At 41.2% G+C, this 144,179-nt stretch overlaps 1 long non-coding RNA gene across 2 annotated transcripts; it reads left to right on the forward strand.

Annotated features, from left to right (window-relative positions):
- The first annotated feature begins 1,880 nt into the window (after nt 1–1,880).
- LOC126494861 (uncharacterized) lies at nt 1,881–67,359 on the forward strand. 2 transcript variants are annotated; one of them, XR_007590087.1, is made up of 3 exons: nt 1,881–1,950; nt 26,207–26,274; nt 67,059–67,359. It is a non-coding gene; the product is annotated as an uncharacterized lncRNA (long non-coding RNA). The 2 variants fall into 2 exon arrangements; XR_007590086.1 differs by lacking the exon at nt 1,881–1,950 and adding an exon at nt 3,838–4,482.
- The last annotated feature ends 76,820 nt before the right edge of the window (nt 67,360–144,179 follow it).

The following is a 144,179-nucleotide window of genomic DNA, read 5'->3' on the forward strand; positions in this document are numbered from 1 at the left end:
TTATATTTACATTTTGCCCAAAATTAGCCTCAAATTCTTCTTAGCCTAAAAGCATTTGAAAAATAAACAAACAAATAATAAATTTTAAGTGTTTAGAGGATACTTTTTATCTTGAGATACCACAAACTAACTAGCTTGCATCTGCTGAAAAGGATGGACTTTCCACGGAGAGGGAGAGTTAGGGAAAACAGTTAACACCCCAGGTATGAGTCAAATGGGTAAAACTGTATATATTGTGAAAGACAGAGAAGTGTTTTTCCAAATGAGTGGACTTAGTCACCTTTCTTGTTCTATACCTAAGAGTCCGTTGCTTAATATTTCACCGAGATCTAGCTTCTGAGCATGGGACTCCAAGAGTTTCAGACCTTTTGCCAAGAAGGCAATTGGAAGCACAATTCTCAGTATTGTTTATGTAATGTCCATGAATTTGACTGCCAAACTATGACAAATAATTAGCAGGGAAAACTTGTGTTTGGAGAAGAGATTCTGCTTTTTATGTTTTCAAACAATTGTGTGCAAGCTCAAGATGTAATTATATTTCTATTGACTGAAAAAAAAGCAAGTCAAGGCCATTATTAATTTTTGATAACAATTGATTTATATTTTGGTCTTAAGTATATGGGGGCTGCCTTCTGAGAGAATTCTTGGAGAAAATTATGACTACATATTTGCGATTTCAATAAAAAAAGTTTAGTAGCTTAAGCAATACTGGGTGGATTAAAGTTCTAATTTTCTGGAAGGATACTTTGAGGTAAGAATATTTGTGGACGAAAAGCAACATTCCCAACAATGATAACATCACCGTTTCCAAGCACTTGGCAATTCTAAGCCAGTTTGAGGTGTAAATTAAAAGTATCACAGGCTAGGTGTGGTGCTGCATCCTCTAATCGCAGCACTTGGGAAGCAGAAGCAGGAGGCTCTCTTTGAGTCTGAGGCCAGCATGATCTGCATAACAAGTTCTAGGCCAGCCAGGGCTCCACTGTAAGACATTGTCTCAGGAGAGAAGGGAAGGGAGAAGGGAGAGGGAAGGGAAATGATGTGAGATCCCCTCTGTGTGCTGTGCTTAATACAGAAGCTGCCATTTATAGGGAAGAGGAAGGGGAAGAAAGAAGGAAGGATCCTGGATCAACATTATGCTGTCATTTTTGCTTGATACTTTTCTTACCCCAGAAATTGGTTAGTTAATTACTTCCTCTATTTTTCCTGGAATGACAAAAGGGACCTGTATAATTAAACACTATAAAGTTGAAAGTTTGCAAATTACTCATTCATGAGCTAAATCCACTAAATTCCTAATTCCTAAATCATTAGGAAGTAAAACTGCCTTGCAGATATAATGTGAAGACAGGTATAATATCAAAGTCTATAATGGGTAGTTTCTTTATTAATATGATTAGCTTCTCTTCAGCTTGCCAAGGGAAGCATGGAACCCTTAAACAAGAATTATGTTCCTTAATCCGGTAATACATCATAGACTCATGCATCAATCCACTCTACAGGGTCTCGTGAAATGGCTGTTCAGTGAGAGTAAATTGCCAGCTTAAAGCAGTGGCTGTCTTCACAGGCTCCAGAGACAAAGAAAGTGAAATTTTTGCTCATTTGCAAGAGTATGAAGTTCTGCCACAAGAGTCTTCACACAAAGCAGTCCTCAGGACCCCACGCACCATCATAGAATAGAGGGATTTATAACATAGTGAAAGGTAATGATTCGAATGTGAGATATGTAATGAGACAGTTACCTATGAAAGCAATAGCTTAATTCTTATGAAGAATATACTGATTAATGATGGAGGAAGGTCATTGGTTAATTATAATAAACCAACTGCTTGGCCTCATAGCTTAGAACATAGATGGGAGGAGTAAACAGAATAGAATTCTGGGTGGAAGAGGAAGTGAGGTCAGACTCTGCTCTGCTCCCGGACTGGATGGATGGAGGCTAGAATCTTCCCGGTAAGTGCACCTTGGGGTGCTTACACACATCATTAGAAATGGGCTAGTCCAGGTGCGAGAATTAGCCTGTAAGGGCTAGAGTTCATGGGCCAAGCAGTTCTTAAATGAATACAGTTTGTGTGTTGTTATTTCGGGCATGAGCTAGCCAAGCGGCCGGGGTGTTGGGGACGCAGCCCCGCCGCCGCTCCTATTTCAACAGATGGCGCCCAAACGTGAGGCTAACTGAATCCACAAAAAGCCTGAGAAAGCTTGGGAAAGAATGGAGTGAAGCATGTTTTCTTGGTAGCAGAAATTTCTTGGGTCTACTCTGCTTGCTAGAGGCAAGCAAGCACTCTCATCTAAGAGAGGCTTCCTGACTCAGCTTCAGCTGCAAAACCCTGCAGCTCATTAAGAGGTCCTGCCACGAAACACTTAAACGGTGTTGGTGAAAAGCTGAACGCATGCTTTTCGGTTTTCAGCCGTAGCAGGAAAAAAGCTGTGCTGTTTAAAAATGCCGGCTTTCTGGGCCGTCCTGCCAGGGCAAACTCTGACTGAGGCAGGAGGGCCAACTACCGAGAGAGGACTTGACTGTTGTCTGTTGTAGCTCGCTGGCTGGCAGGGACCTTGAAACGCCATAGAATTGTGGCTATAAACATGGCTACAGCCTGTATCTCCGCCATGAGGCTGGAAAGCTAAGGAATGGACTGGATCTAGCTGGCAAAGCCACGGCTTTAATCCTACTCATATTGCTCAGTAATTTAAAGGCTCGTGTGGTCAGAAAAAGAGAGAGATACAGTAAAGAGATTCAAAGATAAAGAAAATGTTTAAATGATTTACAGTGTGTTAAAAATATATGCAAGCTAAAAGTTAAAAGTTTTAAAAAAAAAGTAAGAAAAAGAGAAGTTGTGTGTGGTAGTACACGCCTTTAATCCCAACACTTGGGAGGCAGAGGGAGATTGACCTCTGTGACTTCAAGGTGTGGTAGCACACGCCTTTAATCCCAGTGCCTAGAAGGCAGAGACAAACAGATCTCTGTGAGTTCAAGGTGTGGTAGCAAACACCTTTAATCCCAATGCCTGGGAGGCAGAGACAGGCGGATCTCTGAGAGTTCAAGGAGAGCCTGGTCTACAGAGTTATTCCAGGTCAAAGAGATACAGAGAATATAAAATAAAAGTAAAAATAAACGAAATAGAGGTTAAAATAAAGCGTACAAAGATGGAAAATACACAGAGAATCTTGATACTGTATACTATTATGCTCTCTTTGAATTGTTTGAATGCTGAGGAAGGAGCAACAGATGCTAAAAGATATTTGTTTATAAATGCTGCTGAACTAATCCATCGTAGAGATTTTGATGCCTTGACTTTGAAATTTGGATCTAAGGACATGATACTTTGGAAAGGAGTTTCTTATTTTGTTTTCACAGAGGATGAGACCCTGTTCATTTCTTCTATTCCGATATGGTATGATGGACCACGCCCTCCTGAACGGTTGCTGTGAATACCTTCAGAAAATTGCTTCGCTCAACTGCCAACTGAGATGAAACTAGCACACAGGTTATACCATGAAAGACCTAATTAACGACGCCCCCATTCAGCAGGAAGCAGTTTGGAGAGAAAAAACTGCGCCCATGTTCCCAAATATTGTTTATAAATGTTCTTTTACATTTAAAGGGGGAGATGATATAGGTATGAATAATTTACATTGATATGGATTTTGCTTTAGTGATTTAAATTTAAGGTTAATTTTGTAATGTATATAGGTTGTTAATGAATAATCATTAATAATAGTTAAGTTTGTAGTCATGTTAGTTAAGATTTTCTAGATGTGCATAGATATATTTTAGATAGGCATTCTTCATATTTTTCAAAGATTATAGAATATGGCATTTTAAATGTTTTAATAACTTAGGACTTTTCATGACAATGAGACACTCTGCTCCTGGCAGCACCAATCTACTTCAAGAGGAAGATGGGCATCGAAGAGGATCCTTATGGAGTTTGATAGCCATTTGGGCAAGAAACTGCTCTTGCCTGGACTATTGCATAAACTGGACACAGAGAACCCGCAGAGAGAGGACTGCTGAACTTGCCTAAAGGTGAGATGATCTTTCGGGGTTCCTGATTCATGAAAGAGTCTGCAAGACATTCTTCAGGACAAGCAGATAGTGACTGCCTTTGAAATTTCCTGCTTTGTGGAAATGTCTGCTGGAAACTATGGGCCTGTAGGCCGAAGATGGATGCCCCAACGGTACAGAGGAACTTTGGGTGACTGTCCAGGCAGCGAGATGTCTCTGTCATTTCTAGAGCTTTGGATGTTAAGTTAAAGCCTTCTTTTTTTTTTGTTTAAACAGAAAAAGGGGAAGTGATGTGGGAGTGTCATATATCAATCTGTTGATTTCATTGGTTAAGTTATAATAAACCAGCTGCTTGGCCTCATGGCTTGGAACATAGATGGGAGGAGTAAACAGAATAGAATTCTGGGCGGAAGAGGAAGTGAGGTCAGACTCTGCTCTGCTCCCGGACAGGATGGATGGAGGCTAGAATCTTCCCGGTAAGCGCACCTTGGGGTGCTTACACACATCATTAGAAATGGGCTAGTCCAGGTGCAAGAATTAGCCTGTAAGGGCTAGAGTTCATGGGCCAAGCAGTTCTTAAATGAATACAGTTTGTGTGTTGTTATTTCGGGCATGAGCTAGCCAAGCATCTGGGGTGTTGGGGACGCAGCCCCGCCGCCCTTATTTCAACAGATTAATACACACAATCCAGTACTCATCTATGCTGAATGCTCTATAAAATGATGGCTATTTTACATTGTGTGTGTGTGTGTGTGTGTGTGTGTGTGTGTGTGTGTGTGTGTAAGGCAAGGCAGTGTGTCTGACTTAGTGGCCCCATGCAGGTAGATATTCCAAACAGCAGTGACTTGCAAAAACTGCTTCTCGTGTGACTCCAAGGCCTATAGCCCCTTCAGAGCAAAGATTTCTCTACTAGTTGTGAAATAAATGTGTCTCAAAGAAACTGTTAGCAGAGTGGCTGATTAGTAACAAAAATTGATCTATCTCCACTCAGAGCAGCAATTGGAAGTTAGAAGACGCCACCCCAAACATGAATTCTCCATCCTCTAGTTTCATAAGAAGCATTCAGAGATTGGGTTTGAATTTTTTTCCATTAAAAATCCCAAAACTATAAAGAAGACATTAACAACAACGGCAAAACAAATTTGAAAGTCCTTCAATTATTCAGTAAATTAATTGGAGGAAATGGCCTGGAACTATTTCCAAAGTCCCATAGTGATGGGAGGTGCTGGACATTAATGCCTCTTTTCTAGTGTATCAGGCATGCCAGGAGAATAAAAGAATTTCCCCTTTTCTAAAACTGGAAACGTTTATTCAAAACCACACACCATATACCTCCTGTCTTCAAACAGCAGGGTCCCTGCTATGCCTATTGGTAAGAACTTCCAAGAGAAGCTTGCCATGTGCTCATGTTTGAACTTCCACATCTGATGAAATCCATCAGACCTTCTGGGGACAGAGACTGAGTGTAGCCCATTTTGTATTTGCTGTTAAACCCATGCACGCATTAGAATCGCCTGGAGGGTTGACTGAAACACGCAAGTGTGTTCTAACACAGAGCTTTTGGGCAGGGTAGGTGCTCTAAAAATATTTGCTGAGTAAATATTGCCACATCTGCATTTGACAAGAACAAACTTCTAGAACAAGGTTAATTTACTGATGGCCACTGATGCGGTTGGTGGTCCAGGAGCTCCTGAAACCACCACTCCGCTGGCTGGTTCTCCCAGAGGACTCTCCTCAGCTTCATCAGCTCCCTGAACAGAATGTTTGACTAAGAAATGGTCACCTATGTGGAATTAGATCACCATTTTCCTCCTGGTGTCACCTACATTAAATACATGAAAAGGAGATAGTACTTATTTTGTTTTGTTTTACTATCAATCCCCTCTCGAAAAATTTGGTAATGACAATTGCTCACAGAGAACATTTTATTTTGTGTTTTGGTTTGGTCTGGTCTGTGTTTTCTGACATAGGATCTCATGTAACCTAGGCTAGCCTCAGACTCATTATGTGGTTGAGGCTAGCCTTGGCTTTGAACTCCTGATTCCTCTGAATGTACTTCCAAAGTGCTGGGTTGATAGACATATATCACCCTCAATTTTATTTTTTGCCAAAAATAAGTAGTTCAAGGGTGGTGGTGCACAGTTACGACTCAAGGTCATTCTCAGCTACCCAGTGAGTTTGAGACCTCACTTTTTTGTCTTGGAACCTCTATGGCTTACCCAGAACAGGGTACACAATGCTTTGTTGAAATTTGAATGTTACTCAATTCTGACAAATCACACAGTCAATATTAATAAGACTCAATATCATGGTGCATGGTAGTGATCAGTCAGAAATGTTTTCTGGACTGGTCACCAATGAAATATGTGTTGTTATTATATTTTTTTCCTTTCACTCTAAACCCTGTTTCAAGATTCAAAGATTCAACATCTATGAGACAAAAATCTTTTCTCTGAATGTGTTATATCTCAAAAAATGTAGAATAATTTTCATTTTAAATTATATTTTATTTTCATAATATAAACTCTATAACATAAAACTCATATGTTTTCTTATATTTACATATTTATTATATAATATAAAGTTTATATAATCCAATACCTTTTCTATACTATTATTTTGTGTATATATATATGTACATGAAATAAGATAAAGTAAGCAGTATAATTATAGGTAATACAGAACTAAGATGTTCACAAAAACATTAGGGGATTTTCTTTCCTTTTCTATATCAGATATGTCTCAAATTCATATAAAATTTGGTTTAGAGACATCATCTAGATTTTATGTTCTATCTAGGATCCTCTGAAGGTTCTGCTGAAGGACGTTAAATCAAAGGTGCTTATTCACAATAGTACCAAAGGAAATAGCAAAGAGCAGTAGCCACCCTTCTCTCTCCTTCCTTCCTGCATTTGTTTCTCCTTCCCCTCCCTTGTATCTTATTCTAGTCTTTTTCTCTCTCTTGGTGCCCCCCAAAAACCCCACACAATGACCTTTCAGAACTTCCAACTGCATGACAGTTACTTTGTTTCTTCTTTGATCACCCTGTGGATGAGCATATACGGTGTCCCCCAGTTTTCTGTATGATAAAGACAACAATAAGTGTCCCCCAAGTGGAGCTTTGGGCCCCTGTTTCTCAGGGCTTTTGTGTATTTATTATAGTTTCCCTCCTTTAAGCAGAAGCTTTCAAAAGTCTTGTGTATAATTCATGTTTTTCACATATCAGACTTAGGAACTTTGGGGAAGTTAAGTGCTCTCTCCCTTCCTCCTTCCCTCCCTCCCTCCCTTGTCCCCCTCTCTACCCCCCCTTTCTCTTTATATGTGAAATGGAATGTCAGTCACCACCTTGCCTCTCTCACACAGTTGATACAGAGACCTCACCCAAGAAGGTGCTCTGAAAGCTACCCCATGATGAACCAAGCCAAGAGGATCACTGCTAGTGTTTAGTATTCTTGTCTATTGCCCTGCTTAAACCGTTTGTTCCTCATGCAGGAATTTTCTCCTGGGCACCCTGTGATTCACACCGAATGGAGCATTGTGACTATAACTCACCAGTGTGTCTCACAATTGATCTTGTGGACAAATTGCCTGATGTGCTAGTTTAAAAGGCAGATGCCTAGGACCTCCATCTCCCCTACGCAATGCATCTTCTTTACCCAAGAAAGACTTGATTGTGTGATTTCTCAAACTTCCCCAATGGTTTGGTGCAGATGAAGTGGAGAATGACTGGACTGGGCTGCCATTACATGGTCCATCCTCAGTCCAAGCTCTTTAGTGAGAAAAGGTACCATTTCCTGGTTGACTAAAAAACAAGCCAGTGTGACACCAGGCAGTGTGCCCCGCACACTTTCCTGATTGGAAACACATCACAGGCTCCTTAGGGAGTCGTCTCTGGATATCAGGCTTCCCGAACAGAACAGATGATTCATTTCTTACAGATCAGTTCCCAAGAGCCTTCTACTTTCTCACTAAATTACGGTTGTGTGGGTTTTGGCTGAAAAATACTACCTGCCATAGCTGCTAGCAGTCAAATTGCACATGAGCTGTGCAGATTGTCCCTATGGAGGAGAGAAACTAGGCCAGCGCTTCCTGGGTGATGGAGGCCTTGAATAATGCAAAGAGACTACACCTACTTCTCATGTGGGTCTTATTGAGGCAATATTTTCAATTGTGTTAGAATATAAGTACGGCAGGGAAAAAGGGAGCATATCAAAAATTCTAATCATGGCATATGCAACAATTTCTATTTTTTCCAACAGAGAGGGATAGGATTACATCAAGGAACAGTGAATAGCATGTCCTCTCCCAAGATCAGACAGTAAGACTTGTTCACACAGAGAGTTCCTGTTTGGTGTCAAAGCTCTTTTCGTTATTGTATATGTATGTCATATAAGCCTTACCACTTCATCAATGCAAAGTCTGCCATGAAATAAAGTGTGGGAAAAAGACAAGCGAACAAGAACAGGCATTCTGGAATCTTCGACCTAATAGATAAAGTCAGAGACCCTGGTTTGTCCTCACGGTTATTAACTTCAGCTCTAGAATGTCACTTGCCAGAAAACTTGGTTGGATCGGGTTATGATGTGCTGAACCACCCCGTGAAACTGCCCAGGGAAGTGCAAGGTGATTCTCTTGGGAAAGCAAAACAAACAGATTAGGAACATCTAGTGCTATTTGACTTTTCCACCTTTGACGCTGAGAACAGAGTATCAGAACTGAGAGGCATAGACGTCAGACAGTTAACATTTAAAGAGTATCCATTTGTGTAATGTGTATCATAGGTGGTGGACTCCCCATCTCATGGGACTTAAAATTCTTCATGAGGAGTACAAGTTCCCAGCCATTGTTATTTATAAACATGTGTGTTGATTCCAATACTTACAGTTTAATAATAAGAATCAAGAGATGAAAACTCAAAGAGTTGAAGCTTGAGGTGCTAATCAGAGGATCCTCATATTGGAGGTTCCTAGCCCCAAGTGAAGAGTTAGTATGTAGAGAGTGGAGCCATTAGAATGCATCCTAGATCACCCATATGATACAGGACAGGAAAAAAGGGGGTGGAAAAAATTAAGACCCTGGTTTTTATCTTTGTTGAGGTTACAATAGGCTTTATCCAGGTCTGACCCTGGGGTTCAGAAAGGTCTGATCTCTCTGTACCACAAGCCTCATGGGACTTTTTATTGTTCTCTCTTCTTGATCATATCCAGGCTAGCCAAAGCTTTTTCAGCCCCAGGGACTAGTAGGGTCACTAGTAGGGTATGGAGTTCTTGGTCCCCAGAATCCAAGTTCTACTTCATTTCAAACTCCACCCCTCCCAAGACATCTGAATTCGTCCAAGACACTGCTTTGCACTGATGCTATCTGGGAAGTTAGTGAATGGTCTTTCCAGAAGTCTAATTAGGCATGTACTTCATTTCAGTGCTGGTCAAGGCTTGGTCCTAACTCGTCATAATAATGTTGGTAACAATAGCAAAGAAGGGAAGTGTCACAGGCTCTGTCAATCCAGGAAGGGGCCAAGAGAACCATGACAAACACAGTGGAGCACGAGCAGCTATGCTTTTTCTTTAATCTCTTGATGATTGATTCCGTTCTGGTCTTGGGCATCCAGGTGTACTTCCACACATGAAGACAACCAGCCCACCAGCACACGAGCTATGTCTCCTTTAGAAGTGAGATGAGCATTCAGCCGCTTCTTCTGATGTCCTCCAGTCCTCACAACATCTTAGCTGAGCATCAGTGAGTCTGGAAGTTCCAGCTTTGTTTTGAACTTTTAATTATAAAATTAGCCAACCAAATTTCTTGGAACCCTCAATTATCTAGCTTAGGGCACAAAAATCTTGTTTTACAGACTGGATTGTCAGTTATTGAAGATTTATTAGACTCTCTTAGGAATGCTAACTCAAGAATGCAGCTCTTCTCCGCACAAGTCCTCTCTTGAGAGCAGTGCCAGGCAAAGCCATCTCCGAAGCTCAGCAGGGGAAGACACATGGGACCCGATCAGTGCACACACACTCTGGCAGAGGCCTAAAGCTCCTCTTACAACTTCAGGGGCCATCTTCATGCACAGAAGAGAATCATGGGATTCTAACTCTTAGTGTTTGGGGGATCTTGTTTCTCTGTTTTTAAACAGAAGAATCAGGAAAAGGGAAAAGAAAAAGAAATGTCAAGGAAAGACCAAGGGTGGGTCAAAGTTAATTTATTATCAAGGAAGTAGGGACAGGTGCTCCACTCCCTTTCTCTCTCTCTCTCTAGTTTTAGGATTGTTGAGCCATTACTTTTTCATAAAGAGTATTTAGGTCAGAGTTCTATGCATAATCAAGCAGGAAAAGGAATTTATTAGAAGGATCACAGGAAGAAATAATAGGTGGACTGGAAAATCAAGTTCTGGAGCCCAAATGTCACTCCTGGAGTTTGAGTAGGAGGTTCTCTCTGTAATCACTGCCCACAGAGGACCAGATGCTGCTGTTTACTTTGTTGCCAGGAAGTAGACCTGATCAGATCAAAAGCCAAACACTGGACTGCCACCAATAGCAGACAAAGCAGAATCAGGCCGAGCCTTCTGACCCAAGTACTTATTTCCGGATCAGAATGTTTATGTTTGGATGGGTCAAAGAAACAAATGCTGCATCCGCCTAGAGCACCCACAGGTTCTGTATTTTCATATGCAGCCTGCTGCAGAGGAAAAATAATTGGGAAAAATCTGCATCTGTACTGAACATGCATCTACAGACCTTTGCTGTTGTCACTGTTGCCCAAACAACACAGTGTACCAACAACTGACATCACACTGTGTTAGGGACTTCAAGTAATCAAGAGGTGATCTACAGCATACATGATAATGTGTCTAACTCATATGCAAATACCATGCCATCTGATAGGAAAGACTTGAGCATCAGTAGTTTTCATATATGTGGGGGTCTAGGAACCCGCCTCTTCTGTAGTAAGGGACTGATGTATGCCACTGTTGCCAGGGGCAGCATGAGAATCCAGTTTTCTGGATTCTCTTTCTGAATCGTGTTTTCCCTAAGCACAGCAAGAGTATTGAGAAGCGGTTGTGTGAGGCAACTTAGTGCCAAGTTACTTTGCTGGTATAAAAGAGCAGATGAGATGGTAAACTGTCAAGGAGAGGAGGCCAGGATGTAAGCAAGGGAATCCAACAATAAATAAGAACAATTAAATATATAATATACTGCCCTTTGTGAAGGAAAAAAAGGAAACTGCAAAACAAAACAAAAACAAAAAAAAAAAACATTAGCCCGGTAAAGAAGAAGGGAAGTGGTAGATGTGTGTCTCTTTGTTAGGGTGCCGTGACACAGAAGAGTAAGAAGTAAGAAAGTCTTTCAATTTGGATTCTGTTGATATATCATTGCCTACTAAACTAGTACAATTTAATTAAAATTCCAGTTTCTAAATTAAAGCCAAGCAAAGCAAATGAGCCAGGTTATAATAATAAATTGTTAGGGGAAATCTGGGGGAACTTTAAATAACTTTAAAATCAAGTATCTTTAGTATGATTTGTCAACAACATGAATTCTAAGGGAAAAAATTTCTATCATATGCCTGCCTGTGTGCATGTATGAGTGCATGTGTGTGTGTGTGCTTGCACACGCACCTTGTGCATGCATACTCCTGTATGAATTCATGTTGACAGAGGTTTCTGTCCCCCCTGGTCCCACAGCCATTCAGTCCCATAGAAACACACAGAGGTCCACACTAAGTATAAACTGATTGGCCTATTAGCTCAGCCTTCTTCTAACTCTTATAACTTATATTAGCCCATAATTCTTGTCTGTGTTAGCCATGTGACTCGGTACCTTTCATCAGAGAGGCATTCTCATCTTGCTTCCTCTGTGTCTGGGTGATGACTAACGACTGACTCTTCCTCTTTCCAGAATTCTCCTGCTCTTATAGTCCCGCCTCTACTTTCTGCCTGGTTGCCCCATCTATACTTCCTGCCTGACTACTGACTAATCATCATTTTATTAAATTAAACTATATTAAAACAATACAACTGACAAATCTTTAAAGGGTATAAGATCATTGTCCCACAACATTTTCACATTTTTTTTCAAAACAAGAATTTGGAATCTAATCTCTTTTGATTAGCTTTCTTCCTGATCATTATCCATAATAAGTTGTAACCAACACTCTAAACAAAGCAAAATATTCATAGTCAATTTTTTGGGAATGTGTATGTAGTTTTCTAGGCTACTTCCTGCTGATTAGGGGCACTGATAATCTTATGGGGACCTAAAGAAAATTTAGAATTATCATGAAGTCCTGACTAGAGTATCCTGTGAGGCTTGATCTTCTCAGTCAGCAGTCTTAAATCTGTTCTGGATATAGAACTCAGACATCTGGGCCATCTGCTCCTATCAGAAATTCTCAGAGGGTCTTCCTTGATCAAGCCTGATTTTTCTTAGCCCAGAATGAATCCACAGCATCTCCTTACCTATGAAAACAAAATCAAAACGTCTTCTTCAAAGTAACATATCTTTTGACATAAATTTTGAAGTCAAAGCATTTTCAAAATACATATGTTGGATTAATCCAGCAGCATTTATAAACAAATATCTTTTAGCAGCTGTTGCTCCTTCCTCAGTATTCAAATAAGCTGAACAATACTGTAATGAAATAGTTGGACTCAAAATCTGAGTGGTGATATTTTCTTCACTGTGTAAGGTGGTGCCAGCCAGGTCAAAGAGTTTCAACGAACAGAAGCACCGTATAGTCTCAAAACAGATCACCCTTTGAACAAGCCAAGTATACAGGATCAGGAAGACACTGAGAGAATTTTTTAATAATGGACTGATTATTATCAGTATTAAAATTAGAAGAAAATATTGCTTCACCTATGCATAGGAAAAACACTTCCATTTTAAAAAGAAGTAACCAAAATATTAATAGTGAAATGCATTAATGGCTAGAAGTTCCTTTAAAACTATGAAAGTTTTAGAAACCTAGTAGGCAGTTAGAAGAAAATATTTTCTCAGTGAGTTATTTTTATAACAGAACATTGTTGTCTTTGCACGGTATTGGAAGCTTTCTTGCTGAAGAGAAATTGAAACAGGAACTGGTCAGGTAGGGCAGGGATCCCAGAGCAAGAGTTCGGACTGAGAACATCCTTGATGAAAGCCAGGAATGCCCCACATTGCTTTGATTCCAGTTTCTCTGTCACGTCCTATATGAGCACTTCTGCCTGGAGGCTGTGTGAGACAGACGTGACTGAAATTGAGCAAGGCACCCGGACACCTCATGGTTGGGCCAACTGGACGGACCAGCTCATATCCTTTCCCGGGCCTCTGCCCAGTTTCTCCTGTAAGTTTTTTAGGAAGCCCCCAGACCAGCTGCTGGGTGGTATCAGATTTCCCAGGCCCCTATGCTGGGGGTTGGGGGGCTACTCACTGTCTGCTCTCTCTCCCCCCATACTGGGGGCCAGGGAGCTACTCACTGTTTGCTCTCTCTCCCTCTGTGCTGGGGACTGGTGGGGGGGGGGGGTTACTCACTGTCTGCTCTCTCTCCCTCTGTGCTGGGGGCTGGGGGGGGCTACTCACTGCTCTCTCTCCCTTTTTGTTGTGAGCTAGGGGGGCTACTCACTGTCTGCTCTCTCTCTCCCCCTATACTGGGGGCTGGGGAGGGCTACTCACTGACTGCTCTCTCTCCCTCTGTGCTGGGGACTGGGGGAGGGGGAGGCTACTCACTGTCTGCTCTCTCTCGGGAGCTCTGTGCTCCACAAGTTTGATTTTTTTCAAATTCAAGAGTTAAGAATCCACAAACTTGGAGTGGCTTTTGACACTTTCGAGATTTCTGGGATGCTAGTACCTCAAGAGAAGCACACCAAGAGCCAAGAAAGTCTCTGTCATTCTCAAAGACAGCCCAGAATTCCCACGTCCGTATCTTTGGGGACTTTTGATGGCTCGCCCTAACGCTAACTCTGAGTTGGTTGTGTTAGTCCTCATAGCAGCGAGGAAACCCTGTGCCATTAATGGCAAAGTGATATGTTTGTTTAACTAAGAGCTGTTAGGGTTTTATTATACCATCCCAGTGGATCACTCCAAGAACTCAGAGATTAATAAAGGAAAATCTCTTTAACAATAGTGCACCACTGACTCAGGCTAATGCACAGAAAGGAACCCACTTAGGATAGAAATCCCTGTATTTCATAATCAATGTATGTGGGTTAGCAGCCCCAAGTCATACTGTGAGCAATCAAACATGTTTTAGAGAGACAGTAATTCCATAGCTTGGGTGTTTGGACAAATGGGGAGATTTACGATGTAAAAATACTGCCATAGTTATCTCTGAGACAGACCAGGGATGTTTTTTTTTCCCCCAGGGTACCTATTAGGCAGGTTCACCCTGCCCATCTGGAAGAACTATGCTCTACCGATAAGAGGCTGCGGGTTTAATCAGTGGCCATCAGGCAGCGTTGACTTCTCTAAACCGACAGAGACAATGCTCCTTTAGCTAAATTTTATTTTTGTGTAACTTCATATTTTCAAGTATGTTTATTGGTGAATGCTTCATAACATTGCTTCATGACTGTCTCCCCCTTCAGTGTGACACCCTGGAGACCTGGAACAGAAGAGATGCCTCTCAAAGTTTTACAGGCTAGAATTCAAGAGCAAATGTTGGCAGAGTGGTTTTTTTCGGCAGGTGGTAGAGATGGTTCGATGCCTCTCTCCAGCTTCTGGGGTGTGCTGGTGACTTTGGGGTGCCTTAGTTTATAGAAGCATTGATCACACCAATCCTGCCTTCATCTTCACAGATGCCTCTATATTAGTCTGGGTTCTCTAGAGAAATAACTGAGGGAGGAGGGAGGGCAGGGGAAGGGGAAAAGAAGAAGGGAAAGAGAGAGAGATTTATTAGAGTGGCTTACAGGCTATGGTTCAGCTAGTCTAACAATTGCTGTCTCTCAACGGAAAGTTCAAGAATCCAGGAGTTATTTAGTCCACGTGACTGAATGTCTCAGCTGGTTTTCAACATATGCCAAAATTCCAAAGAAGTAGGCTCTAACACCAGTGAAGAAATGAACTTGCCAGTGAAAGGAAAAGCAAGCAGGCAAATAGCAAAAAGTTTTCTTCTTCCATGTCCCTTGTATAGGCTGCGGGCAGAAGGTGTGGCCCTGATTTGAGGTGGATCTTCTACTTGCAAATGATCCAATCAAGAAAAATCCTTCACAAATCTGCCCAGTCACTTGGGCTTTGGCTAATTCCAGATGTAGTCAAGTCAAGTCAAGCCGAGAATGATCACATATCCCAGTGGGGCAGGTATAACAGGAACCTGGACCTTAGAGGGCTTCCGGGCCTTAGCACAACTGACTCTACAATGGAAGTACCATTCAGGCTGCAAAACTCAGCATGTAGACAGCACCACCTGCCAAAACTTAAAACAAAAATCTAATCCATCAAAGTCCATAGTTCCGGGAAAGTCTCTGAATGTACTAACTTTGTTTTTGGCTTCTGTAGTTCCACTTCTGGCTAACTGTTTTTGTTAACTGAAGTATGTCAGCCCAGGACATGGTTTTTATGCTTGAAAGTTCAGCCTGTGAAAGACTCTGGGTTACACTGGGCTCCCAAACACCCAATGTAGTTGCTGGCCAACTAATAAATACTTACTCTTGGCTCAAATCCGTGCCCAAGCAGTCTTCTCTGGTGAATACCTCACAACATGGGGTCTCTTATAAATGCAAACTGACCTTGAAGGATGACTTTGAACGATTGATCTTTCTCCCTCACCCCAGGTGCTGGGATTACAGGTTTGCTTGGCCACACCCAGGTCAGAGTTCCCCTATTTATAAACTGTGTTGGATTGAAGCCCATGTAAATGACCTCATTTTAACTTAACTATTTCCATAAAGACCCTGTCTCCAAATTAGGCTGTAATGGCTATTGGCTGCAATTGTATGAAGTTAAGGCAGGATGACAAAGAGTTTGAAGTAGCTTGTGTTAGATAGTATGACCTTGTCTCAAAACAAAACAAAACAAAACAAAAACAAAAACAACAACAACAACAAAAAAAAAACAAAAACAAATGGAGGATCACATTCCATTAGGGTTAAGACTTCAACGTATTCAACTCATGATGGTTCCGGGAAAGAAAACTTAAAGTTGTGACATCTAGAGAAGCCACAGGGCTCATGATCCTCACAGTCCTCAGTCACTACCCAGAGGAGGGTGCTGCACACAGGGGCTCACCCTGGCTGTGACTATAGCCATGTCACTCCTCCTGTTTCTTATCTATCACCTTTCCTGAAACTGGTGCGCTGGTTGGGCGCTATGCTGCAGGAGGCAGGAAGCACTAACGTAATAAAACTGGTGCAGGCTCCACCCCGTGACTGCACACAGGAGAGACAATTGCCATTGACTTCTTGCCTCTCGCTGAAGCAACGCATTTTCATTTTGCCCTAAAATTTCAAGAATCCACCAAAACTAATTACATTTTACTACAAAATATATTCTCCCCCTTTCTCTTGAGAGTGAGTTAGTTATTCTTAAGAAATGTCTTGATGCATCCCTCCTGACTTAGCTCCACAACTCTGCATTTTGATTAGTTGTGGTCTCATGTAATTGTCTCTGCCTGTTGAAAAAGAGACTTTCCTTGAAGGATGAAGTATGGCATATGGGATGGGCTGGAGGCCAGAAAAAGAAGGGAAAACTGATGTAATTATATTATAATATCAAAAAAGAGGTAATTTTAAAAAAGAGAGCAATGTCTTGATTCTGAAAAGTGGCTTTTGCTGTTTTCATGGACGCTTACTTGATAAACTTTGCTCTTACTCACTTTGATATTGTTGTTATGACAATTTGGAAACAAAAAAAAGACAAAACAATATTATCTAATAATTATGTTCCTTTAGTAACTGGATATGGAAAGGTAGTAGCTTTTCAAACTTTGTTATTAAAACCTATTGCACAAGAGGGCGCTAGTTTAACATACAAAGACCAATGTACAAGTTAAGATGAGACCAAAATACATTTTAGTCATTGTTTCACAGCTGAGAACTGGAAATATTTGCTTGCTGCAGAATCGTTCACACATTCCTCACATAACCTCTTCACATCTGCAAACCCCAGTGTCTTTCAATAAATCCCCACACATACACGGTTTGGAAATGTGTCTGCAGGGATGCTCTCTTCAAAGGTTGCTTCTCTCCAGCTTCCGGGGTGTGCTGGTGACTTTGGGTACCTTGGTTTAGAGAAGCATCCATTGTACCAGTCCTGCCTTCATCTTCACAGATGCCCCTGGTATCAGTCAGGGTCCTCTAGAGAAACAACTGATTGTGTGTGTGTGTGTGTGTGTGTGTGTGTGTGTGTATGAGAGAGAGAGAGAGAGAGAGAGAGAGAGAGAGAGAGAGAGAGATAGTTTATTGAAACCCATTGAATTGATTTTGTATGGGATTTTTATGTCTATATGGATGCCTGTGCATGTGTGTATGCATGCAAGTGGAGGCCAGAGGTCATTACACACACACACACACACACACACACACACACACACACACAGCACCATACATAAATGCCTGGCAAGCACACTCCTATGACTTCATCTGAAATAGCATTAAGGTCTCAAGTTATTAAGCTTTTTATTACCCATGTAATATGTGCTGTTAAGCAATTAGAGGCAGTTGTCAAAATAAATTAAGTAAACCTTACTGGTGCTGAAGCATGCCCTTAAAAAGGTTATTCATTTCCATGATGGCTCGGTTTAAATCTGGACGGGAATAGTGGGTAGTACACACTGCCTCCTGCAGGTCTCATCCTCACACCTCATCCTGCCGGGATATTTATAGGGACTTTGAGGCAAAAGAAATCAGCAAAAAATTTAGGAATAGGAACAAATGTATGGAAACATTCATGGCATCATTTCAAATTTGCCTAATTTAATCACTCAGAATATAAAGATTTGCATTTAAGAGAAAAAATCATAAACTGCAGATTATGCAGCCTAAGAGGAAAACGTGGTCACAGTGGTAAATCCCATTACTGTGGTCAAGTCTTCCATGGGTAATGAATGAACAACTTTTCAAAGATAAGTAACACAGAATTTATTTTTTGTTTTCTTTAAAATTAGATGTGTGTGGGGGTGCATGTGTGTGTAGTGTAAGCAGTGTGGTGTGTGTGTGTGTGTATGGTGTGGTGGTGTGTGGTCTCTGTGCATACAGTGTGGCGTGACGTGTGTGTGGTGTAAGCGGTGTGGTGTGTGTGTGTGTGTATGGTGGGATAATGTGTCTTCTCTGTGTCTGTGTATGGTGTGGTGTGATGTGTGTGTGGTATAAGCGGTGTGTGTGGTATATGTGTGGTGGTGTGTGGTCTCTGTGTGTGTATGGTGTGACATGACGGTGTAAGCGGTATGTGTGGTGTCTGTGTGTGTGTGGTGGTGGTGGTGTGTGTGTGTTCTGTGTGTGTGTGTATGTGGCATGACATGTGTGTGCCACGCCACAGCACACAGCTTTCTCCTTCCACCATGTGGTTCCTGGGGATTGAACTCAGGTCGTTAGACTTACTTAGCACCTAGTGCTTCTCACGGAGGAGCCATCTTACCATCCCAATAACCAGGACTTTTACTACTGCTCCTTCTTCCTTACGTTGTGTGGATTATGGAGGAGGTGGAGTTGGATCAAAATTCCCAACCTTGAGATCCAGTTTTCTCACTTTCACAGCAGGGTCAGTATTCCTATGTGATGAGACAATGCTTGTACTTTACACAGATCAAATATTTACAAGTATTAAATATTGTCTGCTTTTTAGTCTTTCTTTTTTTGTAAGTCTCTCTCCATCTCTGCACTTTCTCTTCAATTGGTTTTCTAGTTCTGCTTAATATCTAGCTGAGTTTACTCTGTCAACTCCTCTAGGTATCTCCCTTGACCACCCACCTATTTTCACCAACCCTTGTGAGCTTCTCTATGATAGCAGCCTGTGGAGCATGAAACACAGTGCCTGCTGCACAGCAGGTCCACGGCCGTGCAAAGGGGTGTCTTTCAAACACATGTTCATTTCCTGTTCATGCTCATTTCAGTTCCACAGAAGGTACATTGTTATACCACTATCTGTTGTACAGCCCTGCGGAGGGTGCCATGTTTGTTATACCGCTATCTGTTGTACAGCCCTGCGGAGGGCTCAATGTTAGACTGTAATCTGTTGTACAGCCCTGCTGAGGGTGTGATGTTATACTGTAATCTGTTGTACAGCCCTGCTGAGGGTGTGATGTTATACTCTAATCTGTTGTACAGCCCTGCTGAGGGTGCGATGTTGTACTATAGTCTGTTGTACAGCCCTGCTGAGGGTGCAATATTGTTATGCTGTAATCTGTTGTTTTAGGCAGAGTAGTCTTGTTGCATGTATGCATCTGTGTGTAGGTGCTTTGCTATGTGTATGCCTGTGCACCACTTGCATGCCTGGTGTCTTTGGAGGCCAGAAGAGAGCATTGGATCCCTTGGAACTGAAGGTACAGATAGTTGTGAGTGCCCAAGAGGGTGCTGGGAATTGAACCTGATTCTTCTGGAAGAGCAGTCAGTGCTTATTAATTACTGAGCCATCTCCCCAGGACCCTGAAGTAACTTTTAATAAGTCATCCAGATAATCTCTACTTTTTTCCTGTTTGCTTAATTTTTATATGCTCATCAAAAGTTCCCTATACTTAGCTGATAATACTGGTCAGGAAGGAGGACCACACGGCGATCTAATAGAGTGACCCCGTATTTAAGGTCTATTTGAAGCTAGCTATTATGGCCGTTTTCAAACTATGAATTTGACTATTGCGAAACTATTGCATGCCCATTTTGAAACTATATATCTTGAATACTTCTTCAAATGACCAAATTCAATAATATGCTATTATTCCTCTGAATTGGATGCTATAATGTACTTTTTGCCAATTAGAAGCAGAATTTTGAACAGTAAGGGACCATTTCACAGTTCTTATCTTTATCCAGCTCCTTTCCCAGAGAGCTTTGGCTCCTGAAATAGAGTTGATAGACCAGTGTCTGGTACTTTGGACTTTAAAATCTGCAGAGAATTCTTTCTCTTCTATGAGGTACCCCAAACAGGAGCATCATCAAATAAATGATTCCATTTGTTTCCTCACAGGGCTAATGAGCAATTCCCAGTTTCTAATAACCCTCCCTTGGGACACCATGATACTCTCTGGGATCCAGCCCAGACCTTGTGCATGCCAGGCAAACAGGAGACTGCTAAGCTTCTTCCTTAGTTCATTCTGTGATGTTTCACAAAGCGCTGGGAAGGCATTTCTGATGAGAGATTGCTGACACAACCAAGAGGAACATTACAGTGGAGAGGGGCTCCTATCGAGCCATTAAATAATTTTTCATATCTTTGCTGTCCACATCAGGCTCTCTGTGGTGTAATTTCCATTACAATATAACAGATTGGAGGTAATATTGGGTTTGCAGAGCACTGCGGGCTTGAGAATTATTGCAGTAGCAAAAAAACTCTCTACATCAGAAACCCTTTCCTGACCCTTTTGTTTTCCCTCCTAATCAAAACAAATATAGAACCTTTATCACACCCCCAAGCATTGCGCAAGGTTCTTATGTATGCTGCGTATTTAGTGCGCACTTGAACCCTGCAAGTAATCCAAAAATCAAAACAGAACAAACAGTTCCGATAGCATCAGAGATGGTAATTATTAGTCCAATCAGTTCAATCACTTAGGACTGTGACTGGATGTTCCACTGAGCTATTCCCACCCATTTCCAGGCTGTGGGCGAATGGCACAGATAATTTATATACTTCTGCCTTGGTCAGGTTCCCAGACAAAGTAAAAGCACAAATTAATGATTTAAGGACAGTGAACTAAAGGGATGCTTACAGAGGTGTGGACTGGGAGTCAAGAATCAATACAACATAGAACAGCAGTCAAAACCGGTAACTGTGTCTGGGAAGAGAGAGCTGTCTCCTGCTCAGGACAAACAGTGTGATCATGCTCAACAGAGTTCCCTCAGGCAGCTAGGGAGGGAGGGGTGTAGGATGGGAGGTGATATCTATGGTAAGGATGAAGGCCATCTGCTGGGGTCTGGCAAGACAATGATGGGCTGGGGGGGAATATTTACAGTCAACTTGCTATATTTAGAATCAACTATGACACTCACCTCAGGGCACGTCTCAGAAGGGCATTGTGGAGAGGTTTTACTGAGGAGGGAAGGCCCATCCTAAGTATAGGTGATGCTGTACTATAAGCTGGTACCCTACACTGAATAAAAAGGGAAGAGCTAAGCATCCGTCCCTCTCTGCTATTTGACTGTGTATGCAATGTGGCCATCCCATCTTCTATCTCTGACACCTTACTATGATGGACTACTCCTCCTCAAATTGTGGGTCATAAAAAATGATTACTTACTATGAGGTATGCTTTTTTATTGATTTTTATTGAGCTCTACATTATTCTCTGCTCCTTTCCCTACCTCCCCCCCAACCCTCTCCTAAGGTCCCCATGCTCCCAATTTACTCAGAAGATCTTGTCTTTTTCTACTTCCCCTGGGAGGTATGCTTGTCCATGCATTGAGAAAAGTATGTAAGGGCTGGAGAGATGGCTCATAGGTTAAGAGCACTGATGGCTCTTCCAGAGGTCCTGAGTTCAATTCCCAGCAACCACATGATGGCTCACAGCCATCTGTAATGAGAACTGGAGTCCTCTTCTGGCCTGCAAGCATACAGACAGACAGACACTGTATACATAATCAATAAGTAAATCTTTAAAAAAAGAAAAGTATGTAAGACATCCGGGAAATGGATATTCTAATATAAAAACAGGAACACACACACACTAAAAGTTATTTGGCTAAAATATCATTGGGTCATGGTTGAGAATCCTGTTTAGGCTGTAGAGCTATGTTATGTGTTGGAGTGACCGCCAATTTTAATCACTATGGAAGACAAGACTCCTGTGTACAGCCTGTCCACTGCCCCTCCCAGCATCACCACAGATCAGAATAGTTGGCCTTCCTTCTAGACAAGCGCTGGACGTCCCAGTGGCCATCCTAGTTATTCTCCAGTGATCAGGACCCTAGCTGTTCACTATTCACTTTGAAATCCTAAAGACCTCTGCTTTTTAATTTTCTTTAAAAAATCTTTAACTGATTTTTCTTCTTTCCCTATCTGCAAGACTCTGAGTGAGATTGGTTTCTTTTCATTAGATGTCAGGTCAGATTTGGGGTTGTTTGATTAGGATTTTAACACAAGAAGTGTGTCACAGTCATGGAAAGTTGAGAATTGAGTATTTTAATGACCTTTCTGTGTTAGGGAATCTCTAAGGGAATATTAATGGTCCCTTTTAGAGTTATATTTTTGATTCTTTCCATTGCCTTCACGGCCAGAAAGCATCTTGATTTAATTCCAAACTGAGAGTTGTTTTTGCATCCACCACAGCAGTGGCGGCACTGGCTGCTAATGGTCTCATTAAGCAAAGCCAATTGCATCACTGCCACCTGGAGCCATTAGCATGCACCGTGACATGTGCAGGGATCCGGGAACCTGAACTAAAACATAGCAATGACCCCTGGTTCCCATGCAGAGGCTGGCACAGACATTCGGTTCTGTAGAATGAGAGGAAGCAGGTTTTACTCATGCCAAGATACAAGCAAATAATCCAAGTCATCCAACAAAGGATTCAAAATAAATGTCTTTGTTTGATGGTCACCTACAGACATTCTTCTAGAAATGGTCTGTATTTTGAAATTGAATAAAAGTGGACTTTTAAATCAATGAAGATGAATATAAGTAAAGTCCAGAATTTCCTGTTTTGCCTCTTCACTAGGAACCTGCCAAGTGGCTGAGTGTTTTTTTTTTTTAACTCTGAGTGCCTCGCTGTCAAGATGAGTCGGGTGGCAATGCATTCCTCAGTAGAGTATTACAAGGATTAATGAGTACAAACAGGCAGATAAAATCATGCCTAACGCATAGCAATTTATTAATTTACCACTTCTACCCAGCTCTCACCTTCACTATTCGTAGAAAAATCAGAGAGACAATTATCAATGCTGACTAGAAGATATAATTAAGTAATGCAGATTTTTTTTGTTTTCTTAAGACTTTTCTAGGGACTGAAGAGATGGCTCAAAGTTAAGAAAACACATTGCTTTTTGCAGAAGACTGCAGTCCAATTCCCAGCATCCTCTTTGCATGATTGACAAGCACTCTGGTTCCAGGGTATCCGATGCCTTCTCTACTCATGTGCACAAATCTAACACAGACACACACCCATTCACATAATTAAAATTCAAAATAAAACTCACAAACACTCTCCTGGAGCACATCTCATTAAATACATAAAGATGCTTCCTTATCAAATTTGTTTTTGACATTTTGAAATTCATTTTGAAAGACAATCTGCTGGTTAGAATTAATGTGTTTGTGGTAGTTTGAAAGAGAATGGCCCCCGAAGGGTGGTACTATTAGGAGGTGTGGCCTTGTTGGAGGAAGTGTGTCACTATGGGGGTTAGCTTTAAGGTCTCCTATGTTCAAGCTACTCCCAGAAGTCACAATCTACTTTCTGTTGCTTCTGTATCAAGATATAGCCAGCGCCATGTCTGCCTCCATGCCATCGTGCTCCCACTGTGATGATAATGGGCTAAAACTCTGAAAATGTAAGCCACCTCAATGAAATGTTTTTCCTTTATAAGAGTTGTCGTGGTCATGGTGTCTCTTTACAGTGATAAAAACCCTAGCTCCCTAATTTGGCCAGCTTGTCATTTGGTACATTACAAACTCTTCACTGCTGTGACAGGATGAGATTCTCTGAATGAGATCTAAAACAAACCAAAAATGTAAAGAGATGTCGATAATTGGTTGTGTCAGCATTACAGAGAATGACTGTAATGCTATGTGACATGATCTCTGATTTAAAGTTTGCAGATTCACAGTCCTTGCACAGGAACATAGGCTTATGTGTTGTCGATGTCCTGGCACTACGAGCCATTTATGGTTTACCTTTGTGTTTTTGGCATGTAATTTTTCACTTAAAAGGTGATGGGTTATTTATTATTCATTAAGGGGCCAAGAAATGTTTTAAATGTGAAATAATCTTCCTCCAAGACCTAAGAACACTGTATAAAAGTGGACACAAAAAAATGTACGAACCAGAACATGGGGAGGGAAGCTGTGAAATATCAGGACATGAAGTGGCAATTGTACACGCAGATTCACAGAAGCCATGGTTACCTGCAGGAGACCTGTCCAAAACTGAGACTAGCAACATTCCACAATGGGACAGGAAGGGATTAAGAGGCCATCACCTCCCAGAAGAGCTATTGCCAGTTAATGGATGCAGGGAGTCATTTTCTTCAGTAGTGTAGCCACTGGCAAATTACCTATGTTTTAGTAAATAAGCTCCCACTCACAACCATGCAAGTGGGACCCCAAAAGAAATTGATGGAAGGAAGAGGGGACTTACTGAGAAGGGATTAACAGGAGGGGAAGATAAAAGAAAGTAATGAATAGTAAACACAATCAAAACACATTGTATAGATGTTTGAAATTGTTAAAGAAAACTCTCTGCAGCACAGTCTGTGACTGCACAGATGCTGTGGGACAATGGTCTTTTATCCTGTCACTTGTATTCTTTTTAATAAAATGCTGATTGGCAAGTAGTCAGGCAGGAAATACAGGCGGGGCAACCAGGCATGAAGTAGAGGTGGGACAATGAGAATGTTGGGAAGAGGGAAGCACAGAATGCAGTCATGACACAGCCTCAGAGGAAGCAAGATGTGAGTGCCTTGCTGAAAAAAGTACCAAGCCACATGGATAACTCAGACAAGAATTATTGGCTAATATAAGTTATAAGAATTAGTTCGTTAAGAAGTCTGAGTTAGTGGGCCAATCAGTTTATAACTAATGTAGACCTCTGTGTGATTCTTTGGGACTAAATGGACCAGGCAGGACAGAAAACCTCAGTCAACAGAATGGTGCCCAACATGGGGAAACTGCATCCACAGAAAACCTGAGAGAGCTTGGGAAATAATTCTACACATAAAATAATAGAGTTTAGCATGGCTTATTGATAGCAACACTTTCTTGAGTGGGCTCTGCTTGCTAGAGGCAAGCACTCTCATTTAAGAGAGTCTTTCTGACTCAGCTTTAGCTGCAAAACTCTGCAGCTCTTTTAGGAGGTCCTGCCACGAAACACTTAAATGGTGTTGAAGAAAAGCTGACTGCATACTTTTCAGTGGTGGCAGGGACCTTGAAATGCCATAGAGTTGTGGCAATAAACATCGCTCCAGCCAGTACCTCTGCCATGAGGCTAGACTCTCAGAAAGCTAAAGAATGGGCTGGATTCAGCCTCAAAGCTATAGCTTTAATCCTAGCCATATTGTTTAGCAAATTAAAGACTCATGTGGTCAGAAAAAGAAAGATATACAGTAAAGACAGATTCAAAGGCAAACACAATCTCTAAATGTTTTACAGTGTGCTTAAAAATAAGGCTTGGGAGAGAAAAGAAAAAGGTTAAAGTCCTTTAAAGAAAATAGAAAAAAAAAGAGAATAGTCGGGTGTGGTGGCACACACTTTTAATCCCAACACTTGGGAGGTAAAGGTAAACGGATCTCTGTTAGTTCAAGTTGTGGTGGCACACAAATTTAATCTTAGCACTTGAGAGGCAAAAGCAGGCAGATCTCTGTAAGTTCAAGGACAGCCTTGTTTACAGAGTGAGTTCCAGGACAGTCAATAATACACAGAGAAGTTTAGTCTCAAAAAAAAAAAATAGGAAACTATGCCCACATTCCCCCCAAATGGACTATAGATATTTTCCTTTGTTTAGAATGTTGGTTGCAAGTTGTTATGGATAATGGTCAGGAGAAAAGCTAAACAAGGTATATTGGATTCAGAGTTCTTGCTTTTTTAAAGGGGTGAGTGCTGTGGGACAATGGTCTTTTATCCTGTCACTTGTATTATTTTTAATAAAACGCTCATTGGCCAGTAGCCAGGCAGGAAGTACAGGCAGGGTGACCTGGCAGGAAGTAGAAGTAGGGCAATGAGCATATTGGGAAGAGAGAATCATAGTCTGCAGTGGTGTCCCAGCCTCAGAGGAAGCAAGATGTGACTGCCTTGCTGAAAAAGGTACCAAGCCACGTGGCTGACTCAGACAAGAATTATGGGCTAATATAAGTTATAAGAAGTAGTTAATAAGAAGCCTGAGCTAATGGGCCAAATAGTTTATAACTAATGTAGACCTCTGTGTGATTCTTAGGGACTTAACAGATGGTAGGACCAGGTGGGACAGAAAAACCTCAGTCAACACACAGAGAAGATGAAGAGGTGAGTGACCAACTCCCCAGCTGCATAGCCCATTCTCTAAGTCCTAGGAACTGGGGCAAAAGCTCTAGACCCCTTCCCCACCTACTTCATTTGCACTAGCTGGCCAACAGGCAAGCCACCTACAAGTGGGCTGTTCCACACCCCCATCTATTGGACCCTGTAATCTACAAGTCTCTCTCCACCTCCAAACCCACCTATCCCCCCTGCAACCTCAGTGGCTCCCTGAGACACAGACAGCAATGGCAACAATCGGTCCAAGAGAGGATCCCTGAGACATAGACATCATCTGCAAGGATTAGACCAAGAGGCAAAGACACTGCCTGCACTAATTGGATAAAGAGACAGGTAGGCACTAATGCAAGAATACACATAATAACCTAACAAACAACATGGAAATAGCAGAATCCAGTGGTCATACAACAGGAAGGCCTAAACATCCTAATCCAGAAGAAGCAGAAGAAAACAACCATAAATATAACTTTATGAAGATGGTAGATGTTAGGAATATTTCCTAATGCAAGCTCCCTGATGACGCAAAAATCCCAATCAAGCCAAATCAAAACAAGCCAAATTAAGAAATATCCAGGTTTAATGGGAGATCTACGCTCTCGGGTGGCCCTGAGGGGGAAACCTGGAAGCCACAGGAACACACCCCCAGGAGGAAGAAAGGGAGACCACATGTTCTTCTTTTGAGGGATTACTTCTGTACCCTGAGGAATGGGAGGGGTCAGGACCTGGCCTGCTGGGATTTGAAGTCCAGACCAGACCTGGGGGCTGGGACCTAAGCTCCCAACCTAACAGTAGAGACCTTTAAAGAGGAAATAAAGAATTAAATGAAAAGACAAAAAATTGAAAGAAATCAATAAATCTCTTAAGGAAAGCCAAAAAATAAACAAGAAAAAACAATCAAGCAGGTGAAGCACACAGTTCAAACAATTCAAGACTTGAAGACTGAAACAGAGGCAATAAAGAAAACAGAAACTGAGGGAATTCTGAAAATGGAAAATCTGGCAAATGAACAGGAACTACAGATGCAAGTATAACCAACAGAATACAAGAGACGGAAGAAAGAATCTCAGGCGTTGAATATACAATAGAGGAAATAGATTTATTGGTCAAAGAAATGCTAAATCCAATAAATTCTTAACACAAATATCCAGGAAATCTGGGACACCATGAAAAGACCAAACCTAAGAATATAGGGATGGAAGAATCAGAAGAACTCTAGCTCAAAGGCACAAAAATATATTCAACAAAATCATAGAAGAAAATTTTTCCAACCTAAAGAAAGATGTGTCTATCAAGATACAAGAAGCTTACAGAAAACCAAATAGACTAAACCAAAAATAAAGTCCCCTTGTCATATAATAATCAAAACACTAAGCATACAGAATAAAGAAAGAATATTAGGAGCTGCAAAGGAAAAAGACCTAGTAACATATAAAAGCAGACTTATGAGAACTACACCCAATTTCTCAGTGAAAATCATGAAAGCCTAAAGGTCCTGGACATATGTACTGCAGATACTAAGAAACTATGGATGCAAGCACAGACTATATTATACCCAGCAAAGATTTAGACAAAACCTATCCTCAAACCCAGCCTAACAGAAAGTACCAGAAGGAAAACTCCAACCCAAGGAAGCAAGCTGCACCAACAAAAACACAGGAAGCAGATAGCATCACACCAGAAAGCCCCAAAGAAGGGAAACACACAAACACTACCACCAAAAAAATAACAGGAATTAACAATCACTGGTCATTAATATCAATGGACTCATTCACTTATAAAAAGACACAGAATAGATATGGAAACAGGATCCATTCTTCTTCTGAATACAAGAAATACACCTTAACTTCAAAAACAAACATTACCTCAGAGTGAAGGGTTGGGAAAAGATTTATCAATCAAAATGACCTAAGCAACATGCGGATGTAACTATCATAATATCTAACAAATCAGACTTCAAACTAAAATCAATCAAAAGATATGGAGAAGGATACTTCATACTCACCACAGGAAAAATTCATTAAGATAAAGTTTTAATATTGAACATCTATGCCCCAAATACAAGAGCACCCACATAAGTATAAGAAACATTAATAAAGCTCAAATTGCACATCAAACCCCACACACTAATAGCAGATGACTTCATCACCCCACTCCCACCAAGGAAAAGGTAAGCCAGACAAAAACTTAACAGAGAAAGAAGAGAACAAACAGCTGTCATGAATCAAATGGATATCTATAGAACATTTCAGTCAAACACAAAAGAGTATACCTTCTTCTCAGCACCTCATGGAACCTTCTTCAAAAGTGACCACATACTCAGTAACAAAAGAAATAACAAATACAAAACAAAACAAAACTGGAACAAACCCCCCAGTCTTATCGGATCACCATGGCTTAAAATTAGAATTCAACAACACTAATTGCAGAAAACCTACAAACTCATGGAAATTGAACAGTGCTAAATTGAATTACCCTTTGGTCAAGGAAGCAATAAAGAAGGCAATTAAAGACTTCCTAGAATTTTATAAAAATGAAGGCACAATGTACCCAAACCTATGGAACACTATGAAAGCAATACTAAGAAGAAAGTTCATAATAATAAGTGGAGGGGGGAAGGGGGAGGGGGAGTGAGAGGGAAGTGGGAGGAGGGGAGGAACTGGAAATTTTGATTGGTATTATTGATAAAGTAATTTTTAAAAGAGGAAAATAATAAGTGCCTACATAGAGAAAGTGGAGAAATCTCACACTAGCAGCTTAACAGCACACCTGAAAGCTCTAGAACAAAAATAAGCAGACTCACCCAGGAGGAGCAGATTACAGAAAATATTCAAATTGAAGACTGAAATGAATAAAATATAAATAAAGAAAACAATACAAATAATTAATGAAACAAAGAGCTGGTTCTTTGAGAAAATCAACAAGATAGACAAACCCTTATCCAAATTAATCAAAAGGCAGAGAGAAAACATCCAAACTAACAAATTCAGAAATGAGTAGAGGGCATAACAACAGACACTGAGGAAATCTAGAGAATCATTAGATCATACCTCAAAAACTTGTACTCCACAAAATTGGAAAATCTAAAAGAAATGAACAATTTTAAGGGATAGGTACCACATACCAAAGTTGAATCAGGCCAGATAGAACAATTTAAATAGACCTATAACCCCTAAAGAAACAGAAACCATCATCAAAAGTCTACCAATCAATAAAAAGCCTAGAGTCCAATGGCTTCAACCCAGAATTCTATAAGAACTTCAAAACAGAGCTAATATTTATACTCCTCAAAGTGTTTCACACAATAGAAACAGATGGGACATTGCCAAATTATTTTTTTTATGAGACTACAGTTACCCTAATAGCCAAATCTCACAAAAAAAAATCAAGAAAGAGAATTACAGACCAATCTCCCTCACGAAAATTTATGCAAAAATATTCAATAAAATATTGGCAAACCTAATCTAAGAATACATTTTAAAAAATCATCCACCATTATCAAGTTGGCTTCAGCCCAGAGATTCAGGGATGGTTCAACACATGAAAATCTATCAATGTAATCTACTGTATAAATAAAATGAAAGAAATACACCACATGATCATCTCATTAGATGCTGAAAAGCATTCAACAAAATCCAACACTGCTTCATGATAAAGGTGTTGGAGAGATAAGGAATTCAAGGAATGAATCCAAACATAATAAAAACAATATACAGCAAGCTGGCAGTCAACATCAAATTAAATGGAGAGAAAATCAAAGCAATTCCACTACAATCAGGAACAAAACAAAGCTGTTCACTCTCTCCATATCTATTCAACATAGTACTTGAAGTTTTATCTAGAGCAAGGATATGGGATGTCCTTCTGTTTGTGTTGTTTTTATTGGCTAAGGAATGAAGTTGCTTTGGCCTATGGCATGGCAGAATATAGACTGAAAGAGATAGAGAGAGAGAGTAGGCAGAATCAAGGAGACACCATGTAGCTGTCAAAGGAGAAGGACACATCAGTTAGAACCTTACCAGTAGGCCACAGCCTCATGGTGATACACAGATTAATAAAAATGAATTAATATAAGTTAATATAATTTAAGATGCAATTGAATAATATAAAAGCTAACTAGAAATACATTTAAGCTATTGGCAAAGTAGTATTGTAAGTAATAAAGTTTCTGTGTGATTATTTGGGTCAGGGAAGTTGGGCAACTACATCCACATAAAAACTGAGAGACCTTGGGAAGGAATTCTAGACACAAAAGAACAGAGTTAAACACAGCTCTTGGTAGCAGCTTATTTCCAGATAGGGTTTGTTTGCTGGTGGCAAGCAGAGGTGCAGCTCCTTTGAGAAGCTTTCTGACTCAGATTTAGTGGCAAAACTTCATTAAAAATGGCTTTTTGGTTCATGCTGGCAGAACAACCTCTGGCTGTCTCAGGAGGTTTTGCAGTTAAATGGGGTCTAGGAGAAGCATGTTACAAATTTCTTAATGGCAACATAGACCCACTGTGTCCCTGGAGCTGGCGCAGTAAGTATGACTCACAGAGGCAGTGAACATGCCTCTGCCATATTGGACTGGGTGGAACAAACAGGCAGGGCCATGGAGTTGGTCCTAGCCATGCCTGCTTAGCCTTTAAAAAATGGACTTCTGGTCATAAAATTATTACAGATATGCAATAAAGACAGATTCAGACAAAAATAAACTTCTGAATGGGTCACAGTGTGTTTAAAAATGTATAGACATTACAAAAAAGTAAATAGTTTTTTTTTTTTTTTTTTGGTTTTTCGAGACAGGGTTTCTCTGTGGCTTTGGAGCCTGTCCTGGAACTAGCTCTGTAGACCAGGCTGGTCTCGANGAGACAGGGTTTCTCTGTGGCTTTGGAGCCTGTCCTGGAACTAGCTCTGTAGACCAGGCTGGTCTCGAACTCACAGAGATCTGCCTGCCTCTGCCTCCCGAGTGCTGGGATTAAAGGCGTGCGCCACCATCACCTGGCTTTAAAAGTAAATAGTTTTAAAGAGATAGTAAACAGTCATAGACTAAAGGAATGAAGAAAAATAAGTCACGAAAAGATGGAAAATACATAGAGACTCTGTATTATGTATATTATTGTGTTTTTAAATTAATAACTGCAGAGAAAAATGTCATTGTACAGGCTGTTAAGCTAAACTAACATACATATTTTAAAGGTATCAACTTCAAAATTTGAGTCTGAGGATATGTTACTTTGGAAAAGAGGTTCTGCTTTTGGTTCTAAAGAAAATGAGAATTAGCCTGTGGATTCCTTCCAGGCTAATGTGGTTTGGTAGAACAAGATCCCACAAAAGGTCTCCGTGAACCCTAAAAATACTTCACCCAACAAAAAATAGGAAGCAGTTTGGAGAAAACAACACCCAAATTCCCAAAATGATGTTTATAAATGTTTTCATTTAAAAGGGTTTGGGTATAAGTCATTAATGGTCACAGTTAATATCTTTATAAAACATAAGGGAGATATGATATAGAGATGAATATTTTGCATTGGTCTATTGATATAAATTTAAGGTCAATTTTGTTACATATATTTCTGCTCTTGTTTAAGGTATTATATTTAGACAGCTTATTTTAAAATATATAACTAAAATTACAGATTAATAGGTAGTCATTTATAATAGTCAAACTTGTAGTCATGTTAGTTAGGTTTTCTAGATGTACAGAGATATATTTCAGTTAGATAAATAATCTTCAACACTCCAAAGACCTATGGAATATGGCATTTAAAATATTTTAAAAACTTAGACTTTTCTCAACAATGAGACACATCTGCTTCTGGTAGCACCAATTACTTCAAGAGGAAAATGGGCATCGAAGAGTTTCCTTATGGAGTTTTCTAGCTATTTGGGCAAGAAATTTCTCTTGCCTGGACTGCTTGATGGTGTGCTGTATGAACTGGACATACAGGACCCACAGATATAATTGCTGAATTTGCCTAAAGGTTAGACAGTCCTTCAGGGTTCCTGCTTCATGAAAGAGCCTTCCAGGCATTCTGCGGAAACAGAAGAAAGCAACTGATGAACTTTGCCATTAAAAGACAGAAAAGATTGTCAAGTTTCCTGCGTTATGGAAAAGTCTGCTGGATACTATGGGCCAGTAGGCTGAAGATGGATGCCCCAATGTTACAGAAGAACTTTGAGTTATTGTCAAGGAAGCGAGATGTCTCTGTCAATTCTAGAACTTTGGAAATTGCTTACAATGTACTTTCTGTTTACTTAGGTAATGTTATATCCTTCTGGAGTCTTTGAAGAATTGAAGACAGATATAGATTTCCTTAGTTATGATAAAAGATAAATTAAATATGAAACTTTAGACTCAGAAAGATAAAATAGATGTTAGTATATTTTCTTTAATTTTGTCAGATACAAATAGACTAAATATTGTAACTGTAATTCTTGCTTGATACCTGTTTTGTTGTATGTAATTTTACTATGTTAGAGTTTAAACCTTCCTTTGGCCCGAAAAGGTGAGGTGATGTGTGATACCCCTCTCTATACTGTGAATACGTTTTATTAGCATTGGTTATTAAAGAAATTATTTCAGCAAATGTCTTGTAAAGCCAGTCAGGAATTTTGAACAGAGATACAGGGAAAGAGTAGGCAGAGTCAAGGAGATGTTATGTAGCTTCCAAAGGAGAAAGATGCCAGAAAACATAACCCTTAGGTCACAATCTGCTTGCAAGTAGTTGGAACTAGAAAAAGACCATCCCAAGTGAGGCAACCCAGACCCAGAAAGATAAACACAGTATGTACTTATTTATAAATGGATATTAGATGTAAAGCAAAGGATAGCCAGGCTATATAGTCCATGACCCTACAGAATCTAGGTAACAAGGAGAACCCTAAGAGAAACATACATTGTCCCCCTGTGACGGGGAGATAGGCAAGATCTCCTGACAAAATTGACAGTGTGCAGGTAGAGGGAGAAGGGAGTGTGAAAGGGGAGCAAGAGGGGAAAAAGGGGGGAGTGAGGACAACATGACGGAATGGGATGGACAAGATGGGGGAAGGACAGAGATAGAGAGCAAGAAAAAAGATATCTTGATTGAGGGAACCATTATGAGGCTAGCAAGAAACCTGGCACTCGGGAAATTCCCAGGAATCCACAAGGATGACCCCAGCTATGACCCTAAACAATAGTGTAGAGGGTAGCTGAACTGGCCTTCCCCTGTAATCAGATTGGTGACTACCTTAAATGTCATCATAGTCCCTTTATCCAGCAACTGATAGAAGCAGATGCACAGATCCACAGCGAAGCACTGGGCTGAGCTCCCAGAGTCCAGTTGAAGAGAGGGAGGAACAATAATATGAGCAAATGGGTCAAGACCATGATGGGGACACCCACTGAAATAGCTTGTCTGAGCTAATGGGAGCTCACTGACTGGACTGACAGCTGAGAACCAGCATAGGCCCAAACTATTCTCTCTGAATGTAGGGGCAGGTGGATGGCTGGGACAGTCTGTGAGGCCACTGGCAGTGGTACCAGGATTTATCCCTAATGCTTGAACTGGCTTTTTGGAGCCTATTCTCTTCGGAGGGAAACCTTGTTCAGTCTAAATATAGTGAGGAGGGCCTTGGTCCAGCCTCAAAGTGATGTGATATACTTTCTTGTCTTCCCATGGGAAGCCTTACTCTCTCTGAGGTGTGGATAGGGAGTAGGGTGTGGAGAGAGGTGGAGAAAATGGGAGGAGGGGAGCGAGTGGGAACTGGGATTGGTATGTAAAATGAGAAAAGATTATTTTTTTAAAAAATACACTAATTAATTAAAAAAGAAATTGTTAAAGAAAAATATGAAATTATATATGCCTCTTGTGGCTACATTACTTATTAAATAAGAACTTCATGAAATTCACAGGTTTCAGAGCAAAAAGCTAATATGTCATTTATTATTTCTCTTATTATAATAAAAGTAAAGACACAAATGGCTTGAACGAGACTGAATATTCTATTTATAACATATGTCTAATGGTCTGAATAGGACTAAGGAGAGTGTGTTGTCATGGTGACAATATCCAGGGTCATTATGCACAAAGCCAATGACAGTGTATTAGAGTTACTTGGGAAAACATCCTGTTCCTCTCCTTTTGTACATAGATGGTTCTAATAGCCATCCTCTCAGGATGACAATGTGTGGAACTGGTGTAGGATTTAAATACGGGTCTGTACGCTGTGACTCTATAGCAGAACTGAGGAAGACTCAGCTACCCCCTCAATAAGTAAGTGATGACTCTCCATTCAAGCTAAGTACTCTATACAGTTGGCACTGAATAACTAGGGTACGCTACTACATATGAAGTTTCTTCCTTGTAGGCTGAGTTAACATTGCAATGCTACCTGGCTTCTTTGACCCCTGCTCTCCTCATCTGTCATATACCTACAACAGGATACATGGTAAGAAAGAACACATGGTAAGAATCACAAGCACATGTGGATTCATGAATAAAATACTGAATTCTCAAATGTACAAAACCAGCCGAGTGAAAGGCAACCACAAGCAATCAGTCTAGGGACAATAGGAGTCTGATAGGGTCATGGCCAGATGTTATAGCCATGTACTTTGACTTAGCTACTCCCAAGCATTTATCTGTTTTATTTTGGAAGCACTTTCTTTTACTTTTTTTGTCCTTTGTTATTCATCATGGGCAAGAGTTTGAATTGCTGGAAAATTCTTATACAGCTTTTTCCACTTTGAATTTACCCGAATTTGAAGGTTTATGAATGTGTTCCGAAGTCAAGCCAAAAGCCAGTCATCTTTTGAGCAGGATCAAACTTACATTCAACATTCCCCCTATAGTCTTTAAAAGGCCAAGGACTGCCAGGCAGTGGAGGCAAATGCCTTTAATCCTAGCACTCGGGAGGCAGAGGCAGGCAGAGCTCTGTGTGTTCAAGGCCAACCTGGTCTACAGAGCAAGTTCTAGGATAGTCAGGGCTGCACAGAGAAACTGCACCTCATAAAACAAAGAAAAAAAGGCCAAGGACAGCCCACTGGACACCATACTCATGATGCACCCACTGAGTGCATGAATCAAGAATAGAACAAGAGGCTGGGCGGTGGTGGCGCACGCCTTTAATCCCAGCACTTGGGAGGCAGAGCCAGGTGGATCTCTGTGATTTCTAGGCCAGCCTGGTCTACAAAGGGAGCTCCAGGACAGAGAAACCCTGTCTCAAAAAAAAAAAAAAAAAAAAAAAAAAAAAAAAAAAAAAAAAAGAATAGAACAAGGATGTTTATTTAGCTCCCACAACAGAAGGATGGTTATCTGTGTTGGTTAATGCCACATCTCAGGGATACCAAACAGGATCTAGGTCTCTCCTTTGCTACCTATGATGTCAGTCTTATTCCAGGGCTGGATACAATCATTTTCAGACAATGAAGACCTTTAGTAGCATGGACTTTCTTCCTACAGTCTTCTGTGAACTTTCTACATTTCGAGAGCACTGGCAGCCCTTTTTCCTTGACCAAAACGCACAAAGCCTGACCTCTGTGGAAGAGTGTAGCCATTTACTGCTGGGGAAGAGTGTAGCCTTTGGGTCAGATGGATTCTATGAGATGGATGGGAGCAGCAAACAGTGGTACTGCTGCAATGTGCGATCTGGAAGTCTGACTTCAAGTTCTTCACTTCTATTCTGGTTCATTTCATGAAATGGCTCAGATCCTTAACTCTTTTCAACTCTGACAGAAATTTTTACCAACCATACTTCTTACTCTACTAAAAAACAGTAACTACAAAGTATTTTTTACAAGGTATACTTATCATTTCTTCACCGCAGACACACAGAAACTAATGGTGATTGAATGACACCATGGTCATGGGGACTCTATTATATCTACACTTTCTGGTGATCTTATACAATCTTAAAACTTTACATATTGGAGTTGGAGAAATGGATCTGCAGTGCTTCTTCTCCCAGAGGACCCAAGTTCAAATCTCAGCACCTATAAGATACCATACAACTGCCTATAACTCAAGTTCCATAGGATCTGATATCATCTTCTGGCTTATGTGGATACCCATATGTACATCACACACACACACACACACACACACACACGCACACACACATGCACCATGCACATGCACACACACACACACACACACACATGTGCACATATGCACAGGCACATAAATAAAACTAAAGGGCCTGGAGAGATAGCTCAGTGGTTAAAAGCACTTGCTGGTCTTATAGAGGGCTAACGTTTGGTTCCAAGCACCCACATGACTGCTCACAACCATGGTTACTTCAATTTTAGGGTGTCCAATGTCCACTTTTAGACTTCATGGACACTGCTTACATGTGTCACACATATATACACATAAAATATTCATACGCATAAAATTAATAGATAATAAAAGTAAATCTGAAAAGCAGTTTTAATGATGACCTTTGAATTTTTAGCTCTAACTCTTGTCTTTTCTGACAGTATACTTTTTAAACTTCAAATTAAAGCATGATAATTATACATATGGTTTACAGTGTTATAATTGATAATATACATAGATCAAATCAAGATTCTAAACATTTCCCGATCTTCATAAATTTCATTGTAATTTGAAACTTTTAATCATCTTATTAACTAGAGATACTAAATAATTTTTTGGAAACTCCTTTCAAGTAACCATATGCTCAGATCCCAGAGCTTATGCCTAATCTAACAGTGTTTGGGTGTCTACTATCTACTCAATCTCTCTATTCCTTTCCCCTTCACCCTTCTCAGCTTATACTGACCACTATTCCATTCCCTACTTTTAAGAGATCAAGGTTTTTGTTTTGTTTGTTCTGTTTTTAGCTTCCACTTATAAATACAAATGAATCATTATCTGTCTGACGTGAAATACCAGAAAAGTTTCATTTTGTCTGAGTTCATATGCAGGCAGATGTTATGATCCCAGAGGAATCTGAAACCATCTGAGGCCTGAGACAGAACTCTGGGTATCTAAATTCAGTCCCACTTACTCTCCCAGAGTTGTAAACACAGTTGGAGACTAGTGGCTTCCCCAGTGACAATATCTGTTCTTTTCTGCCCATCCAGAGTCTGCCTTTGTTCCAGGCCAAAGGAGACCGCTTTTCAGAAGGCAGAGTGCAGAGTGCTGGGATCACTGCATAACAAGATACTTCACAAACTTTATTTCTAAGATCCGACCTTCATGTAATTTCCTCCTAGAAATCAGAAAGCTCAAAATTGCTTTAAAACAATTTGGCTGGCAGTCAGGGAAGGGTCTGCCTGTGTAAGTGCCTTTAAAGTGTGTTCATTTCAACCTCCCCATCCTTAGCTTTTGACTTACTCTAAGTATCAGTAAATTATTCATTACAGTGTGGAAGAATCACTCAGAGAGGCTAGCATTTTACCAGCCGAGGGAAAATTGCTGGGTTTTCTGGCAAATAGGAATTTTTAAAAATCAACTCCTGTAGAAAAGTTGAATGGAACGGTAATCACTGAAGAAATTTTTAAGAAAAACTGCTCAGGTTTGTACTTTTAACGATTTTGCCATGCCCTGGTGACTTTACACACAGGTTGCTTCTATTTGAGCTTCAAAAAGGCTCAATGATTCCTGCGTTGTTGAAATGATTGCTGAACAAAAAAAGAGGGAAGTAGTTTCAATTCCTTTTCCCCTCATACCTCCAATTGATTTTTGAAAATTCCTTACACCCAAGCTGATATAGATAGCATCAAAGAAATAAAACAGAGATTTCATCGAAGAGTTTGATGCTTCCTTAAGCCATAGAACAGAATTACCACGCCAAATAATCCCAGGCTACTTGTTCTGTCCTCATAAGTTCCATATTCCCATGCTGGAGTGTGAAAGAAAGTCAAGAACAGAAAATGGATTTGGAACTTCACTTCAAATTGCTATTGGGTGGAAGGCTAAGGCAGAAGGTAAGATGCAGCTATAATTGAGTTCTGAGACGTTAACTAACAAGTCACAGATAATCATGGTCAAGCCTTAAATACAATGGTGTTCTGTGACATACCAGCTCCCTCACAGTCAGCCCAGATGATTAAGCAGCTCATGTACCATGTGTTATCTAGAGACCTGGTTGTCTGGAACAAAGCACTGCTCGCTGGAGGTCATTTACGGTTTTCACTCTGTGTACAGTTCTGTCTCTGGGCCAGCATGACACAGCGGGCAAGTCATTTGTAACCATTTTCAGAAAACTTGATTTATGCAAGCTCAACTGATCAGAATTGTTTCAAATGTGAAAAGGGAAGATTTTTTTCAAGTCCATGAGGAAAATTATCCAAGATCAGAAGAGTTAACAGACTGATCAAGCAATAGATGTGTAGACTAACAGATGTGCCTAACAACACCCCCCGACACACATCAAATCATGTTGCAATTATAATGTGCAAAATAGACTTTGAAGCCCACTGAGCTGGTGACAAACTGCCTCATCTTATTCTAACGTTGTTGTTTTGAATTCTCAAGTTTGCCCAAGTAAAGCCTTGAATTCTCTGTGCATCCAACAATGACAATGAACTCCCGATCTTCCTCCCACTCCAAAGTGCTCCCATTCTGATGCTGGGATTACAAATGTGCTTTCCCAACCTAGCCCGCACTATCTCTTAGAACTCTCCCTATTTAAGGATGGAGTGTGTTTCCTCTTTCCTTAAATCTGGCTGGACTCTGTGGCCTGCAACCTTTTAACTTCTTACTCTATGATAAATTAAAACGACAGAGGAGTTGCAGATATGATTTGATAGATTACCATGTGCTTTTCACTCTGCTACCCATGATGTTGAGAGATTCCCAAACCAGAGTGAGATTCCGAGCTAACTTTGATCACTAAATTCTGCCCGAGTGAAATATCGAGACTACATTGTAATGCTCCTGCTTGAAGCTCAGCTGCCACCAGGAAGAAAACTCAGAGAGTCTGTGGAGAAGTCCGATGAGAAGGAAGCGAGGTCACCAATCAGCAGCTCCTGCTATGTTCCCAGATGATGGCTGTCACCAGCAGTCATTGGTGTGCATAAAGGGATGTGAGCCCTTCCAGACACCCCAGTGCCCTACTGTCTGATGCAGGAAGTCATCATGGGCAACCAAAAAAACTCCAGCTAACTTTAGGAATTTGCCCTGTATGCTAAAAACAGATCCGCGTAAGCAGATTTACCAGGAAGTAGAGAAAAGGATACAAAAGACAGGTGGAGTGTACGGTTTCCTAGCCTTGCAACTCAAGAGCTAATCCCTCCTATTAGACTAAAAAGAATGCAAAGATGTTTTGAAGTGATAAACCTTCGGCTACAATAATAGGACCTTCTAGGATAGATCTGAGCAGCTGAGAATGGGGACTTGAATTAAACAAGGTACATTTTATCTCATTCAGACATTATATTTAAAAATCATCTATGGGCCCCCAATCTGGTTAGTCACATATTGCCTCAAGGCAGGAAAATGGACAGACGTGCAGGTCACCAGGTTATGATAAATAAGCTGGTCTCAGACAGAAAACAATCACATTATCTTACGTGAACTCTAGACATAGGAAAAGGCACAGAAGCAGGAGGGAGACTATTGGGGAAGAATGGATGCAAGGAACAAGAGAGAGAGGAGGAGGAGGTAAGAACAATGAGAGTCTTTATATGCATGTAAGAAAATGTCAGAATGAAATCCACTATTTTATATGTGTGCTAATGAAGACACAAAGACATTTTAATATGCACTAATAAAAGCAAATAACATATGTGAAAAACAAAATAAAAATGAAACACAGAAAACATCTTTGATTGAAGAGAAATTAAAAGATGCCATTTAAAATTATATGATGTAACTAAGACTTAAAAGAAAATTTATGTGTGTGTGTGTGCATGCACACACACACACTGTGTGACAATGGTCTTGTACTCTGTAAAAATTTGTGACTTGTATTTTAATAAAACGCTGATTGGCCAGTAGTCAGGCAAGAAGTACAGGCAGGACAACCAGAACAGGAGAATTCTAGGTGGAGGAAAGGCTCAGTCAGCAGACACAGAGAAAGCAAGATGAGAATACCTCACTGATAAAAGGTACCGAGCCACGTGGCTAACACAGACAAGAATTATGGGTTAATTTAAGATGTAAGAGTTAATAAGAAGCCTATTCTAATAGGCCAACCAGTTTATAATTAATGTAGGCCTTTGTGTGCTTCTTTGGGATAAACATCTGCGGGACTGGGTGAGACAGAAATCTCGGGCAGTGTGTATGCATGCGTGTGTGTGTGTGTGTGTGCGTGTGTGTGTGTGTGTGTGTGTGTGTGTTATGATACAGTATGAGTTGGGACCTTGGTGGGTCCCATGGGTCCCATGGTGGTTGAGGACTGCAGGCAGGAAGAAAACACTCCATACAGACAGAGCTTGAGTGCAGAGTCTATTGAGATAAAGGGAATGGGGGAGGAAAAAGAGAAAGGGAGAGAGAGAAAGAGGGATTAAGAGAAAGAGAAAAAGAGGAAAAAGAAAAGAGACAGAAAGCTGATTCCTCAGAGAAATGGCAGAAAGGCAGAGATCAGGAGTAGGTGTGGCTTGTCTTTTAAAGGATCTGTCTGTCATGCACCCAGGTGTGATGCAGGGCGTGATGCACTGTGCCAGGTTCCCAAGGGGCAGGGTCAAGGTGTGCCTGGATACTAACAGTGTGCACACTCGAAAAGGAAAAGTTGTTTATGCAGGTATTAATATTCAGGATCTAGAAAAAGACAAACTCAAAGAAAATAGAAAAAAATAAAATAATGAAGAAAGTTAAAATCAACAGGGGAAATTTGTAAAGTCAAGAACAGAAGAGAAAGTCAACAAGGGCTTTGGTGTTTTGAAAAGTTTGACCAAAACTATTGAGCAAAACCATAAATTACCCACATGAGAATGTGAATACATGAATTACCCACAGTAAACACTTGGATATAGTGTATGGATGTTAATGTAATGATGTGTAATGTTTTGTGCGCAAGTTTATGCCAATATTGTTGAAAATTTAGATAAAAGGGAGACATTCTTGAAAAAAGCAACTCTCCAAAATTGAAAAGAATAAATAAAAGAATCTAAGGAGTTGTGCATTACTTAGAAAAAGTGAAGATCCAGCTGCCAAAACTCCCACAATTAAAAAAAAAAAAAACTCCATGCTAAAAGGGTCCATGGAGAAATAGCCCAACATTTAAGAAAGAAATACCTTCAAGTCTAAATAAACTCTTACAAAGATCAAAGGAAAGGAGACTATCTCATGAAGCTTTTGAGTTATAAGATCAGCACAAAATCATCCCCCCAAACCTGGGGAAGAATATTAGGCTCTTATCTCTCATAAACAGATATTTTTAGGATGCAGTGATTCGTAAAAAGAAATAATTTACCATGACCTAATGGCATTTGCCCCAGAAAATCAAAACTGGCTTAACTTTAGAAAATTGATCAATTTGGTAACATCTGCAGGGGACATTACAGCCTGTAATTTATGACAGCTATAAAGGGGAGACAAGGGTAATCATTGAAATAGGAGTAAAAAAACCCAGTACTTCAGCAGTGAAAACAAAACCCCTCAATAGTTAGGCCAAGAATAAAGCTTTCTCGAACTGATAAAACACATCTACCAAAAAAATATCTGCAACTACATACTGCAAAATAAGATCAAGAGAAAGGCAAGGATCTCTACTTGTAACTCACAAAACACATAATAATACCATATGATTTGCAAATATTGGAAAAATACAACTATGACAACCATTATTTGTGGATGATTTAGTTGTATACAGTAGATATTCAAAATGATCTACACACTTTTGGTGCCACTAAATGAATTTAGCAAAGTCATCAAATATTAAGCAATATGAAATGTAAATGACATTTCCATATATACATAATGAACTGAAAATACTCCATTATAACAGTTTAAAACCAGAAAATATCTATTTTGATAAAAATAAAATTTTATCAAAAGAAAATAGTCTTTTGTACTGAGAAGAAAGAGAATTACCAATGGGAAAATTAAGCCTTAAATAAAAAGATGAATCAGTGCTGAGTACTGCTAAATTGTTGATTATAATCCTTAAGTGTTGTTGCTTCTTCAAGATATTGGTAAACAGGTTTTAGCATGTGTATAGAAAAAAAGACCCCCAAACAATTGCAATAGTCTTAAGGCAAAATTGAGGAAAAACACCGTGTGTGTGTGTGTGTGTGTGCGTGTGTGTGTGTGTGTGTGTGTGTGTGTGTGTGTGTACTCACACGTGCCTGTATACATATGCATGAGATGGAGCATATGTGGAGGCCAGATGCGGAGACCCACAGTTTTTAATTCATTTCATTTGGACTAAAGTTCAGAGAGTTCAAACCTATCTTCCTCCTCAAGGCTGAATAGCAGGATATTTGGCCAAAGGTGTGGCTACTGGAAGTCTTGCTCCTCAAAGACCAGACAACAGGCTGTTCGGCTTAGGGTGTGGTTACTAGGTGTCTTTTAGATGTAAGGAGTAATTACACTTGCTTGTTCCTTGTGTCATGGTAAGGAAGTCTTTCGCCCGCCCCTTTTGTTTGGCATCTATAAGGACTGGAAGTGATAAACTTGGGGCTCTGGCAGTATTCACTGAAAGCCCTCCCAGCTCTATTCTTCCGTCTCTTGTCTATTTTTTCCCCTCCGTCCTCACTCCTATTTTCAGTCCTGTGCGAACAGACCAGCCGGCCCCGACAGTCAGGGGACAACTAACAGGAGCTACTTATCCCTTTCCACCCCGTGGATCTCCAAAATCAAACGCGCACCATCAGGCTTAATGGTGGGTATGTTTACCCACTGAGCAATGCTGACAGCCGTCGTTTTTCATGGTATTTTACATGATGATATAGGTCTAGAGACTATAAACCCAAGCTTTGATGTGGCTATTTTCCTACTTCCCCATGGCCACAGCTGTGATTTAGCAAGAAGCAATTTCATTCTTCAGTACTATGTGGTCTGAGCTCTCTTTACTCCTTTTCTGTTACAAACTGTCCTGTCCTTTTCTGAGCCTGTTTCTTTCCTGTAACCACGCTCATTGCTACCAGTGTTCTGCGTTGACATCTGTAGGGTTTCACAAACTTTGCTGATGTGCTTTCTGTCTTGCAGAATATTCTGGCTAATATATATTTTTTTAATTTTAATTTGATTTTATTATTAGTATGTGTGGAATGTGTATATGTGTGCATGTGTACATACACAAAGTGGTATCCAGCATCTAGTTTCACTGTCTGAATGAGCCTACTGTTGTTACATTACAAATTCAAGATTTGAACAGCTTGCAGTAAACATTTCTTTTCATCTTCACAGGTCTGTATGTTCCAGAGGTTTGACTGATTTAGAATTGGCTTGGCTTTGCTGAATAAAATCTATTTCTGGTCGGATTCATTTTCTTTCCACATAGTTTTTCCTCCAGTCCTTTATGAAGGTGTTCCAGACATGTGCAGTGTGCTCTTTTGGTGGTAATTAAAAGTTAAAGACTTTTTTTTTAAATCGTGTATGTTGACATTCCAATGACCACATGACATTGCAAGATCAACCCAAAATGCCAACCAATCAGAGCCGTATATTCCACCCAGGATGGCAACAGAAGCAGGTGTAGCTCTCCAAAGCAAAAATGCTGTGCAGGAGAGGGGACCTAGGCAGATATCTAACTCACTCTCCCTAAGGAAAAGAAACAGGTCAAATGGAAGGATGATAACTCTATTTCCAACAAAATCAGAAAGGAGACCAGAGCAACAGAACACAACATTGGAACGAATAGAGACATTAGCCAAGGCGGTATAGTAAAGTAAGTTCACCTGTTCCCTGAGTAGAATCCACAGGACAAAGTGAGCAGAGTCAGACTCAGTAATATTCAGTGGCAAAGCGGGCCCCATTAGCAAGGGAGTCTTGGGGAAATGGAATCCTAGTTACTATTATTCAAAGCATTTCAGGCATCAGCCATCCTCATTTTCCAAATTTAATCTCTTCAGTTAAGGTTGTTTTCCTAAATTCCGATGGCTAGCTTGTAAAGAAAGGCATTCCTGTGAATTCTGAGGCCCATAAGCCTCTGTCATGATAGCAAATTACAAGGCCAAAGGCTCCCCTATCTCTGCGTCCTGTTCCTGCGGTGTGTGCGGTGTTGACAGGGTTTCATTCAGACTCAAACCCAGGGAATGAACTTGTAAGGAAGGTGGGGGCCAACCTTGGACATCAGTATTCTGGAGCTATCCACCTTGGCTTTTGTTTCCCAGTTTCATCTTTTATTTTTGAAAGGAGAATCCAAGTAATTTTGCGTGAAACAAACTGGAGGGGCTGGGGAGGAATCACATCGGTCAGATTAGTTCACATCAGGGACTGGTTCGAGTCAGTTCTCAGCAAGTCCAGGGCTTTCTGCTTTTGCAGGGTCACTTGAGGCTAGAGAGAGGAGCTCATTTTAGAGCAGTTGCAGGCTGCAGCTTGATTCCTGGATAGTGTTTGTCAGCTAAGTGGAAATCTGCTCAGACAGATTTAGACTAGGGACAGAAGGTAAAGTTAAGGCGTTTAGGCGGAATCTTTACTTGCTACTCCATTACATCTTTTTGACTGGGAGGACGGCAAGACAAAAAGAACACACCTCCGACAGTCGGGGAGGAAGGAGTCCATTTGACCATTTGATAAACAAGACCATTTGATGGATCCAAGACACAACTCCTTAAAGCTTGTGTGAATCTTTAAAATTGACAGACGAGATAAAAGAAGCTTTTTGATACATGGTGTGACCCCTGTCTATAATGCGCACTGAAATTCTCAGGGTAGAAAAACCAGCTAACAAGTGTCTGTAAGCAACTTGAGTAGAGTCACCCTTTTGAGCCATAGTAAAAATAAAGCCTGAAAAGTTGTTAACATGGCCGAAGCATGAACATTCATCAGTGGTAAGACAAATTCCTGCCAGGAAAGAGAACTCAGGGGAAAATCTTGGGGAGGAAAGTCTTCTAGGATGAGGCCACAAAAGCTCTTTTTTTCTGTCCAGAGGGCTGGGTAGATATAGGTTGGATGGAGATTTTTTTCAGCACTATGAGAAGTACCTTTAAGTCAATATTTAGAAAACAACCAAAAAAATTTAAAATTTTTGCCTGTGACTATGGTAATTTAATAAGCAGGTTTAGTAGCCAGTACTTTACCAAGGTAAGCCTAATAACATCATTAATTAATATGTTAAAACTCTGAACTTTTGACGTCTTAACATCATGTATTATCTATCTCATTTTCCCACATCCCTTAAATCACTGCCTTAAACCTTTGCAATTTACATAAACTCAAAATGTTTTCTTTTCCTTTCTTCTGGAAATATCCGATCATTTATCATTAGACGCTGGTGCTTGATTACTGAGAGCAGTCATCAAAACGCACGTTTATTTGTTGTTGGTTTTTTTTAATGCAGGAATAGTAAAAGCAAATTTTTTAGTAACAACATCATAGTAATTTGAGTTTGTTCTTTTCACTGAAACCAGTTTTGTGAGTTTGCCTTTGTCATCTGGAAGCCTGTGAGTGAGGCGAACCTCTCTGCATTTGTCTTTCCTGGTGGGAGACCTAGTAGCAAGGCCTGATTTTCACAAATGAAACCAATTTAGTGTCTCCCTTTAGAAGCCTTCATTTAAGAGACTGAGGGAATTTAAACTTAAAGTTTTAAAATGTGTGTCTGCAGCAAGTAGCAGGTCCATCTTTTGTACCCAAATTTACTGTAAAGCCAGAATGTTTCTAAGGTGAAAGACTTTGTAGCTGTGAATGGACCAACAACATAGCGACAATCTTGGCAAGGCCTCTCACAGTTAAAGCTGGGGCCTGGGACAAGATGGGGCCCCACCATCAACACCATCAATGTCATCATAAAGATCTGAGAAGGATAAATTTGAGCAAGAAGTATAAACCAAATGTCCCCTATTGCAATTAAGAATGACAGAGACCTATCTGTGGGCTTTCATCTGTACCCATAGGCAGATGTCAACGGAGAGTCATATGTCCCCTTTGCCAGAGAATCAAGGGATGATAATGAGAGTAACTCATTTGGAAGACAGAAACCTGCTTCCCAGGTTCCTGAGAAGTGCTGATTGCAAGCTTTTGTCTAACCCCCCAAAATCCTTCTATAGCCCACTTTAAGCTGAGCCTAGATCTTTGTTTCTGGATGTATGCATTGCCTTTTGGAGTTTGGAACCTAACAAATATATTTTTTAAATAAGAATTTTAATTTTTGTTGATTTACTTATTTATTTATTGATTTTGAGACAAGCTCTCACTGGAATCCAGGGCCAACCAATCAGGTTAGACTATCTAGCCAGCAAGCACCAGGCCTGGCTACCCTGCCCAGCTTTTTAAGCAAGTGCTTAAAAACATTTGAGGATTGTGCTCAAATCCTCAAACTTGTATAGCAAAACACTTTCCTATTCGAACTATCTACCCATCCCCCCTCCCACTATCCTTGGAAGACATCATAGATGATGGGACAGTTGAAATGGACAGTAATGAAATTCCAGGAGTTAGAAGATACCAATGACTTTGACATTTCTCATACAGGAACACCTAGCTTTCCTTTCCTTTGTGCTAAAAGGGTGCCACTTACCCATTTGAATGGATCACCTTTGCAGTGCCTCTGTCCCTGCCCACTCCATGTTTTTGTTGATTTTTAGTGTCTGAAAACTAGAGGGGGAGAAGCTAAAGGCTATCCTGCCAGTAACACCTCCTTGTAAACAATAAACAAATGCTCTGGCCACACAAGACCATTCTGGCATTCACCTCCATGACTCTACCAAACCCCTGCATTATTGGCACAAGGCACAGTCAGTTTGACTCCCATTTCCTCCATCCTCCCATTTTCAGCATCCCCTTCTCATTCTTGAAAGCTAGAAACTCGCCTTGTCCTTTTCAAGCAAGAAGGTGCTATATTTAGAGGGCATTTGAGAATAGACATCATCGAAGTAAATCATGAGTGGAGTTTGCCTCTGGGGCCTCCTTAACGACAGTAGGCTATTTCTGAGACCTACCCAAGGAATTCCATCATAGCACAAGAACACAGTTCTTGGAAGAAAATTTAAAAGATAGGACAAGCTGGTGACTTCTTAGGATCATTAGCCAATCAGGAAAATCTCTCCGGAGACCCAATCTGCAGGACCTGGCTGAGTAATCACAAAAGCAGCCAAATTCTGGATGCTGCAATTTTGTGGTATTATCTCGTATTTATTCGCAGCAAACACTGCCGCCTCCTCCGTGCTTTTCACCAAACAAGGCTTCACTCCTCAGCATTTTTTATCTGCATTTCACTACAATAGAAAAGAAGGCGCACTAGACTTAAAAATGCTTTCTAAATCAAATTCAGTATCTTAAGAGATATGCACTAATCTTTGTGGTGGTTTAAATGGAAATGACTCCCATAGGCTCATATTTTTGAATGCTTGGTTATTAGAGAGTGGTCCTACTTGACAGGTATTAGGAGTTGTGGCCTTGTTGGAGGAAGTATGTTACTGGGGATAGACTTTGGGATTTCAAATGCTCAAGTCAGGCCCAGTGTCTTTCTGTTCCTGCTGCCTACAGCTCCAGATAGGGAACTCTCAACTCCTCCAGCACCCTATCTGGCTGCATGCCACCATAATTCCTGCCATGATGATACAGGGCTAAACCTCTTAGACTATAAGAGAGTCTCGATTACTTTTTTTATGAGTTGCCTTGGTTATAGTGTCTCTTCGCAGCAGTAGAACACTGACTAAGACAATCTTAAAACATGGTCTCATAGTCATTTGTGTTGCTGGTGTAGAAAGGTTGGGTTTATGGCTTAGCTCTCAAAATTGGTGGCCAATGTCAAAGTCTAGGAGGGCTTTTGAGGTAAGGAAGTAAATAATGGACTCACGGGACATGTGTTTGCAGGAACATATTCTCTTAGTGGCCCGATTAGCCAGGAGAGAAGAGTGATGACCCTGAGACTCCATTCTAAGACAGGCCACGTGTGGTCACTCTAACAGACAAGTCAGCCTTCTACACAAGCTCAAAAGGTACAAGAAGTGGCGATAACATGTCTTAGGCCTTTCATCCATTATATTACATTTCACAGTTTTGAGGGTCAACAATGCCAAAGTATTGAACCTTCTATCCTTGTGCTTTTGAGGCTCACTGAGTAGATAGAAGAATGTGTAGCACATAACAGGAACACAGTAATATAAACAAATCAAACAAACATAAAACACAAGAGCATCTTTTTAAAAATCAATAGGACTACATATTTTTCAGTGAGCTATCAATAAGAATCCAAACTGGGATCTGAAGGTGTAACTCAGTTAGTAGACTACTTCTCTGTTATGTAAAAAGGTGAGGGGTCAATCCCTAGTACCACATAAAAGCAGGTATAGTACCAATGCCTATAAAACGAGTATTTCAGGTGGTCAGAAAATGAAAGCAGGAGGATCAGAAAGTCAAGATCATCCTTGGTAACTGTCTTAGTCAGTGTTCTATTGCTGGGAAGAGACACCATGACCAGGGCAATGCTTATAAAGAAATTTATTGCATTTAATTGGGGCTGACTATTCCAGAGGTTTAGTCCATTATCAGCATGGCAGCAAGCATGGCAGCTCATAGGTGGGACAGGGTGCTGAGAAGGAGTTAAGAGTTCTACATCTGGGTCTGGGGAAGCAGGAGTGGAGAGACACTGGGTCTGACTTAAGCTTTTCAAACCCCAATGCCCATTCCCAGTGTAACACTTCCTCCAACAAGGCTGCACCTCCTAATCCTTCTAAAAGAGTGTTACTATGTGGTAACTAAGTATTCAAATGTATGAACCTATGGGGATAGTTCTTATTCAAGCCACCACAGCAGCGTAGACTATGTGAGAGCCTATCTCGAAACAAAAACAAACAAAAACTCCAATTTGTTCCAGATTACAAATCCACTTTTTATGAAATTGAATTGCTATTCAATTGATTGAGGTCAAAATTAATCATGCTGGCATTTAAATTTTTCTCACTGTATATTCATGTTCAAGATAGCTATAATACAGATGTTTAGCTGTCTGAAACTTTGCTCCCTTTTCTTGACTTTGTTTACTAAAATGTTCTCCATGTAATGTCATTGAAGATTTTGCTGAAATGTAAGGTTTCTTATCTCAGGATCTCTCGGATCATTGAGGGTGTGATTTTAAAAGTCTATGAAATCTCATGCAGAGTTAGCTTAAAACTTGTAACAAAAATGGTTGGCAGTTGAAAATCTATGTATAAGTGATCTTAATTTGTTGAGCAGACCATATATGTAACTTGGATTCAACTCTTGTTTAGAAAAAATAGATGTTTTTATTAGACTTAGGAGACAACACTAAGCCTCCAAGATGGTTTGCTTTATTTTATTTTCCCCTGAGGAGTCAACTCCAGGCCTCTGAGATATTTTGGAGAAGGATAGACTTTCAGTACCAGATAAAAGCAAAGATGCGGTGAAATCACCAAGCTAGATTTCTCCCTGGGTAGAAAGACAGTTTATTTGGGAATCAAACTGCTGAGCTATTTGTGGGAGGGGGAGACAAAGAACAGAGGTTGGTGGGGAAACCTTGTCAGTTTTGTGGGGACAAGTGGCAGTGGGGAGAACCAGTGCAGGCTGGAATAGCCTGGGATTTAACAAAGGGGCTTTGATCTGTTGCTGACCATTTGTGCTAACCAGGAGCTAGAGACCCTTTACCTTGACTGTTGGGGGCAAATAAGAGACATAATGGCTTTTCCTGGCAAGATAGGTCTGCTTCATGAGATTGATGAGGAAGCTGAGTTTAGGTTTTTGTTTACCTGATAGCAGTCCTCCTGTTTACTCCAGCAGGGTCTAGCCTGAGCTAAGCCTAAGCAACACTTAGGACACTCTCAGTAGCACTGCCATTTTGGGCTCTGCTTTGGGCCAATCAATAAAAAACCATTGTCACACAAGTATATGTCATCTGTTGAGCATATTCCCGTGGTCGCTCTCACGGTCTCCTTTCTCACCCCTCCTCAGCTGGCTTCCTTTGTTCCCCAACCAGCTCTACTTCTACTTTCAAGTCACATATACATATATAACTTTATGTATCTACATAAAATCTACCAAGAACCAGAAATGAGAAGAGACATGATTTGTCTTCCTCAAACTGGTCTGCCTCATTTGGTCATCTCCATATGCTTCCGTTTGGCTTCTAACAACATAACTTATTCTTGATGTATGAAGAAGAGGAGTGGGGGCATATTTTCTTTAGTTTCTGTTGCTGGAAACTTAGGTTAGTTCCATAATTGAACCGTTGTGAACAATGATGCAGTAAACATGAATGTGTAGCTGTCACTGTGATATGTTGACTTGGGGCCCTTGGGAATGCAAAGAGATTATATATAGCAGAGCTGTACTGAGTTGTATGGTAGACACACACATACCACATACACAAATATATATATATATGTATATATATAATATTTTGAGGATCCTCCATGTTGATTTTCATAATTGTTAGAATATTTTACATTGCTACCAACATTGCAGAAGAAATTCCTTTTATCTGCATCCTCTTCAGCGTTTGTTATTTGTTTTCTCTATGACAGTGTGAAGATGTTTCTATTTCCTTGATATTTAAGCATTTCCCATTCTAAAGATTTAGAGCTGAACAGAGCCATGTCCATAAGAAGCTAAGTATCAACTGTATTAATAATATGTGTATCATTATAGATTTTTAAAATCATGTAATTGTTAAAATTTCTAAGAAATTGGCCAGACTAGGAAATCTTATATAATTCTAATTTTTATTTTTAATCAACTTAAACATGTGATTTCAAAGTCAAATCTAAGTTAATGCTTCCATACAGTTAACAAAATTTGTTTCTCCAGTGTTATAATTGTAAGTTCTTATAGTTTTAAAGGTTTTAAAGTACCAAGTTAGCTTAGTTAAACAAAAAAGCTTATATATTTGAAAGAAATTGCTTACACACACACATATATATATGTAAGCAACATATATATATATATAAAACTTATAAATGAATTAAAATATTTAATGACATTCCACTGTGTTTCCAAAATGGGCCCAAACACCATTTAAACCTATTATATTTCCTAATTTAAATTTCTTACAAAGAGTTTCTCTTGCCCTAATTTACTATGAACTATTTTTATGCTTTCTTTCTCAGGGTTTTAATGGAGCTATCTTTAAGAGCTATGACCGGTCACAGCCAGGGGCATGATAAAACGGGGTGGGCGGTGGTTCTCCCCTAGGAGAGGTGAGCAAGAATCTGCTAATTGCTGGCAGCAGAAGCAAGCTCAGCAGTTTCCAAGTAGACGAGCATTCTGCATGAAAGGCCATGGAGCACCCGTCAGTGCTGAGCAGCAAAGCCGCTGCCCACATATGCAAGCTTTCAAGCACTTAAGGTTTTGCTTCCCAGGGTCTGTGAACAAGGGACCCTGGAAGGGAAGCCTCCTAAAGGAAGATAAGCAAAGAAGGGAATGAAAAGCAAGAGGAGGGACCAGGAAATTAAGATGCTGTTGTTATGATCAGAGAGAGTGAAAGAAAAGCCCAGCGCAAGGAGAAACCTAAATTTACTAATTATCACTTCCTAAGCTGTTTTCACTTTTTTGTTTTTAAATTGCTTCTTTTCTTAAATTAAAATATAATTGCATATTTCCCCACTTCTGTTTCCTCCCTACAATTCCTTATACATCCACTCTCCTGGTCCTTCTCAAATTCATGGCTTTTTTCTTTGTTATTGCTACACACATACAGAGAGAGAGAGACAGACAGACAGACAGACAGACAGAAGACAGACAGAAAAAAAGACAACCTTCTGAGTCAATTCAATGTTGCTTGTATGCCAGTAATTTCAAGACTGACAACTTGGTATTGGTAACCAATTAAGGGTCTCATCCCCAGGGAAGATGAATTCCTCAGCATTTCTCAGTTACCCATAGTTCTTTGAACAGGGTTGTGGCCCCAAGAGGTTCTCACTGCCACATTGGCATGTCTACTGGTGTTCTGCCCGTCTGGGTCATGTTAATGCACATTTGGCTCACTCTTGCTACTTTTCACTTACAACTGCCAATAATGTGTAATGGGCTTATGATTTGTAAAACATTTCATTGATTCTGAGTGGTTGCAAAGGAAAGAGGGGAGGAGACCCCCCCCCCCAGGAACTTTCAATTTGAACCGGACTCTAATCTCAAGGTCCAAATCAGGAGCAGAAGGAGAGAGAGCACAAGCAAGGAACTCAGGACCGTGAGGGGTGCACCCACACACTGAGACAATGGGGATGTTCTATCGGGAACTCACCAAGGCCAGCTGGCCTGGGTCTGAAAAAGCCTGGGTTAAAACAGGTCTCACTGAACATAGCGGACAATGAGGACTACTGAGACCTCAAGAACAGTGGCAATAGGTTTTTGATCCTACTGCACCTATTGGTTTTGTGGGAGCCTAGGCAGTTTGGATGCTCACCTTACTAGACCTGGATGGAGGTGGGTGGTCCTCGGACTTCCCACAGGGCAGGGAACCCTGATTGCTCTTTGGACTGATGAGGGAGGGGGAGGGAAAGGGGAGGCGGAAGTGGGGAAGAGACAGAAATCTTTAATAAAAAAAAATATGGTATACACCTGAACAGAGCCATTTAGATATGAACATATGTATATGTGTATATGTGTATGTGTGTATGTATGTATATATGGCTAGTAGCAGTAGGGCTGATACAGGAAAGGGTCAATGACTAGACATTCCTGGTTTGTACTTTAAAGTTATGAGGTTAAAGAGGTGAGCTGAATGTAAATGAAGGAATAAGTTCTGGGTGTCAGAGTGAGGAATTATATTATACATGTTTGTAGGTGGAGTCTTCCCGACTGAATGGCTGCTTCCATATTACCACACAGAGGCTTGTATCAATTATAAATGTTCTGCCAGTCTCTCAGGCTCATTACTAGCCAACTCTTACATATTAAATCAACCCATTTCTGTTAACCTACATTCTGACACATGGCGGTACCTTCTTTCAATATGGCGTGGCAATGCCATTGACTCTCCTGTTCTTCCTGCCTGCATTCTTACCCTGCCAGGCTTTCTCGCCCAATCTCTTCCTGCCCAGTTATTGGAAATCAGCTTTTTATTAAAAGTGAGAACAACACACACTTACAATGTACAAAGATTGTTCCACAGCACATGTTCCATAACTAAATCAGATTTTAAACTTTTTTACACCATAAAAAAGTAATGTAGAGGAGAGAGAAACAGAACTTGAGATGGTGGAATTTTACTCAAATGTGTCCAAATAAAACCATATCCCTGTTCCCACCTTATAGACAACCTGTTGAATACCAATGGCTGCTATACTTACAAATATCCTTCTGCTTGGTAAGTACCAGGGCTTCTTCAGAGACTACTGTCCTGTCTCCTTGATCTTGAGTACACTTTCAACCTGCTGGGGACTTGTCTGAATGAGCACTTGGTCACCCTCACAGTTATCTTTGGAGTCCTCAGGTCTGTTACTAGGAAATCACTGCACAACAATGGTAATGAGATTTCTTTCTAATGGCTTCTAATTTGTTCTGGGCACTATGATAAGGGTTTCACAAATATATTTGCCTTTCATCTTCACAGCTTTGCTTTTCCTCTTTCTATAAAAGGGGAAGCACAGAGGGGCATTTGCTCCTGAGTCTCCAAGTCCCTGTTGAACATCTTAACAGAGTCCTCTACTCTGGGTGGCTCTTCCCATTTTCTCTCCAATCTGCTTCAATCCACTTCTTCACTCTGTCTCCCCCTCTCTAACTCTCTCTTATTTAAAAATGTTCACAGTAGCCTTGGTTGCCATAGTTTTTTTCTTTCTCCTATCACTGGGTACCGTGCTCCCTTGAGACTCTCGGTTCCCTGGACTTTCAGGATTACACTCTGTTTCATCTCTTCCCTGATATTCACTCCTATTTCAGGTCTTTTGTTGGATCGAGCCCATTCTCCCCATATGCGTCTCTAAATATGCACATGTTCTGTTGTGGCCACCATCCCACTCCCTGTCATTTATATTTTAAGACGGCTCTTCCCTTTTTCCACAAACCAACTCACTTTTATCTGTACTTTGATGTTCACTATTTAGGTCAGGTTGTGTAACCCTCAATGCAATCTGACACGTTTCTTCATTCTGAAAAAAAATGACAGAGAAATTGCTTCTGGTGACAAAATCTCTTGTATCAACTGCCCCTTGTGTTGGCTTTTCTCCGTGTGACACTTATTCATTTCACCTGACTTTATTTGTGTAGGTTCTTGTACAAATATATACAGAGATCGGAGGATGACACTGGCTATTTTCTTTCAAGCACTAGCTAGCCACCCTATGTGTTTTGACAGGGTCTCTCACTTAAAGTAGTCCACAAACCCCAGACACCCTCCTGTCTGTGCCTCCCTAGCACTGGGATTAAAGGCATGGACTGAGCGACCTAGTTTTGTTTGTGTGTTTTTGTAATCTAACTTAGTTCTGCATGCTTTTGCGGCAAGCATTTTGCAAACCAGGTCATCTCCCTCCACCATTTTTTTCCCTAGTTCAGCCTTCATTTCATGGGAATTTTTATGGCTTTGCACAAAGCACTGTCAGTGTGGTGTATCTGTATTTCTGGTCAGATTTGCCTCCTACTTTGGGAAATTTCCCAGAACCTGTGTGTGGTAAGAACAGGATTTGCCATCTTCTTCCAGAGACGCTGACTCACAGCAGCTGACTGGCCTTGGGGACACCCTGCTCCCAGTCAGGCCACAGCAGCCACTCTCCATTTGCTAGCTGGAGCTGAGAAAGACCAACACTTCTTCCTGTCATGGGCTGAATTGTTTGGAGAATGTGTTCTTTAGTTTCTTCCAATTTGTAGATGTTCCAGTTTTTCTCCATTATTGATTTCTGCTGGTGACTGCAAACTTGTCAAATTTATTGAGGTTTGTTTTATGCTTTAACATATGGTCGATCCCATCTGTCTCATATCCCATGAGTATGTCCTATGTGCACTTGAGGAAAATATGTTTTTTTTTTTTTGCTTTAGGGTAAATTTTTAAAATAGCTTTTTTAGGTTTCGTTTGTTCATAGTACTCTAATCTTCAATTTCCTTGCTGTTCTGTATAATTCTTGGTCAACTGTAGAAAATGAGATCTGGATGTATCCAAGCTATCCTTGGGATTTATTTATTCCTCAGCTTTGTCACATTTTGTCACATGTATTTGGGGACATTTCTGACAATTGGTTATAGATTCATCTTACCTACTTAGTAAGGAAGACTGTTTTTATTCAGAGACTTATTGGGGCTGCTCTAGTTTCCTTTTCTGTTGCCTCGATGAGCACCGTGACCAAAATAAGCTTGGGGGAAGAAATGGTTTATTCCATCTTACACTCCCTTCTTACACTCCATCCTTGATGGAAGCTGGGGTAGGAAATCAAGGCAAGAGCTTGAAGCAGAAACGACAGTGGAATGCTGTTGACTGCTTCGCTTCCCAGCTTCTGCCCAGATAGCTTTCTTACACACCTTAGGACCACTTGTATGGGATGGTACTCCATTGCATCAATTAACACTAAGAAAATCTGGCCCAGACCTGCCCACAGCCCACTGTGTTTGAGGCAATACCCCAACATGCACGCTCTCCAAAAATTCTGGACACTCAATCACAAGCTGAAGCAAACTAGGAAAGGAACCATAAGGCTTTTACCCAAAATGGCCAGAAAATTTATGAATGGATGGAATGTGTTTTATACTTTAATATTTCACATAGCATTTGACATTTATATTATAATTGTCATAATAGAGAGTCTGAAGGCACCAGTGTAGTTAATTAATTTGCATAAAAACAATAGAAAAGATTTTTAAACAGGAAAAAGAGAGTAATTAAGAGACTGAGACGGATTTCAAGCTGAAATGGCTGTCATTTATAGGATCCCCTGCAGAATGTCCTCGTCTGTGGAAATTCTGCACTGTGCGCTTTATGCATATACAAAGGATGCTTTGTAAGAGATGCCACTCATGGTAATTGAATTTAATTCTGTAACCCAAAAGGTGAATTTTGGATAAAGTGTTTTAGTGCATTCTTTAAGTATCTCTCATTAAAGCCAATGGGTTTTTCCTCTCTCTTTTTCTCTTTCTTTTTGTCTAGCTCCAGGCAGCAAAGGAAAAAAAATCATATTATGAGCCTTTGTGTCTGCTTTATAGGGTCCTTCTGTATAGCTGATGTGAGAGGCACTGTTCTTTTTAAGAGTACAGATGATTAATCCCTAGTGTGTTTGATACTTATCAGAAATTTTCATTAAGGTTTATTATAACAGCCCGAATGAACCATATCCTTCAAGTCATGAGACAACCAAAACTGCATAAAGGAGCACTTTATAATTAGCAAACATATGAGTAAGATGCCCTACCCGATGTTTAAGCCTAGACTCATATTCTGATACTGTACTGATAGAAATAAAACATGTGGTCACAAATAGACTATGCGATCTATAAACGATGCCTTGGTTTTACTTAATATCTACTCTATCATTCTTCCATGGGAAAATGCACCATCCCATCCAGAAACAGCAAGGGTTCTAGTGCAAGCCCACAATGCACACACTTACACCTGTACACTCACAATGACATACTCCATACTCTCACATCCATACACCTACATACTCAACATCACATTTTTACACACAATCACTCACACTCTTTCACACACTGGTGTCATCTCTAGGTAGCTTCATGAGAGGAATGAGTTGATCCAGAAATAGGTTAGGAGCACCAGAGATGTGACTTAGATAACTGTCAGCTTCCATCACAAAACAATGAATGGGTTAGTTTGAGGAGAGCACAGGTGACCTGAATCCTCTAGGGCTCCTCTGAATTGTGCCTGAGCTCCTCTGTCAGTAAAAGATAGACATGGGGAACAAGAACAGAGTGAATGCCAATCAAGACCATAAAAGTGACACAGAGGAGAAGGGCGAAGTAGGGACTAGCCAAGTGTGCACACTTCCTTATTATGCTATTTATTATTTATGTAGATGAATTGTACAAGGGGCTGATAATGTTTCTTTCCACAAACAATGCTATTATTACCATGCCTTTTCACACATGAAAAAAAATTGAGGCTTACCTAAGATCACAGCTTTCTTGAGGACAGAGTTATAACTCAATACTGCATCATAATCTTCCAAAATGATGGTTACCCATGTCAGACTCAAACAGGTCTATTTAGCTGCAGACCAAAATGCAAAGCAGTAGTGTGTGTCTCCCCATATGGCTGGCATGTTGGATGGACAATAATGACTGGGATTATAAATTGTTTTCAAGAATATGAAGTTTAATGCCAAAGGCCATGGGAGTATACAGCAGGTAACAACTAGTATTCACCAGGTTGACCTACCAGATGGATAACTCTCTAATGGGGAGCCCCACTTGGAAAAGACTGTGGAGTCATTATAAATGACTAGTTCTCTCTGTCTTTAATTTTCTCATGTACATACATTCCTTCCCTAATAACAGCTACAGGTGTTTTCCCGCTGCTTGTCTGTTTATCTAATGAAAATATTTCATCCACTGGGCACACATATAGTTGTGGATGGTCAGGAAGATTATTTCTGCTTAATTGTATAATTCTGATGAGTAGAAATAATATTAAGATATTTTTCATTACTGAGACTGACGTAGAAAAGTAACAGTATTCTCAGTCACAAGGGCAGATAATTTCAGAACAAATTCAAAGCAAACTGATTGCTCCTGGAGCCAAACACAAAACAATAATTTCCCAGGAGTTTATTGCTCATTCAAGGTCAGGCATGAAGCAACTTTGGTAGACATAACACCCTGTAGTAATGGGCTTTCTGTATGTACTCCTAACCTCAAGGTTCAGCCAACTAACTGTTTGTTGTTTAAGTCCTGAATTTCAATGGTACTTTCTGTCTGGGTACTCTGGCCACTCAGAGTATGTGCTTACTTTACTCACCATGCCTGCTCAGTACAATCTCCCTATCCTGGGAGAAACTGTGTGATCAAAATGGCTCTGTTTCTTATTGTTTGCTCGAGAAGTGCTGTGGGACCCTGAAATGTGATTCGTATTTGTTCAGAGACTTTGCTGTAGGATAAAAGACATGTGAGAGAAGTGTGTGTACGTGTGTGTGTGTTGAAAGGAGAGAGAGAGAGAGAGAGAGAGAGAGAGAGAGAGAGAGAGAGAGAGAGAGGTGAGGAAACGTAGCTAAGTGGGTAGAGAGATATAGAAGATGTAGTTGTATAGAGAGAGATGTGTGTGTAGGAGAGATACACATGAAGGAAGAAGTATTTGACTGTGTGGAAAATGTAACTGTGAAAATAGATGTAACTATGTACAGAGATGTATGCTGTGTTAGAAAGAGATGTATATATGTAGACAGAGATGTGTAGCTATGTGTAAAGAGATGTAACTATGTGGAGACAGAGAGATTTTCAGAAAGAGATTTTTCAAGATGAAGTGAAAGAGAAAGTTACCACCAGAAAGTGTGTGTGTCTTTCCTTATTTACACTCAGGTAGGAAAGTCTAGCCCTTGGATAGAGAAGATATTTCTTTAAGTCCCAGCTATTCTGAAGGCAATCTTGTTGCTACCCTGTGTGCAGTCCTGGGGGTTGGCCTCCCAGGCTGAGGTATCAAGTTTGTATATTTTTACTGTGCTCTATTGAATCATATCTGTGCCTATTTGTTTAATCTTAAGCTCATTTGCTTAATGTTGCCTATGGCCAATAATCATGTGAGTTGCAACTGAGTCAGTAGGGCTAGCATAGATAATTACTACCTGACCCTTAGCAGAAAAAGCTGACCAGCATCTATTTTAGAAGGATCAGTCTGAATGAATAGAAGGAGCCAAAGTTAGAGGCAGGAATCCCACCAATGCTAGCTCAAGTCCTTAATAAGAAACACCAGAAACCTGAGGATGGCTAGGGCAATGGTAATAAACAAGAAGCATAGGTTTTAAAGACCAAGGGATGACTCAGAGACTGGATATTATCTAAGAATGTAGAAAGATAATAATTCCAGTTATACTGGAGTAAAGTGGTAACTGTAGGTTTAAGACTGGATACTCAAGAGAATAAGACTGAGAGAATAAGCCCTCAATGGAAAGTTGAAGGACACCGATTGGACAAAAAGAACTCTCAGAAGAGATTAAGAAAGAACTGCCAAGAGGGGTAAGAAGAGAGCCAAAGATCAGCAGTGTCAAGGATACCTCTGAATGGAGGTGAAGACTCACTTTTGCCATTGGATTTGTCAGGAAGGAGCTATTTCTCTGGGAATGCAAGAGACCTATACTACACTCCCTTGGGGAGGTGAAAAACCAACAGGAAAGGCAATATTAGGACCTTGAGGTAGATGTGGGACAACCTGGGACCTACTGACTAATTTGCTTTTGTTCTGTGTCACATGAGAATAAGCCAGGAAATAGAGGTGCTGAGGGCACAGTGGAGGAGGGAGGCTACTGAGGGGGTATAGAGAAGAATCCAGAGAAAGAAACTAAGATCATCTACTAGGTGTGAGGTGGTACATCAAATCTGTGCTTTTAATGGCCACTGCAGACACTAGAAAAGACAACTGGGAGGGGAAATCCAGAATTTCTGAGAAACTCTAAGAAACCAAGGCCCAGAGAAGCATGTGATTTTTATCTGTAAGTGGAAAGGGTTTAAGTAGAAAGGTGAGCCAGCATTTTTTTAAGGAAAAGTTCTCAGCAACCCCAAAGCCATTCGACAAGTGATAGTTAAATTTTAGGATATGAATAATCTGTTCTTCCTCTTCAGTGAATAGTCTAACATCTGGTTTCATCCAATTAGGATTCAAAACTCAACCTCTTGTAGTTATGTCTTCAGTCATTTCCAAGATTTCCTCCAGTCTAAGATTGAAACTCAAACACATAGCAGTCTGTAGCATGAATCCAGTTTGAGGCTGAGCTGTGTCAAACATAATGTTTCTTAGATTTTTAAGATTTGGTTGAGTCTGTGCAGGTCTGGAGAGCTGGGGAGGTAGAATCTAGGGACGCTTTTCATACCAGCGATAGGGAATCATATAGAGGAAAAATGTGTTTCATTTGAAGGAATTGAAGAATCTACATAACGACAGCTTGGGTACTGATACAAGACAGACTTACCGATTCTTATTTCACAAATTCTCTATGAACATGTAGGCCAGCATTACTGCACAGAGAGTTCAGACTGACTGATGCTTATTAGGAGCCAAGCACTGCCCTATGTCCTTAGCCTAAGCAGTCTCGAGTAAGTCATCAGTATTCAAGAAGGATCTGTTTGTTACCCTTTACTAAGAGAAACTGAGCATGAGATGTTGAGTAGTTTCCAGTAAGGACTCCTAAGTTAGTAGTAGCACCAGAACCTATGACACTGAAGACCCTTCTAGACATAGCAATCAGCGTCCATACACAGCGTGAAAGACTTTTTAAAGATGTTTAGACCTCAGCCCACTCTCCAGTTTTAAGTTCTGTGCTGAGTCAGTCGTTCAAGTCTTTTTTGCCATTTCTTTTCTACTTTGGACTAACCATGTTTGGCAGCTTCTAGAAGCGGGGAGGGTAGAAGGGGGAATTGTCTCTGGACTCTGGACCATAGTAATATGTTCAAACTAGACACTATTAAGATAGTATTGTCCAATTCAACCTGGCCTCTAACCCTGGGCCAAAATCTGTTAGGTATCTTAAATTAGGCTTTGGTTGTTTTGTTAATTATTTTGGCTATTTTTGTTTGGAGATGTGGCTTTACCTCCCCCAGGCTGGCATTAAACTCACTGTGGTAGCTACACTGTCCTTGAGCTCCCGCTCTTCCTGCTTCCACCTCCCAAGTGCTGGGATTACAGTCCTGCACAAGCACATTCGGCTCTTTATGGTTGTCAGTGCTTAGATTGTCTTAGGTAAAGCATGCACTTTAAAGTTGCTTACCTGCCCTTCTAATCTCCCTTTATACTCCGCCAAACCCGATTCTCACATTTGTTTATGTGCCAAGAGCCCTAGCAAATAAAATGACGCTTTCTCCCCCTGACTAGAGAGTCCACAGGTGCTACTTCCATGGTGTGACTGGAGGAAGCCAAGCCTTAGTTCCTCCTACTCTTTTGGTCTTTCTATTGTCTCAAGTGGCTCTACCAGGAAGCAAGACGCGAGAGTCTGAAGCTCTACAGCCCTGGACCATGGAGATTATTTCTTAGCATGTGACATCCTTTGACGGTGATGGTTAATGAAGCTCACCTTACCTGGGACCACAATTTTCTCCTCATTTTGGGACTTAAGACTTGGAAAGCAAAGTCTAACATTTCCAAGTTGATCCTGCCTTTTTGCCTATCATGAAATAAAATAGGACCAGACATTTTAGCTGTTTTAAAAAAAATCCAGAATTATATAGACAAGATAATATAGGCTCAGAAAATCCCTAAAGAGTGGCTAGGAGTGCCATTCATTGGCACAGCCCTTTCTTAGCATGGAGCGAGCCCTGAGTTTGATCGCCAGCACTGCAAAAAATATGTTTTAAAGAGGGAAGGGCATCCAAAAATAGTACTTTGCTACTCATAGTTCTGAGGAGAAAAAAAAAATGTCACTTAACTATAAGAAACAAAGTTTAGAGTGAATCTCCTTTGATGGTAGGGCTTACCTTCAGGCATCAGCCTGACTCCCAGAGAGAAGAGGCTGCACAGAACACAGTAGATTTAGTGGATTTAGTGTCCAGGGAAATGGAAGCTTCCTTACCCATCTTCACACAATATCACAGGACAGACAGACCTCCCTTCAGGGCATATTTGGAAGCATCCTGACAGTGTGCCTGTTATCCTAAGGGGGGGAGCACTCAAGGGCTCTGAAATCCCCGAGCCCTGACACGGGTCTCGTTCACTGTCGTGTTTCTAATTTGTGCTTTGTTGACCCCATCAGGGTTTTCATCAGTGGAGTCAGCCTCTTTGCACATTGCAAGTTGACTTTCTGTCTCCTCTCTTCGGAGATGGCAGCTGTGGGTCAAAGAGGACTTTCCATTAAAAAATAAGGTCTGAAAAACTGATGTGGACTGCGGTGAAAATAATGTATCTGTGTACTTGAAATTTTCATAAAGAATAGAGGTTGTCTGATTTAACTCATATACACACCAAAAGTAACTATAGAGAGTGATAGATTTGTGTTAGTTAAACTGGTTATGATATCACACACACACATACACACGCACACACACCTAAATACTACATTGCATGTCTTGAATATAAAGGATTATTTTTATTGTTTTTTTTACTGTGCTACACTTTTTTCTTTACTCCCCTTCCTTCCTCTCCACTTCCTTTCTGCCCTCTCCTGTGACCCCCATGCTATAAAGCTGCAATACTGCTGAAAATCCTCCAAAGGCTTTTTTTTGCATTCAGATAAAAAATCCATAGCTATAGCTTATCTGAGTTATATTTATGTGGCAGAATGTAATTCCTACCCAGAATCTTATCCGCAGCAAAGCAGTCTAGGAAATATAGTTTTAGCTCTTGGAGCCATTTAGAGAGAGAGAAAGAAAAAGAAGACCAATATAAAGATAGAAATAAACAGAGAGTGTAGCTTAGCCAAACTCACCACAAAACATCTCTATACCTGAAATTACTTGAATGGTTTTGTTGGGAGCATTTTATCCCACTACAGTTTCTCTTGCTTCTTAAGACTTGCTTCTTAAGACTAACAATTATATCTATTTTATTCATCCTTATATCCATAGTGTAAGTGACTAGAAGATACTCAAAATTTTTGCTTTATCAAAACTTAAATAAAAGAGAATCCATTGTACTTTGAGTTATTAGATCCACCTCTCTGGGTCATGACTCACTTTAAAAGTGGCATTTTAAGGGAAACAATAACGAGAAAGATTGAATTACAAGAAGATGACCTTCGTAGTGAGACACCATAAGCCCGTACCAAGCTTTATAATGAATGAAAATGAAAATGTCACCTGAAGATTGTCGTCTAGCAAAATGGGAGTTCTGGCTTCAAATTCTGAAAAGTCTGGCTCACAGGAAAGTGAACAGACTGGTTCTGCAGAAGTAGAGGGAAAGACAAGCCATGTGTGGACTGGAAAAGGAATGAGACTCCATCTCAACCAGGAAGGACCGCCCAACATGCTCACCTGGAGGTGAAATGGCCCAGTTCAGGGATGTGGTTCCAACACCATTAAGGCAGCTGAAGGTGGAGAAGGGGGTGGAAGGAATGATTTCAGAGGCCCTGAGGGGCTTAAGCAAAGCCAAATGTTGCTATATTCCTTCCAGATTCTTGATAAGGTGTCTGGTGGTGCCAATGTAGGCTAAGGTGAGCTACTTATGCTCTTAGGCCACAGCAGAGCTGACAGCGCCTCTCAGACTGCAGCCAGTGTGTACCGCAGATCTGATAAGTCTGATAATAAAGCAGCCCTCCCCACCCCCACCCGTGTGTGTGTGTGTGTGTGTGTGTGTGTGCTCACACGCACGTGTTTTATGTCTCACCTTCCCAGCACCCTGCACTGAGTCAGCCCTTCACACGCTGTGAGCAATGCATTTTCAATTGCGCTCATTTGCCATTCACCCCCATCCCTTCTTGGTAGGAGGCTGATATTATTTTCCACACCTTAAAATCAAGCACAACCTCAAACACTTGAAGAAATTTCCACAAGGTCACTGAAAATTAGATGGAGACCCAGGGAGCGAACGTGATGTTTAATTTCCTGAGTCACACGGCTCCCGCTGCTCCTCAGGAGGATTGGCTGTCAGGCTCAGGAACCATGTGTGCTGCTGGCTTTAGTTATTCTACTCTCTGGCTTGTGATTTTGAATGAGCAAAACAATCACTGCATTTTTATAATTTTTAAAAAGGAAGGAAGAAAGAGAGTGAGGACCATAAATCTTTGACAGGATGCTTATTTTGTAACAGGACGCCTGGGTTCTGATTTACTCTTTGTTCGTTTTATACAGTTCTAAAGTCTTAACATTTCACTGAAAAGAGTTTTTAATAAATCCGTATGAAAAAAAAGAGGTCCATTGGTGAGCTGCTTTGTTAAATCTTCGCCTGTACTGCTTTAGCCACAATGGGAATGAATTAGGAATGCTCAACAAAAGGGTAGCCGATTTCAGTTTCTCTGAGCGTGCCTCCATCTGTCCGTTTGTGAATTATTCCACCAGTACGAAGCAGCACTATTTGGGGGTGGATCTTTGTAAAGCGTGAGATTGAAGTGAGCTCGCAAACCCACTCCTAGATCCTCAGTTCCCTAAAATAACTCAAAAAGAGGAAACCGCATTGCCAAGCCCAACACAGGCAAATGTGGCTATTGGCTGATTTTTATCACCAGCTCTATAGGGAGTCTACATTTTTCTGAGAAAACTGAGGCTGGTTTTAAAAGGGAAAGGAAACTCAAAAATCCCATTAAATTCTTACATATACTTTCTAATTTTCATATATTCCTTTTCTGAAATAATTTTCCTTGAAGGAAGAAAGGTAATAGGTTCAGTCCCGAGACAGCTTTAAATCTTCCCAGAGCAGAGAGAAAAGACTTTTTGAAAACATCTGTCTTATTTGGGGTGAGGGCTGAGAAATTGTGCTCTGTGGGAATAAGAGAAATGTCAGAGTCACCTAATCTGAGAGAGAGGGGTCTGACCAGGGAGTCGGAAGGTGACCTGAAGGCAGAACAGTGGCCCAGTGGCCGTCCTGACTGGAAGATGGATTTAAGCAGGAGAGGTTGAAGGGCACATGCTTGCCTCGATGTTGTGAGGGGATGGCAGGATCCCCAGAAAGCAATTTCTGTATACTGCACCTGTCTAGGCTGAACACTAGGAAGGATACATTGAGATGGCAAGTCCTCCACACCCCTTGTTGATAAGACCAGCTAGAAACACCTGCCTCCCCTGTGCAGCCACTAGAGTTGACAATAACCACAATGACCTAATGCTCAGGACCTTTTATATAAGACTCCTGGTATATATGGACAGCCACAGTGAGCTGGAGGCAAGTGGAGATAATGAAGGAGACTATCTATCCTGATTCCGACCCAGTAAGGTGGGTCAGACATGGGACAGATACAGTTTTCATTCTTATTCGCCAAAGAAAATATTTCCATATGTGCACATGTATGTGTGTGTACTGCTTTGTTACTGAGACTGAAGATCTAAGGTCCAGTTCTGAAAGCAATTCAATGACTTGAAACTAAGTAAATTATGGAGAATAATATTAAGACGAGTTTTTCAATATTTAATTAAATCAAATTTTGTATATGTATAAGAAACTTACGTCACTGGCCATTAGAGAAGGAACAGCTTAGGATTTTTCCCTCTTTGTCATAAATGCCAGTCTGTGAGGAGAAAGAGCTTGTTGGGGTTCATTTTTATTGTTTCTAATGTGAACAAGGCTGTGGCAAACAACTCTTTGGTTGGAGTTTGCAGCCCTGGTTACCAGGTCATGATCTCAACCAAGCATGGCTTGGCTGTCCCTTAAGTAAGGCCATGGCCAGACCGAGGCAGATAGACTCGTGTAGACTAGAGGAGGTGGTGTTTCTAAAAGAGAAAGAGGCTAATTAGAGACCATGCAGGGTGGGGCAAAGGCACGTGTTTGCTTGCTTGTTTGCTTCGTCTCTATTCCTGGAAAGGTTGGGATGGTTTTTACTACATGTAGTGAAAAAGTCAGTTTAAATTCATCCTCAACTGGACAAATGTCAAATTATATTTATGGCATGTGCTTTAAATAAAGCCACTTCACATTTCCTTCCAAATGCGAGTTAGGAAGTGTTTTTTATAGATAAGTGAACATCACAGCCTTCAGAAAGTTAACTGTAAATCAGACAGCAAACTCGAATTTTAGCTTTATTGTCTGCAGCGGGCTACAGAAAGCTGTCGCGGGCCCCCAAAAAGCAGTGTTTATGCTTTAGTTCCTAGAACCTGTAAATGTTGCATTATTTTGGTGGGAGGGGGATATGTGTTAGCAGATGCAATTACATTTAGTATCTCAAACCAAGATAATCATCTTATACCATCCAGATGGGCCCTGAATCCAATTTCAAGTATTCCTAGGGGAAAGACACTGACTCAGAACTGAAAGCCAATGCAAGGATGGAGGCAGAGAATCCTCTCCTGGAATGTCAACAGCCTGCAGAAGCTGGAAAAGCAACGTGGATCTCTCTCTCTATAGCTCCACAGGAAGCAAAGCCCCCAAAGGCAGGAGAGAATGGATTGCTGATGCTTCAAGACGCCCAGGGCCTGGTATTTTTGCTGAGTTGGGGCTAGGGGATCAATGCAGGGCCATTTCTGTTGTGTGGTATTTTCACTGTGTTCTGACAAATAAAGTTTGTTTGGAGTCAGAGGGTAGAGCCCATCCCTAACTGACCGTAGAGGTTTGGAGGGCTGTAGAGAGAGGGAAGGAAGTGGTAAGGCAGGGCTGACACAGGATCTCAGCCCTTTTGGAACTGAAGGAACGCAAGAGGTAGGAAGGGACTGTGGTTACTCCTCTCATCTTCCAGGTTTTTACCCTGAATTCTGAGTCCTGGTTTTAATTGATAAGATTAATTCCATTAACATTTCACACTTTCTTCTGTATTGCTGAAGCAAGTAGAGGCTCCATTTTTGTAACATCAATTCTGATTGTTTAACTTTGGGTTATAAGAATATTAAGGCTGGGGATTCAGCTCAGCTGGAAGTTGACCTCACATGCATAAATCCCTGGGTTTACCCCGGGGAAACCCTGTAGTATCACTTGCCTTTAGATGACTCTAAAAGTTACTGATGTAGGAGATCAAGAAGCTGAATAATTCAATATTGTCTCTCACTAGCTTTGCCATAGATGGCACCTCCGATTCAAGCCACCACACAGGTTAAATCTGCTCTCCAGCAAAAAAGTTCTTGACCTATTTCTATTCCCTTCCTTATTCACAGACGCTTCCCTCTCCCATTCTTCTGACCTCCTGTGCTGCTTCGGAGATGCCTCAGATAACAGCTTCTGGCCACAAGAAGTGATGCTGAAAGAGGACCTCTTACTCTCAAGATAAGAGAATGCCACCACAAGAAGTTGGCCAATGGCAGTCAGTGCCAGACTGAATTCCATGTGGACCATCTAATCTGGTCCTAACACAAATATCCAATGCTTCCTCAAAGATGAAAGAGAGGAGAGCTTGGGTAAAATGTCTACCTCCTTATGGATTTCTAGCATCTTCAATAAAACCAGCTTTCTTTCTCCCTCAAACTCACCTCTTGGGTGTTGCTTAGTCTGTGTAGCAAGTTTCCAAATTCAAGTTCAGAAACATTCTCAGGAAGTCAAGGGCTTAACTGATATGGGACAGCTACCTACCTGAAAGAAGCAATCTCCTTTGATTTGAGTAATTTTAACCACTATCGTTTAGTATAAAAATGCAAGGTTGTACATTTGAATGCAGAGCAAAGGCTAGATCAGGATCACAGGCCAAGCAAAGAGTGAGTTCAAGAAGAAAAGCAAATGTGTAACCTGTTCATTTTGCATAATAGGAGAAGTTATTCCTATTGGGTGGAGGCCTACAGCCATGTCTAGGAGGACAGAGACATGAAGGCTGGTTTTACCAGGACCTCCCCGTTCTTGTCTTTTCAAAGGAAATAAGCCAGTTGAGAGAACATGTAACCAAGTATTTATTTAACAAGGCAAAGCATAGAGACTGGAGTTGGTCCAGAAAGAGAAGCCCAGTAGCTTCTGCATTGTAGATTTTAAATAATTTTTTGCAATTACTTATGAAGTACTTAGCATAATCATGGGGGAAAGTGGCCCTCCCTGCAACCAAAGCTTGATGGACTAGATGTCGTTTTAGGGTACTTCTTCCCATGATCCTCTAGAAAGGCCACAGAAGGGAGATTAAAAAGCCATAACATAAACATTATAATGAAGCCAGGGTTCTGTGAAGATGCAGACTCTTTGTATATGTATAAATATTCAGAGCAATTGGGGAAGTACCTGGAATATTAGCTTCCAATACACCATGGGCAACCTAACTGTAGTTTCAACGATGTTTAATCACAAAAGGGCATTTGATTCTTAGGAGACTTGGTGACCATGGTAATAATATCTAACTTTTTGCCCAGGGGTACCCAAGGCAGGTGCTCTCTGAGATGTGAGACTAGAAGATATTCCAAGTGGGCAGCCAGAGTAAGATGACCAATAGGCAACATAATGGTGTGCAGTAGTGCCTGGAAAAGCTAGGGAAAGTGTAGGTTCAAATGGGGTACCTATTGGATAAGAAACTTCCTGACCCAAGAGCACAGCCTTCATGTGCGAGGATCAAGGTCACATATTAGCTCTAAAAACTGACACACACACACACACACACACACACACACACACACAAGCTAGAGCAATAGTGATGGCTCGGCAGTTAAAAGCACTGGCAGCTCTTCCAGAGGACCTGGGTTCAATTCCCAGTATACATATGGTGTTTCCCAACTGTCTGGATCTTCAGTTCTAGGGAATCCAACGCCCTCTTCTGGCCTCTGTAAGCACTGTATACATGTGATACGTATGCATACATGCAGGCCAAACAACCAGATACAGAAAGAAAGAAACAGAGAGAAAGTGAAGGAGGAAGGGAGGAAGGGAGAGGAAGGAATGGATGAATGGAGGGGAGAGAGAGAGAGAGGAAGGAAGGGAGGGAGGGAGGGAGGGAAGAAAGAAGGGAGGAAAGAAGGAAGGCAAGCTGGTTATGGCCTGGAGGAAGAAAACCTTGGGAGTTTATGACTTAGATGGGGGTTTCAAAATGAGTTGCTCGAGGATAGGACTGTGTTTCTGTGTTGCAGCAGTTACTGAGTGTTTCTTTCAAGACCGCCCCCACCACACATACAATGTAGATTTTCAAAAGTGAAGTGTGTATATGGGTTACTACCAGATACCTGTGACTATAAAGGAGATAACTAAGGTGTAACTCAGTGATGGAGTACATCCCCCGCATACATGACGCCCTAGGCTTGACCCCCAGCACTTTGGGGAAGAAGCATTTGGTGAGTATTCATGCTCTAGAGGTAAGTGGTTTTGCTTTGAGTGCCCGGGAACCAAGCAAGAGCTTTACATAAAATGTTGGATGTTGTTTGTTTCATCTTTTGTTTTCTTTTTTTTTTTTAACTCAAAGAAGACAAGTTTTAGGTAATAGTTTATAACAAATGTGAGATGAGACCACTTGTTGGTAAGTGGTTGCCAATTTACAGATATTAATATGAATATTACGAATGTTAATATGAATGCCCAAAGGTTGACTAAAGTGCTTTTCATTGGACTCTATCTATTTTCTTGGTTTTTCGTGACAGGGTTTCTCTGTGTACCAGCCCTGGCTGTCCTGGAACTAGCTCTTGTAGACAAAGCTGGCCTTGAACTCACAGAGATCCACCTGCCTCTGCCTCCTGGGATTAAAGTGAGAGTGCTGGGATTAAAGGCGTGCACCACCACCTCCTGACAGGACCCTGTCCTTTTTAAGGAATGTACTGGCTAAGGAAATGAAAAGGGCAGCACTCTCCTAAGCCTCATCCCATGTGATGGTTAGCCACGCAGTCTATGAACCCCTGTTGCTCTTCAGTCAATCCCAACCAGCTTTCAGGTAGTCCAGGGGTTTGAGAGTGGAATGATGTCCAGCACATCTGGCAAATGTCTGACTACTGGGCATCTAGTCATAAACTGCAAAGTTCTCTTCCTCCAGGCCATAATCAGCCTTCCTTCCTTCCTTCCTTCCTTCCTTCCTTCCTTCCTTCCTTCTTTCCTTCCTTCCTTCCTTCCTTCCTCTCTTTTTCTCTCCCCTCCCTCCCTTCATTCCTTCCTCCCTCTCCCTTCCTCCCTCCTTCCTTCCCCCCTCTCTTTTTTTTTCTTTCTGTGTCTGGGTGTTTTGCCTGCATGTATGTATACATATCGCTTGTATACGGTGCTTACAGAGGCCAGAAGAGGGCGTTGGATTCCCTAGCACTGAAGTTCCAGACAGTTGTGAACCATCATATAAATGCTGGGAATTGAACCCAGGTCCTATGGAAAAGCTGCCAGTGCTTTTAACTGCCGAGCCATCACTCCAGCTTTTTTTTGTTTTTTTGTCAATTTTTTTTTTTTTTGGATTTTTCAAGACAGGGTTTCTCCGTAGCTTTTTTGTCAATTTTTAAAGCTAATATGTGGCCTTGATCCTTGCACATGAAGACTGGGCCCAGGTGAAGAAGTTGGGTCAGGCAGTCTCTGGTCAGGCAGTTTCTTATCCAATAGGCACCCCCATAATATGAGATATCTTGAGTTTCTGTCCATCCTGTCTTACAGAGCCTGCAGCACTCTGTTGAGGTTGTAACATGCTATTGCCATTACCTGATCAACTGGATGCGGAGGTCACAGGCTCGGGATCTGAGCCAGCCAGCAGGCAGCTGGATGCTTAGTGGTGGATGGTAAGGGGCTGAGAGGAGCAGCTTCTTGCATCCGAAGTTCTGGGGCAACCAAACAGCAGCACAGAATGGCTCAGAGACCCTGGAGGCATGAGAAGGGCTGCCAAGACCTCTGCAGTGAGGATTTTCTGAGGGCAATCACCTGAGAGCCTGTTGATTTTAATCTGTATATAAAATTTGTGAACAAGGCCCTGGTTGCCCTGAGAAACCAGAAGTACTAAAACTATTGGACTCATGTGTCCTTCATCATATGTCAGATTGGTCTCCTTGGAGGAGGATGCTATCAAGGTACCTGTGTTTCTGGAGAAGTAGATGCCATCAGGATCTTGTCTACAAAGACTGTGATGACCCCATAAGCAGCCTAGACATCCCTTTTGAGTGGGAAGGAGGCTGCACTAGGGGGCTGTTGAAATAGGAGCTGAAATCCACGTTCTGGCAGATGAGCAAAAACACTTAGCAGCTGTTGCTTCATTGAAAACCGTAATTTTAGTACTGTTAGGTATTGGATGCATAGGCCTCAGCAGATGGAACCACACCACGAAGGCTGAAGTACTGTCGGAAGAGATTCTTTATTTCTCCCAAATTTAAGAAAAAGCAAAAAAAATTGAGCTGTAAGTGGATAAGAAGAATAATGTATTTACACATATATACATGTTTTCATCCCTGAAGGTACTGATTTAACTTACATTAGATCACACAACTCTCTAAACAGAGGTGTTATTGGAGCCCCATTTCATTAAGCCTAGTTTTATATTAAAATTTATTAGTGTATATATATATATATTGTACAAACCAATGGGATTTATAATATTTTCTTTTGAGAATATTATATGCTTTGACAATATTTGTATTAAAACAATTTGAAAGTGATTATATTATTACCAGAGTCTATGTGCTCTGCATGAAACATATAGCAATTAGTACCCTGACTATGGAGAAATTAGTCAAGGCTTCAAAGTAAACCATGTCCATTCTTTGTATTTGATGGCCTTCTCAAAATTATGTTATCAGCATATTCAAATTTAGTGGGATCGCCAGGTATAACAATTCAAATATCTGTATTAATTAAGCCAATTTGCTAGTTGATATATATCAGTAATTGTTAAACTTAAGATATAATCAATGTAGAGCTTTTATGTAGAGACATAAAAGCAACCAGTATCTCCACTCTTCCCCTTCTCTCAGCTCCCTCCTGTCCTCTCCTCTCTCCTTGTGCCACCTCTTTACCCTTGAGGTAGATGAGATTTTGCTATGTAGCCTGTGCTGGTCTTGATTTGCCAAGCTTAAGAGACCTTCCTGCGGCAGCCACCTGAGTACCTAAGACTGCACTTAAATTCTGTACTATATAAATTTTGGGTTTCCAATTTTAGATCAAGCTACATAAATAACACTTTTGGGTGTTATATATGCATATTCAAATTATTTACTCATTGCCCACTTATATTGAAACAATATCCAGATAAATATGCCCTAGTTTCCTTCCTATTTCTGTGACAAAATACTCTGACCAAAAGCAACTACAGACTAGAGGAAGAAAGAGTTTATTTCCTCTGACAAATTACAATCCGTCACTGAGGGAAGTCAGGGCAGGAACTCAAGCAAAGACTTGAAGCAGAAACTGTGGAGAGACAGTGCCTGCTGGCTTCCTCACGGGTACATGCTTAGTTGGCCTTTTTATACAGACTAAGACCTTCTTCTTAGGAATGGTCCCACCCACAGTTAGCTGGAGCCTCCTATATCAGTTAAAAATTGAGACAGTACCCCATTAGACATGCTCACAAGTCAATGTGATCTAGGTAATTTGTCAATTGAGGATTTCCTCTCAGATGATTTAGGAGACTGTGTCAAGTTATTAATTAAATCTAAGTAGGACAAAGTGTATATAATTTATTTAATTACATCCGTGTGAAAAACAGCGGGAGAGAGAGACTCAACAGGGCTCACGTTGAGAGTTTATTGAGGGAGGGGAATGGGAACGGGGGGGGGCGGGTAGAAGAACGGCCTCTGGAGACAGGAGCAGAGGAAGAAAGGAAGAGAAACACCTGCCTTTTGTGAGGGGACCCAGTGCATATGCTGTATCAATATAGCTGATGACCTTGATCAGGTCGGAGTACTGCTTGAGTACTGGCAGGCCCACCCTGCCAGGTCCCCAAGGCGCAGGTCAGCCTTCCCCAGAATCCAGGGGTTTGTTTTAAATTAGTGAGTAATCTAAAACTAGCATTTTTTGTGAGGCCAGGCATTTGCTCAGTAGTAAAGGACTGAAGTTCTTTGAGTTGTGCTTTTCTGGACTTGCAGTAACTTGGAGGCCACGTTGGAATTGTTTTCTTTTTCTGCTTGTTTTTTCTGTTGTTTCCCTTCGCTTGGATTTCCATCTTTCATCCACAAGACAGAAAGTAGAAGGTAGCTACTCTCTGCATTTCTCCCCTCCCATGAGACGATCATCTCTCCCTACTACTCCACTATTTTAAGTAAAATCTGTAGAATGGCTTTATTTCTAGACAGGTGAAATAGTTTCCCTTCTCATCGTGAGCATTTTTCTGACAAGTTCCTGATGTTGTGTGTGCCTTCTGCATCCTCGCGAGCAGCCATCACTGTGGTCCCTCTCGTCTGTGGCTGCCTCCATCTCTAAGATGCCCCAGTCATTCTCATTAGGGACAGGACCAAAGTGGGGCAAAATCGAGGGAAAGCAGCCATGGAAGACTCGGAGTCTTACCACACCGTCCTACAGAGGATTATTATCTCCAGCAAAGGGACCCTTTCTTGTTAGGCAGAGCATCTGGGGACCTCCCATAGGCACTGCTACATAGACTCAGTGGAAGGGTAGCGCTTCGGTTTACCTGCTAAGTCTGGACCAATCTCGCCTATGCCTGACAAGCCACCACAATAGGATTTCTACCTCTGCCTCTCAGGAAAAAGCACCCAGCCTATGAGTCCTTCTGCATATGGTCAGTAGTAGACCCTCACTAGGAGAATAATAGGTAGGTAGCCTTGATTGCTATGCTTGCTTGCCCCTTTTCCTACTGAAGTCAGGAGCTGGTGGGTCTTACTTGGACTTTTTGGGATGCACGCAATTTAGGAATAGTTTTGGTATAAATGTGGCAGGCAGCATTCAGCCCTGCAGAGGCATCCTGGTGCGCTATAAAGTCTTCTCAGGTAGCTTCAGAAGCCATGCAGATGCCCACTTAGGAAGCCATCTGAGAGACATGTTAAGTCTCTCTCTCTCTCTCTCTCTCTCTCTCTCTCTCTCTCTCTCTCTCTTTCTCTCTCTTCTCCCTCCTCTCTTTCCCTTCTTTCTCTTTTCTATGTCCTTGTCTTAAAGAACAATAGTTTAATCTTCCTTGCTGACACAGATCTAAAAACTAAAAGCCCTAATGAAATATAAGAGCTAATTATCACTGTACTTTAGAAAGTAATAAATCATGAGCAAGTATGGCAGACCCTCAAGGAAACATTGATCATTTAGCATTAGAAAAAAATCTATTAAAAGTCATTTAGCAAAATTACAGGATAAAGTGAGAAAATAATCAGATCTTATCTAATGAATTCAAGAAAACAATGATTAAAATTCAAGATCTACTTATGCTAAAACAAACAACAAATTACAGCAGGTTTGCTCTTCCTTAAGATGATAAATATGACACTTTAAAATAAAACCAGCTACCACTTGCTGTGACTTCCACTATGAACCTGGGGATTGTCCCTTTAACAAGGTGTATGTTACCCCTGAGGTGTTAGACTGTCTTCCTCCGAGAAAAAATGTGAAGAAACTTTCTTTCTTTCATGGCTCTCATGACGACAGTGAGGTTGTATCATGTCTAGTTACTGGGGTATGATGGGTTCTAGATAGTAGGATGAGGCACAAATGAGTTCTACCACAAATAACCACACAGAGACATTTTAACTGGGCCAAAGGTGACCAGGTACCACTGGGTTTCAAACAAATTGGGTCAAGTTTACAGTCAGATGCTGAGGCAGATAATAGAGCTCGTGCCCCTTATTCAACTTCTTTTTCAGAGGTTTGTTGTTACCCATAATCATTTCGTAGTTGGATTGGTTGTTTAATAATTGAAAATATTTATATTTATCTTCACTCAAGAGAGACCACATTCATATCATGCATTACAATATATAGTTATGATTGTTCTATTTTATTATTAGATTTTGTTAATCTCTTCCTGTTCCTAATTTATTAATCAAGATTTATCAGGGGTGTGTTTGCAAAGAAAAAAAAAAACCTCAATGCTGTCTGTAGTTTCAGGTCACTACAGGGAAAATGAAATGTATTCTTAAAATACAAGATGGGAGTGTGCTACTCTACACTAAGCAAATCTGCGACAAAACTCCCCACAGTGAAATGAGGTCACTCTCCTCTCCGGAAGCTTCATTTGCCCTGCATTTTCCATAGCCCCAGGGAAGACTAGATAGCAATGATTTTCTTCAGAGTCTGGTGTCATCTGGCTGCAAAGAGAGGAGGCATGGCCTAGTTTCATTCTGCTCTTCTGCTTGTATGGCACTTCTGGGGGTACAGAGTAGACTCTCCCCCCAAGAACAGGAAAGATGGTAAGACAGTATGAGGGATTTTCCCACCGCTAGCACTGGCTGTTCCTCTCCAAATGCATTTGAAATCAAATATGATTCATCATTATAAATGTTTTGCCAGTTCCGAGCCTGGAATCTCAGCTGCTCAGATGACTGAGACAAGATGATCAAACTTCTCCAATGACACCAAGCAGCTTTATAGACTCTGACTAAAAACACAAAGTAAAAAAGTGCTAAGTATGTAGATCAAAATTCTAGACCAACTACTCCAAAAAAAAAACCCAAAAACCAAAAAACCTTTGCTTCTGAAAACCTCACTCTACATTAACAATCTGAATGAGTTCAGATAACTTGACTTTGTGCATTCCCATGGGAAAAAGCAGCCCAAGATTGACACACTTGCCCTCCCTCCCTCCATCCTTTCCTCCCCCACCTCAATCTTTCCTTCCTCATAGGGTCTTGCTAGCTATAAACTCACCATTTTTTTTTTTTTTTGTGCCTTGGCCTCACCCATGCTTGGATTACAGGCAGGCATCACCAGTGACTAGCTCCAAGGTTTATTATATAAAGGAAATACATGTACATCTTTTCTTTCCCTGGGTTTTGTTCCTAAAGGTCTTCCCTCTCTAAAGTCCTACTGAGCAGCCCACTGACTACAGGACAATAGCAGGGGTAAGGGAGCAAACTCACAAAGCACACTCACAGGTCATGGAAAGTTCTAGTAGATGCTGCTCTAGCTTATAGCATATAAAGACAGGGAGTCTATTTTTCATTTCTTCAATGTAGCAGGCATGTAATGATCATGAAGTTCATTCTTTTTCACTTTTTTCCTTTTTATCTGCATTCGTGTTTTGCATACATTACACCTGTGTAAGCGTGTTGGCTCCTGGAACTCAAGTTATTTTTGGAAGAGTGGCCAGTGCCACTTCTCTTTTTTTAATTTTAAAGTATCATGTATTGATTATGATATGTTGGCACCAGACACACATAAGTGGGTTTCCACAATTGGGTATATGGAGGTCATAATTAAAGATACTAAAAGCATAATATGCTCCTGAAATTAGTTTTGTCTGACAAGTGACTTTGTAGCTTGTAAAATGGGCAATACTTTTCAACATTTTAAGATTAAAAACAAGTCATCAAAACAAATAGATGGGAAATAGGAGAATTCATGAGGTGTGCTATATACGATAGTTAGCAAAGTCAGTGCCATATGTTAGATTATGTTTTGAAAACAGCTGGAGAGAGAGGAGAGAAAGAGGAGGGGGTGAAAGAGAGCTTATTCTGACGTTAGGCAGGACCATGTTTGTTCATGATGAGTGGACATCTTTCTCACTCACATGTGTGGATGTTCAAAATGCCTACAGGGGAAGATGGGACATGGCGCCTTCTTGTGGAGGAATGGGCAGAACTGACTTCTGTGGTGCACAAGGGAACCTGGGAAGTGTAGTCTTCTAGCAGGAAACTGCCATTCCTGATGCTAAGAGGATATAAAATGTGTTGGGCAGGGATATTATAGCTGCTGGGGTGGGTCTTTGTCAGACAGGGTAACTCTGGGTTCATTGAATGGGGGATCCTCTGGCCATGTAGCAGGGGGAGAGTCCAAACTGGGTCAGCTGTGATGGATCAGGCTATTGCCATCCTGTATTCCTAAAAAGACTTGGAAAATAATTAAAAGAGGGCTATAAGCAGATGAATTAGTTACAGAGTAAAACTTAACTGTGTATACATTAGACCTAAAGACAGATGGAAGCATTCAGGGTCCCTAAGGTTTATGAGGTTCCTGCATACTTAACACACATGACACTAAATATAAGCAAGCACTTAATGTGGCGTGTGCTCCATATTTGAGCGCTTGATATTAATTCGGTATTAATTTATCCACCCGCTGGTGACACTCGGCTCTAGCTCATGCGTCCTTTTCTCAAGAAACACAAATTACGTCTAAATCCTTTCCATTACCGGCATGGTTTGGGTCCTTCTGCTTCGTGATCCTTGGTAGCAGATTGGAGGCTGCCAGAGCAGGGTAACATCTCTCATGACACATGGGAAGAGATGAAGGACCAATCCACTCCACAGAGCAGTCAGCCGCATCAGTTCCAGCAGTCTCAGGACAGGCTCTCCTGGATTCATTTTCCTCTTCTCTGGCTCTTTCCCTCCAGCCCTCCGCCCCCACCCCCCCCCATCAGCTTCCTCTTCGTTCCATCCATATCTGTCTTTGCCTTTTATTATAGAAAGAGCTGCAGGTAGGAGCAGCAATTGGCTTTTGTCATTCGCTGATCTACTAGAACACAGGCAAGGACCTGATTTCTTCCAGCAGGGGTCTGAAGTCTGAAGACGAGGTGACATCTCCCTTCCATCTACTGATTACAGAGTTATTTAGTAGCCAGGCACCAGGTCAAAATGATGATTGGAACTTCGCCTCCATTTTCTCAAAGTCTAAACCTCCCTGAGCAAATGGCTGATGAACTTTGGGAAAGAATAGGATAGAGAGGTAGCTCTGCAATGTGACCTCAGGTTCTGTCCACAGTTTAGCGCTGTGGGTGGTGCAGCCTTAAAACGTCAGCATGGGGCCACTCCTTCCCGCTGCCAGCTTCAGTCAAGACAGCCAGACCTTTCTGATACAATAACTTAACCCAATTTGAAAGGCCTCAGAGATAAAAGCTCTCCTCTCCCATCGAAACCACCTACCAACAGAGAGCTAGTATTAGCACAATTACTCATAATTCCATAAATATTTAGTAAGCACTTACACTGTCAGACACAAGTCAGTGAGTTAAGTAGGCTTCTATACTTAGTCCAGTCATGCAAAAATAACCTACTTGAAGGGTAAGAATTATTTATATACCATTGAGTTGATGTGCTCAGACAACAGAGATGTGTTGGGAGGTTTAATGAGTGGCCTCTGTACACTGTGTCAGCTGAGCACTAGTGTTTAGGGGTAACAAATGAATCCAGAGGGTAGAAGAGGTCTGACCAGCGGCTCTGATGCTGGAGGAAAGAGGTTGTGATGCTGGGTGGTGACTTGTAGTCACAGGCATTGTCAGGGACAGAACTTGAATCTTGGACATGAGTATGAGCCTGTCTGCAGCAAGATAAAGTGACCCTAACAAGGTGGTGAACCGCCATATGCACAGTCAGAGGAAATAAAACGTCCGCATAACAAGGATTGCAGCCGAGACACCCCCAGTGATGAACAGTGATCTAAAGAAAAGGGGGGAAAAAAGCTAAAATCTGCACGAGGTCTTAGGGGAGAGACAGCTTCAAATGTCCCTCAAGCACCAAGAAAATCTCTGGAGTGGAGGATTTTTCTTTCTTCTCTCTCTTCTCATCCCCTGGTGGTAGGGTGAACAAGAAGGGACTCTATAAGCTAATATTTTTTTGAATCTTTGGCTTCTAGTTGGTGAATTCTTTTAATCTTTGGACTAGGAGGTGTGGCATTGTTGGAGAAGGTGTGTCACTGAGGGGAGCTCACATACCATCCCTAGTTAATATGCTAGCTCTCGCTCTCTCTCTTTCTCTCTCTCTCTCTCTCTCTCTCTCTCTCTCTCTCTCTCTCTCTCTCTCTCTCTTCCTCCCTCCCTCCCTCTCCTTGCTGCCTGTGGAAAAGATGCAAGCTCTCAGAGACTGCTCCGATGCTTCGCCTGCCTGCTTCCACCTTTCCTGCCATGATGATCGGACTCTCCCTCTGAAACTGTAAGCAAGACCCCACTAAATGCTTTCTTTTATACATTGCCTTAGTCACGGTGGCTTTTTCATAGCAATAGAACAGCAACTTAGACATCCTTGAAGTTCTGATTCTGGAAGAATCAGTCAGAAATGGAGGCAGCAGAAGGCAGCTCTGCTCACAGTCAGCCCTGAGCTGGGCAAAGCGAGCTGCTGAGCCTTGCCACGAAGCTCAATCTGGGTACCTTTCTGTTTCTGAGTTTTGAGACTGTTTGCATTATCTGGATTTGATCAGAGAAGTCCCAGGGCTCACTCTAGTGAGAACGGAAGACTCAAAGCTATGACATTTGAGGGACTAGTAGGAGATAGACAAGTACTTTGGACAAAGCCCAAAGTTGTTGGGCGAGAGTCTCTTTCCAAACTCCCCCATCCCATAGGTACCTGTCAGAGGATTGGCAAAGGAAATGTGCATGCCAGTGCATTCAGGAAGCCAATGGGATGGGGAGCATGTTAGATTCTGACACCCCATCCAGGCGTCTACCACAACTGTTGTTTGCTAAATGGGCACAGCGTCAAACTACCTTCTAGTATTTGCTTCTACCCATAGATCAGTACTGCTTTAGCCCTTTGTCAAAGAAGTTTCTCTTCACTGTGGGTGATAGTTAATGAAGACTCAAAACTTGTCAGAGTTTTTAGAACATGTGACTGTGATTGTTCAGGCCTAAATGAGACACCTACATCAATTCTACTCACCCTTGTCTATAGAATACTGTGAAAGATGGGGTGGGAAACAAAAACGGATGAGCTGTAGAACGGGGAGAATTGCTGTGGAATGCTGTCTTTCTTCTGGACATGAAAAAGCCTTAGCTCTCATGACATCATAGCAGCTATGATTACAAGTATAAGACGGGATCACTCAATAGTCTGTCATAGATGGAGGATGAGCTCATGAGGCCCCACCCCTTCCTGAGGAGCTATTGGTAATCTTTGGTGCTGGGCCAGAGCAAAGTCATTGTCTTCAGTTGTGTAGCTATTGTTAAGTTGCCCATGCTCCAGTAATAACCTCTTACCTGTGCTCCTGTAAGAAACCCTCATGTCAGGGTCCCATATTGGGGTGACATCTATTGGGGTACAGCATCAACAGGGTTCATATGTTCCAGGGTAGAAGCATGAAGATTAGAAATATAAAGCAATTGGAACAGAGATAAGATAGAAAAGGAACAGAGACACAGAATAGAACCAGAGGGGTGATCAGTGAATACTGAATTTATCCGTGTTTATTTTTTTATATGCTTATACACCCCAATCCAAAAGGGGGCGGAAGAAGTCAAAAGACTACTTTAACATGATGCAAAAAACAAACAGAGCAATTACCTGCTTCAGTACCTAAAAACATCAGGCAACTATACCCTGCGTTAAGCATTCCATTGTTTAGGCAGGGCATGCAGCAACCACACCTTAGACCGTGCCTCCTGTAGGCAGCCACTCCCTAGGTCAGACATCCTGCCTAATATTTCTCATACTTATGCCCCTACCCTGGAACGTGAAAGTTCCGTCAAGACTGGACACCAACAGGTCACCCCGACATCTGCTGATAAACAGTTGAGTCTATACATCAATTTCCTAGTTTCAGTCATTAAACTTTTCAGTTTCAGAATTTCCTTTTGCTATTTTAATTCAGGCTTTTATCCTATTGAAATTTCCTGTCAAGTAACTTCTCGAATTGGATAACTTAAATCGTAGGTCTGAGGATTTATTTCCCGAAGCCACACCTCTCTTTGTCCTTGTGTTCTGGTGTGCCTCTCATTATTCAGCCATCTCACCGTATTTTCTGATGTGTTTGATCTTTTTATAATTGATGCAAGTTATATGAAAACTTTTAAGTGATAAGATTCCCGAAGGCACTTTTCCTACCAGCAGATAGTGGCACCGATGCCTTCATCCGAACTTGAGCTGAGCTGTTTCGGAAAGGCTCTGCTGTCACGATAAGGACTTTTTCCATTTCTGCCCTCCTCACATTTTTAAAGTCCCCAAAGAAAGCCAGAACCTGCCTTCCTTGACGGATTCCAAGCTCATTCTTATTTCCCTCCAGTCTCCTCTGCTTTTTAGCTTTCCAGTGTTGTTTAGTAACTGATCAATGTCATAAAAGGTCAAGCGGAGGGAATGTGGGATCCGCGACAGTGACCTCCTTGTCTAGCTGTTCTGGCAGCTAGCTCACTGGAGCTTTCCAATAGATACTTAGTAATATTTTATTCAGTGTTACTAATTGTTCTTGGCAGGAATACTGGTGAACAGAAAGCTGACAGAGTATTTTTAAAGTTTGTTGCAGTGTATTGTGATTTTTATAAAAATACAAATTCTATGGTTTTGAAAAAATGAGATTTTTTTGGTAAAATAGAAAATAAAACTTACATCAAACCCCAAACCATTACATAATGGTTTTATCCTCATTGAAGAGGTATAAAGTCTTGTTATTGGTAATGGACAAAAGAGAAAAAAAAACCACCCTGCAATTCCTGTTCTCTTCTATGGTAGCGTTGCTGTCTAATTGGCTTTAGGACACTAGCTCTGGTGTGCCTAGACATAAGGCTGTCCTCATCTCCTCAATCTCCCCGCATGCAGGTAGAACCCCCATCTCTGTGATACCTCCATTCTTGTTTAGTAGGCTCACAAATATCTTCTCTGGCACAAGCCTTCAGGCACTTCTAGCCATACTGAAGCATTTAAACCAAGTGAAAGGATGGCTTGAATGTGTCCAGTTCAAAGCAAGGGCTGGTACCTCATTGCAAACGAATACAGTCCTAAGGAAACGTACCCCTGATACTTCTCTTGAGATTTCCTTTTTCCTTCCACACATGCTTTTTTATCTCTGTCAACTAACTTTCTCCTAATTATTTGTTCCCCTAAAGTGACAGAATTGGGTCGTTCTGAAGCCTGGGTGGGAGATAAAACTGCTCTTGTGCAAGCCAAGCCAGAGAAGACGTCTTTGAATCCCAGGTGCTTTCAATAGAACAGAATTAACATTCAAGGCTGCACTTGGCCAGATAGAGAGCCTCTTTCAGGGAGCTGGAAGTTGGGCTGTTTATTTATAGCTCTCTTTGGAAAGAGTAGTGTCCATTTTTGATGGGTTAAAAAAAAAAAAACAAAAAAGGTTCTCTTTCCAACTCGACACAGTTTTCTTCCCAACCAGTCCTCTTTCCTAAATTAATGTTGATTGCCAATTAAGCAACATGTGTACACTCTCACATTTCAAGTGCTGGGACAAGATTATTTAGGAGAGTGGTGTAAGTGTAGCCTATTTTATTTGGCGCAGCACATTTACGTTGGATCCATAGAGCACGCAAGTCATTTTTAGAAGGGCTTGAAGGGTGCAAAAACTCAACAAAATGATTCAGCATGTCAAAGAACTGATGACATAATGAAAGGAGATCCGATGCTGAAGAGATGAACTGTAGGAGCAAAAGTTACAATAGAGATTGGAAACTTGTTATTTTTGTTGACAACAGAACCAAAACTTTGAGGAGCTGAACGTTAAAGGATAGTTAAGGTTCACAAATTATCTTAAAGGTCAGTTTTTCATTATTAAATGGTTACTGGTGCTTCCAAGAAGTGTAACTGGCCTGCTCTCCACATGCAGATTTCCTTAATACACTGCTTTTTCCTCAACATCCCTTCTACCTGTAGCTTAATTTTTTGATACATATGCCTCCAAACGAGGAGACTCTTAAAAGTTCTCAAAGCCTGAGGTGGATGCATTAGTTACTTTTCTCCTGGTGTGATGAAACACTATGACCTCAGAAACTTACCAAAGGAAGAGTCTATTTGAGTTTACGGTTCCAGAGGGATGAGTCCACCACAACAGAGAGACACAGCAGCAGGTAGGCATGGGGCTGAAGGAGAAGCTGAAAGATCATACACTTTACCCCACCCCATTCCCTGCCATGGGGTGAATTCCATAGCTTCCAGTTTGTGTTTCCAGATCACAAGCTCTGGGTCCCTTGATATTCTGAGCATGGAGAGAGATAAGCTCTCTCCATGTATGAAATTGATTTAATTGCTCTTAATTTGTCAAGCAAAGCATATTTGTCAGGACTTAAGCAAGTGCCTACATGGAACTAAGAGGGACTGCTCACGCCACCACTGGTTGCATCTCTCTGCCATGCAGCTGAAACCAAGGCACCTGCCGGCCAATAAAGATTATTACACCTATAACAGTTTACTGAAATATCAAAATGGAAGTAAGTACACTTGATTAATAAATAAATCAATAGATCTAAAGGTTATGTAATTACAGACAATATCACCATCAAGGACTTTAATAACCTTTTTGCTTATAATATGGATGATTTTCTGCAAGGCTTATATGGTTTTATGATACATCCAATTATTGGATATTGACACTTCACTTTGTTTTTCATATTATATCCATAAGAAATGATTTGATGACAGAGCTAAAAAGAAAAATGAAATCATGAAATTTGCAGGAAAGTGGATGGATATGAAAAGTACTATATTAGCAAGTTGATCCAAACTCAGAAAAACAAAATCCATATGTTTATCCTCATATCCAGATCCTAGATTGTAATACATACATCTATGCATATAAATGCCTAAAAATTTAGAAAAAAGACCAAGAGAAGTTAAAGGTGTACTGAGAAGGGCAACAGGACACACATGGCATGACAGTAGAAAGCAGACTGGGTTCCTGGCCCCACATCTGCAAAACAACTCCTGTGCCCAGGTCTCAGTGGTCAGGCAAAAGAAGTGCAGAAAAATGATTGAGAATTTGAGGAACAGGAAGTTTGCTGTGCTCTTGTGTCTCCTAGAAATGTCAGGAAAACTATACCCATGAAATCTCGTCAACATGGGTGCCTAAACAAGACCTGAACAAGGACAACACCACTAGACACGCTAACATATGGGAGGAGGAAATTTCATTGAGCCTGAACCCTAGACAAAGAACAACGGTCTATTGCTGGGCAGTGGTGAGCCCACACCTTTAGTCCCAGCACTGAGGAGGCAGAGGCAGACAGATCCTTATGAGTTTGAGGTCAGTTTGGTTTACAAAGCAAGCTCCAGGGTGGTTACACAGAGAAACCCTATCTTAAAAAACAAACAAACAAAAACTGGTAAAATCAAGCCTATTAGACTAATGTTCACTCCAAAACAGGGCCAAAGAAGTGAGAATATTTCCTACATATTTATTTTAATATGAAACCTCACTTCAAAGAGTACTGACAGAAAAGCCTATTCTTCAAGTATAATTTCAATTTCAGAATATAAGTCAATATAAATTAGTAGGGCATATATTATAGGCAGATTTCCACTGTTTTCTGACTTAGTTGCAGTATTTTAAAACTTCTGAGTCTTGCATGACTGATTATGTGTTTGAGCAGTGTTACAGCTTTGGCAACTTGTCAGAAATCGAGGACAAAGGAATTTAATTTTCACATTATTATTTCATTCAGGCTTTCAGACGGCATTGAAAAAAGAACACTGAACGCCAAAATGAGCGAAACAAAAAGAAAGATTGCTTACGTCCCACAGCTGCATCTTGAACCACGCACAGAGCCTTTCTTCCCTCAGAGCTAATCAGCAGGGTGTCCTCAGGAATGCCAAAATGTCCTCTCGAATGGCACATTTTTCTGCTTAAGCATCACTTCACAATCCATGCTCCATGTGCTTTGAGACCTTTAGACAAAAATAATCTAATGACAGATATTTCATCAGGGTGTGAAGCATCTGGGTATGCATGCTTCCGTGCTGAAATGCTTCCAATAGTACTGTTATCTGCTTCACAGGAAGATAGTTTAGAACCAGGGACCAGGAAAACAATTTGGAGGGGTCCATGTAGAGAGGAAGGGGAGGGTGCACAGTGTCACCTGTGCTATATTTATCTCCTTTTTCAAAGCCTGAAACAGATAAAGGGATCTATTAAATATCATACTCCTTTAGCATCTTCTGGTGCTTGGCGGGAAGAATGCTTGGAATGGGAATTGGCAATCTTTACGTCTCCACCAACTCTGGAGAAGCTCTCTGGATGAAGGAGTCTGTCTCGGATCACACCTTACAGGCTCAGTGGCTGCACTAAAAGGAATGAGATGGCAGAGGTACAGAAATGGATTCTCCAGGAAGACTGTAAAGCACCAGCTACAGTGTCCCCAACTTCCACCGTCCCTGATGTGGTATATCAAGGCCCTCAGGATGTGGCACGTCAGGCACGGTTTGTGACATTTGCAAAAGTCAGCTGCTTTAACTGAAACTGCGTGAGGCCCTCATTCCTTGTCACTTTTGGCTCCCTACATCCTGCTTCCATGACTGGTCCAGCTAACAGAAAAGTGAGGTGGGGTTACATTTAGATAAGAATAAGTCAGTGGAATTACATTAGGATAAGGATAAGTGGTCTATACGTCTGTGACTCTCCTGGCAAGGGAATGTCTCCTACTAGCTAAACTAAGTCATTGCAAATGAGACTCAGAGATTGTCGTCATCCGTGATGGGTGTGACCTTTGTGTGACTAAGTCTACCCATTAAATGTAGCCAAGAAAATGTAGTAAAGTACATATAGAAAGGTTTCAGATTATGAAGACTCACGTATTTTCTTGATTTTGTCATATATCAAATGTGTCAACATGCTGGTTATATGGCAATCTCAAATACATCAGTATCAGCCAGCATTTGAAAAATTGTATTTTGTGATCATTGCTTTTCTAAAACAAATGCTAAGGAAAATTCTAAAAGAAAAAATATTTTAAAACTTCATTTTTGCATTTATTTTGAATTTGTAACTGAGCATTTATTTTCTACAGCTAACTCCCTAAGTATTTGTTCTTTGCATACCTACGATGGTAGGAGGGGACATGTAAGAAAGGCTATCAAAGAGATACAAAATAGGAGAAGGGGCATCGTGGATAATCCAATCCAAGTGCCACATTTTAAATACTTCAAATGAGCTCATCCTCCTTGTTCTTTTGAGTGGTTTTTTTTGTTTTTGCTTTTTGTATCTTCTATAATAAATAAAGGCAAAGTTGGTGACTTGAGACAAATTTATTCTGCCATTGTCCCTGAGGCTAGAAGTCTGATACAAAGATGTCAGTAAAACTTCACTGCCCCCAGAGAATTTCCAGGGAAATTTCCATTCCTTGTCCCTGGCAGCTTCTCCTGATTCCAGGTATCCTTAGGCTTGTGGCACTGTCTGTTCCATCACTGTGTCTGTCTTGTGCAGTCTGCTCCACAGCCTGTATCTCTCTTTGTCTCTTACTTAGAACATCTGTGATGGTGGGTAGGGCCCTTTCAAATAATCCAACAAGGTCTTTTTATTTTGAAATTATTAATTATCTGAACCTTTTTATGGCATATGCAAAGATTTTTTTTTCTCCAAACAAGAGTATCTGAAAATTTTGTGTTCATTATCCAACCCACTATTCCAATTGTGATATTTTTATCCTTATTTGGTATTTTGCTGTGACAAGGTCCCTACAAACACAAGTTAAGAGAGTTATTTATTTTGTCTCACAGTTTGAGGGCACTTCCCATCTTGGAAGGGAAGACATGGTGGCAGGAAACACTTCTAGAAGTGTTTCAGAGGAACAGGGGGCAGAAAAGAGGCAGAAATTGGAGCTGGGCTACAATATGGTACTCAAAGTGACACTCTGTGACCCACTTCTTCTAACGACGCTACATCTCCTAGCAGTTCTGCAAACTTCTGAAACAGCACCAGCAGCGAGGGGCCACATTTGCATGAGCTTATGAGGAACATTTCATATTCAAAACCATAAAACCTAGACAAGATATTTATAAAGTCCAAATCCACAGGTTGAGGTGTCAGTGCACCCGGGAATGGCTAAAACAGAAAGTGAATCTAGACTCTTGGATGCACAGATAGATCAACACCACTTTTTGCTTTAAAACATGTTTCTAATTGTTACATCAGCATGGTGTCATATCACCTGTTGAGAGAAAGAGGATTATAAGTTAGGCATTGTTCTATCTAGCAGTAGTTGTTGGATTTTATCAACTTCAATATAAAACATACATATTGTTGTGCTTTGGATGAGAAATGTCCCACATAGTCTAATGCATTTAAACACTCTGTCTCCAGTTAGTGGCACTGTTGGCGAAGGCTATGGAACTACCTTAGTTAGGGTTTCTATTGCTATAAACAGCAACTTTTAAAAAGAAAAGCATTTAACTGGGTGACTTATGGTTTCAGAGGTTTAGTTCATTATCATCTGGTGGGGCATGGAAGTGTGCAATCAGATATGGTGCTGAAGAAGGAGCTGAGAATTTACTTCTTCATCAATGGGCAACAGGAAGTGGTTTGAGCATAGTTTGAGCATAGGAAATCTCAAAGGCCACCCCTATGGTGACACACTTCCTTCAAAAAGGTCACATTTGTTTCAACAAGGCCACACCTCCTAATAGTGCCACTCCCTATGATCTTATGGGGGCAAATTATATTCAAATTACCACAGGAACCTTCAGAAGACAGAATTTTGGTGAAAGATGTGCATCAGGCACACTTTGAGCATTATAGCTTACCCCTCACCCTGTTCTCACTCTCTGCTCCCTGTTTCCTGTGTGTGCATGAAATGTGGCCACTCTGCTTCCTAAGTCCAGGACATGCCATGCCTTCCCTCTGCAATTGTAAGATGAAATAAATGGCTTTCTCTTTTAAGTTGAGTTTTGTTGGGGATATTCTATCACAGAAACAACAAAGTGATTAATACATGCACATAAATAACTCCATTCTATATTGTGTGTTTTCAGCTGAGCATTTATCGATAAAACGTTCAATGAATGATGAGTGGGATTTATAAAACTCTTCTGTGGCCAAAATAATATCCAGAATATTTATAAAGGTTCAGAAATCATATTGGCAGATGGGTAATGTAATATTGCATTTAACTTTAAATCTATCTTAGAAAAACGTTAGGAAAAACCTGTGTTTGTACGAAGTTGTCACAGTTTAAAGTCGCATAATCACTTTGAAATTATCCCTTTAAGTGTCTATTTACAATTCCTAGTGGATATTTACTTTGTGCAGTTCATGCAAAGAATGTTTAAAACTTGGCCAACTTCCTTTGGTATGGAATTTTGCCAAATAATCTTAACCAAGAGATGAGAATAATATGGTTAATTTTTATAATAGCCTGAGAATGCATCATTTAGCTGTGTTGGTGCCTTTTGGTGCTTTAAAACTCAATAATATTTTTTAAAAACCTACATAGATAGATAGATGATAAATAGATAGATAGATAGATAGATAGATAGATAGATAGATAGATAGATAGATAGATAGATAGATAGATGATAGATAGATCCATACCATGGCACATGTGTGGAAGTCAGAGGGTAATTTGTGGGAGTTGGCTCACTCCTTCCACCCCAAACTGACTTCAGGTTCAGTAGCAAGCGCCTTAACTTGCTGAGCCATCATCTTTGCAACCCTCAACATAACTCATTTGAAAATGATAAATATTCCTTTCATAGCATTACTGGAAATATTGGGGCCTCCTTTATGTGTTCTTAATCTCCTTTACATGAAAAATTTTAAACAAATTCAAGAGGAAGCTCTCGGACAAGTTTAGAGTCTAAGAGAAAAACACGACATGCAATCAGCAAGGCCTGGCAGCTGCCTGAGGTGATAGAAGCGGAAGAGAGAAAGCCATGAATTTCAAAACGGAGTTCAACATGCACATACATGACGAAGGCAGGAGCTTCAGAGAAAGAGAAAGCACAGAGCATCAGGAAAATATGCCCAGGCTCTGGCTAGTATCTGGAAGAAAAAGAGACCACAAAACAGGAAAAGAAAAGGTTATGCTATTCTGAGTAACCCAGAAAATTGAGTAGGCAATGCTACAAGATGGAAACTCTGCAAGCAAATGCAATGAGGAAGAGGCTTCTAGAAGGAGAATTAGTTCTTCCAGTCCTAGCATGACTCCAGTGAATCAACTGTTCTGGGGTTAGATTCCCAGCCAAGAGGTTAACAGTTGCAGCTAGATCAACTCTTAAAGGAAGGAGCCACAGGGTATAACGTTTTGGATGTGGTAGAAGGTCAGGTACCTAGGTATTCTATTCTTTTGGCCAGGAGGAAGTAATTGTTCTTTAATGGGCACTAACAGATCCCAGTCACTTCCACTCATTCATATGGTAATTTAAATCCAAAGAAGGGGCATCCATTTTAAGTGTTACCAGGAAACAGGAACTACATCCAAAGTCCATGAGGGAGGGCCATTCATTCTCAATGACATCCAAACCTACTTTCTGCCTTGCTACCCAATAATGGGAACAGATGTATTCAAAGGGAACAAAAGAGGGGAGGGATATTAAATTAGAAATCTAACAATGTGTGTTGTGTTGTATGAGGCTGCGTGTTTGTTCCCAGCTGCTCAGTCCCAAAATAACCACACAGAAACTGTATTAATTAAACCACTGCTTGGCCTATTAGATCTAACTTCTTATTGGCTTGCTTTTACATCTTAATTTAACTCATTTCTATTATTTTATATTTTACCACGTGGCTCGTGGCCTAACAGCAAGGTTTCAGCATGTCTGTCTCTGGTGGCAGCTCCATGGCTTCTCTCTGCCTCTGCCTTCTTTCTGCCAGCATTCAGTTTAGTTCCCCCCCCCACACACCTATATTCTGCCTTGTGCTGGCCTAAGACAGTTTTTTTTTTATTAACCAGTGGTATTCAAAGCATACAGAGTGGAATCCCACATCAGTGTTGCTGTCTATTTTTGTGACTTGAAAACACATCCAAGAGCTAACAGATTAAGAAACTCAACTTGGATAAGACTCTTGTCTTGAATGCATCCTGTGTGCATATCTAAATACTGATGTCTCTCTCTCTCTCTCTCTCTCTCTCACCCACACACACACACACACACACACACACACTCACTTATGAGGCCTCAGCTAAGATGATTAACCTTGCTTCCAAGTGTTTCCACACTTTGTGAGGACTACCTAGAAACTTTGACCAATTGAAAAAAACTCTTATGATGTCACTTGCATGTGCTTCATAGATCAAAGCCCTCTGCTGGAAATGATTAGATAAAACCATTAGATAATTATATTGGTATCGTAGGGTTTCTATTGTTGGGCCAAAACATCATGACCAAAAAGCAAGTTAGGGAATATTTTAGATAGGGTTTCTGTCACTGTGAAGAGATGGCCATGACAACTCTTATAAAGGAAAACATTTCATTGGGGGCTTGCTTACAGCTTCATTATCATCATGACAGGGAGCATGGTGGTATGCACGCAAGTGTGGTGCTGGAGAAGTAGCTGAGAGTCTTACCTCTTTAGGCAACAGGAAATGGTCTGAGAATCACACTAGGGACATTTGATCAAAAGAGACTTCAAAGCCCACCCCCACCGTGACACACTTTCTCCAACAAGGTTACACCTACTTCAACAAAGCTACACCTTCTAACAGTACCATTCTCTATGAGTTTATGAGACCAATTGCATTCAAAGTGTCATAATTGGCTTATAGAGTTGCTCTAGTATGGGAAGAACTCAGTCATTACATGCACGGGAGACAACAAGTCACCCTTGCCCCTCTGACTGTTCATGGCAAGTACACCCAGTCCTTGCTGCCTGAATGGTATCTCCTCCCAGAACTCTTCTGCTTTGGGAATTTCTCTTTCATTTTCCAAAAAAAAACACTCTGGCTGAGTACTCTCTCTAGAGCCTATGGGCTTCATTCTTTGTCATCTGCTGGTCATGATTCCCGAGGTCACAGACCACAACCCTTCCACTTCTGGCTTTGTCATGCACATCCTCCAAGATGCATCCCAGAGCCTCTGCTCATCCTTGCTCCCTCCACCACCCTTGCTTTTAAAGACTCCTAAGCTTTTCAGTTTCAAAAGTCTGCTCCATCCTTACTGCTGTGGGCAAAGGCTCAAACTCTCATCCTCTTCCTTCACCGTTCTGTCTTCTCACTCTGTCCCATTTTCTCCCTCGGGTCTATCCTGCTTCTAGGCACAAGACTAATATAGGTAAACCAAATACGACATCATCCTTAACATAACGCCAGTCTCCTTCCCTTCCACCTCTCCACACACATTTTCCATTTTTGTCTTTCCAACACAGAAGTTACTACAGTCATATACCCTGAGTTGCCTAAGGCTCTTGAGGCTTTCTCAGGTGGTTCCCCTTAGCTGATTATAACCTAATTAATTCCTCCATCTTTATGTGTGAGCACAGGACCCCTTCTGGGGAGAATCCCCTGAACTTCCAAATTGCTTTGCATATCTGCTTCCATTTCTGTATTCCCAGAGACAAGCCTCAGGTACTGCTTCTCCTTGTCTCGTTATAATTAGCAGTTTATGCACCTGCTTCTGTCCATAGGGAGCCCCTGAAAGATAGGAACTGCTTGCACTTCCTTTGTGTTTTCCATTACTTGGAGCACTGCAGGAGAACAAATGAGTAAGTGGGATATGGGAATCTCATATTAGAAGTTCTGGGGAAGAACGGCTTCTGCTACTATTAAAAAAATGCCCCATAACCCAATTGCCTTTCCTAAGAAAAGAAAGGATAGAACCCACTTACATGTTAGGTCACCTCACTGGCAGAGTGTGGAACTGAGCACCCATGGTAAACTTCTACTCTGAGATGCACATTCTCAGAGCACCTGGGAAAGTGGATGTTCTCGGATCCCTCAGTCACCACATGTGGCTCCCATTGAAGGGGTGCCGTTCTCCTATCGCTGAGAGACTCCATCTCTAGAACCTGGAGTTTTACAAGGTCATCCACAGCCCAGTGAACAGATTCAAAGCATAAATCACAAGAAGAAGACATGATTCAAGTCTTCAGCTTTGGAGAGATGGAGGTGTATAGACAGTAATACAGTTTGAATATCCAAAAAAAAAAAAAAGGAATAAAATGTCAAAATCCACTGAGGTATAAAATAAGGTTTCTGAGTAAATATACTAAAATACTCTGTACTATGACTTTTTGGGTTTTTGAGACAGGGTCTCACTTGGTGGCTCAGGCTGAGCTGGAAATCACTCCTGGGCCCAGGTTTGTGTCACGCGGCCATCCTTCTACCTCAGTCTCTCAAGTGCTGAGGTGACAAGTGTAAAAGACCTTCCCCCAAAAGAAAACAGTGCTGACAATATGAGCTTAGAATAGACCTTTGTTTGAATCCTCAGAGGAATGGAATCTATCTTTCAATACAGAGTCTGAAATATTAGGCATAGAACTGGTGATTTGCTCATTGTGGTCAGCTGACTTTTTAAAATTTTTAAGAACTGTGGCAACCAACCCTGGCGGTGGTGGCGGATCTCTGTGAGTTCGAGGCCAGCCTGGTCTAGAAGAGCTAGTTCCAGGACAGGAACCAAAAGCTATGGAGAAACCCTGTCTTGAAAAAAAAAAAAAAACTGGCAAATGAAAATCATAGAAGCTCATGAAGCATGACTCTATAGCTTACTGAATAATTATCTTAAATGTCCCTTGTTATAGTTTGGATATAAAATGCCCCTGTCTTTATAGGTTAATGTGTTTAAACACTTGGTCCTCAGCTGGTAGTGCTGATTGGGAATGTTCTGGAACCTTCCAGCATTGGAGCCTTACTGAAAGAAGTACTGTTACTGGGAGCAGGATTTGAGTTTGTTTCATTTGTTGTTGTTTTGTTTGTTCTTTTTTTTTTTTTTTTTTTAGTTTTTCAAGACAGGGTTTCATTGTATAACAACCCTGGCTGTCCTAGAACTCAGAGATCCAGCTGCCTCTGCCTCCCAAGTCCTGAGATTAAGGAGTGGGCCACCACTGCTAGGCTTTGGGGTTTTAAACACCACTATTCCTTCTGGTTTTTTTGTTGTTGTTGTTTTTTGTTTTTTTGTTTTTTTGTTTTTCTTTCTGACTCATGCTGCTGCTGCCGTATCCTCTCCACCATTGTGGACTATTTTTCCTCTGAAACCATGAGCCAAGGTAAACCTTTTCTCTTGTAAGCTGCATTTGCCAGGGAGAACTGTCACTGCCACGGTAAAGAAACGAATATGCTCCAAAGCCAACCCCCTCCGTCAAGAGGCTGGATACTGTCACCTGTAATGAGCTGAATTGTGTCTTCTTCAAATTCTTATACTGAAGACCTCACCCTGCTGGAATGCGACTACAGTTAAAGAGCCTCTATAAGCTGTAAAATCAATGAAGACATTGGAGTGGGCCTTAATCCTATAAGGTGATATTGTCATCAAAAGAAGAAATGTGGACATACAGATAGACACCACACCTGTTTGCACAGAGAACCTGTGAGAAGGCAGATGGACCTTAGAAGACACTAACCCAGCTGACACCTTCATCTTGGACATCTAAGCTCCAAAACAGAGACAAAAAATGGCTTCTATTCTTTAAGATACTCAGAAAATGGTATATGAGGATATTTTGTTTATGCTCTAACAAATAAAGCTTGTTTGGAGATCTGAGTGCAGAGCTAGCCACTAGTGAACCATACAGGTCAGGCAGTGGTGGCACACACCTTTAATCCCAGCACTTGGGAGGAAGAAACAGAAAGTCATATGACTGGGTAGAGAAAGGAACATTGATGTAGCACTCATTTCTGTATGCTATGACTATGTTTTATTACTATTGGTTAATAAAGAAGCTACTTTGGCCTATAGTAGGGCAGAATATAGCCAGGCTGGAAGAGACATATAGAGAGAATAGGCAGAGTCAAAGAGATGTCATGTAGCTGCCAAAGGAGACAGATGCCTCTGGAACTTTTACTGGTAAGCCACAGCCTTGTGGCACTACATGGATTAGTAAAAATAGGTTAATTCAAGATGTAAGAGCTAGCTAGAAATATGCTTGTGTCATTGGCTAAACAGTATTGTAATTAATATAGTTTCTGTGAGATTATTCATGTCTGAGCAGTTGGAAAAGAGCAGTCTCCATCTACAGACATAAGACAGGCAGAGACAGGAGCTAGTCCCCATTCAGTCTGAGAATTCATAGATAGGCTCTTACCCTTTTCAGGCTGAGTAATTGGTGGGGTAAGAAGTGACTGTGTCTTGCTCCTTCATCTCTCTGATCTTTCAGCATTTACCCCTATATTTGTCTCCAGGTTTTTATTACTAAGACCAGATAGAATTCACGCTATAGCAGTATCTTTTTATAAACTTGTCCAAGCAGCATGTGTTCACTCTTAGTGACAAGACTTTCTAAGCTCTATCAGCCACTTACTTGATTTAAAACACTGGTCAGTATTATGTTTAATTTTATAAACTTTTTTTATACTAAAGAAAAAAAGGTGCCAAAATATAAATTCTAGTATGTACAATGAATTTTAATTAGAAATAGAGATTCCTTCATCCATAAAACAAAACCATGTCATAGGGCAAGAACAAACAGCCCTGAGAGAGAGAGTAGTTATAGATAATGAAAGTTAACATGACAATTTTGAAATACATAGCAAATAGACATTTTGATGGTGATTAAAATAAAATTATACTTTGCTGCTGTTTTGAAAATCTGCCATAATGTTTTAAGTAAATAGGCTTTCTAAATTAAATTAACTTTCATATGTTAAAACATACCAGTGGGACCCCATGTGACCTGCACTTTTCAATTTCACTACAATTTTACTATCAATACTCATTTCTAAAATGTTACAACTTAGTCTTGCAAGTTTTGCAGCATGTTTTAAAAAATAATTATAATTTGAACGTGAATGACTTTGAAGAAATCCTGTCCTCCATGATTGACAATGACCAACGTCCTCTGTGTCTTCACCTGGCCGTCCTTGGCTACATAAGCATGCTGCTCTTTGGTTTCTTGCTCAGCTTCCTGGGAAGCCCTCCTCCAGTGACCAATTAGCATCTCGGGACTGTCAGTCAATGATTCAAACATTCAGACTCCCCCATTCGCACTGGTTGCAGGTGCTAAATGTCAAACTGACATTTTGAATCACAGTGAAAACTGTTTGGGGAATTTTGTGACACTTATTGAGAGACTGTCAACCAGAACTGTCACAGCCCAAGATAGAAAATGGGGAGCTTTGCCCAAACGAGCTGCACTTAAAGAAGCAGAGTCTTAGTTGGGGTTTTGATTGTTGTGAAAAGACACCGTGATCACAGCAACTCTTATAAAGAAAACTTTCTGTTGAGGGTAGCTCACGTACAGTTCCAGAGGTTCAGTCCATTATCACCAGGATGGAGAGCATGGAGACACGCAGGCAGATGTGGTGCTGGAGCTGAGAGTGCTGCATCTTGTCTCAGAGGCAACAGGAAGTCAACTGACTGTCACACTGAGGGAAGCTTGAGGAAAAGAGACCTCAAAGCCCACCCCCTCAGATACACACTTCCTCCAATAAGGCCGTGCCTCCTAACAGTGCCACGCCTTTTGGGGCCATTTTCTTTCACACCACCCCAAGAGGTAACACCCAACCCTTGCTCATTTCTCCAAGTTTTTATTGACATATATTAATTATGCCCAATCATGGGTTTCATCAAAATGCTTCCTTACATTTTTATAATATATTTTGAGATCATGTTTGTGTCTATCCCTTCCCCCATTTGTTCTCCGTCCTGTTCATGCCAATCTCTTCCTCTTTCCAACAGGCACAACAGTTTTGAGTGTGATTGGGCCTTACCTGGACCAGTTTTGCTCGACCCAAGGACCAAGGATCTAGGTCACATTAGGTCCTTCAATGTCACCTAAGATGAACTGAGACAGTATCATTGCCTCATGCCAATAAAGACTAAAGATGAAGATATTCTTGTGTGAGTACACAATGTGGAAGAAAGCTTTATTGAGAAGATTTACAAAAAAAGTAAGAAATTAAGGAAAAGTGAGAGAAATTCCCAAAAGGAAAAATTACCTGTTGAACTTGTTTGTCTGGGAATTTTTTTACAGGGTATTGTCAGAAACTGGGCAAACTGCTGTGAGGATGGCTAGTCCCCTGGCTCTTGTGGGCTGAACCAATGAGGGTCCATATGCTCTATTTAATCCTGGCCTAACTAGAGAGATGATTGTAACAGTGCATGTGCTGTCCACTTGGTTAGGGGTAGTTGAAGTTGCCTCTGTCCATCTCTAACTGCTGCTTTGCTAGTTATTGACCTTGGCTATCTGTTTGCTCTCGGTCACTTGACTTGCTTTGCTGTCCCCGACCTTGCAGGAGCCTCAAATGCTGTCAATTACACTAAATTCTCTTTGTCCTTGCAGCTTTGAAGATGTAGCTGTAACTAGATTTAGTTAACTTTTTGTTAATGAGACAGCCTGGTGTCTCTTTCCTGAAATGGATGGCGATTTCCTTTAAAGTACATGGATCTAGTGAGTCACCATGACCTGTGTGAAGATGAAGAATATGGAATGGAATGACAGCACCTAGTGCACACATCCTCAGGGGCCCACAGGGAAGCCTGCAAATCAGCCGCCTACCCAGTACTGGACCTCGTCTCCAAATCTGTCTGTCTCTTATCAGGTTTGTTAGTCTGTCTCAGACTCAGTTTTGAGCTCTATTTCTCATCCCTAGTGTTTCCGATTTAGCTATTTAAATATTAACCTCTCTTTCAGCCCAAGCACCCATTTCACTGCAAAGCATGTGAGCAGCTGTAGTCTTCACCATGGGAATTATGTATTCCCTTAATTGCTACAGAAAGCCAGCTCCTACCTCCTTCTCTACTTTTATGTGTGCATGTGTGCGTGTGTGCGTGTGTGCATGTGTGTGTGCGCGCACATGCGTGTGTGTAAGAGAGAGAGGTAACTTTAAGGTTGCTTACAGAAGCATAGATGAGGTGATATTTACAAGAACATAGACACCTTACCAGCAGATACCCAACTCCAAAGAAACAGATCTCTCTCTCCTTCAGAAACTATTCACTGCCAATACTCAGGAAGGAGTGAAGGTGCTTAAACCACACCCTCACTTCATGACAGAATGTTAACAGGCTCAATATTGTGTGGGTCTTTTATTTTTATTTTATTTCTATTTTGTATTGATGTGTCTTATAAATATATGCCACATGTGAAGGGGTGACCTTAGAGACACAGAGAAAAAAAACGTAGGATCCCCTGGAGCTAAAGTGACAGGTAGTGGGTTATGGGCTATCTGACAAAAATGCTAGAAACTGGTCCTTTGGAAGAGCGTGAGTGCTCTTAACTGCTCATCCATCTCTCCAGGCTCCATAGGCAGCTCGTGTGCCTGTAAGCATGTATACATTCATGAATGCAATGGTCATGTCATGGTTGGAAGACCGTGTTCCGCAGCTCTCCACTCTTTCCTCTGGCATTCCCTCTTTCATGATGCTCCATGAGCTTTGGGGAGTAGGATGTAGCATAGATATGTATGCCATTTATGTCCCTCTCTTGCTTGTGCCATATGGACTCCCAACAGAAAACAGATGGACAGTCATATGGAATTCAGGAAACATTTATTAACAGAAAAAGAAAAGAATTTTTACAAAAGAAGAAGAACAAAGAATGGTCAGAAACATGGTGTTAGCAGAAACAAAAGAGATACCATGGTAAGGATGGAGGCCCTTCTGGGAGATAGTCTTTAACAGTAATTATTTTTTTCTTGAGACCGGGCCTCACTATGTATCCCTGGCTGGTCTAGAACTTGCTACATAGACCAGGATGGTCTATATCTGGCAGAGATCTGCCTCCCTCTGTCTCCAAAGTTCTGGAATTAAAGCGTGAACCACCATGCCCAGCAACAATGATGCTTTGTCAGCATTGCGGGCTGCCTGAGGAAGCAACTCAGAGAGGGAGCCAAATAAAAAAAAACATTTATCCTGTTTTCTTTCCCCGGGAACTTTCCCTGCATTTCCAGTTGACTGAATCCAGCCAGAAGCCAGAGAAAATGAGGGCCAGGAGATGTAGATGGATCTCAAGAGGAAAGGCAATGGAAGATTGCTAGCAATGCGCCTTAGAGATGACAGCATATGAGCTGTAGATGTTGCTTTTCTGAGCAATTCCATACTTGAAAGGCGATAATTCTTCATAGAGGACAGTTCCTGAGAAATATATAGCTTCTCCAATAATCCTAGGGTTATTATCTTCACAAAGCCAAGATAACCAGAGCTATAGCCAGGAAAATGATGAGCTATTATCTAAAGTTACAAAAGGCCCGCCTCTTTACTTGTTCTAAGTTTTGTATAATGCTATTGCTAAATAACAAGAATTTAGGAGTAAAACATAGAGCCCTCATCTTCAATAGACTTTTCAGGAGAGTGTGCATCTTAGTTAGAGTTTCTACCACTGTGAAGAGACACCATGATCATGGCAACTCTTATAAAGGAAAACATTTAATTGGGGTGACTTACAGTTCTGAAGTTTAGTTCATTATCATCATGGGGTAACATGATGGCATTGATGTAGACATGGTGAGGTAGCTGAAAGTTCTACATCTTGACCTGCAGGCCATAGGAAGTGGTCTGCCTCACTGGGTGAGGTTTGGACATATATGAGTCTTCAAAGCCCATCTCTACTGTGACACACTTCTTCCAGCAAGCTCACACCTACTCTAACAAAACTATACCTCCTAATAGTGCCACTCCCTTTGGGGGTCATTTTCTTTCAAACCACCACAGTGGGTGTGGCCATTATTCACATTAAAAGTCAAAGGTAACTAAATCTCTTCTGAGTGTCTGCAGAGATGGCTCAGTAGTTAAGAGCACTGTCTGTTCTTCTAGAAGATCTGGATTCAATTTCTATTACCCATATAGCAGCTCACACCTGTCTGTGACTCCAGTTCCAGAGCTTCTAAGACCCTCACACATACATACAAGCAAGCAGAACACCAATGATAAAATTTAAAAAGAAAATCTCTTCTAGAAAAAAAGTATTTTGAATCAAAGTGATACTTTTTTATAGTTTATTTTCTATGAAAATAACATAGAAGTATTTTACTATGGAGTTATTAGGGTCAAAGCCTGGTCCCTAGCAGCCTTAACAAACTAGACTTAGCCACCCATTCTCAATGGAAAGCAATAGTCAAAAGCAGAGGAAAGGGATTTATTCAAGGAACAAAGATGTCTAGTGGCCATCAAGTTCATCTTCAAGGTCTTCACATAAGGAACAGGTTTAAACAGGCCCCCGAGTATACATATCTAAACTGCTCTGGCCAAGATTGGTCTTGCCTATGGCTGGTCAGTTGTTATTCCTGCTCTGGTCTCCCTGCAAAGTGGCCAGACTAGCTGTCTTAACAGCTGGAAATCTCTTTTCCTGAAACAATTCCTTCTCCTTCTGGCAGGAGAATTTAGTTCTTTCCTTCTCCCACAATTGCATTCCTGGAGAAATTCCAATTTCTTGGGGACTTTTGTTTCAACAGTAGGAGAGCTAAAAGTGGAGACTGGAGGGTCTTTCCTTAGAATACCCTTTCTCCTGTAGTAGAGTTGCAATCACATGCAGATAAAAATAAGTCATAGTTATTCTCGGTGATTTTCATTATAATGGAATTCTTTGTTATTTGATTTAAAAATTTGGAACTGGGTATAAAGAAGAGCCATCCTGGGATCTAGTGAAAAGGTCCTAGCTGATGAAATATTGGGCTTATTGCATTAAGAGTAATCAGCAAGCATATACATCAAAGGCAGTGATTAGCCAATCTTTAATCAGACTCTGATGTCATTCATAATTCAGTGGAAGACAAGAGAGGGAAAAAATGATGTATAAAAATGTAACAATTCATTCAGAATCATTGTCAAATGTGGAAGCCCAAATATGTGAGTCTAATTCCACCTTGTCAGATGTCCAGAGAGTTTGGAGGTTGCTCAAAATTTTTGACAACAAGTATAGCTACACATTCTGATTCCTGATGTGGTTACTTGATTCTTTTGACATTAAGATGGTGCATACAAGTAAATGCATTCCATTCTGACAGATGGTCGGGATATGCAAGCATATTTCTGCTTCTTCTTTTGTAATATGAGGTTACCTGGGGGAATACTTGGTCAGGATACTTTACCTCATTATGAAAGAAATAACTTGTCTTTGAAATGTACTTGAGATGCTACAAGGTACTTAAAAGGACAACCGCATCAACTGAAGACAGACATCATAATCATTGAGTTGTGCCCTAGACTGTTCTGCCAAAGGCTGTATAGTATGAAAACTTCTCCTACTGACTTTTTGTAAACAAGGAAACCACTGGAAGACCTGTGAGTGACTTCATCGAAGAACCCAGTTACTAAAAGGTTTAGGAGAAGAAAGGCTTTGGAAGGCACATAAAGTAGGGCTGTGTGAAAAGAATCAGCATGACGTTGAGACCGCAAGGCCCACCCTGGGAACACTTTCATGGAAAACCACAAAGTTAGGGTGGACCAAAAATACTGAAGTCAGAAACCACTTCTCTGTGGCTCAGCATGGGGCTGGAAATCAAGACTGTCTCCATGACAAAGTGGTTGGAGCCCTCCCTGCAAGACCTGCCACTTTATCATTTCTGTGACTTCAAAGGCCACTGCTCCCTAGCGCTTGTGATTTCCAAAAACAAGATTGCTATATAACATAGGAGAGCTAGTGTCTTTCCGAACTTCTAGCAGCTAGCTTTGTCTTGATCTGGTTGTTATCTCAGTCTGACGCAAGCCAGGGCAAAGGTTTCACTTTCTCAGTTAAAACTTAACTTTTATTTTTTCAACCTTTTCTCTGTTGTTCTTACCCTGACTCACGAAATCCCTGAACACGATCCCCTAAGCACAGGGGAAAATTTTAACTTCTTTTAGTTGTTAGTCTAAGGTCTTCATGTGGTTTGTCTTGGTTAATTTAATTTGCATATAAAGACTGTTAATGAAGTCAAGGTTTTCCCTTATCATTGACTATTTTCTAGTTCATTTTAAAGACCCAATGAGCTGGCGTGTCACTTGAGAGACTAAATGGAGTCATTGATTGATATGGATTCAAGGCCACATTAGGCTACCTAGTAATTTCTAGGACAGTTGGGGCTTCAGGATGAGACCCTATCTTAAAGAAAATATAAAACAAAATATAGGTGAAGAAATATATTTACACTACAAGATGTAAACCAAAATATAAGACATAAAAATTTTTTGATTATGTGATGAAAAGTTTCCCATTCAGTTGTCTTAGCTCTTTGTTATAAAAATATTAAATATTGAAATGCTGATTCTTTGCCACATTCGCTACAATGTTTTCTCCCTGGGGTATGGCTCGAAAAAGTGTTTGAGAGGGATAAGAAATTGAAAGCATATTTCACTAAAGCTATGTTGATAGAAATAGCTTTGTCATGACTGATGGTGGTGGTGTGTCCCTAATGATAAAATACCCACTTTGGATAACTGTTTCTTTTAAAAGAAAATTCTAGAAAATTCAGAGTTACAGTAGATAGCATCTCATAGCCAATCTTCAAAGAAAGGAGTCTGTTGATGGAATCCAGACCACCAGTATGTATGACACACGAGACACACTGTGAGGGTTGTATTTTGTGTGTAGCTTGTTTGGACAAGCCATAGAAAAACCGCTGAATCAAAAATCAGAGTGCAGCTTGATTTAGGTCAATGCTCAATACACACACACACACACACACACACACACACACATCTTACAATAAAAATATTCATTCTGATTCTTTTCATCTCCTATTGTCTTCTTTGCATTGTATGTGATGTTTTCTTGAGAAATGCCCCCCGTAGGCTCATATATAGTTTTGTAAGAAAGAGCACAGTAAGACTCCCAAACCAGGCCACTCCGTGAGAGGAAAAGGAAAAGGTGATTCCTACTTGCCAAGGCTGTCTCTGGGGCCTGGAGGCACGCAGAAAGACATGAAATGGTGGGAGAGTCTTAGCGGGTAGCAGGTTTAGGTTGCTAGGGGAAGTGGGAAGTAGAAAAATTAGCTGTAACAGCCTAGGAACCGGCATTGGGCTTTCATCTGCCGGAGGCTTGTTTGAGTTCAGAGGGAAACGGAAGCCCTTAAGAGAGGTAGTTGGCTATAAAGGGGGATGGGAGTAGTAAGAGAAGTATTGGCTTTTCTTGACAAACAGAAACCCACTTTACCAGGTTTCTGAGGAACACTGACTTTAAGTGCGTTGCCTTTGAGCACCTGGTTAGAGTCCAGCCTGAGCTGAACTGAGATTGCATTTAGGACATTGGCGTCAACTGCCGTTTAGTACATCGTCAGTGGCACTGCCGTTTGGGGGGCTTGGGTGTTGGACCTAATGATTTGAATATTTGTCTGCCCCCCTGTTGGTGGCCCTGTTTGGGGTGGTTGCGTAACATTTAGAAGGATTAGGTGCAGCATTCCTGGCTTCGAGGGTTTAGGGTCTTGCCCGGCTTTGTCTGTTCTCTCTGTGTTCTGTGTACAGGTAGAAATCTGATCACTCAGCTTCCTGCTCCAGCTGGCTGCTGCCATATTTCCCTCGCCACTGTGAACTCTTACTCTGAAATGGTGTGCTAAAATTGTTTGTTCCATGAGTCACTTTGGCAATGATGTTTTACCACAGCAAGGAGCAAGAGACTGATCGAGTGTAGTAGAGTTTACTTTCCACGTCGACCTCCGGGATGTGGTCAATTTGGAGACAATGTGTCACCGGTTTCCGTAGAGCCTGGAAGTCGGTCCTGGGCCAGTCACAGCAGTTTGCGATTTCATTCTGCTTTCTCCCTCTTCTCGGTCATTCCTGTCACTTTGTATGTCTCAAAATACATTAGTTTCCAGGGTACCAATCAGTGATACCAATAAGAATGTCAATAAACGATACTCTTCCTGGATTCAGTTAGTAAGTGATGAGGTGCACGGGGCCGTCTCAGTCTAAACTTCAGGTTGGAAGGCCGACTGGATGCAGAAGATGTGGCACATATATGTATGGAATCCCGTTCAGTTGCAAAACATGAAATGACATTCACAGGGAAGTTAGTTTGGGGACTGGGAGTCATTATGTTAAATGAAATAAGCCAAACTCAAAACATAGATAGCGCCGTTTCCTGTCATGTGTGTAAACTAATTTTAGAATTAAGAAATTTGGATTATATAGTTTTTAAAATTCATATATGTGTGTATATATTTATATATGACATAAAAGCTTTTGAAAAGGTTATAGGACAGAATAAAAAGATCAACAGAGAGAGGTCAGGGAACAAGAGAGGGCAATGGAGCATATATGTCATGAAGCAAAAACAAGATTAAAAAAAAAGTAAAATTCACTTTAATAGTACATGACCTAATAAAGATGATGACCGACTTGTCCTTTTATGTTTGGCCTCAACATTTCTCATATTTAACGTCAAGTCTGAGAGCTATACTGTTCAAATATTACTGATGCTCTGTTGTAGGCTGGAAGACAGCCTTTCAAATCCAGGATCCCCAAAACATGATAAGAAAATAAATTAGAGTTTTGTTAACTGACGCAGACAAATGAACAAATGAATGGTAGGAAAGGGGACCCTTCCCCCACACACACAGTGGCAGCTTCCTCCTGGACCTGGTTAGGCACAAACCACACCCACACACCTGTTTTCACAGAGAGATCCTTGTTAAACAGGGGGAGAAACGTTAAAGTAGCTGTTTTCTGACTCAGGCAGAAAAGCAGCAGAAATGACCTTGCAGGTGTCATTTTTAAGAAGAATTAACGGGAACAAAAGGGGAGGTCTGTGTTAGAATGGGCTAGAGGGGAGGGGGACAAGGGAGAGGAGTCAGGGGCATTTGTCCTAGGGGTGTGGAGGACGGGGGCGGGGGGGGGGGGGGGGGGGGGGGGGGGGGGGGGGGGGGGGACACAGGCAAATGGTGGTTTAGAAAAGCAAAGGGGGAAACCCTGTGTGAGGGTGAGGTGTGTAATTTTAATTGGGCATGTTAATTAGGTGAGCCAAAGGAGGCTTTTGATCACTAGATTTCAATATTTTGATAGCTGGACCTTGATAGCCTCAGGAGGAGGAAGTGACCAAACAAAGCTTGGTGACCAGCTTCAGGAATGTAATCTAAGGGTTTTCAGCACGGCAGAGGGAATGGGGAGAGTAAGGCAAAGTCTGCCAGAGGCATATGCTGGAGAGGGCTAGTGTCCCTTCAGGGAGAACTTCTCAGTCTGTATCCATGAAAAATCTTTGAGCCATCTTTTCCAACTTTGATGCTTTAATATAGATGGATTTGGCTTAAAACAAATATCTAAGGGAGTAATCCAAGAGAAAGACATAGAAGACATCAAAAAGAAACAAAGCAAGCAGTCTTGAGCCTCAAAAGATAAACTGGGAAAGGTTTATCTTGTCTTCTTTCATTGTGTAAATAGGATAAATAAAACCTGTAAAAGAGGTTAAACTTGACGACTTAATAGTATATTCACCATGAAATGATTATCATAAACAATTAATTAGCATCTCTGTAACCACACGTAGTTATTATTGAGTGTGCATGTCAAAAACACTTCATCTATTTTCAAGCAAACATTACAATTATTTCAGGCCATGGCCAGTCTCCACATGCTACATCAGAACCGCGGGGCCTGTGCATCGCTTGACCGAATCTGTGCCTTGGACAAGCTTCTGCTCGTCCTCCTGAAGGCTCACACTGCTGACACTACGGTCCACCAGGAACATAACACCCTTTCACCATGTTTTCCTTTTCCCCAAAATTTGGCCACACAATTGTCATACACATTAAATTTAAGTCACTTTTATGACCCAGTAAGTAAATGCGGGGCTCATTTGAATCATTTCTTAACTTTTCTTTAATTCACTAGTTTGTTTGTAGTAATGCTAATGGCAACTAAAAATGTGAGTTGAAAATAAGTGATAATCTTCAAATAAATTAAAAATATACTTAAGCATAGAATTAAGAACTGTTAGAATTTGCTTGCATTTCTTTTCCTTTATTTCAAAGGAATAAAGGAACAGTATGACTTCAAAAGAATAAACGAACAATATGATTTATTCCCATTTCCAGTGTGATTTCATTCTTTCAGCAGAGGCAATCTGAACACTTGATTTGTACATATATTAACAGTGAGGATTTGGTTAGCATTCAGTTATTAAAATCTACCCAGGCCAAAATGCAGCCTGTTATAGGTATATGTTATCTGTCTTAGTTAGGGTTACTTTTGCCGTCACAGTAATGATGTAAAGAGAAATAGTGTAAATAATAAAACCATGACCAAAAGCAGCTTGCAGAGGAAAGGGTTTATTTCACTCACAGTTCCATATAACAGCTTATCATCAGAAAGCTATAAGGGCAGGAACTTAGGCAGGGCAGGAACCTGGAGGCAGGAGCTGATGCAGAGGCCATGGAGGGGTGCTGCTTACTAGTTTGCTCACCATGGTTTGCTCAGCCTGCTTTCATATAGAATACAGGACCACTAGGCCAGGGATGACACCACCCACAATGGGCTGGGCCTTCCCCATTCAACCACTAAATAAGAAAATACCCCACAGCCAGTTCTTATGGAGCATTTTCTCGATTGAGTTTCCTTCCTTTCAGATGTCTCTAGCTTGCGTCAAGTTGACATAAAACTAGTTCAGATATTATCTTTTTCATTAGTTTTAGACTATATTAGGCAATATTTGGGTATATAAATATTACAATTATCCCATCTTGATTTGTATTTTGAAGGTTTGGGAGCTAGCTCAGTCAGCAAAGGGTTTGCCAAACATCAATCCCAGAACTGTATAGTAAAGCCAGGCATAGTGGCACGTGCTCACCGTCCCAGTCACTGGGGAGGTAAAACCATGAGGATCCCAGGGATCCCTTGCCAACCAGCCTCTCTGACTTGGCAAGTTCCAGGCCAGTGTGAGATCTTGTCTCTAGAAGCAAAGTGGATGACTCTTGAGGTATGACATGTGAAGTGGATCACATGCATACACACGTGTACACACACACACATACACATGAATACACACATACATGTGCATGAACAAAAGACAAAAACTTAAGTCTCAAATTTTTGCTGATCTGAGAAATACGCAGTTAACTCTCCTCGCACACATGTCCTTGTGCTCCTAAGAATGCTCATGAGAAAGTAGAATCATTAAGTTGTAAATTTTTTATTTTTCAGAAGAGTTTGGGTGTTTTGTTTGTTTGTTTAAAATCTTTTTGTGTGTTTGTTGTTTTTCAAGACAGGGTTTCTCTGTGTAACAATCCTGGTTGTCCTGGAACTCCCTTTGTAGAAACAACTGGTCTTGAACTCAGAGACCTGCCTGTTTCTGTGCTGAGATTAAACGCATGAGCCACCACTGTCCAGCAGAAGAGTTTTTAATTAAAGAGAAAATTTAATTAAATGGCTTTACTTTATCTTTTATATTATATTTAATATTTATATATGTATGTGAAGTTTTAGGACAAATTTCTTCTCTGTCTTTTTACCACTTTTCCATTTCAACTTAATGTGTTTTCTTTCTCTAAAAATATTCACGGAGCCCATTTGGTACTGCCTGAATGAACGTGGGCATGAGACTCCCTACTAGAACATGGGTAGCTTCTTGGGACCAGTGTCCCTGAAGGAAGCTGACCCTACCTTCCCCCAGAATCCATCATTATCAATAGCTCATCAGACAGCAGTGAGAATTTTTGAGTCCCTTTCCCATCTGTGCTGAGATTTTAGCTGGCTTGATCTTTGGCAAGTCTCATCTATGTAGCCCCATCTGCTATGAGTTTATGTATATTGTTGTCTTTTCTAGCTATACAATTGCCCTGCAGATGTCTACTATCCCTGGATATTACAATCTTTCTGTCCCCACTTCTGAGTTGATCCTTGAGTCTTTGGGGGAAAGAAGGTGATATTTATGACCTATATAAGACTGAACATTCATCCTCACCAGTTATGGGTGTCTGTTTTAACCACTATCTATTATAAGAGGAAGTTTCTTTGATAAGAGTTGAGAGATGCGGTAATCTACAGCTATAAAGGTAAGAACTTAGGGGGATAGTTTGTCATTATTATTATTATTATTTTATTTAGTAGAATAATAGCATTGGGTTCTCCTTTAGGGTCTATGACTGGCCAGCCACAAGTTTTTGGCCAAATTAATGGTAGCAGGCATGAGCTCCATCTTGCAGAGAGGACTTTAAGTCAAATCAGGAAGTGATTTGTTACTCCCATAACATTTGTGTCACTATGGCACCAATGAGCACATCCTGCCAGACCATGTTTGTAGCTCATAGGATTCACAGCTGGATTAGACTGTTGATGATATTTTTCTCCCATTATGATGGATAAGAACTTTCCATCACCATGGAAACAAGCCACTAAGGATGAAGCTTCTAGGTTAATATCAGTTTGATTTTTCATATTCACTGCCTGAAGTATGTGGTGACTGTGTCTTTGGCAATAAGATTTAGCCATCAAGTTCTAGAGGGTAACCAAAAGCAAAGTTAATAATATTTGGGGAGTTATGAGATCTCACTGACAAGCTATTAGAAAAGAGGACATCTACTTTTAGCTTGAGATTCTTTATCTGATAACCAACAACATCTGGGGGAAGCAGTGTGCCCCCATTATAGAGAACTACATTTAAACCTCTTTTACATATATTGTATGTACTTATATACATATATTATAAATTACATATTTATATATGTATATACTTATAAAATTTACTCAACCTAAACAATTTTTTCCTATGAGAATTTTATCAATGGTACTATTTCTGGCAGTCTTAAATTCCTGTCTTCCTAATTTGGACACTATTTCATATTATATGAACTAAATTCTGCCTATACAGAGCATATCTTACTGTGTATTTGTCTGCTTATTTATACATTCAATTGTCTTCTCAGTTTTTAATTCAACATTAAAGGTTTTTTCTAAAAAGTATCTATGTACTTCCGAATGAGAAAGAAGTTTACTGTTTGCACTTTGCAAAATAATATGGCTCAGAGAGATCAAATGTCTTTCCTAAGGTCATTTTTAATATCCCTATTAGTGACATCCAAACTCAAACTACCATGACAGATTTCTCAAGGCTCTGGCCATTGCATTTTAACCTTATCATATATTGCCCTTGGCCTCCTGATCTATGAAGGCTATGGGGGGGGGGGGAGTGATATGGAATGCTTAGAAGATCCAGCCTGAAGTTCAGGTGAGACTCCTTGACCCAAACTGTACTCAGTGGAGCCTACAACACTTGGTAAGGTAAAAAGTCTTTTTTGTTTTGGATCAAAACCTCACAATAATCTTTGGAAGTGTGCACTGCAATCACGATTGTTTTATATAGAAGAATGAAGTTAAATTACTCAATGTGATCAGACAAGAAAGAACAAAAAGCAAGAAAAGTTCTTTGGAGTTAGGGGGAAATCGATAAGACATTTTACAGAACCCATTGCAAGGAAACAAAAATGAGTGTTGAAAAATAGTTCTCCCTCCCCCACTTTCCCTAGGTTCAGCTTTGACTGCAATACAAAACAGAGTCCTTTCAAGGGACCTTATATCATGTTGAACCTTTTATCTTCCTTCAGGGAAGAAGCTGAGGCCACTAAATTGCAGGGGTCAAGTCATCTCATGAACTGACTAGCAAAAACTCTATTCTGAACTGACACACTCAGCAAAGCAAGTATTTTTGTCAAGCATGAAGAAGCTTTAGCTCATAGACTTTTGAGTTGTGTTTACTGTAACAAGGGTTCTCAGGGTTGGGCTAAAGAGGAGAACAGCTGTACTTCACACCTGAACAACAAATAGAGAGTGATTTAGAGTTTTGAAGGCTTGGGACATAGAATATTCTTCTATGGAGTTGGAAAATGTGCTCTCTGGATATGAAAATCTATTCTGGTAGCCACTTTTCAATCCCAGATATCTCCTTGCCTTAGTACCTGCCAAAGATTCAGAGGGAAAAAAAATGGCCTCTGAAAGGAGGATCACAGATGTAGAAAGATGTTAAGATGAAATGGGTGAAGTCCATCTGATGTGGGAGGTCCTCTTGTCTATATGTTGCTTTTATTGGTTAATGAATAAAAGAGCTGGCTTAGCCTGTATGATAGGGCAGAATAGAGCATGGAAAACTAAACTGAATGCTGGGAGAAAGAAGGCAGAGTCAGAGATGCTATCTAGCCCCACCTGATACAGACACCAGGGTCAGAACTTTACCTGGTAAGCCACAGCCATGAGGCAATACACAAATTAATGCAGATGACTTAATTTAAGATATGAGTTACTTAGAAATATGCTTAAGCTATTGTGTCAGGAATGAGACCGTGAGTGGTCCTGCAAGTGAAGGAACTCGATCAATGTCACACAACAGTAGCCGTCTTCATGGAGCCTGCCTGCCTGCCTTCTATTTATCCTGCTGATGGACAGACAAATGAACACTGCCAAAGCAGAAGCTATAATTTGTGGAAAATAAGTGACTTTCATATTTTACTTGAGACTACAACTCATCATGCTAAGCAAAATCACATTTTGCAAGTATAAAAAGTATCCAATAAGAAGCAGTATAAACTACATTTTAAGCATCTGAAAGTGCTGTATTATGAATGTGTTTTAATGACATGAGAGACGTTTTAACCCTGACACTGAACTTTTCTTGAAGAAAATCATTTTCACCAGGGTTACATGGACACCCCTTTTTAACATGTTTAAGTTAGACCTGCTACATGTAAACAAATATATAAAATTTTTAAGTAAGGCATAAAGTATAAATGTAGCTTTAAATTTTTATTACAGTTGTTTTATTTATATGTGAGGTGGGGAGTATACACACCATGGTGTGTCTTTGTGGAGGTCAGAGAGCAAAAGTCCATTCTCTCCTTCTCCCCCCCACCATATTATGTCTTGAGAGTCGAACTCGGCTTGTCAGGCTTGACAGCAGGCTCCCTTACAAGCCCCAAACGTATTTTTGAAAATGAACTCACTCCTGTAGCACAAATTCGAATTGGTCTTAATAATAAAAGCCTGGAGTCAGATATTAGGGGTGAAAGCAGAAAGATCAAAGAAGCAGAGCAGCTGGCCACTAGTTCTTACATCTACAAAATCCTCAGACAGAATGGGGTATCCTGTCTCTACAAGTCCTCAGACTGAATGCTTTCAGCTCCTGTCTCCTCCCACCTTATATTCCTCTCTCTGCCCAGCCATATCCCTCCTGTGTCCACATTCCTAGTGCTGGGATTAAAGGCATGTGGCTCCCAAGTGCTGAGTTTAAAGGTGTGAGCCACCTCCGCCTGGCTCTGTTTCTCTTTGAGACTGAATCAATCTAGTGTAGCCCAGGGTGAACTCACAGGTGCGCCTGCCTCTACCTCCCAGTGCTGGGATTAAAGGTGTGTGCCACCACCACCGGGTTTCTGTGGCTGGTGTGGCTAGCTCTGCACTCTGTTCGTCAGGCAAGCCTTATTTGTTACAGCACAAACAAAATATCACCACAAATCCTGACTTAAGAACTGGGACTTGGCTACACAATGATGAAGTCCACCTGTGGGGCCCTCTCTTTCTTCCACCCTCTTACCCTGAAGAACCCACTACCCAGCACTGAGGGCATCTTCCCTGTAGGTTTTTAAAAGTGACATTCTGACCTTGAATCCATCCCTAAACAGCAGATTTACCTTTGCTTTGTAAACAATGCTATATAAACTATGAGCAATGATCTATAGCTTACTTTTTAGTCCAGTTTCGCTGCTGCAACTGAATTCTATTATTTCTTTAGACTATTATTTGTTTCAACCTCTCTGTGATTTTTTTTTGGCCTGAGGCTACTTCAGAGTATTGAGCTATGATTTTTGTGTGCAGACGTTTTGATTATTTCCAGTTTTAATATATTTTTGGCTGGTTAGCTGACTGGCTGTAACCACTCTTTAACAATACAAGATTTTTCTCTGAAATACTGTAATGTTTTTTTATTTAAGCTGTTCTAAGAGGTGTGGTGCTTTTGGCATTTGCTATTTTGTAATTGGCATCCACAGTCAAGTTTATTTTTATTATACCTTTCTACTTGCTTGTTTCCCCTCTGGATATCTTCTTTGGTAAGGTCTTTGGCTGTTTTTGGAATTTGGTGTTTGTTTATTTTTTTGATGTTTACTTTTTAGAATTTTTTGTATGTTTTGGATATGTCCTTCAGTTTTACAAAAAAAAAATTTCTCCTAGTCTAGAGCCTGTCTTTTAAAAAAACAAACAGGAAAGAAAGAGAGAGAGAGAGAGAGAGAGAGAGAGAGAGAGAGAGAGAGAGAGAGAGGAAGAAAGAAATTGTGGTTGTTTGAATGAGGATGGCCCCCCAAAGTCTCATATATTTGAATGCCTGGTTCCCAGTTGATGGACTTTCCCAGGAAGGATTAGAAGGTGTGGCCTTGCTGGAGAAGGTGTGTCTTTGGGGTGGGCTTTGAAACTTGACAGGCTCAGTCTTGTCTCAATTCTGCCTGCTGCTTGAGACTAAGATGTAAGCTCTCAGCTACTGCTCCAGATGTTGCCGCTCTGCTGACAGGCTCCCCATCATTGTGGCCATGGACTCACCCTCTGCAATTGTAAGCAAGTCCCAATTAAATGCTTTCTTTTTATAAGTTACTTGCTCACGGTGTTCCTTCACAACAATAGAAAAATAATTATATATATATATATATATTCACACACACACACACACACACCAGGCACACACACATAGAACCTGCAGAAAGGAACATTCAATTTTCTAGGACTAGAGATACAGACAGTTCTGAGCCCACAACCTCTGCAAGAGCAGCTAGTGTTTTTAATTACTGAACCATCTCTCCCACCCCTACAGCTCATCTTGTCATTGTGTGTTAGTGTTCTTCTCAGAGTCGCAGTTTCTGCCTGTGCATTCCTCCTGCTGGCTGCCTTCCTTCTAGGACTTTCTTCCCACCTGCAACAGCTGACATCTCCCCTTTGCTTAAGCATGGCTGTACTTTAGAACGCCCTGTTCATCCCCTCTCATGAGTCCAAGTAGTAACCACATAATGATTATTTTCTATTCCCCATCCTTTCTGTCTATCCTAGATCTGCCTGCTTAAGCCAGACCCTGCCTGTGGGAAAGCTCTGTTTGCATGGTCCCTGGCATGGCAGACACATTGGATTCATAACAGCACTCTTCTCTTCCCCAATCAGTCTTCTCCAAAAAACAGTTTCTCTCCAGAAAAACAACAGGACCATCCATTTACCTCAGCATCTTGAACTGAGGACTTGACCCTACTTTCCTCCCTTCCACACCCCTTCTCCTCCATCCCCTGCAAAAGCCTGAGCTCTGTTGACCCATCTTCTCTTCCTCCATCTTAGCAGAAGTCCTCAGTGCTGTGCCAATGCTCTGCTCCTTGTCTATCAACCGCCACCCCCACCCAGTGTGATGTGATATTTGGCTTGTGTTCTGACAAAATAAGGCTTATTTGGAGTCAGAGGGCAACACTAGCCACTAGTGAACCATAGAGGTTTGGAGGACTGTAGACAGAGAGATAGGAAGTGATAAAGAAAGACAAAGAGAGGATCTCCGCCTTTTTGAACAGAGAGAGGTAGGAAGCAACTGCTAGCAGCTCCCAGTTCTCTGATCTTCTGGGTTTTTACCCTGATATCTGACTCTGGGTTTCTACTGATAAGATTAATTAGACTTCCGCTTCACTCCAGCACTTAGAAGGCCTCTGGGAGCAAACTTGGAGAGTGTGGCTCTTGGGCTTCTCACCAGCCCCAGGGAAAGTAAGCCTCTGTGTCAAGAAGTGCCTCTATACCTCTGAAACATAAGAGAAGACTCTGCTACCCTTGGCATTGGAAAGACTGTGGTGACAGGATCCAGCATAAGAATGGGACTATAAGCAGTCCTCTCCACTAGGACCAGAGCAGAATCCTGAGCAGCTTTCCTGGGCAAATGTGCCTTCAGCTAGCGAAGGGACAGTGAGTCTGGGCTTCTCCTCACCTCGCCACTGAGTCAAAAACTGTCTCCTTCCCCATCATGGCGTTGTGCTCTATGCAAGGACCAAACAGGAAAGAGCATTTGGATCCTGGTAATTTTCCAGGATGAACAGTACTGCAGTGAGTAATGTTACATGAATATTTATATGTGTTGTGTAACTATGGTTCAGGATACATTCCTGCATGTTTATTTAATGGGTTGGAGTTTTAATTTCTAATATTTATTCATCAGAAAAATTTACATGGTGACTCATTTTTTCAGTATTCTTGATTCTGTGCTGCAGGCAGCAGTGGAATTCCTGCTCATCCTCCTACGGTCCTGTTGCCAGTCTCAAGTATCACCAGCTCTTATTGGGTTCCTCCAGAGCCCGCTTGGTTCATCTTTAGTCCATCATTTTTCCTATAGCCGAAGACTGAAAATCTTGCTGGGTCATTCCATTCACCTCCCAACACATAAGAAGAAATTATACACTGACAATTTCCTACCCTTTGGGAAGACTCTGCCTCTTTGAACTCAGTGTGTACATGTGTTACTGACTACCAAAAGCCTCTGTTTGGATGGTCCCGAGCACACATTAAATATTAAGTTCGTAATAGCACTGTGATGGCTAATCTTGCTTGTCAAGTTGACTACATCTGGAGTCAACTAAAGCCAAAGCAGCTGGGCACATCTGTGAAGGGTTTTCTTGTTGGAACATCTGTGGAGGGCTTTCTTGCTGGACCACTTGAGTTCAGTAGACCCACTGTTAATCTGGGCCACATTTTCCAATGACAGTCTACACAAAAGAAGGAAGCTTTTTGCCTGTTTGCCCTCACTTTTTCTGACAAGTCCATTTTCCTGCCTGCTGCCGAGGCATTCCTTCACAGGTAATAGAACCTACTTTTTATCAGGATTCCAACATAGACAGAAGACCAACTGAAACATTCAGTCTTGTAAACCGAACAGCCACAGGAACCTTGACTGATTCTTCAGAGACCGTCATTGCTGACTAGTCAGACCATACCTGTAAGCTCCTCTAATAAATCCCATATGAGTCCTTCTCCTCTAAAGAACACTGATTAATATGATACTCATCTCGTCCTCAGGATATCTGAAGACCGTGTTGCTTATTTAAAACTGTCCTTCAGACTGTAAAGGAGCTTGCCAGTCATCTGATGACCTAAGTTGGAGCCCCAGAACCAGCATGGTAGAAGGAGAGAACCAACTCCCACAAGTTCTCCTCTGACCTCTGTATGTATGCTTTGGTATGCACACATATATGCACACATACACATTAATGAAAATGTAATAAAAAATTGTGAAGTCAATTGTGATGGCTCACACCTTTACTCTCAGATCATGAGAAATGCAAACAGACAGATCTCTGTGTGTCCAAGACCACACTGTTCGACATAGCAAGTTCCAGGCCATCAGATATATAGTGAGAACCTGTCTCAAACAAGAACAAAACAAAAAGTTTGTAGCAAGATCAAAAAAAAAAAAATAACCCTGTCCTTTGACTTTCCAATACATTAAGTCTTGTCTAGCTCTCCTTGGTTTTGAATTTTGAACTCTACGGCCTGTTTTCGATCATTGTGTATGCCTCAATTTAACCTCTGGCTTCGCCATCTTTCTTCAGAACATGATACGCGTCCTTCAATCAGCCTATTGTCTATTCCTCCCTTCTTCACTTTAGTAACAAAGCCTGCCCTACTCTCACTCAGATTCAGCAAGGCCCTAATGATGTTATGTTTCCCAGCCTCTCATGGTACCAGTGGGACTCTGGGGTGAGTTCTCATAGCAGGATAAGGGGGTGATTCATACAACTTTAACTTCACCGTCTTTGAAGAAATCCATTGCTCCTTGTTTCCCCTTTACCCCTTCAGCTCTGAAACCGGGGAATAGTATTCAACCACGTGGATGAGGGAATGCACAGAACTGGGAAGTCTATAAAATAAAAGGAACCTAGAGCCCTACGTCACCACGTGATAGACCAGACTTTTCAGATGGTTGTCATGCATCTTGGCCTGTACATCAGTTAGAATAGTCTAGGTTAAGGTGGGGTATGTAAGAGACAATGATCAAAGCTAAGTGGCTTAACCCAAAGAAAGACATGTGATCCATGGTCAACACTAATCATCAGAGCAGACCTGTTCATGTGCTTGTTCAGTGGCCAACTGAAAGGAGGAAAGCATTTGGATATGTGTGTAAGTGGGCACAGGGGTGGGGTGGGGGAGGAGCAAACCATGCCCTGTGTTTTAAAGCATGACTGTAGGTGAGCACAATCGTTCTGTTCAGAATTGACTGAGCATAGCAAGCCCCACAACTCAAGAACAGTTAAGCATATGTAATACTCTTCTTTGGGACTAACCACAGTGAACTTTCTCAGCTCCTACCATCAATATCTATTAGTCTATAGTCACCAGAGAAAACGATAGCCACTATTTTGCTCAAATATTTTAGGAGATTTTATTATGTTTCAAACTCTTTTCAAAAGTGGTTCTCAACCTTCCTAATGCTAGACCCGTTATACGGTTCCTCATGTTGCAGTCACCCCCAAACACAAAATTGCTTTTGTGCTTACTTCATGACTCATTTTGCTGTTATCAGTCATAATGTAAGTATCTGTTTTCTGATAGTCTTAGACAAACCTAGTGAAGAGCCGTTTCAGCCCCAAAGGGGTGCAACCCTTCAGCCCCTTTTAGAAGATCTTGCATCCTTCTCGATTCTTCCTGAATGCATTACCTGTTGGTTGACAGAACAAGTATCCCCTTTGCATAATGACTACCAAATATTTTTCTAAACATCTGAGTACTCTCCAAAGAGCGAACACTATATGTTCACCAGTGCATGGGCAAAAAACTCCCCACCACCTAAATCTTAATTTCTTGAATCCTCAACCTCTAAAATTGACCTTTGGCCTCCACACACATGCTCACATGTACGTATGCATCACGGTCATTTGCACAGCCTGCTGAGATGACCTCTGAAATCTCCCTTTGTGTCTGCTACACTTGGCCATCTAAGGCACTCTTCACCTATTGAGCGGACTGCTATCATAGCTTTCTTAGAGGTTTCCCCAATGCCACTCTTCTGGCACCTTCATTTCCTGGAGAAACACAACCCATTCCACACGTGCCCCACAATCCAACCAACCACACCTAATTACAGGCAAGCACTGTGAATGTCCTGGCAAGAATACACAAATAGACAAGGTCTTTAAGCTCGAGCTGCTCACGGCATCATGGGAAGGGGTGTCTAGGAAAATATAGCCCAAAGGAGAGCATGAAGATGAGGAGCACAGAAGTAGGACCAGAGATGGGACAGACGCTGGCATCTGGAGAAAACACGCAAGGCGCATCGAGCCTGTTTCTATGAGGTGACTAGACACTTTCCAGAATTGGCATTAGACAGAAGTAGGAGCTATTTGTCTTTTGAATTGAGGAGGTGGGGTGGGAGTAGGCTCTAACTAGATAAATTTAGAAGTAGGAGCTAAAGAAGAAAATTGCTGGTGATTACATCTGAGGATGTCTCTCCACCACTGAGGAGAGTTCATTTTGTGAGGACCAGGTATCTTCCCTGGGGCTGGCTGGGCAGTGAGTGGGGCTGGCTTTCTCTTCTCATTACCTGCAGGGAACATTTGCCATAGTCACGGGAAACCTTTAGCTTTACAAACCCATCCTGAGATGCTGTGGTCATGTTGGGATGTGCAGGCTGCTGTTTTCCTGTCCTCCTCTGTGGAAAGCCACCATGACAGCTAAACTTTGGCTTCATTACAGCAGGTAGATGCATGTTGATCTGTCTCCTGGGGAGGCTGGAGGCAGATGAATTGCTGGATTGACTTTGTAAATTTGTAGCAGACCGAGCTACTTGGTAGCTCTAGAACATTTTATTTACATAAGCCAAGCTTTTTAACGAGACAAAATAGGTTCTTTTTTGAGTGGTAACTATTATTTTTGGAATTCTGGGGGCTTTAATCTGAATGTAGAGCCAAAGCCTGGAAAATTAAAAACCTGAGTTTAGAAATAAGCCACAGAGAAGGGGAAGATAGAAAATGGTTTCTAGAAAATGGAATCCCATATACATCAAAAGGAATATAGACTCACCAGAAGGGAGGGTTCTGAGGAATTTTGAATTTTTCTTTAAGTAACTTTTATGCTTTAGGGGCATAAAAGAAAATTCCCCTTCAGAAAAGTCTCTGGGATCTAGTAAGGATGATGGGTAGCCCTGGGAATATACCATTTGTCTTTTTTTTTTTTTTTACTCTCTGCCACTTCTGATTCTTAGCTCTTGGAATGCCAGAGAATATTTCCTGATAGAATCTTCAAGAAATTTCCAAAACTTTGAGCTTCTTCTATAACTGACTCAGTCAGTATTCTATTGCTTTGAAGAGACACCATGGCAACTCTTATAAAAAGAAAGCATTTAATTGGGACTGGCTCTGTGTTTGAACAGCTTAGTCCATTATCATCATAAGAGTGAGCATGGCAGCACACAGGCAGACATGGTACTGGAGAAGTAGCTGAGGGTTCCACATCTGGATTCACAGGCAGCAGAAGAGAGTGATACTGAGCCTGGTTTGAGATTTAGAAACTTCAAAATCCATTCAGCCACAGCACACTTCCTCCACCAAGACCACACCTCCTAATCCCTCTCAAGTAGTGCCACTCCTTGATGGCTAAGCATTCAAATGCATGAGCCTATGGGGGCTGTTCGCATTCAAACCACCACAAGAACCACACTTTATAGATTAGGCAGGACTGAAGGCGTAAATCACACACAATCCCACACCAGTTTGGAATTATGATTATTAGAGAGGTTATTTATTTTAAGGGGAAAAACTTACAGATCACCATCCCAGACAACAGTTCTCTGTGCAATCAGGAATGGAGCCTACTTGCCGGAAGCGGAGCCTGAAGCCAGAAGCGAACAGAGGGAAGTGGCCGCTTTTTTAAAGGGAGAGAGAGCCCACGCCCCTGTGGGCTGGTATCTCAGCAGCTATTGGCTAAAGGAGCGGAAGGAGCTCCCGCAATACAGGACATTGAGATTCTCCAAATAAGGTTGCTACATGTAATCAGAATAAGGGAAGGCATCAAGCAGAACCACCTTACAACCATTTTAAATGTAGAGAAAAGGGAACTGGAGGCTTTTAGGTTTGTTTGTTTTTATTTTATGTGCATTGCCAACATATCTATCTTTGCACCATGTGCATGCAGCACCCACAGAGACTAGAAGAGGATATCAGACCCCCTGGAACTGGAGTTACAGCGAGTTGTGAAAGCTGAGAACCAAACTCCGGTCCTCTGGAAAAGCAGCCGGTGCTATTAACTGCTGGGTCATCTCTCCAGACCAACTGGAGACTCTTTAAAAAGTAAATGTAAACCCTTTACAGTTCCCAGGGCTCAAGCTCATAAAGACTTTATAGCTAAATAATAACCACGAAGCAAATTAATTTAATCACCTACCAGAAGCATATTACTCTATTCATACTCTTAAAAACTACAAAGGATTTCTTTAAAGTCTACTTGAAATAGATCTAGAATTCCTTTATGGGATAGAACTGAAAGGCAGAAGATTTCTTGTACTTTTTTTCTTTTGTGGGCAGATTTATGAGAAATATGAAAGCCACAGAACCAGCTTCTTCTTTTCCAAAGATAACAGCATACTTGACCTTTTGCCCCCACTTTAAAATGTTAGCATTGCTCAGTAGGATGTGGGCATGTAGGATGGCCTCTGAAAAATCCTTTCACTACAAAGAGACAACAATCCAGACGGACAAGAGAACGGGGCAATTCCTTCAATTCTTACTAATAACTAGAACTGAGAACAAGGCTTAGAGCATGGTTAAAGACTGCCACGGGTAACAATGTCTCACTAGAGAACAATTTCTTCCTTGAATCAACTCTCAATGCTCCAACAGAAAGAAGAAAGTGTGGGATTTCATAAACCATTTCACCTGGAATTTACTTGAAATTTTGTTAGACCAACAGCACCAGTTCTGAATGGGTGTGGCGTGAGTCCAGGCAGTACCCTGTCCCATGTACCCTTATTTCATGTGGTCACTGAGCATGTGAACCATGGATAGTTTTTTTTTTTAATATTTCTTTATTTATTTACTATACAATATTCTTTCTGCGTGTATGCCTGCAGGCCAGAAGAGGGCACCAGACTCCATTACAGATGGCTGTGAGCCGCCATGTGGTTGCTGGGAATTGAACTCAGGACCTTTGGAAGAACAGGCAATGCTCTTAACCACTGAGCCATCTCTCCAGCCCCCACCATGGATAGTTTTGTCTGAAGATCAGGAAAGCTATTCTTTTGGTCTTAAATGAATGACATTGTTAAGCATGTAGCAAATCAAAGTAGAAGAATGAATAACAAGAGACAGAAGCATCGGATAAATGCCAAACCACCATCAGGTCAGGGGCTTGCAGCATCCAGCAAAAATGACCAGGGGAGCCTTGTTGAAGCAGCCTGTTGTTCCTGAGTGGGAGATTTTAGGCAAAGCAGAGAAGTTTCATTGTGGATGAGCTTCTGGCTTCTTGTTCCCCTCATTTCTATTAGGAGATAATAATAATAATAAACAATAATAACCTCTGCTGGGAACAATTCCTCTTGCTTCTCTCAGGGGTGCAGTTGTTTGTTTGTTTTTAAAAAATCATTGCTCTTTGCTGGTTTCTGTTCTCCTTGTCACCAAGTCAGGGAGCCAGCTTGCTAGAGAGTTATGCAGACTGTTGAGTTAAACATGCTGGAGTCTAGAACAAGGCAGTCCATCTCAGAGTCAGCTGTCAATAAACGCAAATAGCACATGACAATTTACCAATCTAATTTCTATTATATACAGAGGATTCACACCACCCTTCATCCCTAGAGTGTCCTTAGCTCTACCAAACTCTCCTTGTCTGGAAAGTTCTGCCTTGCTCTGGATTGGGATGGGACAATCAGCATCCCTAAGCCTGTTGATACCCAGGTACCTCTTTACTCAGAATAAAGATGGCAGATGGTAGGGTAGCTGGACCCAAGTTTCCCAACAAGACCAAGCATGTGATATCATCTCTGCCAACAGATAATGCTTCAATTTCCTTCTTAATATCCTCCTAATCAATTTCTTCCACACGAAACTGCTGTGGGTTCTGTTTCTGACCCAGGTTGATCAACCAAGAGGCCTTTGCAGCTTCTTCCTCCCTGGTGAGCATAGAGGAGGGACTAGAAGTCAGACCCAGGAATCTCTCCTCACCTTCTCCTGCATCCAGTGACCTGATTTTCTCCCTAGACTCTTGTCACATCACACCTGCTTGCTCAGCATTTCTCAAAGGATCCTCTCTGTATTCCAGAACCTTTGACAAACGTACTTTATCCTCTTCCCACTTAGGGGAGTCAGTATTATTATATTAAACCTAGGTGATGTCCAGGAATCTTATTTCATTTATTAACTGTGACTTTTCTAAACTTATCTAGAATCCTTGTTTTTGAAAGATTAATTATGTGTGCGAGTGTTTTACATGTATGCATGATTCTTTCAGGGTCAGAATTGGGCATCAGATCCCTTAGAACTGGTGTTACAGGTGTTTGGGAGCCACCATGTACATGCTGCTAACTGAACATGAGTTTTCTGCCAGGAGTAATAAATTCTCTTACCCGTGAGCCATTTCTCCAGCTATAGTGATATTTCATTTGTATTTTAATAAATAAAGCTTGCCTGAAGATCAGAGAGTAAGACCGCCAACACCCATCAGCCATACAGACCAGGCAGTGGTGGCACACACCTTTAAGCCCAGGAGCCACACTAGCTTGCCATAGAAACTATAGAAACGGTGCACACCTTTAATCCCAGTACTAAAGAGAAATATAAAACGGGAGGGGACAGCTCTCTCTCTCTCAGTCTCTTTCTGAAATTACTGGAGGCAAGATCGCCATTTCAGGCTGAGGTAGAGGTAAGAGCCAGTGGCTGGATGCTTTGCTTTCCTGGTCTTCAGGTTGAACCCCAATATCTGTCTCTAGATTTTTATTATTTGAGATACATCCAGTCCCTTATAATCCTTTTTATTCCATCCTACAGAATACTATTTATTGTGCATTATAGTTTAGGAAACATAGAGAGGGTTTAATTTTCCCTCTGTAGCACGTGAGTTCTTGGTCTCACGGGGACTGGCGTTTCTGGCTCACTTGCGTGACAGGCAACCCAGCCCCATGGTGCTCTGTAACATCCCCACTACAGTGTCACTGTCTGTCTACCCTAAGCACAGCCTGCATGCCATGCCAGGTCTGATTGCTTTTGTACACTGACTTGGGCCAGCTGCACATTCCACCATTCGGGGTGATTTATTGTGGTCAACAGATCTGTGTTTAGAATACCATCTTCAGAGCTCTGAATGCATCTGTATAAATAGGCAAAATCTTCCCAGACCCAAGCTGACTAAACAAATGACGAGTTTGTTTTTACTGATGGTGTTTTTGTGGGCAGGAAACACGCCCTTTTCAGTCCCAGCCTGTGGGATTTTACCTATCTGAATACACAGCCATTCTCTGTCCCAGCACACCTCACTCAGACTTTGAAGGTTTACGGTCTCCACTTCCATCAGTGATATATCCATCGTGTGTGTGTGTGTGTGTGTGTGTGTGTGTGTAAAGCAATGTATTTTTTATTTATATTTATTTTCAAACCTATAGTAATTTTGGACACTTTTCCCTGTCGGTTTCATCATTAATCAGGATTTAGAAAACAGTTTATATTTTAGATCAATGAAGTCATAGTTAAAGTGACTTTCCTGTGAAAAACAAAACAGCAAAGTGTTTAGACTCGGAGCTTGCGAGAAGGCTCGAGTCTTTTTCAGAGATATGTCGTAACGTCTGCATGTTTATAAATAAATCAGAACTGCAGGGTGTGTGTGTGTGTGTGTGTGTGTGTGTGTGTGTGTGTGTGTTGGTGTGTGTGTGTTCAGAAATAAACCCCCAGGCTTCATGCTCACTCTCCTTCCAACTCAGCTGTAGCAAAAAGCAGAAAGAGCTAGAACGGGAATCAGCCATTTTATCCTGCATTTAGTATTCAGCCTTTTATCTGGGACTAAACATGCTTATAAAGAAACCATTAGGGTGGCTTGCATTTTATCACTCACGCCACCTCGGTGGCACATAAGCAAGCAGGGAAGAATACAAATAGGTGCAGGCTGTTGCAACCCTCCCCCTCAACCCCTGGTCCATGCCCTGGAAGGAGAAGCCCTTCATGCTGCCCAAACTTCAGGAAGGCAGTCAGGTTTGCAATTCCGTCCACCATGGCAGCCCACCGTCATAGTCTACAGACCACTGCCCAGAGCTAGGGCCCATAACTCATGCCAATAAAGCACCGTAACCCAGAATGTCTCCAGCATCCCTAGCCTGTCACCTTCCTAGCTCCTTCCTCCTACATGCTAACAAGAACAAAGCAGAGTGACTCTTCCCACGGAGACATGGAGAAGCTGACATTTTAAAGTGAAAGGCGCCTGTTGTTGTCTGCTGTGCATTGCTCACGCATGACACATAACACCACATAACGTCATACTGAGTAATATATAAAGACGGATTAGCTTGTGGTCCTAGACATCCAAGAGTAAAGCACCCACAAAAATAAATAATAATTTAAAAAAATCACTAATCCATCCTGAAGGTCTGAGCACCTTTACTCAGCCTCCCAGCACCGCTACTACCTGTAAACCAAATCCTCCCAGACTTGAATCTTTGAGGGGACAAATGCCATTCAAATCAGAGCAGGGCTTACAGCATGGTCTGGTTTCTGTGCCTTCTCATTACCCAGGGATGTTCTGCTTTGCTGAAGAGGCAGTTGGCTATTGCTTCTGACCTGTGTGCCTAGAGCATATGTATTTTATAGCCATTAGCAGCATAGCCTCTCTGTTTGTACAACTTCAGAATTTGGAGATAGGTTAAGCGCACACACACGCATGCGCGCACGCACGCACATGCACGCACGAGCTAGAACAGATGTTGTAGTCTGTAACAGTTCATTCTGGTAAGGTAAATATGTCCATGTGGCCGCGGCCAATGCTCTGCATCTTTGGGTTTTGGCTCCTCTAGAAATACGTGTGTTTACTCTGGGGTGGGTGCCTGCCTGCTCCCAGGATATGAAGTAGTCAGCCCAAACTTTACCTTGCCAGGGCTTCCACAGCAAAGGACCCCTGACTGATGGGGATAAACAACAGAAGTATATTGTTTCACAGGTCTTGGGGCTAGAGATCCAGGACCAAGATGCGGGCAGGCTGACTTCTTCTGAGGCCTCTCTCTCTCTCTCTGTGGCTTGCAGATGACCGTCTTCTCTTGGTGTGTTCCCATGGTCCCCACTCTGTTTCTAATTCCTTCTTTTTTTAAGAATATTGGATGAAGACCCATTATAATCAAGTTCTTTAAGCTTAATTAACTTTGTTGCAATTCTAGATCTAAATAGAGTTGTTTACTGGAGTACTAGGTGTTATATACCAGGACACAAATGAGAGGGAGCAGAACTCAGTCCATAGCAGCCTCAGATGGAGCAAGGAAAGAAGGAGAGATGATAGATAGATGATAGATAGATAGATAGATAGATAGATAGATAGATAGATAGATAGATTCATAATAGAATGTTTGATAATATTTTTGATAGAATATTTGAGAGATATATAGCATTTTTTATATTTTGTAGGTGATAAGAAGAGAAAAAGCTATCAGTAAATGAAGTAAAAATACAAGCCAAATTGGACCAGATTCTTAGTATTACAACCTAGATGAAAAGAAAGATGATTGATATTCCCATCCTATAAACGCTGGTGCATTCATGATCAAAATGTATTGTTAAACTCATTGTATTCAGTGACATTTTTCCATTGAGGGACATTGAGCAAAGATAACTGGCTCTGGATTAAGGATGGGGATACAGATGAAGGAGTTGGACATTCCGCCTGCCAATCATCTGAGCAAGTGATTATTTCCAGGAACAGAAATGAATCCAGAGAAGCAAAGTAGAGACCGAAGATCCATGAGGATCCACTCTGAAACATATGCCTGCGGATGGGATGAGTCAGTCCCCATCCCATGAATGTAGTCTTGGAGCATTCATATTAGTGAAGCCACTGACAAAGAGAGCCAGGACCAGCTTTGCTTTGACTATGGGGTCATAGTACCCCTATTCTAGGGTCTAGGAAACTACTTTAGATAGTCCATACAATTTTACTTAGCATAGGATCATCATATTGTAGCATGTATCATAATTTCCTTTTTAGGTCTGGATAATAGTGAATTCTATGTTTATAGTACATTTTTCTTATTCATTCACCCACCAATGGACATCTGAGTTACTTCTGCCCCCTTGACTAATGTGAGTAGCACTGTAACAGACATGAGCATGCAAGTGATCACCTTAAGACTCTGCTTTTGATTCCATGTATATATTCCCTGAAACAGAACTGTTGGATTGTTTATGTTAAGTCAGGGTTCTCCAGAGAAGTAAAATCAGCAGGGTAAAGAGGGAAGTCGGGAAGGTGAGGCAGATTATAATAAACAACTGGGTCATATGATCAATGGTTTTGAGTGGGGGCCAGTGTCTGTGAGCTGGAAACTCAGCAATGTTGGAGGGGTGAAGCTAGCCTGAGTTTAGAGGCCTGGGAACTGCAGGAGCAGATAAGGAGAAGATATACGTCAATCAGGCAAGTGGGGAGGAAAACTGGGTAGTCTACTACTCTTCAGAGTCCTTCCATGGGCTCAGTGATGTCCGCCCACTTGAACAATCTACTTCACTGCATCAATAGATCCAATTTCAGCATCATCTGTTGGCAAGCACCCTGACATACTCCACCAGAAATAACATCCAAGCTGAGCACCCACGGCATAGTTAAATTATACAAAAGTTATGTTAATACAGTTTTTAATTTTTGGTTGACATTCACTTATTTTTAAACTAGACCATACATTTGCCTTATTTAAAATAAACATGGTATCCAGTGTTTTGCTCTGGGTTATCTCAGGCAACGCTCCTTTTCTAGTCCCAGCCACCATCAATCATGAATAGTGTATGTGGTGTGTGCAGCGTGTGTATGTGTGTGTGTGTGTGTGCATGTGCATGTGGTGTTTTAATTTTCCTAAGGTCAGAGGTAGCTGTGGTAAGCAGGATTTGAACCCTCATGATCTTCGTCCTTGACATTTTATCTGTGAATATGCTACAATACATGGCAAGATAGATGCAGCTGAAGGAATAGCCTTAGTTATGGAACCAAAGAAATGGACGTTATCTTTGATTATAGGAGTGGGATCAAGCAACTACTTCCTTCAGCAATAGCAAAAAAAGTGGGACACAGAAGAGCAAATCAGAGATGCAAAGCACAAGAAACACTTGAGCCACCACTGAGCACCATGAAGGCAGACAGATGGATATGGGAGAGCCATGCAAGGCAGGCCAACTTTAGAAGCTGAAAAAAAAAAATGTCCTGCTTCCCACTAAAAGCCAGTGAAGAAGCAGGGACCCCAGGCCCAAAGCAGGATGGAGCTGACCTTGGACAACAGCCTATGGAATCGGGTAGTGTTCCTTCCTGAGACCCTCCAGACAATAGATGGATTTGTTCAACACCAAGATTTTAGATGTCGAGCATTTCCTGTATGCTATAGCTGCCTATTTCCTTTGTCCAACAATATCAGTGTAACAGTTACCTGGTGTTAGTCCCTCACAGTGACAAGCACAGGAAACATACCCAGCAAAGCATACTCAGAGAATGACTGAAGTGTCTCATGATGGTGTGATTGTCCTTTTACTGGTCCTTCTGTTTTCCTTATTTACAAGATAAGGGCTATCAATCATTTTCCACATTTGAAAGATGGGAGACAATTCTATCCAGTTACAACCAAGGTAAAATACAGTATTACTCTTAATTTGAAATGCAGTGTGGCTTTTAATGTAAAACCTTTCAGAATCTCTAAGAAAATAAACTACATTTGAAAAACAAATCACCTAAGTATGATTCCCTGACTCAATTGAATTTCATATAAACAATGTTATTTTCAGTGAGATTGTAATTTCCATATTCCACATGACATAGCTACGTAATAACACCACTTGTTGTTTATTAGATCTTCAGATGTGGTGGTCATCCTGTATCTTTATTCGCTAAGTGTGGTAGCTTTATTCTGTATGGCTTTAATGTTCTCCACCCAGAGGATGAGCTGTGGTGAGGAACCATGAATCGGCATCATTCAATCAAAAAGCATGTACCTCAAGCTACTGTTCTGTTCTAGGGACAGGGTATAACAAAGGTTTTGTTGCCCTTACATTTTGGTAATTTTCAGAAATACAGAAAAAAAAAACAGTTTTTGCAACAGTGAATACAGAGTGTATTGTCAGGAAAAGCCAAACACAGCGGGAAGTGGCAGGTGAGCAAAAGGAGGCATGAGATTTTTTACAGGGGGCCATATTTATTCCTTAAAGACTCATCAAATAGCTGGTACCCAGTATCAAACTAAACAATATCAAGAGCGTTTCTCCAGTTGCTTCCAGTTTATTTTTATTTTTTTCTTCCAGTTTATTTTTGAAGTCATTTCAAGTATCACAGAAATTCCTTTGAAGTGTTTGCAGGAATTTCTGAGATCACGCCATATGTCTCCCAAGTCCCTTCTCTCAGCACTGGGACCCCGCTGCTTCCTGTGGCCCATTTCACATAGTGGTGAGGATGGATCTTGTCACTCACTGCTAATTGGAAAGTTGAACTCTGTTGATGGCAGCCCCACTTCTGTCACCTTCCCCTAGAGTTTGTATCCTGCATGTTTCCCAAAGGCACTATTGGAAGGTGGCAGGGCTTTTAAGAGGTAGGGTCCAGAGGGAGGACTTTATGTCATGGGTGGCGTTTTTGTGGCTGGGAACAGTGCAACTCTGACCCTCTGTTCTCTTCATCACTTGCTTCCTAGCCATGAGGTTAGTGGTTTATTTTGCTCTGTGACATACTTCTGCCATTGCTTGGTACCTCACCACAGACCAAAGCCACAAAACCCACTGACTGTGGATTGAATCCTCCAAAATGCTGAGCCAAAATAAACCCTTCCTCTGTCTAAGTTTGCCTTGGGCATTTTGTTAGAGTGGCAGAAAACTAACACATCTACCACATCCAAGTCAAACCAAGCAGGATCAGCGCCAAGCAAGGAGATTCCTACATGGAGTAAGTTTCTACTTAGCCTCTCGTGACCATCACTGGAAAATATGGCTTCTTTTTCTGTTGTATTTATCCCTAACAGGCAATACACTACAGTCATCTTACCATATAACTCATCCATGATGTTACCAAGACTAGCCTGGAAGATAGTCCCAGGACAGACATCAGGCAACCCTGTATCCATGCTTGGCTTTTTCCTCCCCTACTGCGTGATTGCTCAAAAGGACTTTTGGTTCCTCAGGTAAAACCTACTCCCAGGGACCTCATTCTAACAGGTTGGCATAGATATTCTCAGGAACCAAGGCCAGATGCCAAATAACAACCAGAGCAGTTCCGGGTGAGGCAGTGGGTGGTAGCTATGTGCTTCAGCTCCTGTCTTGATGAGCTCAGAGACCGGGACTGCCCCTATAGCCTTGCAGCCCTAAACAAATTTTCCAACATCTCTGTGCCTCACCTGCTTCTTCATCTGTGAAATAAAGATAAGAGCTATTAAAGTGTGAACTTGCTTCAAGAGCCACATGAGTCAATGCACACAAATGCTTTGAAAGAATCCCGTATGAAAAATGGCAAGGATCTGGGTCACCTGACAAATGTCTGTATTTAAAGGGCATATCTATTTGCCTAGTGTTAGTAGGGGGCAGGTAATAAAAGCCATGTATGCAAAAATTGTAAAGCATTCAAATAGCACACAGTGAAATAAAACATCCTTTCCTGTGCCCATTCCCCGGCCAGTAGAAAAGTTTTCCCTGTGGTGAAGCTCAGCCAGTCTCTCACATCTGGTTCAGGAATCACTGTGGGATTCTGAGCACCCACACTGGGTCAGCATGCCAGCTGACTTTCTTTGGGTCCGAAAGTTAACTGGGAGAACAATGGCCAGCTCTCCTATAGCTTGCCTTTAAGGCACCTGCCCATCCGGAGGAAAAAAACAATTAGCAAAATGGACAGAAAAGGACATAAAGCTGTAATCAGGGAAACCAGAAAAAATGAAAAAGAAGCAATTCAGATAGAGCGGAATAGTTACCAGAGAATGTCCTGGGGCCTAAAGGAATGATTATTTAGCATCTTGTGTGTACGTCTGCTCTCAGAAGTGCTCTCAGGGTCTAACCCCCTAAAAGTGTACGTAGCCAGTGGGATTTTGCTCTGTGAAGACAGGCATGTTCAAACTGTACCAGTGCTTAATATGGTCTAGAAAAATAATATGATCCCAACATCACAAAGCAAAATCTCCAGGCTGATATGGTCCCGTGGGTAAATGCTTCATCTTTGCCCTTTGGTCCATTTACATGAGCGGGGGCACCTCTTCATCTAGGCCTTAGATCTTGTTCAAGCTCATTGAGAGCCTCAGTACTCAGTGTTCTAGACCAGGCCTCCCCGCTGGAGTTCTGCAAACTTTGTGTGAGTCCCTGGACTTTCTCCAGTGCACACTGTGTCCACTCTTGGCTCCTTCTGATACAGAGACGTGACCTTGGTTGTTTCGCTTGTTTGCTGTCTAATATGGCTTACATCAACATAAGTTCCCTTCATAAAGACATTCATATTGGTTAATGCCTCACGCCTTGTTTTAACTCATCCTCTACTGAGCCAAAACGTATCCATAACCTGATTTTGAAATAGATTTTTTTAATCACTTGCATGTTGTAAGGCAAATTCTATTCCACTGGATGCTTGGTCAAACCCATTGCTAATACATGCTCACTGCTGTAGGATAAAGGCCTACACTAATCCTTGAGCTGCATGGTCTTCCGATCGCATCTTCATTGGCTCTCTGTGTCCAGAGACATTTACCTTGTCTCCAAAGGGGGCATGGAACCCCTACAAGAGGGGGGCGTTAACTAAGTATGTCCCTGTAGATCTTCCCCCCTCCTCCCACTCCACAGCCCACTCTTCAGCCCTCACTCTCTTCAGGGGCTTTCCCTGTTTTTTTGGCTGGCCCATGTCTCTGGTAAAAGGGCTCCCATAATTTCCTCTACCTGTCCTTTTCATCTGGTATTTCAAATGCCATTTGAGCGACTTTTCTGATTAAGATCATTGAGCCCAGTGGGGGTGGAGAGCAGGCCTATTTTGACTTTCCGTAATGAATAGCCTAATCTATATTCAATAGGTAGATTTGTTGAATGATCTGAGAAGTGTAATCACCACCTCATTCATCTCACTGTATTGGGTGGTATCCATAAATACAGCCATGATCATACTAGAATTAGATTCAGAAAAAAAAAAAAAAAACGAAAACAAAAACCCTTTGGTTATCTGGGCAGCCTTGTTCCCACTGAGAAAATGATTAACCTGAGAAGCAGCTGAGAAGCAAAGACAAACACTGCTTTTTCACAGTCGACAGGCATTGTCACAGCATGCCGTCATTCTCCTGCTAGTTGGCAAATAAGATCCATGCTATTGCCCAAGCAGGAGATGTGCAATGAACAGAAACCACGAGGTGCTCGGAGAGGAGTGGGGGGGCGGGGCTTAGAGAACATAGGCTGACAATCTCTGAGCCACGTCCTCAGAATCCCCCTGCTGGGCAATGAGTGAGCTGGTCCCATCTTCTCCGAAGGCAGGAGTCCTCTTCTTGAGTGAAGCTGGCACTTTGCTGTCTCCTGCCAACTCCCAGGGAATGCTTCCCTCGCGGAAACTCCAGAAAGCCATGGCTTCTTAGGTCAGCAACCTGCTGGCTGAGTTTGTGTTGGCCTTCAACTGCTGAAAGGCAGGCTGCCGAAAACTTTATTCCAAGTAGAAGTAAAGAAGACTCGCCTTCCATAAATCCAGCTGTTTCGGTTCTCTCTCTAAAAAATAAAGAAATAAACTAATTGAACTGAGCACACTGATTTTTAGAAAAATAAGAAGGCTACAGAGGTGACCAGTCAAGGGAAGTGATTGGGAAATTCAGCCAAACAATCAAAAACGGCACTGCTGAATAAGAGGCCCCATCTTCTCAGACTTTAACTGGGACACAATGACGCCCTCCAGTCAGCTGCAGAGGGAATAGGAGGAGGTCATTTGGTTGCTCTGAGTGAGCAAGGGGTCTGTTAGAAAGGATTACTGATCAGGAGTTCCTGATGGCAGGGGAGTGGTTTCTGGTGGGTTTGGCTGGGGTGTGGCTATCAGTTAAGCTGCCCCTGAACATAATAAAGTGGGCATACTTGGAGCATTCTGGCATCAAGGATGACCCGTGTCTCTGTCAAAAAAAAAAAAAAAAGAAAAGAAAAGAAAGGATTACAGAACCCTCTGAGGGGACAGTTCTTTGCTCATGACGCCACCATGTTCTCAGTTTGCTCTCTGGGCTGTTCACAAAAGTTAAAAGTAAAATTCTGTGTTCATACACCACAATACACCTTCCCAGACATAACATTCTGCTCAGAAGAGTCACGACCTTGATTTATTTATTTATTAAAGATTTCTGCCTCCTCCCTGCCACCGCCTCCCATTTCCCTCCCCGTCCCCCCAATCAACTCCCCCTCCCTCATCAGCCGGAAGAGCAGTCAGGGTTCCCTGCCCTGTGGGAAGTCCAAGGACCTCCCACCTCCTTCCAGGTCTAGTAGGATGAGCATCCAAACAGACCCAAAAAGAGGAACATGGGATGTACTCACTCATAATTGGTTTCTAGCCATAAATAAAGGACATTGAGCCTATAATTCGTGATCCTAGAGAAGCTAAATAAGAAGGTGATCCCAAAGAAAAACGACCTTGTTTTTAAATAAGCATTGTCTTCACTCCCTGACCAAATAGCTGTCACACTGCTCATACTTAATATCAGGGCTCCTGTTCTCAGTGGTCATCTTGACTGGGGCTGTGCAATAACAGGGAAAATGAGGAAGATTTTGGTCAAAGGATACAATATTTTATTTAGACAGGAGTAATAATCTCAGTCACTTCTACTTTAAGACTGCAAGAAGAACAACTTCCAGATTTGTTTTATATTATATGTATGGAATATTTTACCCACATGGCATGTCTGTGCACTACATAGATGCAGTGCCTGCAGAGGTCAGAAGAAGGTATCAGATCGCCTGGAACTGGAGTTACAGATGCTTGTGAGCCAAAATACAGGTGCCGGGATCTGGGGTATGAACCTGGATCCTCTGGGAGAGCAGCTAGTGCTCTTAACCACTGAGCCATCTTGCCAGCCCTTGAGGATGAATGTTCAAGGCTTTCATGACACACACAAAATTAAGACCTGAAAAAATGTATATGATGGTGATTCATTTGGTGAAATCACTCCACAATCTTTACAGGTGTACATTTTTTACTTCTCATTAAAACAATGTAATAAGCCAGGCAGTGGTGGCGCACGCCTTTAATCCCAGTACTTGGGAGGCAGAGACAAGCCTATCTCTGTGAGTTCGAGGCCAGCCTGGTCTACAAGAGCTAGTTCCAGGACAACTAGGACTGTTACACAGGGAAACCCTGTCTCAAAAAAATAAATAAATAAATAAATAAATAAATAAATAAATAAACCAATGAAATAAATAATATTCTTTGCATCACACAGTGAAATAAATAAACATGAGATAGTATTTTTAAGGGCTAACTGAAGTTTTTATTTTTTAAAAAAAGATCTTTGATTATCTTAGCAATTGTACTGAGGATTAATGAGTTCTCTAGAGAATGATGCATACGCAGAATTTGCCAGAGGCCAGGACTTTGCCCTCAGCCCCACTCTTGACCTCACAGGCCTCTATGTTCACCGATGTCCCCCAGCTAAGCTCTCCTGTATCGCTGACTGAACCCCAACCAGGCAGAGGGTAACCTGTGGGCAGATGCGCCTGAGAAGTTCTGGGCCCCACGGAAATGACAGCGAGTGCTTTCGTAAAAGGTAGGGTTTGATAATTGCTTTTATTACAGGTTAACCCGCGCAGTTACAAAGTAGTTTAGTGTCTAGAAGGGCACCCGTGTTCTTCCTTAAATCTTATGTGAATCATATTAGTACTTCATTAGGCCAGATTTACATAGGCCAAAGGCGTCGCCAAGTCACTGACAATCAGTGATTCACAGTGGAGCGATTTTAATCACCAGCCACCCCACCGGAGCTACACGTGATAGGGTATGGAGCAATCTTGATCCTTGCTCCTGGCATCTAATGAGTTCAGGTCAAGGGTGACATTACACATGTGACTGACTCTACAAGGACCAGCTCCAGTGACCAAGAATTACCTAGCACCAAGGGGCCAAGACTCAAAAGTTGAGAAACTACGCACGCAAATGAGTAGTTGTCAAGTCCCGAGTGGGTTCTCAACCCCCCCCCCCAAATGGCTGTACCAATAACAATGTCATAAGTGACAGCCTGGGCTCAGCCCTTGGGTGACCAGAAGGACTGTTAGCCGGTAAACAGAAACCTGAAATGAGCATTGCTCAGGAATGTGTGAAGTGGGTTGCTGCTTGTCAGGAAGAGCCCTTACTTCCCTCAGCTGCCCCTACACCAGCCTACCTCCCAAAATGGGACACCTAGTCCCTATCAACAACACACACCTGTGATACATATCGAAGTTTCCAGGCTAGCTCCCAAAGCCCTCTAGCCTGCAATCCACTCTACCCTCTGCTGCTCTAACTTCCTGGCTGTTCCTGTTCGCCTGCTTCCTCCCACAATAAACACACCCCCACTAAAGCTCTGCCCACCTTTTGCTATTCTCCCGCTCCTGGTGGCCACAGCAGTTCAATATTCTAGCAAGCAGCGGTCCGGTTTAGCGGTTTCACGGCTCTTTTGATGATAGTTGGGAGAAGACAGCACACGTCTCCAAAGGGGAGTGTTTTGCCTCTGTGAACGGCGGCAGCGTCCAGACAAAAGAGATCTTCTTTGCTTCCTGTGAAATCTGACGAGAAATGCACATTTAAAATGTTACTTTTGAGCATTTGTTTACATGAGAGTTCAAGCCTACTGCTGATGCATCGAGGCTGAGATTTGTTTTTCTTTCACAGGAATTTAAAGTTAACTGAGAAGAGACTATGTTCTCCGAGTCTGATTAGATGGCCCAGCGGTTAAGAGCACTGGCTATCTTCTGGAGGACCACAGTTCGATTCCCAGCACCCACATTGGTTGGCTCAGAACCACCTGTAACTCTAACTCTACTGCCCTCTTCTGGGCTCCTGGAACGCCCACATACAAGTGACTTTTGCTTACACACATACATAAAAATAAAAGTAAGGGAAATAAATATTTAAAAATAAAAACATAAATGAATATGTAAATCAAAGAAACTGTTCTTCTGTTGCTTATAACCTAATAGTTATCCCATACTTAGTTAATGCTTCAGAATAGCATTATCGAATAATTTGATTTGAGAGCTACCAGACAATGGTTGCAAAATGAATTTAAAAAAATATTAATTGTTAATTTTGTTAATAAAACCTGAATATATAGTCACAATGATGTGTACAAGTAGTCAATTAGACTTACAGATCTCTGAAACTAAGCCTGCAACTGTGATCTCTGGGATCTTCCAGGCCCTTCTGTTTACCAGACGCCTTTGACTAATGAGACCTTAGTCCATGCCCTTACAGGCCTCATCCACCTCAGCAGCAGCAGCTTCCAAGGGGCTTGAGGAGAAAAGTCAGGGCCCTCTCTTTGCAAGTTGTACTGCGTACCAGGCCTTTTTGTTTGTTTTGTTTTGTTTTGTTTGAGACAAGGTTTCTTTGTGAAACAGTCCTGGCTATCCTGGAACTCACGTTGTAGACCAGGCTGGCGTCGAACTCACGAAGATACAGCTCCAAGGCTTTTTGTTGACTATTCAGCACGGGCTGGCTGGCTCTACCTGAAGGTGGACTTCCTGCTGGAGTCTGAGCAGGAGAAGAAGCAGAATCCTGATGTTGACTGATCTCTTGCCTTTGAATTGATGTCCCTCAAGCTACAAAGAGCAGGCTATGCCCTGCCCTGCTCCTCACCTCACATTCCTCCTCCCGCCCTGTAAGTGGGAATTTCTCAATTCTGCCAGACCAGAGAAAGGGCTTTGGTCCTCTTTCTTTGCCATCGCTCTCACCTGAAGGCTATGTTTGATGACATCCAGAGTGACAAAAATATGGCTCTTAAGAGGACCAGCAATAAGAGACAGCTTGCAATGTGTCTTATGGCTTATTATGTAATGCCCCCTGGACTCACATAAGGTGAGCTGTCAATGGATAGACCTGTAGAAAATGATTGGATCCTGAAGACCCTAATATTATCAGCATATTGATCCCAAATGGATGCACATGATGGCCTCGCTGGGAGGTGACAAAAATTAGGGGACAGGACCAAGGCAGAGGAAGTAGGTCACAGGAGGTAGTATAGCTTTCTTCTTCCTGTATTTCTCTCGCTGCTTCCTGTGTGTCATGGGCGGACAGCCTCTGCCGTGTGCACCACGCTGTTCTGCATCACTTTGGGTTCAGAGTCAACACAAGTCACTCATGTCCGGGACTGTGTCACAGCAATATAAAGTAACTAACACTGAGCATGGCTGTCACATTTTTACATCCTGGTGGAGATGAGTTTAAAATGTGACTGGGGCCCACAGGCTGGTGGCCCACGCCTTTAATCCCAGCAGTCAGGAGGCAGAGGCAGGCGGATCTCTGTGATTTCGAGGCCAGCCTGGTCTACAAGAGCTAGTTCCAGGACAGGCACCAAAGCTTCAGAGAAACCCTGTCTCAAAAAGAAAAAAAAATGTGATGGTGTGTGTGTGTGTGTGTGTGTGTGTGTGTGTGTGTGTGTGTGTGGCAGGCAGGTGGTGGAGACAGAACTCAAATTCAGATCTCCCTCACTGTGAAACTTGTGAGGATACGAGAGCAGGAGGAGGGTAAAGTTCTCCTTTCATTAGCTTCGTGACCTCAGTCTTCTTATCTAGCAGATGCAGAGGAGCATGGAAACAATGCCTGCTTTGTGGGAGCACGGCATCGATCAATCAAGTTAATGTGCAACCGTACAGAAGTAGAGAGGCGAACGTCGGGGGGAATTACTGCTGGGCTACGTTGTGCACACATCACACCGAAAATGAGAAGACTCGTTGTCAACATACAGGTGTTGCTGAGATCTGCAGGGCTTCTTCCTTCTTTGTTTGCAGGAATTGTGCTGCCTAATTAAAGCGTCCATTAGCTGCATATGAATGATTGTGATTAGCTTCTAATCTAAAGGGATATCACTATTGTAACTTTGCCCTGTGGACTCCGGTCCAAGTGTCTGTTTAGAAAGGAATATCTCATCCCTAATAGCTGCAAGTTGGACTGCCCTAGTCATTCAATTGCCACTATAAGCAAATGCCATTTTTAAAAAATGAATCTCTCTGTTTAGCAGAGGATGAGTTTTTTTTTTTAAAAAATGAGATCCACTTTGTAATTAGGCCTTATTTAGTCTATTGTTTTAAGCAGAATTTTTGCATTGCCCTCTTATATGTCATTTTCTGTATTTTCCAGTGTTTGCCACCCCCTCCTGTATTTCTCAGCCCTGCTACGTGGTTCACACGAAGCTCGTTGGCACATCTCCACTGGATACCAGATCAGACTCCTTCCCTTCCCTGGCCCCTCTCTTGTCAAGAAGATGCTCTTCAGAAAGAAGAATCTATGCGGATAGGAAAGGCTAATTCTCCAAAGAGTCAGATTCCGTGACACACCCTTGGAAATAAAAGTCTTGCCAAAGGCTTTTCTGCTACAGCATTCTGGGGAAACATTCCTTGTGAGACCTAAACAGTAGACAGTGAGCCTTTGGTGTCTGTGGCCATGCTACCGAGCACCTGGGAACACCTGCTGACAAACAAAGCCATGCAGAGACAAGCGAAGACGTAAAAGTGGAGTCCACGCACAGACAGTGTAGTGCCGCAAAACCACCATCTTTTAGTGTTGTGTTAGATGTCTGGGTGTTTGGTTGCACGCACATCTATATACCATTTGTGTGCCCACTGGGGCCAGAAGAGGGTATCACATCTCCCAGAACTGGAGTTACAGATGGTTCTGAATGGATGCTGAGATGGCCTCAGGTGGCTGATGAGATCCTGGTCATCTGCACGGCCGTCGGTGGTAATACGAGTCACAGACATCAACTCAGACCCTGGCATGGTCCTCAGCAGCAGTCCTGGCCCAGAGGGCACCATGGCCCTGGGTGAGAGAGCACAGGCCACTCAGATCAGCATGGTCCTGACAGTGGCACAGCCTTCGGACATCACCATGGAAACCTAAAGGCGGTTTCCATGGCCCCTGCCAGTTATAAATCAATACGTTCTTCCCATTTCTTTATTTTATTATAGTTTAAGTTGATCTCGTTTAAAAGTATCCTGACTACATCATAGGACGATTTTAAAAATTGTTTGCCCCCATAAACATTTAATACCTGTGACGAGCTTGTACCTGACACCTAGGGTGTAACCGTAGTCGATGGCATCAATGAGGATCTTCTAGGTGACAGAGGGCCACCCAGGCTCAGAACCTGCTGAGATAGTCACAGCTAAGGGATAGTCATTGGGAAGTCCTCTCCCCATATCTTGAGAAACTCTTTAATGGAGGCCGATTTTGGTTTCTTTAGGATTTTGTGTATTAACTACATTTTTCAAATTCAGTGGAAGATCTGGGTTCCTCCTCCTAATTATTCCTATGAGATTGCAGAAATTTCCTCCTCTCACTTGATTTAGTTTTCTTTTTTTTTTTTCATCTTTCAAACAGAAGCAATGAACTAATCTTGGAAAATCACCATTGAATTTATGAATCATAGTGACATTCTCATTGTCTCTGCTTCCCACATAAATCCTATTTATGTTGTTATGTCCTATTAGGTTATTTCATATGCAGATATAACACTTGAAACTTCGTCCTCAGAACTTTTGGTTCTACATCATTCATAATGCTTCAGTTGGCCATATTCAGTATTTTCAAAATAAAATTATTTTTAGTATGTTGTTGTTGTTGCATTAGGGAATTTTCAGACATGCACAGACAACAGTGAATATGTAGAAGTCAATGGATGGTTTGGGAGAGTTGGGTCGTTTTCTCTTCCACTGTGGGTGCTAGAGACTGAATCCAGATCCCCGTCTTATACAGCAAATGCTTTTACCCACTGAGCCTTCTCACCACAACCCACATCCCTTCTGTCATTAAAAAGCACTCGTAGTAGAGTGAGGAGGAAAGGAAAAAGTCTTGCATTTCTCCTAGAAGAGGGAAGTTGAGGAACTAAACAAATCTGCAGACACTAGAGTAATGTTCTCTACACGGGTATTAGTCGTTGATGGAGATGCCACTCAAAGTATAACAGCAGAAAACACAGAAAAATAGCCAGGGAAATTAATTTATCAGCACAAGATTGATTTCTTTTCTAAAATCACCTATTTTCCTGACTAGAAAATTAGTAACATAGATCTTTAGGTTTTGAAGTTTAAAAAAAAAATAACAATTTGCTTAATTTTATGTAGGAAAAGTTGTTGAACCATTTAATCTATCTTTTTCAGTTATTTAGGAGAGAACTACTATTTCTGGTTCCAAAATTAGGAGAAAATGGTTTGTCCCACATTTTTCATATAAGATTAAAAAACTTTTTTCTATATTGTTCCTTTTTTGAAATCATATTCATAATAGTAGAATTTTCCAAGAAGACAAGCATAATTACTAAACAAAACTGCCAATGAGAGACATATTAGGGTTAATTATGGTTTGTAAGGACAGGATAACACTTCAAAGAGTACACCAGTGCTTAAATGGCTCTTGTTCCAACCTCAACAGATACAAAAAAAAAATTGGAATAACCTCCTGTATCTTATCAGATCACCATGTCTTAAGATTAGAATTCAATAGCAACACTATTTCCAGAAAGCCCACAAACACGTTTAAACAATGCTCACCTGAATCATCAATAGGTCAAGGAAAAAAATAAAGGGAGACATTAAAGACTTCCTAAAATTCAGTGAAAATGGCCATACAGCATACCCAAATTAAATGGGACACAATGAATGCAGTGTTAACAGGAAAGTTCACAGCACTAAATGCCTACATAAAGAAGCTGAGAAAATCCCACACTAGTGAATTAACAGAACATTTGAAAACTCTAGAACAAAAAGAAGCAAACTCACCCAGGAGAACTAGATGGCAGGAAATAATGAAATTGAGAGCTGAAATCAACACAATAGAAACAAAGAAAACAATACAAAGAATCAAAGAGACAAAGAGTTGGTTCTTCGAGAAAATCAACAAAATAGACAATCCTTTATCCAAACTAACCAAAAGGCAGAGAGAGACTATCCAAATCAACAAAATCAGAAATGAAAAGGGGGATATAAGAATAAACACGGAGGAAATCCAAAGAATCATCAGGTCACATTTTGAAAAACTGTACTCCACAAAATTGGAAAACTTAAAGAAAATGAACAACTTTCTGGATAAATATCACTTACCAAAATTAAATCAAGACCAGATAAACAAATTAAATAGACCTACAACTGCTAAAGAAATAGAAACAGTCATCAAAAGTCTCCCAATTAAAAAAAAAAGCACAGGACCAGTTGGTTTCAGCGCAAAATTCTACAAGATTTTCAAAGAAGAACTAATACCAATACTTCTCAAATTATTCCACACAACAGAAACATTGCCAAACTCTTTTTATGAGGCTACAATTACCTTGATACCCAAACCACAGAAAGACATTACTAAGAAAGAGAATTACAGACCATATTACTCACAGACATTGATGCAAAAATACCCAATAAAATATTGGCAAATCGTATCCAAGACACATCAGAACCATCATCCAACATGATCAAGTAGGGGTGGTTCAACATACAGAAATCTGTCAATGTAATCTACCATACTAACAAACTGAAAAATAAAAAACCACATGATCGCTCATTAGATGCTGATAGGCCTTTAACAAAATACAACTTCCCTTCATGATAAAGGTCTTAGAGAGCAGGGATACAAGGAAAATACCTAAACATAATAAAGGCAATATACAGCAAGCCAATAGCCAACATCAAACTAAATGGAGAGAAACTCAACAGCAATCCCACTGAAACCAGGAACAAAACAAGGCTGTCCACTCTCTCCATATCTATTCAAAATAGTTCTTGAAGTCCTGGCTAGAGCAATAAGACAACAAAAGGAGATCAAGGGGATACAAATCAGAAAAGAAGTCAAACACTATCTGCTGAGGATATGATAGTTTACATAAGCGACCCCCAAAAATTCTACCAAGGAACTTCTACAACTCATAAGCACCTTCAGTAATGTAGCAGGATTAACTAAAAAAAATAAGTAGCCCTCCTTTACCCAGATGATAAATGAGCTGAGAAAAAAATCAGAGAAACATCATCCTTCATAATAACGACAAATAATATAAAGTATCTTGGAGGAACTCTAACCAAACAAATGGAAGACCTATATGACAAGCACTTAAATCTTGAAGAAAGAAATTAAAGAAGACATCAGAAAATGGAAAGATCTCCCATGCTCTTAGATAGTAAGATTAACATAGTAAAAATGGCAACCTTACCAAAAGCAATCTATTGATTCAATGCAATACCCATCAAAACCCCAGCAAAATTCTTCACAGACCTCAAAAGAATGGTACCCAACTTCATATAGAAAAGTAAAAAACCCAGGATAGCCAAACTATGCTATAAAATAAAGGAACTTCTGGAGGCATCATAATCCCTGACTTCAAACTCTACTACAGAGCTACAGTACAGCTGAACACAGCCTAGTATTGGCATAAAAACAGACAGAAGGACCAATGGAACAGAATTGAAGACCCAGATATTAATCCACACACCTATGAACATATGATTTTTGACAAAAAGCAAAAAAATATAAAATGGGGGAAAGAAATCATATTTAACAAAAGGTGCTGACATAACTGGATATCAACATGTAAAAGAATGAAAGTAGACCCATATCTATCACCATGTACAACACACAAGTCAGAATAGATCAGAGACCTCAACATAAAGCCAACCACACTAAATCTCATAAAAGAGAAAGTGAGAAGTACACTTGTACGCACTGGCACAGGAGACCATTTCCTAAATATAACCCCAGTAGCACAGACACTGAGAGAAACAATTAATAAATGGGACCTTCTGAAACTGAGAGGCTTCTGTAAAGCAAAGGACACAGTCAAGAAGACAAAACAACAGCCTACAGAATGGAAAAAGATCTTCACCAACTCCACATCAAATAGAGGGCTAATCTCCAAAATACACAAAGAACTCAAGAAATTGGTCATCAAAAGAACGAATAATCCAATAAAAAAAATGGAGTACAGACCTAAACAGAGAACTCTCAACAAAGGAATCTAAAATGGTTGAAAGACACTTAAGGAAATGCTCAAAATCCTTAGCCATCAGAGAAATGCAAATCAAAATAACTCTGAGATTTCATCTTACACCTGAAAGAATGGCCAAGATCAAAAACACTGATGACAACTTATGCTGGAGAGGACATGGAGTGAAGAGAACATTCTTGCATTGCTGGTGGGAGTGCAAATTGGTACGGTCCCTTTGGAGATCAGTATGGTGATTTCTCAAAAAAATTAAGAAACAACCTTCCTCAAGACCCAGTAATACCAAATTTGGGTATATATCCAAAGGATGCTCAATCATGCCACAAGGACATGTGCTCAACTATGTTTATAGCAGCTTTGTTTGTCATAGCCAGAACCTGGAAACAACCTAAATGCCCCTCGACTGAAGAATGGATAAGGAAAATGTGGTACATTTACACAATGGAGTACTACACAGCAGAAAAAGTAATGAGATCTTGAAATTTGCAGGCAAATGGATGGATCACTCAAAACATCATACTGAGTAAGGTAACCCAAACCAGAGAGACAAATATCATATGTACTTACTCAGAAGTGGTTTTTAGGCATAAAGTAAAGCAAAACCAGCCTACAATCCCAGAGAACCTAGACAACAATGAGGACCCTAAGAGGGATGTACATGGATCTAATGTACATGGGAAGTAGCAAAAGACAAGATTTCCTAAATAAATTGGAAGCAAAGGGACCATGGGAGAAGGTTGAAGGGGGGGGGGGAAGATGGAAGGGAAGCCAAGAAAAATGTATAGTTCAATAAAATTAATAAAAACTCTCTCTTATTCCCTTAGTTAGCATTACTTTTAAGCACATTACTCACATGGGAAAATTGAGAATTTTATATTCACATTCTTGGAAATGTTTCTAAATGCAAGAATTATTTCTGTGCTATTACATATGAGGACCTTAGGTAAAAATCATTAATGTGTAAATTTGTTAGGTTGCTATTTTTTCTTTTATTAAAAATAGATTTTTCCCATACAATATAGTCTGATTATGGTTTCCTCTTCCCTAACTCCTCCCAGTTTTTCCCCATCCCCTCTCTCATCGGGATCGACACCTTTCCTGTCTCTTCTTAGGAAGCAAGAACAGGCATCAAAGGGATAATACTAAAATAAAATGAGATGACTCCAAAACAAAAATTAATTGGCATATGCCAAAATAAACAAGAAAAAGAGTCAAAGAAAAAGCACAAGAAACACAGAGATGCAGAGACTCACTTCTGCACACTCAAAAATTCCCCCCAAAGAAACAAAAGTGGAAGGTATAATAAGTATGCAAGGATCTGTAAGGTAGAAAAACAAAAGAAATCCAAAATTAAAAGAAATGTGCACGCTGATAAACTTTAGGAAAGAAAGAGCCTCCAAAGGTGTCATTGCATTGTGTTGGTCATCTACTCCTGGCATGGAACTCACCCTTAAGAGCTTGTTTCCCCAGTAATAGTCCCTTGATGAAATCTGATCTTTCATTTGCAAGTGGCTATCAACTGGAAATAGCTCTGCAGTTAGGGATGGGGCAGTTAGGTTTAGGACCTCTGCTGGTGCAGACCCTTGTGGACCTTGTGCATGCTGACACAGTCTCTGTGAGTTCATCTGTGTACCAGTCCCCTTGAGTCTAGAAGACCTTTATTCCTTGGTGTCCTCCAATCCCTCTGGCTCTCAAAATCTTTCCTCCTCTGCTACAGAGTTTCCTGAGCTCTGAAGGGAGGAATTTGATGCATATATCCCTTTTAGGGATGGGTGTTCCAAGTTCTTTCACTCTCTGTAAGTTGTCTGGCTGTGGATCTCTGTATTTGTTCTCATCTGCTGCAGAAGGAAACTTCTCTGATGATGGCTGAGCAAAAGACAGCCTTACTATGTGTCCCAGGCTGACCTGGAACCTACAATCTTACTGTTCCAGCTCCCTGACTGTCTGGTCTACAGGCCTGGACCACCAGATCTAGCCTCCAAATAGCTTCAAGTGTTACTTTTATCCCACTGTTTTGATGGACTTGATCATCTAACCTATCTGAACCTACCCCATCTTTTAACTTTCTCTCTCTTTTCCTCTTCACTTTTCACTGGTTTCCCCCATTCTTGCCAGAAGAAAAAGCACAGCAAATTATTTTTGCCATAGTGAGATCTACCCCCTATCTGCACAGGTCTGTCCCAGGAGCCTGTGTCTAGCTGCAGTATTTCTTCTCCCCGGTGCAGAAAGGAGGCTTCAGGAACAATTTTGCCCTGATGTTTATTAAATAGCCCAAGTTAGTTTCTAATTTAATGGTTAGGAACAAATAGTGATCATTTCAGCCTAATTCCACATTATCATCTGAAATGTTTCCAGTTTAGAGGCCACTGTGTGCTCTAAAAGCATCAAACTCAAAGTCATCGTTAGGAACAAAGCTACGGAGAGACATGAATGACGTCATATACATGCTCTATGTATTCGGTGGCATCGTCTCTTAAGTGATACAATTAAGGAAGGGCCAAACTGTGATCTTCAATAATACAACTTGTGACTGAACATAATTGCCATTCGTACTTTGAAATTCCTTAGGGATTCAAACAACTACTGAAATAAGCTGAGGGTTTAGTCATCAAGATGAAGAACAAGATGTCTTAGCCCTCGTTCCATAAAGGAACATTGATCTAACACCAGTGCAATACAGTCATCTCTTTGTCAAGGAGTATAGCCCGTGCAGGAGTTAAAGGACCATTCTGAAGAGCAGCTGCTCTGGGATCAGGGAGGGGGAGAATTCCACTTCACTAATGCTGTCCCCTTTCCCACACTAGCAAGAGATTCTGTATAAGCACACAACTTCTCACTCAAAAACCAGAGGAGAATGGAGCATGTATTCAATGTCCCTGGTCTTTGAGTGTGCTGTAGGAGAAGGCAGTTTCTATCTTGTTTGACAGGAAGAAGATAGAACAGACAATTTTGAAGCCTATGGGGCCACTAAGAATGTAGCAAAAGATGGGAGACTTGCTAAGCCCAATAAGACTCTATGATGTTGGAAGTAGGCATCTAATTCCCTGGGTTTCCTTCGGGGAAAGGACTTCTTCAACACTCCCACTCACAACACACAAATCAGACAGCAAAAGAAGAACTATAAAGAAAGGTTTGTGAAAACAAAGAAACAGTTAAAGTTCTTTAATTAGAAATATGTCTTCACAAGTCCAGAAAAGATACATGCATACTGACCGAGAGCCTCCCAAAATCTCTACCCAGCATGAATTGGTGAGTCTTTTCTGCTGATTCCAGTCCATAAAGAGAAGAAAAAGGTGCAGAGACCAATGTACAACACAGAATCAAGGAAAGTGACATAAAAGTCCAAAGTGAGTCTCCAATCCAACCTCTGCCACACACACGAAGCTCTGTGATTTGCCTGGCAAATAATTTAAAATAATTGTCTTAAGTCAGTGAGCTATGAAGAATAGAGATAGACAGGAAGAGGGGCAAGAAAAAGACAACTAATTAATGAAGGGGTAGACACTGTTACAAAGAGCCAAACAGAAATTTTGGAGCTTGAATAATATAACTAACTCAAACCAAAGTTTGGAGCTTAGGACTATGATAGATAAACCGAAATTCTCATAGAAGACATTCAGTAGCAGACTTTACCAAGTAGAAGAACAAATCAACTTTCTGGAGCTAGCCGGAAGGCTCAGCAGTTTCGAGCACTTGCTGTTCTTCCAAAGGACCCAAGTTTGGTTCCCAGTTTCCTCATCTGCTAGCTCATGGCCACTTGAAACACCAGCTCCAGGAGCTCTGAAACCTTTTTCTGTCCTCTGCAGGCACCTACACATACATGGCATTCATACACACACACACACACACACACACTATTATTATTATTATAAACAATAAATATTTTTTAAAAAAGAATCAGTAATTCAAAGACAGATTAACAGGAGTTGCTTAGAGAAGAAAAAAAACACAAATACTTGAAGAACTTTTAAAAATCACCATGCAAAACAGGAAAAACAGAGTGTGGATTCTTAGAAAGTAAAAGAGAAAGAGGTAGGAATATATATATATAATGGTTAAAATTTCCCAAGTCTAGAAAGGGAAATTGACAGTCAAAGTAATTCTAAGGAATTCTCAAAGTAAACAAGGAGGTGCATTATAATTATAATCATATTTTCAAAAGACAAAACCAAAATTTTGGAAGCATAAAAAAATCAAAAGTATCTTCTCATGCACTGGAATTGAATAAAGATTTCAGTAATTCTCACCAGAAGCTTGGCAGGCCATACATGAGAGTGTATACTTAAAATATACGTAAAGCAGAAACACTGCCATCAAAGAATTCTAAATTGAGCACCACTGCCCTTCAGATACAGGAGAGAGAGAGTGATTTCTTCAGACAA

This window comes from Alexandromys fortis, unplaced genomic scaffold, assembly GCF_014885135.2.
Source record: "Alexandromys fortis isolate MF-2015 unplaced genomic scaffold, M_Fortis_MF-2015_v1.1 scaffold_421, whole genome shotgun sequence".
NCBI lineage: Eukaryota > Metazoa > Chordata > Mammalia > Rodentia > Cricetidae > Alexandromys > Alexandromys fortis.